This window comes from Mixophyes fleayi, chromosome 6 (genome assembly GCF_038048845.1).
Source record: "Mixophyes fleayi isolate aMixFle1 chromosome 6, aMixFle1.hap1, whole genome shotgun sequence".
Taxonomy (NCBI): Eukaryota; Metazoa; Chordata; class Amphibia; order Anura; family Limnodynastidae; genus Mixophyes; species Mixophyes fleayi.
The window spans coordinates 145311376-145455554 of NC_134407.1; the positions used below are offsets into that span (position 1 = coordinate 145311376).

Genomic DNA, 144179 nt, shown 5'->3' on the forward strand with positions numbered 1-144179 from the left:
GATTTCTTTCACCTGACTCCCGAGCATGATGGTCTAAACCAGGGGTGTCCAACCTTTTAGCTTCCCTGGGCCACATTGGAAGACGACGAGTTGGTTTGGGCCGCACATAAGATACACTAACAATAACGATAGCTGATCATCCAAAAAACCATAGAAAACATAGTTAACATATATATATATATATATATATATATATATAGAGAGAGAAAAAAAGTGATGTGTATATATATATATATATATCACTTTTTTTTCAAATCCCCCTATACTTACCTTTCAATCGCCCTGTTCAAAAAATCCTCTCTAGTTATTATACTATAATCACTTTTTGTATTATTTTGATGCAATATCAATAAAGTGCATTTAAGCCAGGCATTGTATATCAGGGTGCCCTGACCAGGCCTGCGGTACCTGACATATACATCACTGTGACCCTAAATTGTGATCCGTTTTGCTAATTACACCACTATGTTATAACTAAGGGATAACAACTTATAATGGGCCAAAGAGAATAATATATAATGCCCCATTAGTAATACAAGTAGAAGTATGTAGCAGGGAGATAAGGTCCATGATGCTCCAGGACCAGGTGACTTTTATTCACTGGTCAGCGTCCCTTGAAATAATAAAAAAAATCCCCCTTAACTTACTTTTTAATCGGCTTGTTCTCCTGTCCTCTTCTCTTTTCTCCAATTCTGTGCTGCTGATTGTTCTTCTCGCGCGGGTGACTCCTCTGTGCTGCGCTCCGCAATGGATGTTGGGCGTGATGACATCATGCCCGACATTCACTGCGAGCACCGCACAGAGGAAGAGACAAGGGAGGGAGCCGGAGTACCAGCTGACGTGACCGCAAGGTAAGTATTTTCTTTTCTTTTTTTTGCAGGATTTTTTTTTCCATTAACAGTGCTGCCCCCTTGCCACAACCAAAACTCCTTCTGGGCCACATTCACAGGCGTGCTGGGCCGCATGCGGCCCGCGAGTTGGACAACCCTGGTCTAAACCATCCAGTTCCATAATACTTGGGACTTAGTGACAAAGATCTAATATATATAAGCCTAGCGGCGTGTGTTAGTCTGTGTGTGAAAAAAAAAAAAAAACAAGCTGCAGCGCCACCTGCTGGGTGGAGTTATACACTGACCTACTAAATTCTTAGCATTATCTAATATCTAATATATAAATGCTTAGTGGCGTCTGTCTGTCTGTCTGTGTGTGAAAAAAAAAAAAACAAGTTGCAGCGCCACCTGCTGGGCAGAGTTATACACTGACCTACTAAATTCTTAGTGTGTGTGGGAAAAAAAATTCAAAAAGGGCTGAAATTTGGTAGGGCTCAAACTCAATTTCGTGAGGTAATTTTACCTCATGAACACACATGTGTAGAGGCGTGCGTTAGTGTGTGTGTGTGTGTGTGGAAAAAACTATTTTCTCAGAAAGGGCTCATCCAATTGACCTGAAATTTGGTATACAGTACTGACATTATTTGACAAAAAAATTAGAATAGTCAAGTCAGTTAACTTCCATCATCCCCCCTTCCCCCCGTGGGAGGGGTAGTAAAGGCTAAATTTACGAGTTGAGGGGTCAAACTCATTTTCGTGAGGTAATTTTACCTCATGAACACACATTAAAAAAGGGCGCTCTTCCCCTGAGGAGGCCGGGGCTAGGCCCAAATGCATGACAAGAACCTTTTTAAGACCTTAAGTAGCTTGATTTGACTAGAATGTATGAGTATCATGCACGGGTTAACTTGTGTGATATATGTGACTATTGTAATAAAGTCACCAACTGTCAGCTGCGTAGCACCATGGTGTATCCACTTATCCACTTGTAGAAGAGTAGCCACGGCCACCACCAGACTCTTTCATCAGCACCTAGAACCATTTATTTTTGGCTGGCATCTTTAGTTGCTACAACACTTCTTTGCTTGTGACTGTAGCTGGTTACTCATGACCACTTACTTTGGATGAGGACTGCAGGGTAGTAGACAAAACAATTCACTCAGGATGCTATAATCAACACAAGATTGCAGAGGGTCATATTAGAGTGGTAGCTGTTACCTGTAAGTCACAGGACTTGACCAGATAATAGGTATCTTGTAAAGCAGGATCTTTAGAAACAGTGTTGCTTGTTGCTCAAATATAACTTTTAAAGAGCTGTTACACACCGCTAAAAAGGTAGTAATGATACTTACAGCTACAGATGGAATACACGTTAAATGGTGCTTTGCAGACTGTTTATGCAGATTTTACACACAGGTTCGCAGAAGGTAATATAGATCCCTTACTCTTTAACCAGTCCAGTTTTATTAACTTATCTTGCTCTAAAATCAGTCTGGACCTTATTCACAACTTTACCATTGCACATAGTGGGGGGTTTGGTTGTTTTTTTTTTCTTTCTGTTGTCCGTTCACTTCCATTGTGAGGTGGGCTCAGCACCTGCAAGCTGAATATGGTTCCAGAAGGATAGAACCCAAACTTTGGAGCAGCAAGCTCACTTTCTGATGCATTTGAATCCAACGGTGTCTGGTGCTCCAGGAGGTAAGCTGCCAATATGTGCTGCATGTGACATTTTTTGGGGACTCTTGTTCATTGGTCAGCCTACTTGGTCCTATAACCCCATAATCTTCCTTTCCAGATCCATCTCCCTCTATTTTGCTGTGGTGGTCACACACAGGCAAATATTGTGAACAAAAGTGAGTGTTGGGTTATAGCACTTTTATGAAAATTTAAAAATGACACTGCAATACTATGCCTCAACAGACAAACCTAAACCTAACAGAAAATATATGTACATTACAAGTCAACCACCTGTGTATCTTTATTGGGCAGTCCAGACTGTTATATTTACACATGGCAAGTCAGCAATCTAACCCAGGCGTCTACCCCCTTTTGGTGAGCTGACAGCAGACCAATGCAAGTGAAAGTCTGATTTCAAGATTTCAGTCTGGTTGAAGTCCTTCAAAGCTTCCGTTCTTTCTTGAGGCTTGTTGCTCCTGGAGAGCCAAGTGGGAACTATAATTCTCATCCACTTTAGCCTGATAAGTTTCTTTTGGCTTTTCAGACACCACTCCAGTTCCCATGGCAGTGTGTTCAGAATAGCAGAGGGCAGCCAATATCATCTGGTGCCCCAAATTAGTGATCCATATCTTCTGGGTTTTAGGTGTCAGTGTTTGCTGAAGAGAGCCAGTGCGAGTTCTTAAGGGAATTAGTCAACCCAGGGTTAATATGGATCTTTTAAAGAACATGTAACAATTCAAGGTTCATTTTAAAATTATAAAATACAATACATTATACTCAGATGTCTTTATTTAAGAAATATAGAAGTGCCACCAGCACAGCATTCTTCATGATGAGAAGTTCCAGACGAGCTTAGCCTTTTTTTGTGGGGTCTTGTACTACACACTTGTCACAAAAAAACACATTTTTTTCTCCTGTTTAAAACTAAAGTACGTACTTTTTTTCATAATTAAATTCTGTGGTAAATTTAAAGTGCTGCACCAATTACATTAGAGGAAATAGTCCCCATTTATGCCTCCTTTGGTAATAATTACGTTTGTTCCAATTTACTACCAAAAGCCCTGATTGTCACTGAACAAATATAAAACTAATTTGGACAGGCTAAGTATTAAAAAAAAATAAAAGAATATTTCCATTTAAATTGTTTAAATTAAATTTGGTCTGGTTGATAAGGGGTAAAATCGGTTGTTAAAAAGAAAAAAAAATCAGTTTGCATGCAGATATTTTATCAGGTTTAATGGCTGTGTATAAAAGTGTGATAATTCATTAGTGCATAATTTTTAATGCATTTCAAAACATCTATGTTTACCAGCCTAAGGGAAATACTCATAAATGATCTGTTGGAAGTGAAGCAGGGATGCGAAGTCATTCTCTTAATTACTGGCACATGTAAATGATAAACATTCTGCAGCTAAATAAAACTAAATTAGCTTCAATCAGAGCCTATATAATTTGTGATGGTATGTTATGGCATTGACAGTACTGTAAAAACTTAGCTTGTTACACATGCTAATGCCTAAACCATAGCCTAGGAGGAACAACTGTAAATTAGACACATGTAAGTTCAGTCAGTATTTAAAACTGGTGTCACCGACATCACTGATGAGTGTATTGACATAACATTATGGAGGAGAACAAGAAATGAATGAATATCTGATCACTGTTCCAGGTGCAGCAAAACTAGCCTACAGTGTCTTATAAATTGGTTCGTCAGCTCAAAAATGTAATGTGCAACACAGTAATATTACAGGTTGGTCTGCTGTATCCAACCAAGAAAATGGCGTCCGTCCACTAAGACTCCGTTACGTACGATAAAGAGGGTAGAATCACGTCAGATCACGTCAAGTCACGCTAGGTAAAATCACGGGCGGGGTGACCGTTCACGACCACTTCACGTTACCATATTTGTGTCAACCATAGAGGCGGGTGTTATATCAGTCAGCTTGAAGCTACGGACACCTCACACAGCTTCTACTATACACCTGGTGCTTCTTGTGTGACCGTAGAGCGGATGCGCAGCTAAATATAGTCGGTAGGCGGGGTTGGATCAGCGATGCCGCCCAGTAAACAATGACGTCACACGAAGGCGGTTGAGGGCGGTTTGGGCGCACTGCCCCTGCGGATCCCTATTGACGGGCCTGCTAATGTCAGTACTCCTGAGTTGTGTATTTGTAACTGCCTAATAGTATTCTCCATCCCAGGACCTCTGCTGTTAAGTTTTAATACTGCCACATTGATAGTTTTTTCTGTTCCCAGATTTCATAAAATAATTTTTGGTTTGTGTATATTGTTGTTTGTTGTTGTAAATAACTCACTGACCAGCTCTTTACTGTAAATGCATTTTAATCCAAATATTCATAAGATGAATTTGCATTGCCTGACAGTTTCTATTATTTCCTCCTATGTTGAATTCATTTTTTGGGACTTGTTTATGTTTTGCTTGAGGAGAACGATATCCAAACAGGATATCCCCTAATAGATACATACTGTTTTAACTTTTTAACATTTACTGTAGATGTATTTATTACTGTCAGTTGAAGGCACATATTTGGAGATTGTATATTTATTTTTGACTTTATTTTCAAATGCGGTGACTGCAGATTTTTGTGGTGTCGATATAGAATTCAGTTCTGATATACTTGGTGATATTTGTCTGATGCGAATATGTTTGGCTCTATGCATACACATTCTAAGTCCTTGTCCTCCAACTTTGCATCTTCCACCGTTCCTGAATGCTCTGATGAACCCATGCAGAATGAGCAGGCTGTGAGTTTTACTACCACTGACCTAAACATAGTGGAGATGACTGAAATTGAGTACACCCAACTGCAACAGATCCTATATTCACACATGGACTCTCAGACTAGTGAGAGCGACATTTATACAAGAATGAACTCTGCTTTTTTTCCAGTTGGTACTTCCTCCAATGTTCCTCAGTATCAATCCACCAGCATAACAAACCAGACCAATTCTGTGGGACAAAATGTCTGTCCTGTGACATGCCAGACAGCGGTTTCCTCTGAAAGCAATACAATGAGTACTAATCAGACATTAGGGCACATTGACTTTCAGGAACTAAGGATGATGATGCTAAGTGAGTCTAACATGTCTTTAACGAATAGTAATACATCTGAAAAACCCCCAAATAATACTGGTAGTGACACCCCAGAGGCAAGTACTTTGCGGGTGAGACATGTTGGTAATGTCCCTGAAATTAATAAGGAAAATGAGAATTTAGCTCACATGTCTGAATCTAGATCAAAGTCTGCAGTTCGTGTTCGTTTAGAGGACAGATTTAACAGTATCCAGACTGACGTTCCAAAGTATCAGGAACCACAGGAGGCCAGTGTGACATTGAACAAGTGTGTATTTTTTTAGTCTTTGTTATATTTTTGCTCTAATTTACTCAGGGATCATTATGAATGACTAATACATATATATCAAATTTACTACTTTTAATTGTTCCAATTCAGAATAATTTAATAAAATTACTTTAACTTTCATTTATACTTCAAAATGATGCCAACTATTAAAATGTTAGTGAATTACAAAACTTTTCTTGTGTAGGTGCCACAAGACAATGCAACAATTTGGGACAAGGATATACCTGGTGAAATGTACATATTCTTGTTCCAAAAAGTTGTTCCATCTTCTGGTACATCCACATAGTGTAGCCTCAGCATTTCCATGTTATAGGAAAGTGGATTCAAATGAAGCATATACTATATTTTATGACATTTTGAAATTTCCTTCACAGTTGCTTACTATGTAAAGTCACCATAACCCTATTTATTTTATTTCCTTTGTATTTGTGTAATTGAAATATTAAAGGATGACTTATAAAATTATTATTGTCATAGTTTCTCTCCCAGAGCCTTCTGTCAATTGGTGTGATAATCCTCTCACACTAAAAACGGAGTGTCCTAATAGCAAGTGATGAATGTAACTCCATTGAGGATGGGGCATGAAATCATTGGGGTGTGGCCATACCCAGAAAGGTCTAAAAATATGACCAAAAACAAGCCAAGAGGTGTTGCACACAACTTTTTCAGTTTTCCCAAAGGCTGAGGGATAACATAAAACTGTTTTGCATTAACAATGAAGCAGAAATTATTTTAGGTTATTGTCCTGTTGAAGTGTAACCTTTGCCCTCTCACCGATATTTATGAAAATGCAACATATTAACTGACTAGTAACCAGTAGCATCACTTAGGTTTGAGACACAAAGCCACTTTGTATAGGCAGTGTGTTTGTTTAAATCTATTTAATTCTTCCTATGTATCTTGTCTGTTTCCTTTATCATTGGCATTGTATATCAAAGAGAGAAGGCATCAGCATGTGTTCTAGTAATGTTAAAAGACATGACATTTGTTTACTGTACCTTCAGGAAAAGATGGAGAAGATTTATAGGCACAAGTAGATGGTAACGTGTTGTTCTGGCAGATTGAGAATTGCCTTATTCAATATGTATAATTCTTCAACTTTGTTTTGTGTTTTGCTTTTCCGTAGCACTATTTATTTCTGTTTTTTTAATATAGCCCTGTTTAATGAATAACTTTAAACGAAAACCTTTTTAAATGGCATGCTTCTGAAATTGAGGCATTTATTGCATATTCTAAACTTGCTACATTAGGCATGTGGGCATTATTTTTTTTGCATATGGTTTGGAGCACAGTTTCTCACACTGCAGTGTAAGTGTTAGTGAGAAATGTCAAGTGGACCCCATTACCTGCTCACAGTGGGTGAAGCCATTTTGCGGTCTGAATCAATATTCACAAGTTTGCAGCCTACTGGGAACGAGTGCATACTTACCAACTTTATAATCTTCGATTCCAGGAGCCTGAGGGAGAGGTGGGCGTGACGGGGGCGGGGCTCCAAAATGTGCGTCATTTTGGACCCGCCCTGTCATTTGACAGCGGGGGGCAGTGCCAAATGCTGCGATTCACCGGGCATCCCGGCGTTTGGGACCTAATTCTGCCTACTTCACTAGGAAGTGGGCAGAATTCTCCAGATGCAGGAGTTTGCCACACTCTCCCGGGAGTCCGTGAGACTCTTGTAAAATGCGGGAGTCTCCCGGACATTCCGGGAGAGTTGGCAAGTATGAACTAGTGATGTCACATTATACAGTAGAATAGAAACAGGAAATCATCTAACTGTACTAGCAGCAACATTTGTATTTGTATAGTGCTCCCATAGTAATCTAAACAAAATTTCAGCTCCACATTTAGGACCTCAATAATTAAATAAACTTACATGAACATGTTTCCTACATATCCTGACTTGCTTTGTTCTGCTATCTGAGCTTTTGCTTTACATTGCAGTTTGGTGACCCTTATCCGCCAACCTTCACAGCTCACAGGGGCCCAGCAGCAGAACAAGTGTGCCACTCTGGTAAAAGATAAGGCACCTGCCTCTACAGCTTCAATTCAGTTTAAAGTCCCTTCTGGAAATGTTGGCTCTTCCCAAACACAGGTGACCAATCCCTGACATCACTTGTTGTGTGTTGTTTAAGCATGTTAACTGTTCATTGACTTGCACTATAATTTTTCAGACAAATTCCTCTGATAGTTGTGGAAATTCATGCCCCTTGCTGGAGGCAGCCAAGCACCAGGAGATGTCACGGCCCAGAACCTTTTCTTTCTGTTACCAGCAGGAAATTGAATCCACAAAGCAGACGCTAGGGACCCAAAATAAATCCTTACCTGAGCAGGTCTGGATTAAAGTGGGAGGTGAGAACTGCTTGATTTGTATTTACTCCTGATTATAGCATTTCTGAAAGGCAGGCTGCAATGTTAGATCAATATGACAGCATCATCTTCAACTGTAACATGGGCAACGGGGAAACATCATCCCTGCAGATTCCTTGACAGATTTTGTAGACAAATAGCATAGATTCAAATGCAAACAAAGTACAAAACTGCAATGTCTCTGTTATTGGAATGTATTAATGTTTGGCCACTTATTCACATGCATGAATATATATATATATATATATATATATATATATATATATATATACTCCCGGGCGAGTGTGACAATCTCCCGAATTCTGCCCACTTCGCTAGGAAGTGGGCAGAATTAGATCCCAAACGCCGCTATTCCCGGTGAATTGCGGTGTTTGGCCCCGCCCCCCGCTGTCAAATGACGCGTTTGCACCATGACATCATAGAGGGCCAAGATGACGCGATTTTGGCCGTCCCGCCCCCCTCCACTGGCAGGCTCCCGGAAGGGAGCTGAAGAAAGTGGGCAAGTATGCCCTATATATGAATTCATATGTATTACTGAGCTATATTATATACTTCATCAAGATAATGATTTACTAAAATATATGCATTTACTAGCTTTTTTTTATCATTCATACAACGCATGTAAAGGGGTCTAATACAGCCAATTATATCCAATGTTGACACTTACATTTTTACTTGTGGGTGCGTTGTGTTTGTGTTGTGAAGTGGTTTTCCAAATGCTTCTTTCAATGCAATATAAACTATAGTTAATAATGCACACAGTTGCGTTTGACATGTACTTGAGCTTGCTGTTTTGAAAAGACAGTGGGTATAAAGCCTAAAGGAGAGCTGTCATAAAATATAGATAATGAAAGCCTTTTTTATCTTGCAAATATGTGTAACACAATTCTTATAAAAAACAAATGATGGCTTAAAATTGTATTTACATATAGTAAGTGCACTTGTTCTCAACTTGACCTCTGCTTGTGTATCATTTAAGCCCCTTTAGAATACCCATTACTCAGAATGAGCCTCTTTACACAATACAACTTACAAAGAACTTGTGTATAGTGTTCCAGCAATTTATTTTAAAGGCTTTTAACATATAGAGTCGTATATCTCAAGGTACTTGCAGCTCTGAATACCAAGAAAATGGTGTATTTTAAGCAGATGCAATTTAGGCTTATGTATTCAGTGTAAACTGTACCCATCTCTACATAAGGCCCCTGGTCTCCAGACTATACGTGAACTGACTGTGACAACCAAGGCCTGCCATCAGAAACTTTAGCAGAAACCAGAAATTGCAGCAATGATCTCTGAATCGCACAAATGATGAGTCCGTGTACTGTGGATGGTTCACTAATAAACTCATTTAATTAAAATATAAACATTGTTAAAATACAACAATATATAAAAGATACAATCTCAGAAATCACATCTTGTTGGTATATAGCCTGGAAGTAAAAACATGCACCTATATTGTTCAATATGATCCATGTGAAAGTCGGAATAATAATTATTAAAGGTGGATCTTTCTAATGTAATTAGTTCACATAGTCCGTGTGGTGTTAAACTATCTGACACATTTATTATTTAGAACGTAGTGTCCCAAAGCAATCCGGAGCCAACATACAGGGGCGGGAAGTTTCCTGATAAGATAAATTATTAGCGCTCTCATTTATGGCTCAACATCAAAAATGTTTATATTCTCGATACTACATATAGACATTCCCAACATCCCCAAGTTTTTCCTCCTCCCTCTTGGAGTTCCAACTTCTATTTGTCATCGGAATAGGTTAATAAAACATAATATCTCAGCCACCACCTACCGACTGGTGACTGATCGAAAATAACCTAACAACACCTCAAACCTAGTATTTGGCACACACATCGCAAGGAGTACATGAGTAGTGAAAACCTTTGCTATAACTTGGGAACCTTAGTCTTCCATCTTTAACACTTGTTCACTGTTCACATATATGTGATTTCCCCACCCATAGTCTATTCTTCCTGCTTGCAAACACCTTTTCTCTGCTCAACAGTGCACCATGCTATCTTAATTCCAAATCTTCTCCCCATTTTCACTTCCATATACAAAAAAACCACCATCAGATTATTTTAATGTTTTTGATGTTAGTGTTTATTGTTCCCCAGTTTATCTACAATTCATTCTTATATGGACTATTTGTATTTCTCTGTACATCATGAATATGCTATGCACTTTGTTTTTCTCTTTCATCCATCTGGGGGACACTCCTTAACCATGGGGTTGAGTCGGGGGGAGGAGTCTGGCACCCAAAGAGTTAACTTTTTTCAGCTGACAGCATATCACCCCCGCCAATTCCCACATACCTCAGTTTGAATTGGGTGCCCTTGGAAGAAGGTTGCACCTGAGGAGCTCCAAGAGAGACAGTGAACAGGGTTCACTGGTTATAGGTTTTTTCCTTTTCTTTTGCAGTTTTTTTCTTTTGACAGTGGTGAGAGGCTCCGTGCAAACGGAGCTGACTCGTGGGAGAAGCGCCTGTCAGGGGGGGCGGCCCCGCTGACTGAGAGGTAAGAAGCGCTTCTCACAGCGGGAAGCAGTCGGCAAGAGACTCTCCCCGCTGATGCAGGACGGGCGCTGCCATTAGGCAGAGAGCGCCTTTACTGCTGAGGTTCCCCGGAAGCCAGCTGGAGTATACCAAGTTCCTCCTCCCATGGGGATGGCAGTGAATTCTTTAGGATGGCACGCTTTGAGTAGCGCTAGCGGGGAACACATTCTAACAGGTTTTCCCCTAATATAAGAGAAAGGGCAAAACGCTGTTAAAGTAAACAACACAGAAGGAGAGCCAGTGGAAGGGGAATGTGTTTGAGGAACACCGCTCCCCCCCCACTGAGTGAGCACGTGGAAGATCCCTTTTTTGGCGCCAAGCTTCAAAAGGAGGACAGTTGTAGCAGTCATTTGAAGAGAAGTGCACTGTTGACACATATCTTTCACGATAAGTATCACTTTGTTTCTTCTGTATATGCATGTGTATTATAAGACTATGAGGTGTTGAGAGAACTGTGTTTAAGGAAAACTATAAAGTTCTCCAAACCTGTCTTATTTAATCAGAAATACTATGATATGTTAAATAACCTAGTCTGTATTTTCTGATAAAGGTTGTGGAAGTGTTTGGGCATGCCAAACATATTATCTGTTCCAAATGTAATGCTAAATGGGCCCAGGTGTTCTGTGCTAATTGCAGTCATTACTGAAAAACCTGCTGCAGCCTTTCAGCTTGACTAATTATACCTTATACTCTCTATATAGAGGAAAAGGAACAGAAATACTATCTTTTGACTGGTTCATAGATAAATATGTACCTGTATTTTGCGGTGTGGTAGCAAAATGTGAGAAAGATAAAGCAACAGGATTTCACCTAAGTAGATTGGGGAAATCACTGTCAGCAGAGACACAGAAGGAGATTCCAGTGGTAGGGGAATGTGTTGAGAAACACCTCTTCCCCTCCCCCGCTGAGTGAGCACGTGGAAGATCCCTTTTAGGCGCCAAGCTTCAAAAGGAGGACAGTTGCAGCAGTCATTTGAAGAGAAGTGCACTGTTGACACATATCTTCCCCGCTGAATATCACTTTTATTTTCTTCTGTGTGTATGTGTGTGCATGTGTAGACATGTATATTATAAGACAATGATGTGTTGAGAGAACTGTTGTTTATGAGAAAACTGTAAAGTTCTCCAAGCCTGTCTTATTTAAATCAGAAATACTATGATATGTTAATATAACCTAATCTGTATTTTCTGATAAATTGGAGAAGTGTTTGTGAATTTTGAAACGTGATTTAGTTTTTCTTATCTTGTGATGGCAGATAAAAGCAAAACAACACGTACCAAACATAATGTCTGTTCAAAATGTAATGTTAAACTAACAAGTGAATGGCTGGATCAGGGGGGGCTCTGTGCAGCCTGCATTGTGGATCCTGTGAAACAGCCTATAGACACCTCGACCATAACGGTAGATCCTCCTGAGTGGGCAGCTGCCTTAACACAGGGAGTTAATACCCTTGTAAATCTGTTATCTAAACCAGTTGAGATCCCAGCTACATCCGTGGTTTCTCAGGGTATAACAGTAGGAATGACAGATGAGTCATTTTCCCCAGGGGTCGGTGTATTTCCCTCCACAGCACTCCCGGGGGTTTCCCAGATGGGAGAGGTGGGTTGGTCAGCGGTGGCTAAAAGCCTGGACCGGCTTACCCATCTACTGGAGAACCCCAGACACAAGCGTAGTGTTAAAAGACGTAGACAAACAGCTAAAACGCTGTGGTCAGTGTCAGACTCTGAGAGTTCCTCAGAGGAGGAGGGGGAATTGTTGGACGATTCAGATGTGCCCATTATAGAGTCAGAAGGAAACTCTAGGCACCAGGGTATGGACGATCTGGTAAGAGCAGTTCGTCAGACCCTGGGGTTTGCTGAAGTAGAGAAGACGAAGTCTTTGGACCGCTCCCTCTTTAAGAAGGCTTCTAAGCAGGTGGTCAGGTTACCTCCCTGAGTTGAGTTGAGGGATATTGTAGAGGCCTCTTGGAAATATCCAGATAAAAGGTTCTCTATGCCAAGGAAGTTTGGCGTATTGTATCCCCTTCAGGAGGAGGATATGACCCGTTGGGAACAGGTGGCAAAGGTAGATACACCTGTGGAGAGATTGGGTCGTCAGACTACACTACCTGTACCCGGGTCAGCGACCTTACAGGACGCGACTGACAAGAAATTAGAATCCCTGCTGAAGTCGATCTTCTCGGCCGCCGGTATTAGCCTCAGGCCAGCATTGACCTCTACCTGGGTAGCTAGGGCCATGGAAGTCTGGGCAGGGCAGTTAGAGTCTGCCTTGCAGGATTCAGATTTACTGCCTCTGGCCATGCAGCTAAGGGAGGCAGCAGGCTATGTATATGAAGCGGCCCATAAAGCGGCCTCCATAGCTTTGTCTATTTCAGCTACAGCTGTAGTAGCTAGAAGGGCGTTATGGTTAAGGGCTTGGAATGCGGATTCAGAGTCTAAACGATCATTAGAATCCATCCCGTATACGGGTGGGATGTTATTTGGTCCAGAATTCTTGGATTATACAGGCTTCAGGGGGCAAGAAGACGTCCTTGCCTGTAAATACTCCAAGACCTAGGGCTAGGCCTAGGTTTAGTTCTTTCAGACAGCCTCCTTACGGGGGCGGGTCTGGCAGAGGCCAGACTACTGATTCAGGGGCCGTGGAATCCAGGAGACAGTCCGTAGAGGAAGGTCCTTTGCCCCTGTGGCGCGGAGAGCTTCTTCCGCCAAGCTGCCGGATAGACCAGCAGCATGACTACCACCTACCTCTGGTTCCAGAGGGTGGGATGGGAGGACGGCTGCTTGGGTTTGCCCGGCAGCAGACAGGGTCCTCGGTAGACGAGTAGGTCCAGAATATCGTGATAGAATTCATGGGACCAGCTCACCTCAGGTTTTGGAAAAAATTACCTCGCTGGCTTCTGTCAAATCAGAAAGAGCTCAGGGCTGTCGATTTGCTTCATTCAGACGAAGCTATACAGGCTTAGAATTTCCAGTAAGGGAAAAGGTTTTAGTCACACCCATTCAGGATGCTAAGGCTAGACGAGTTGTTCAGTCTATGACCAAACTTCTAGAGTCTGAAAGGGTCACAGAGAATCCCTTGTCTAAGAATGAGTTTCTTGAGATTAGTGAGGGACTTGGTACGCAGCAGAAGGTTGTCTCCACAGGACAAGTTGAGGTCCTAGATGGAGTGGACAGGCAGGATCCTGTCAGACAAGAGGCTGTCAGTAGCCAGGTCTTTGAAGCTGCTGGGAAAGATGGTGACATCTTTCGCGACCTTACCCTGGGCAGGGTCCCATCCCAGAGGAACATTCCCGTGCTCGAGGTACCAGTAGAGGAGGTAGGTCCTCAGCTGGTGGTTGCTGGACAAGAACCAAACAGAAGAACAAAGACAAATAAATATTTGGACGCAGTGAGGGCATTACGTATATATGTTAAGAGATCTGCAAAGATACGTAAGACAGAGTCTCTATTTGTGTTGTTTGACTTTTCCAAACGGGGATGGCCAGCATCTAAGCAAACTATTGCTAGATGGCTTACCCTGACTATCAGGGAGGCTTATGTCCAAAGTATTAATCTCCCTGTGCCGAAACGTATTGTTGCCCATTCTATCCGGTCGGTTGGGGCGTCTTGGGCGGCTCGTAATGGAGCCACGGCGGACCAGCTGTGCAGAGCAGCCACCTGGTCCTCGGTCCATACCTTTACGAAATTCTACCAATTTAATATATTTGCGTCTGGGGACGCCTCCTTTGGCTGTAGTGTTCTGCGTGCAAGGAAATCAGAGCGGTCCCACCCTTCAGAGGGATTGCTTTTGTAAGTCCCCATGGTTAAGGAGTGTCCCCCAGATGGATGAAAGAGAAAACGGGATTTATACTTGCGATAAATCTTTTTCTCCGAGTCCCATTTTCTCCGATCCCCCCCGTCTTTTCGTTGTTTTGTCTCCACTCCCCCCTCTGTTGAGTGGTGTGTCTTGGTTGATTGGCCTATCTTCCTAATGGCTTTTGTAATCAAACTAAGGTATGTGGGAATTGGCGGGGGTGATATGCTGTCAGCTGAAAAAAGTTAACTCTTTGGGTGCCAGACTCAACCCCATGGTTAAGGAGTGTCCCCCAGATGGACTCAGAGAAATTTTTGTTATTTCCACTACTAAATAAAATTTATTAGAAAAATCCCTACTTTTCTAAAAGGTGAGTGGTGTGTTGATTTCTCAACCTTGACCAAGGTGTGTTTTCCAGGAAGTTATTTGGATAACAACGACTCTTCTGTTCCATAGGATAGATCCTTTTTTATGTAGTATCTAGGTGCCATATTTTTTTCCTTGATTAAGGGTTTGGCTAATTCCAAACATTTTGGTGATCTCACAGTGGCTCCAACGTACAAAAAAATTATTCAGTTGATGTCTAACCTTTTTATTTCAGAAATGACTGCTTCATAGTTAACAAATTATGTTAACAGAACAAGTAGTACATGTACTGTTGCCATACTTGTTAAATAGTCTCCCCTTGCATTATGTAAAATACTTAATGCCAGCAGTAACCTCTTTAATATACATAGAAAATCATCATACCCTGTCAAGATTATTACTTTTTATCACATTGCAACATGGAAATTTAAATAAATTAAATCAAACTTTTTCAAGTTGTGTTTACACATTGTAACCCTCAACATCAAAGTGAAAACAACATTTACCAAAAGTCTTAACAATTCATATAATTTAATTATTAAAATATCTGGTTTGGACAAGTGATTATACCCTTAGAGTAACCATTGTAAACTTGCTTAGGTACAACCAAAGATCTTCCAGATCAAACAACAGGCTAAATTGTTCACCACCTGACGTCAATTGTGTAGTGGTTTTGATTTCTTCGGAATAGAACAAACTGTTCCTTGAGATTCCACTACTAGTTGTGCATGAAAGGCAAATAATTCAATATAGTTGGAAAGTTGCTTTCAAAAGCTCTCTGGGATAAAGTTGTAAAAAGGCACAAGTTAGGAGAAGGATACAAAGAGATTTCAAAGGCTACTACTCTTCCTCCGAGTACCATTCAAAGCATTATTAAGAAGTGGAAAGCGTATGGTACCACCAACACCTTGTCTAGATCGTGCCATCCCTCCAAACTGGATGACAGACACGGGAGGATATTGCTCAGGGAAGCTACCAAGAGGCCAGTGGCCACTTTGAAGGACCTATAAGTCTTTATGGCTGAGAGTGGTTGGTTTATGCATGACAATTATCTCACAAGATTTACACAAAGCTGCCCTGTATGGCTTGGCAAGAAAAAAGCCTCTTCTCAAAAAGTGCCACACTTGGTCTCGATGCGCATTGGAAAAAAAAACACTTGGAACATTGTGGTGCCATCTGGAAAAAGGCTGTATGGTGAAATTAGAAAAAGATAAAAAGTTTTGGACTAAACTTCAAGCGCTATGTATGGTGCAAACCAAACACAGCACAGCACCCAAAACACACCATACCTACTGTGAAGCATGGTGATGGCAACATTATGTTGTGGGGGTGTTTCTCTTCAGCAGGAACTGGGTGATTGGTCAGGCTTGAAGGGAAGATGGATGCTGCCAAGTACACCCAAATTCTTGAGCAAAACCTGTGGCCCTCTGCTAGACAGCTGAAGATGAGCAGGTGCTTCACCTTTCAGCACGCAACGACCCAAAACAAACCATCAAGGAAACAATGCAGTGGCTTAAGGATAGGTAGGTGAATGTTCTTGACTGGCCAAGTCAGAGCCTTAACCTAAATCCCATAGAAAATCTGCGGATGGACTTGAAAAGAGCAGTCCATCACCATTCACCACTAAATGTGACAAACAATTCTGCAAGGAAGAATGGTCATATATTCCCCAATCTAGATGCACAAAGCTGCTAGAGACATATCCAAACAGACTGATGGCTGTAATTATAGCAAAAGGTGGCTGCAGAAAGTATTAAATCAGGGGACTGATCAAATTTACAAACCTGTTGCCTTTTTTTCATGAGGTGAATGTCGTGAGACGAAATGTTTAAATCACCCTATCTTCCCTCTCTGTGTCTCCTGTCAGTCTCCCCCTCTCCCTTAGATTGTAAGATCCCTTGAGCAGGCCCCTCTATCCTCATGTCCTCTTCCTCCTGTTTACCTTTGCCCCGACTCCCCCTTCTTTTCTCCTTTTCGCCACTTGACTCCTGCCGCTATCTCTCCTCTTCTCCCTTCCCTTTACATCTCCATCTTTGCTCTGATTCTTTTAGAGGTGTACAGGTTTAGCCTTCTATCATTCACTCCCACTCTATCTGTGCACTGGTAGTCACTTTAAATTTTTTTGCTGTGCACCAGCTCTCTACTAAGTTTATAATTTTTGTACTTTTTGCACCTTACTTGTACTTTTTAGTACTTATTGCACTTTGTCATTGTACTGCCTGTATACCGTGTACTGTGATCCCATGCTTTCTGTATGGTGCTGCGGACCCTTTGTGGCGCCTCATAAATAAGTGATAATAAAAAAAATCTGGAAAAACTTTTATTTAAATTTATATCAGTTTACATGGTGTAATCTGACAAAAGGTAATGATTTTGACAGGCTATGATGATTTTCTATAGGCACTGTGTATATAGGATGAATAGAAAACATGCCCTATCACTTTTCACCAGCAATGGTAATTTTACCCTTCTATAAATCATTCCCCTAGTTTGAAGATCACTTTTATAATTTTGTCAATAACAGGCTTAGAAATGGCTTCAGATGTTTGATTTAAAAGGTTAAGTACATTTTGTAGCAGGTATTTTTCTTAGCTATCCTCCTACAAATCATCATCTCCTTTTCAAAAGTTCTCTGGTTGCCAAAAAAATGTCTGACAGATACAGTTCCCAGCTCTTAGCATGTGATGTGATGAGGGGGTGGGGATGTCACAGTGCAGACTGAGCTTAGAGAGGAGTTCCAAAGCCTTTCTGCTCACTATACGATGTGTAATTTGACTGTGGTTGCCATGGTAACCCAGAATCCTAAATCATTGATAGCAGTCTGAAGAAAAAGAACCCAAAGGAAATTGGTAAATGCCAACATTATTATTAGAGCCTGCCACAGTGATTTATGTTAAAAAAAATATATATATAAATCTGTTTTTTATGGGATTGCTCCTTTAAGTGACAAGGATTTTTTTTTTCTATAAAATATATAATATAAATGTAATCTCTGTATTTAGTAATGTATATTATTGCAAATTCCTTCAATAAATACAGGTGAAAAAATTAGATTGTAAACACCATTTTTGACCTAACTCAATTTGGACCAAAATTTTTATTTGTCTCTCACAGGAGCATTATGTAAACAAGCAATAAACAAAAGAAACCACAGCCGCATACGGCAAGTGGATACTAACATGGAACGGAAAGCACTAAGCGACATTCAAAATGTGGGAGAAACGCAGTCTGCAGGAGCTTCAGGGATGTCATGGCCGCCTACAAAGTCAAACACCTCTGAGCTGGCATCAAACAACAAGCAGGGTGGCTCCTCCCTGCGCAGAGAAAAACACAACCGCATGGAAAGAGACAGAAGGTAAGGCAATGAACTAAAAAATAATACTTTGCAAGCACCAAATCCAGAATCCAGTGGAGTTACGCTGCTGCACCACCAGCAATGAGCTGTATTAGGAAGTATAAACCAGGAAACTATTTTCCTGTTACAGGCATCTAGCCTCATGGAGCATAATTTTGCTTGGAAGTAGCATTAGACCCTGATGCAAAAGACCTGGAAGTTAAGTTGGGTGGGAAATTTAAAAAATAGATTTCCTAGCCTACACTTAGTGGCACCGGTGGGGGTCGAGGTCACTCCAGTCCCAGGCACTGGCAGTGCACAGACAGGGTGACAGCATACCACTCTCAACCAAGTAAACTGTTAAATGTAAAAGCATGTTGACTGGTTAAAAGGACAAGGGGGTTCTTACTAACATCCAGCCTATATGTATATAGCATCTTTACTACCTTTAGATTTTGGTCTGTGTAACAGCTCTTTTCAGCCCAGTGTTTGGATCAGGAACTGCTGGGTAGCTGTTGAAGCCAAAGTAAGTAATCGGAAGGAGCCAGCCAAGAGGTGCTGCAGCAAGTTTTGCACATTTCACAGTTCTAGGGGCTGGTGAAGGAGTCTAGTGGTGGTAGTGATGTACCCTATGTAGACGCTAAGTCAAGTGACAAGAGACTTGGCTTAGCAGGGCAAGAAACTGAATATTATCAGCTTTTAGTAGTGCACACTGATGCCAGTTTTCAGGGTCTTGGAGGGAGTAACCTCTCTCAGAGACACTGGGATACAATATTGTATACTGGTCACCAGATATGACTCTGCATCGTGTCCTTATCATCTGATATTTCGCAGTATGGTAGTCTTGAACACTTGATATAGCTCAGTGTGGTAACCTCATGGCCAGATATAGCTCAGTGGTATCCTTGTCACCACATACACTGATTAGCCACAAAATTAAAACAACTGACTGAAAACTGTTTAAAACCTAAAGAGTCAGAAGGAATGCGTGGCACGCTTTTATGGCCTGTATGCATACTGAAAATCAAGATTAAGCGAGCTTTTGCCCCTCTGCTCCACGGGAGGTTTCAGTCCTCCCTGAGCTTGCCTTAGGACACCTGCGTTGTGGTTTCACAGGTGTATCGCGCCAAATTCCCCACCTGCCACTGTTCTCAGAGCGGGCCAAATTGAAGAGGGTGCAGTGAAGGGGGACCAAAATATGTGCAATTTTTCTTGTATTCGGCAACCAGAAACCTTTGGGGCCTGGAGCCTTACCAGCTTTCTGTCCCTTCACCACCTGTTCCATCTCGTCTAGGGTGATGTTGGCGTTAAGCTGGGGGAGGGGATAGTTTAGGCAGATGAGCAAGCAGCAGCCAGAAACTCCTCAATGGTTTTTGCCTGTTGCTGCCGGACTAGCGTGCCTGAGGTTTGGGGAAGATTGTCCTGAACAGATCAGTTTGGGATCATAAACAAGAAACCCAGAGGAGCCCCTGACAGCCAGGAGATTGCAGGCGGAGATTCGGGTGCGAAGTTTAGCGGCTAGGAGCCTGTCAGCCTTATCGCCTTTCTCATAATAACTCTGGTTCAACCATTTCAGTTTTTCGGCCACTTGGTGGGATAAGAAAAGTTTAAACTTACCCCGACAGCAGTAGTTTTTTTTAAGTGTGCAGGATCTGGGTTTGATTTATGCAACTGTTGGAGAGAGGAAATTAAGCAAATAGTTTTGTTGAGGCACTCCTTTTTAGAGGAGATTAAAGCTAGAACGCATCCCCGAATGACTGCCTTATGGTCATCCCAGAGAGATATTGTGGAGACATCAGGGGTATCATTGGTCTCAAAATACCTTGAAAGAAGGGAATTGAGGTGGGCAACTGTGTTATGTTCTTAGAGAGGATGTTCATTAAGGGGCCAGGTAAACTTAGAGGGACGTAGTGCTCGAGAGGAGAGATCGGAGCATGATCTGACCAGTTAATGGAATTGATATGGGATTTGGGAAATTTTAGGGTAAGAGATCGTGACTGATCAGGATCATGTAGATTCTGGAATAGGTATTATGGATAGGCAAATGCAATATGTAGTCCCTGGCAAGGGGGATCATAGATCCTCCATGCGACATAAGTTGTGGATTTTCAGGAAATTATGCAAAGGCCTTAGAGTTTACGATGTCCCTCCTGTCAGGTGGAGTGCTTGGGGAATAGGATCTATCTAGGCTTGGGGAGAGAACAGCATTGAAGTCTCCAGCCACAATCAACTCACCTTGTCCAACATGAAACAACAAGACGCCCAGCGTGCTTAAAATAAAACAAAAAAAACCACAAAAAAACTGGGGTTGACCCTATATAGGAGTGTAAATTTTTACAAGGGTACACAAACAATTGTTGAGCTTTTCTATAAAGATCAAAAATCTACTTTACTTATCCGTATGGGAATCAAGAAGGCCGAAAGTAAGGTGGCGAACGAACATAATCGCACCCGCGTCTCTTCTGGTTGTAGTCACATGCAAGATAAGTGAGCGGGAATCTGTAAGACAGACGTCTGGTGTGGAGGTTTTTGAGGAAGTGGGCTTCTTGAAGGAAAACCAGATCCCCCTTCAGGGTATGAAGGGAGGTGTGGAGTCTACTACACTTGTGAAGAGAATTAAGCCCTTTTAATACAAGATGTAAAGTCAGGGAGGAAGTTAATGGAGGGGAAGCCAGGAATTGAGACAGGGATGCAAATGGCAAAAAACAGTGACCTTAGAGGAAGAGGTAGCCTGATGACCTAGGATAAAGGGGCAGGGGTTGAGGTCCGGAGAGGTCAGGGACAGGACGGGTGGGGTGCATATTACCTGCCTATGAAGCTGGAGGGGAGAAAGGAATGATACCTTGAGTATCCTGGGGCTAGCTATGAGCTTAGAACTCAGGAGCTCAGAGGGGGCTTGGAAGGCAGCAATTAGTGAATGAATGTGGGAATGGGTTTGGGGGAAAAAAAAACATCTCAGAAGTGGGCCCTAATAGAGCACCAGGACAGTAATTTGTGGGAGGGCAGGGGGAAAGCCCAGAGTAAGTGCAATACAACAAGACATAACAAAATACAACAACAGTTACAGCAAAACATTTATCAAACAGGCCTGAGGTTGACAAAGATAAGACATTTAATGATTAGTAAGAACAGTGTGTCATGGCCGATACCAGTTGGAGTTCCTCTTGCGTTGACGAACAGGGGAGGCCTTGAGAAGGTGAAATATGTCCACAGGAGTAGCTCAGCGAGGAAAGAGCCCATCAGGGGGCACCTGCATTAAATATAATAAGAAACACAGAGATAAAGAAAAAACAACAGCATAGAAACAGAAAAGTGTGTGGCTGCAGCGGAAGCACATGAAACTGAAGGGGGAGAACTCCTCAGGTAGGGTTCTCCCACAGCGGTGGAGCAGACTCCAATATGGATAAACAGGTCCCAAATGCAAGAGGGAATAAAGGAGCATAATGTGGAATGGGTATTATTCTTTCACAGGTGTCCATTGATCCGGGCTTCCTCAAGTGTAGCTTGTGTTCAAGCTGTGTGGAAGAAGCGGTCAAATAGAGGAAATCGCCACAGGAACCAGTTCCAAGAAAAAAAAAAAGAGCCATGAAAGCAATGTCAAGAAGCGGCGGGTCATGGAAGGTTGATGGATCTGGAGACTGTGGTCCATTCACTTCTGGGAGGCCTAGGCGTAGAAGGAGGCATCTCACTGTTGCACGGTTAGGATGAGTCTAGCGGGACTCGGGACAAGAGACCAATCCGTTGAAGGACTGGGCTTCTGAATGAGATCTGGCAGAGAGTTGGTAACCTTGGTGTTATAGGAAGAGACGGAAGCGGAGGAACCTTTTTTGGCAAATTAATATTTATTTTTTGGGAGGATTGTGGATCATGGAATAGGGTAGTTATTAGGCCTCCAGGTCTAGCCTTGGAAAGGGGTCTGTAATGGTTAGGGACATTAAAATGGTTCTCAAATGTGCAGCTGTAGAAGTGTGTGGGGTGTGAAGAGTTATTATTCTGGAGAATCTGGATAACCGCTGCAAGTTCTCTGCGTCCGGCCAGAGTAGCAGGAGACAGGTCTTGGAATATCAACAAAAGGTGACCTTCATACATCACTTTCATGCTACCCAAAGAATCTTTTCCTTAGCAGTCTAGAAGTGGAGACGCAGGATAACATCCCTGAGCTGGTTTTAGTCAGAGGACCAGGGCTTGCGAGCTCGTTGAGCCCTGTCCATGAGCAAGTGGTCTTTCGGGACCTCAGAATGAGGAGCCTGTTACAAAAAGAGCTTCTTGAGATATAAGTCAAGATTAGTGATGGGAAATCTAGTTCATTTTGAAGATTAGTTCATTCTGATCTAGTTCACACAAAAGATTAGTTCAAAAAATTAGTTCATTTCACTCAGTAATCACTCATTTCACTCAGTAGTTGATTTTACGCATTTCACTCAGTAGTTCATTTAGTTCATTTAGCTCAGTTAGTTCAGTTAGATCACTGGCTCTGGAACACTGCTGAGAGATGTGATTGGAGACATAGATCTAGTCTATTACACATACTGTAGGCATATATACTACATCTCATTAGATGAGCTATAGCCCTGTTAAAATTATCAGATAAGTTTAATATGTCAGATAATTTTTAATATTTTAAAAAGGGCAATCACTTATACAAAAACTAGTAGTGACATGTTGAGCTCTGCAAAGTTAATTACCTTTTTATTATTATTTTTTATTTCCATAATATGCACATGATAAAAGACCCAAATTCAGAGTATTATAAAGTGTCACTTTTTTGCTTTTAAAATTGAGATCAGTGCAATCAGGATATAGGGGAGATGTATCAAACCTTAGGGGGGAATTTTTACAGCTGTAAAAAGACCCCAAATAGGCATCACGTCACTAGGGGCGGGGCCAAAATGGCACAATTCACGAAGCCCCACCCCCTACACCAATACCCCGCTCCAGGAACTCCCAGACGTAACCAACATAATGTTAGCAATTATGACTAATCAGCTTCTGTCATTTATCTAGCAGAGTCTATAAAATGACAGAAACTGATTAGTTGCTATGGGCAACGCTTCCACTTTATCTCTCTTGAAGGTTTAATACATCTCCCCTGTATATATGGTGCAGTAAACAGAACTACATTATATAGCATGCAGCACTCAGCAGTGCAGTGTGTCTTGAGCTGACAGGGAAGGGAATGTATCCTGTGACTCATGAGCTAAATGATTGAAAAGATTCGGAGAGTGGAAAGATTTAAAGAGTGAAATGATTTGGAGACTCCTATGAGTCACTGAGTGAAATGAACTATTGAACTCCTGAGCGAGGAGAATGACTCATGGCTCATAGTCAGTGATCAGCTCCAGAGTCTCACACAATGTCTGAGCACAGCAGTGCCACCTTTGGTAGTTTAGAGGTACTGACTCATGAGTATTAAATGAGAGAGCTGAATAGAAACAAAAGAGCCAGTGTGAATGAGACAGTGAGTGAGGCTGCTGGAGCTGCTCGGCTTTATCTCTAACTCCTCCCACTTGTTGTAGTTCCTGGTGAACTAATCTTTGCCAGAGCTGTGAACTAAATGATTTTGTTCACTTTGAAGATTATTTCATTTGAACTAATCATTCGTGAACTACCCATCACTAGTCAAGATCTACTCGTTCAAGCGACTCAGGAATGCCGTTTAGTCTCCGATTATTCCACCCAGCCCTATAGTCCATAGCCTCCTGGTGCTTCTGTATGGAGGAGTTTATTTATGATTTTTAGGTGTGGCCGGGTGCTGAGTACCGGCCACCCCTCGAGTGCAGTGGCCATCTTGAAATGAACTCCGGCGCCGAAAGGGTTAAATCACCGGTGCTAGACGCCGCATGAATAAAGTATAGGGGAGTGTGTTATAAATAAAAATGTTTTTCCATGTATGCTTGCGGGAGGCAGGCACTGAAGCAGTAGTTGCAGGAACGGATAGAAGCCGTACCAGAAGCAGAGGATTCTGGCAGCAGACAGCTGGTGAGTCTGAGACCTTCGCTGAGGTCCACGATGGAGGCAGGCAAGATGACTGTGGTGGTGGTGGTGGGAAGAGTCAGAGTCTCGGACAGCCCCACACTCAGCTGTCGCGGTTGTGGAGCAGCAGCCCTCCGGATGAGATCCAGGGGGCTCCAAAAATATACACTGCAGTGCGGGACCAGCGGTATACGAGTAGGCTGCAGGAGCACCGGCAACAGGCAACATCTTTGGGAGCAGTGGGAGACAATCCTAGTCCAGGCAGGACACGAGGGTCAAGGAAGAGTAGGCCCAGGTTCAAACACGTAGGTCCAGAGCAGTCTGAAAGGTGGGAAATATGCCAAAGAACACCTTGGAGTCCTGGGGCCCAAAGGAAGGGAGGATAACGGTATTTGGGATAGGGTGAGGCTGATGTTTGCAGACTTGGTATCCCTTGGTGTAGGAGCTGCTAAAAAACAAACAAACACTCAGTTGGGTTACTTTTTTGGCAAATTAATACTTCTTTTTTTGAGAATTTCAGTCTGGATTGTGGATCACAGAGTACTGTAGTTATTAGGCCTCCAGGTCCAACCCCTTGGAAACGGGTCTGTAATGGTTGGGGGACATTAAAAGTGGAGTGTGGTTAGAGAGTGCATAATGTTCTCAAATGTGCAGCTGTAAAAGTGCAAGGGGTATACAGAAGTAATCAATGTGTGGGTAAAGTCTTTATCTAATGGATTAAATATATGGCTGTTGCAAGTGACAAGATATTTTGATAGGTCAAACAGCTGGATTAGAAGGATGTTGAGCCAGCAGATGAAGAGTGGCCTAATAAAACATTTTCACACTCCTTTACTGCAGTTAACGCACAGCAGGGGCTGGGGGCCGTCTGCCCCCAGGGTCAGTCCCATAGAGGGACTGTGCTGGGTCACATGCATTTTTTTCCCTTTAAAATAGGCCCTCCCCTGACGCACAGTCTGCTTTTCATATATACTGCTGCTCACTGTCAAAACTAGCAGTTCAGTTATTTATTTAAGTGAAGTGATTTAATAACCATTTCATTTAATGCATCTCCAGTCCTCATTAGTTACTCAGTTTAAAGCACACCTAAGAGCTCGTACCCGTGGGTAATCAGTAATCCCAGATAACTTGCTTTTTAAAGAAAAACATTCTTTTAAGCATGCATCTTATAGACATTTTTCTTAGCTATCCTCCTACAAATCAGTATCTCCTTTTCAAAAGCTGTCTGGTTGGCAAACAAAAATGGCTACCAGATAGTCAGTCTACTACACACACACAGAGGCTCACAACTTTCAGCATTTTATGTGATGGTAGAGGGGGGAGAAGAAGGATGTCATAGCGAAGACAGAATTTAGCTGCCATTGAAGACAAGAATCATAAATTAATAGCAGCCTGAAGAGAAAAAAAAAAAGCAAAAAATAAAAAGGCAACATTCTTCTTGTAGCCTGCCACAGTAATTTGTTTAAATTAAAAAAAAAAAAAAACACCAGATTTTTTTTCATGGGATTGCTGCTTGAAGACAAGAAATAACAATGTACGAAGTATTGATGCAAATGCTTGGCAGAAAATTTGTGTACAGATCCATTTGTTTACATTATTTTTTTTATTTTTATTATTTATTATTTCACAGGCCTAGCCAACCTATTGCTCTCCAGGTGTTGTGCAACTATAAGCCCCAGCGTGATGTGACAGTAGATAGCCAGCCAATAGCTGGCAGAGTATGCTAGAACTAGTTTCAGACAATTTGAAGAGCCATAGGTTGACAAAGCCTGGACTTCCCCCAAACAGCAGAAGAGTTAGTCATGCTGTTTGGGAGGGGGTGCACAGCTTTATTTATTTATTTGTTTTAAATGCAATTTTTTTTTTTTTTTTTTTTTTTAAGTACTGCAAGGTCTGTTGCATCAGCAGAAACACCCACAAAAGATACGTCTCCTATAGACCAATCTGGGGCTGCTTTCAACTCAGTATAGCATGTAAAGAGCTTGAACCCACCTTTACATTACTAGGCTCGCCCACTAACTTCCCCGTTCCACCTCCCTAAGCACAGAGAGGTGCAAGAGGGAGATCTGTCTCAGTCTGAGTGCAAACTGAGACAGATCCTAGGTTAAAAGTGCTTTTTGCACTGTTCAACTCTACATCAGGCCCTAAATGCATTAAAAATACTTATCAAGCAAATCTATGGTTTTCTGTTTCTGCAACTACAATTAGTTTCTTCCAAAGCTAGATCCACACAGATGTTTGGGGTTTTATATTACTTATATTGGAAGTGGAAAATGTAACAACCATAAATATTAAACTTTCCTTGCACTTAATTAAGGACCATTTGTTAGTTAGAATAAATATTTTCCGCACCACATAGTTGTCCCACCTCTAAGCCATCATTTAACGATGTATTGTGAACGTAGAAACTCCACATCTTCTGGCCAGTGACAATGAAAACAAAATAATTAATCTACTGGTAATAAATGATTACTTCTTACCGTAGGCGCAGAATAAGGGTTTGCTGTGATGAATTAAACCATTTAGTTCCTTTTTGTAATGTGGAGACTGATAAAGCCACAACATTGCAATGGACAACTGCATTTCTAAAGTACATCCAGGAGAGAGATGGGGATTCACTGAAAAAGGTAATTTTATTATTTATATAGCAAGAAATGGCCCCCTGAACGAAAACGTGCAATAATGATTTAGTGTGATAACCTAATATTTTTCTAAGTTGCATAGAATAATACATAGGACATTTTTTTTTACACATTCTGCAGTCATAAAATGGGGTACTCTAGTTTATTTAAATGTCCCCATTAATGTCTGTTATATCTGTGCAGTATTTTCCTTCTCCATTTATGCAGCTTACACAAACTCTGCTGTAAAAAGAAGAGTGGGGGGCATTTAGTGCTGTGTAGTGCCTCTGATCTGAAGGAAGAGAAGTGGCCTCCTACATAGCTTAAGAGTCCCCTTCTTACTCCTGGTAGACTACAGGAGTAAGTGCATGGTGACATATCACTGTGTGTATTCTTGTGCAGTCACCATGGAGGAGCTCACTGACTGAGACCTTGTGGTGTGGGGGAAGGCTGTTACTTCCTTCTCCCCTATACAGCCTATGGTGTATCATCACACTTTTCACATAACTACATGGTGTTGAGGGATAACCACCAGATAAAGAGGTTCTGGGACGTGAGGGCATGCATTAGGGATATGGCAGCTGCAACAGGCGTAATTAGGACAGAACATAGTGGTGAACCCAATAAAGGGAAAAAAAAAAAAAAAGACATGTATTGATAGAAGAGAGGATAGGAATATGGCAGAGATAGGATACAGAAAAGGGTATTGAAGTGAGGATTAAAGGAAACATAAGGTGATTGATACAATGTCTCATCACACAAATATTAGTATCATAATGCCTAAATATGCTTTAATGTATCCTTGAAATCATTCCTGCAAATATTAATGTGGACCTTGTTCTGTCTTGTAGGAGTTTGAAAATGTTTTCTGTGGGAAAACAGGAAGGAGATTAAAGGTTGCTCGATCAGAAAGTATAAGAACAAGCCAGGTTCAGGAGCCTGCACAGAACAGCTGCCTTCAGGATGTCAAGTAACCTCATTGCAGTGCCTGTAAACAAATACTCTGTGGTACTAGAGTAACATGCATGCAGAGCTCAGTACAGCATTAAAACGGCTCTTAGTATCTAAAATAGTAGACTTTAAAAATCTATATTAATATTAATTAGCAGAACAGTGGCAATTTTTAACAAATAAAAGCTTCTTTCAGTTTTTGAACAATAACAATATGTGTTTACAGGTTGATGTGAGAAAAACACACTATATACGTTACATGTATATGTTGCATAAGATTTAATAAGCACTCAGTGTTGCAGAAAATGCTTATTCTTGTAGTATTACAAAACCTTGCCTAATCGTGATTTAGTCACAGCATATAGTGAGTGTTGACATTTTGTATAAGTCATCTTAAGTGATTGCTAGAATACGCAGAATGCATTTTTTTGGTTCATATTGCTGATATAACAGGCTGTAAAATAGCAGTCAGTCCCATTGCACAGCATTTTATTTTTTTAGCAGTGTGGAATGATTAAACTCAGCATGCACAAAGGCGGAAGAATAAAATAGTTTCATATCTTTCGTTTAATAACCCTGTTTCTAAACAGATGCAAAAGGATCTAACAAAACTATTTAATGCAAATGAAACCAAGTTCTGTTTACATTAACTCAGTAAGAGACTAGTTACTTAATCAAATTAAGAAAAATGCCTTTTTTTGCTATATATTTTTTTTGTGACTAACAACCCCATTTGAAAGAAGTAGAGTTTTTTGGCTAGTATGTATTCATCTTCTTTCTACAATGCACCACAGACAGACGTGAAAGCTGCCATCGGTACATTCCTTTAAAAAGGTGTTCCTACATTTGACAGGGTTTGGTGGCAGGACTTGGAGAAGGCGAGGTGTTCACAACCAATCATACATGACCCAGTCGAACAATGAACTCCCCTATTTTTCATAGGGATCGTCAGCAGAACTTTAAAAAGATGAACTGCTTTTACAGAAGAGTATTTTCAACCCCATTAAAGCTAGTCCAGTCTGGAGGGCACAACCTAAGCTGGGTGCTTGCTGGCTCAGACAGGCGCTGTACAGCTTGACTTCTGGCTAGGGTTGTTTAAGTGACTGTAGCTTAATAGACAACAGGAAATCCCATGTGGCTGTATTATTTAAGAAAGAACCCCATAGGCCTGAAAAACCTGGTTAAATAAATTTTGAAGGTTACTTTACCACAAACTAACTAGCAGCTTTCTGTTTAACACAAAATGAACAGTCTTCATTTTAGAGGTCATTATATTAGTACCTGAATATCCTTAACAATAATTTAAACTATCCCTTGTTATTTAAGGTGGAGTTGAATGTCATAAATAACTATATTAAAGTGCTATGTTCTTGGTTGTTAATAAATTGCAAATGTCTTAAACAATTATATTCTGTGTGGTGAAAGTGGCTTTATTCATTTATTACAACAGATGATGCAACAGGTTTTATTGTACATACAAGTCACCAAAATAAATACTATTTTTAAATCACTGATATTCACAAGTTTGCAGCTATTTATTTGCCCAATGAAACCGCAGTGTGCTAAAGCAGGACATATTAAGGACATGATTTAAAAAAACAACTCTTTATTTTTACAACACATTATACAGTACTTCTCTATGTCTTGGAAATGGTTTTATTACAATATGTCACAATCACACTGCATTTTTTTTTTATATTTAACAAAATTTCCAGGCTGGTGGATAAAGATTTTGAGATGGAAATATAAAAATGTTCTCCTTTGGAAATTTCTATGTACACTTACCTCTAGCAAGACTAGACTGCAAGAGGGTGGTTCTCATAAGCCTCTGAACGCTGGATGAACAGCTTGGGAACTGACACAGATTAGGGTGAGCAGCATACCAAGCAAACAAGGCCAAAATAAAGTCTAACGACTGTAGAGGGAAAGAGTGTTCAAAGAGGTAAAAAATAAATGTGGGTGTCAGGGATAATAAACAAAATAAATCATCGTCTAGAAGAATCAGTTGGTCTTCAGTTTCATGAAGCTGGTCTAATGATGTTTGACGCCATTCTTTGTTTTAGTTACAAACAACAACCTCCCTGAATGTTTCTATGGGAAGGTCTTCCATACAACATGGAGCTGCATTGAATATAGTTCCTTCTCTTTGTTCATTGTGATGTTTAGGACTTAGGATGACTAGATTTTCCTGCAGAGACAGCACCTTGACAGGCGGATGTGTCACATATTCCAGGAGTACCTTGAGCACCTACTGTACCTGGTCTGCCAGGCTCACCAGGGTAACCAGGCTCACCATGTGCACCATCCCGGCCATCTTGGCTTATCCCAGGCACTCCTTGTGCACCTGTAAATCAAACATGGGTTTATCCTGCCAAATACTGCAATTGTTTTATAGGTACAGAAATACAATATAATATATACTAGAATAAGTTCAAACACATGCAGTTGGTTTAAGAAGCCTTTCACTGCCTTCATTTATGTTAAATAGATGAGTATACCTGGCTCCCCTTGATCACCAAATGGTCCATCGATTCCTCGTCCAACTGGTCCTTTGTCTCCTCTCTCACCTAGATTACCTAGAACATGAAAAGATGTTGGTCTATACATGTTTTTCTTTTAGAATTTTAAAAGACCTTCTAGGTATATGCACACTGAGCTGAAGTTGGTTACTCCAAGTTTACATAAATCGCATTGGTAACCAAATAGTAATAGTCTGCCCTTACCTCTTGGACCAGGATCTCCCAGATCTCCCGTTGGCCCTCTGTATCCTGGAGGTCCACGAGAACCAGGATGTCCCACACGCCCAGGGACGCCTTGTGCGCCAGGTAATCCAGCAGGGCCTGGTCGACCAACCAGCCCTGGAGCCAAGGGTCTTCTGAGGTTAGCAGCTAACTGTGCAATTTGATCTGGGAAAACAAAAAATTAAACATTGTTCCTGTTGAAAATAGATCACAGTCAAGTGAACATATTTGAAAAGGAGTGGATGTTATCTTCTTAATCACCTTGTGATTTCTATAAACTACTGAAGTGGATGAATATAGGTTGCAAAGTCACTGCCAATCCAGGATAGCATTGGAATTACTGAGACTGTTCTACTATTTGCAGCAGAAAACTTAATTTTCCTAATTTCCTTATAATAAATAGCTATAATACACTCCCTTTCTCACTTGCAGTGTTCCCAATACCATTATCCATTCTCTCATCTCCTGCCTTGCCTACTGCAGCATACTATTATCTGGCCTTCCCTTCACCCAACTTTACCCTATACAATCCTCCTTAAATGCTAGTCTCTACACTAGCTCCCCATTACTTCCAGAATTCAATTCAAGGTACTCTCAGCTTCAAAGCCCTCACCAATAACTTCCCCTTCATACATCTTAGACCTTATCACGAGATCCACTCCTTCTAGCCATCTTAGATAGACTTCTGACCTGCACCCTGTACCAATTCTGATAAACACCTCTGCCTCCAAGACTTCTCCCAAGCTGGTCCCCACTTATGAAATTTCCTACCCGTCTGACCAGGCTCTCCCCCACCTTCAATCTTACAAGCTATCTCTCAAAACTCTCCTCTTCATTATAGATTATCCCACCCCCATATGTTACTACTTCCTCTGCATCTTCTACCAGCTACAGTCTCATCTCCACTCAGAGTCCTATTAGCTCTTATTGTCTCAGAATTAAAAACAGACATATAAACTGTCCAGCTAAACAGTAGCAGTAATACTGTGGGAGGATAAGCCTGAAGTATACTGAGATTGTCACTTTGCTGACTGCAAGAGGCTGCTGGGGCGTACACGCTACCATTTACCTTGTACCTTGTGAACATCTTATGTTGTTGTGCCATCATAATAAAGCCTTATTATTGGATATATTCTAGTCTGCCCAAGTGAGCTGAATTCCACGGAGGGTAACCACCATCCCAGCTAAGGGTGGTTTCCTCACACTCCCACATGGATGGACACCATAGGATAAATACCTGTCCGGGTGAGATTCTTTCTACTACAAGATAATGTGCCTTTCCTACAACCAAACTTGATGTAACAAATATACTTATATTGTTACACAACTTCTCAATGTGAACGTCAATGTGCTTTACCCATACCTAAATATGCTTTCAATGACCAGTATCTTGTTAATTACAAGAAAAGATTGAACACCTCAGTCAAGATACCTTGCTACACTAGACAACATTCTTGCTATGCCCTCTTCCCCATTACTTCTAAGCTCCTTTAGTTCTATATTTAAAGATTATTCCCTGTCTTTTGCCCACTGCACTTCAGAGAGACAATGCAAATGTCACCACTTACTTTATTATTGCTAAACCCGAGACATGTATCCTTCTACTAAATTTTATTTTTATTTTGACACTTGACCATGCCATACAAACCCTCCATACCACAGAACTCCAATATAGTCCACACCTGTTTTTCATCTAGTTTTAATTCAGTCCATTTCTCTGGCTGTTCTCAGCCATTATCTCTTCTTTAAGCAGCCTGGTATGCTATCATTCTCCAGCATCCATTTGGGGACACAGGGTACCTAGGAGTGTAGTGTAGATCCAGGCATTTTAAATTTCTTAATAGTTGTCCGTAGCTCCTACCCTTTTATACCCCTCTCCTGTAAGGACCTCAGTTTAATTTAAGAGCCTGGCAATGCAGGAGGCATTTATCTAGGGCTGCCTTGACAGCACTTATAAATATTGTTTTTTCTTTTTTAACATATACAGAGCCACATCGGCGGCTGAAAACAGAGCAGCGAATAGCATGGTTGGCTGTGCGATACTGGAGCAGGGGATTCAGAGGTCCTACAGGGGTGCCTCTGCTGTCACAACCCCTGCTCACAATGCTGGATAACACTAGGGGATTTTGGGGAGTCACTGTCATAGCAGTCTGTGACCAGTGGTCCCATGAGGCGGCTGCAGGAGAAGCAGCAGTGGGTACATTGTGAACCAGAGGAGGGGCAGGCAGTGAGTAAAACCCTCTCCCAGCACTGTGCTGGGAGAAGAGCTGTTAAGAAAATTGCGGTGGGCTGCCTCTATCACGGGGCTGGGTCATGTGGGAGTTACCCCATTGTATGTCCCCACTAGGCACTGGATTTGTAAAGGGGGCTGTCCTTTTGGACAGTTACAAATCCAGTTCTGGGAGGAGGTGCTTCCCTCCTCTCTCCTTGGCAGTATCTCACTCCTTGTGCAGACACTAGAACATCAGCCATTTTTGAGCTCTACCACTCCACTCTGTAAGGTACAAGGTCTGTGGGGTTAGTTTTGACTGTGGTTAGTACCTCAGATGGATTGGGTTCTGGGGCTATTTTACAGACTCCCTTTCTTTTTCTGTGCTGCTTTTGTCCAGTGTTTTTTTTCTATCCCTCTGTGCCTGTCATGTAAGATAGGGGGAGATCTTCGAGGGCTTAGGCGGGGTTACTTCTTATGATGAAGTTTACCTGTGCAGGGTGCAACTTCAAATTGCCTTCTGGACTGTCAGATGCAGACACTTGGTATGCAGCCTGCCAGTCTGAGGATTGGGTACAATGTTCGCCTGGGGGCTCTGGTACAGACATGGTGGAAACTGCCTGGGCTAGATCTCCAGCCAAGTCTATTGCTGAGCTGGCCCGTTTTTGGAAGAGAGGTCCTTCGCAGATTCCGGTGTATGAGGAGCGAGTCTAAGATCCTGTGTGGTGGCAGTCTTAGAGGGAAAGGCTTGGGACAGAAGTCTGGGGACTTCAGTTGAGGACCTGGTTAGGGTTTTCTCCTCTTTAGAGATGAAGATGTTGGAATCTGCCACTCCGCCCACCTCTTGCAAGGGAGTTCGATTCTGACGGTTCCTCCCAGGAGGGGGGCATAGTACTCGTATGGTCCGACTCCTCTTTTAAAGAGAATGTCCCTTCTGACTGTTATGGGTTGGATAAGCTGATACGAGCTGTGCACCAGGTACTAGTCATCCCGGTCCCTGAAGCTGAGAAATCACCTCTGCTTAAAATAAACAATATAAATTTCCTTCTTCCTCCCAGTTGGATTGTTTTTAGGTGAGGAGTGGAACTCGACAGACTGGAAGTTCTATGTATCCCATAAGCTGCACCTGTTATCCTCTTCCTCCTGAGAATATTGGTAAATGGGAAGCGCCCTCTACGGTGAATGCATCAGTTGCATGGTTGTCTAAGACAACTACCATCCCCATTCTCAATGCAGCCACACTTGAGCATGGCTCTGACTAAGGTTGAGAACATCCTTAAGTCCATTATTGTGGCAGCAGGAGCCTCTTTAAAACCTGCCTTAGCCTCTGCTTGGGTGAATAAAGCTGTGGAACACTGTTCCGAACAGCTTTCTGTGGGCTTGTTAGCTGTACCTTCCGTTTTCGGGAGGTGTTTTGTTGAGGCCTGAGCGTGATAACATTATTAGTCAAGCTACAGAAGGTAAAAGTGCTTTAACTTCCTGTTCATGCTCTCAAGTCCAACGTTTCCAGTTTTCACTGCTTTCAGTTGTCAGGTTAAACGAGGAGTTAGCATACTAGAGTACAATCTTCTGTCCCCAGAGGTGGTATGCAGAGAGAGAGGGAGGGAGTCAGGCTTTTGCTGCTAGATGTCCAGGAGTCAAGCCGTCAGACAAGCAATTGGTATGACGAGCATTCTGCTCACCCAGGATCTGCTGTAGTGAGATCTCATCTACTCCTCTTCCAGGATTAGTGGTTCAACTCTACCACAGATACCTGGGTTAGAGGAATCGTGGATCGAGGAATACATGTTAGATCTTCACCCAGATGTTTTTTTTACCACAGGGCTTACAACAGATCGGACAAAGTGTATTACTCTGCGAGAGGCTATTCACTCCCTGATTTCGTCAGTGGTGGTTCTACCAGTCCCAGACCATCAAAAATGTTTCAGGTTTTACTTCTTTCAAATCCATAATGAATCTAAAATCCTTAAACACAAATTAAAGATGGAGTCCTTGAAATTGGTGATATACAGCATGGAACGGCTGCTTGGTGGCTTTGGGCATCAAAGACCTGTACTTATACATTACAATCTGAGAGGGAAAATGGGCTTTTCACCTTTGGGCTTGCCACGGCAACAAAAGTTCTCACCAAGGTCATGGTTACTCTGAGGTCGAAGGCAGTGACGATTATTCTTTAATTGGACAACCTTCTCATCAAGGTAGGGTCGCCATCAGTGCTTCTGTCCCATATACAGGTAAAAGCACAGACTTTTTAATCCCACCATAAGCAGACCAAGTTGATTCCATCACGGCAAATGATATATTTGTGTCTACTTTTCGATACCCGGAAACACTGTGATCTTGCCGCAGGACAGGATTCAAACTTTGAGGAAACCGGTAATGTCTGTGTTGGCCTTCACAGACTTCAGTTCACTTTTCCATGAAGGTGCGGAGTTCCTCAGTTTCATGCAGGGGAGTTTAATTTGAACTCCTCTCGAAGTGGAGGAACTGATCTCACCTGTCTCTTTCTAGTCCGATGAGCAGTTTTTCACCAAGGGTGTTTCAGTTACTCCTTTGGTGTCTGCAAAGGAAGAATCTCTGCAGAGGTTGTACATTCTCAATCTGGGATTGGGCTTTGGTGGTGCCAGATACCAGCCTTTGGGGTTGGGGGGCTGTTGCTCTTCAAGTCCGCTTTCAGGGTCTTTGGACCTTCGAGAAATTCAAGCTTGCAGTAAATGTGTTGGAACTGTGAGCAGTATTCTGGGCTCTGGTTAACATGGAACATCTGCCTCAAAAAGCCTAGTACACAGACATTCTCTCCCTGGCTGTGGGTCTGTCACATCACCTGCATTTCAGACCAGATCTTATAAGTCAAGGGCAGCTTCTACACCATGGTTTAGAGCATCTGGCTTTAAAGGTGTGGCTGCTGAATCTATGATCCTAAGAGCAAAGGGTTTGTCTGATCATGCAGTGCAAACCATGTTTCAGGCCAGAAAAAAAGTTTTGGCTAGAAATTATGACAGAGGCCTGAGAACATATATTTCTAGGTGTGAAAGGAAAGGTTTTCCTACCTCTTCTTTTTGTTTACTGAGGTTACTTATGTTCTTACAAGAGGCATTGGACACCAGTCTGCACCTTCGTGCTCTTAAGGTTCAGATGTAAGCTCTCTCTGTTGTTTGTCAAAGAGGACTGGCTCGGATCTGTTCAGATGTTTTTCAGACTTATGTCCCTCCGATGGCCTCTTAGGAGCTCAACTTGGTCTTGAATGCTTTACAACATTCTCCCTTTAAAAAGTTGGACTGTGGTTTGAGCTTTGCATACTTTTGTATGTAGGACTGAGAATTATTTGGTTCTTTATGATGCACATAAGAGGAGCTGGCTGGCTTCTTAGGTTACCATTTCTAGATGAATTATGCCAGGAATCCGTGAGGCTTATAATGGAGCAGGGCAGCCTATTCCTGAGAATCTTCAGGCTCACTTCACCAGGATGGCGAGTGCTTCTGGAGACTTAGCTGAGCAGCGACCTAGTCCTCTGTTTACACTTTTACCAGATTTTACACATTTAATGTGTTTGCATCCAGGGATGTTAGTTTTGGGTTAAAAGCTCTCTGAGCATTAACACCCATGATAGCAGCGTTGGGATGTCCTCCAATGGATGCTGGAGAAAATAGGATTTTTTTCACTTACGTTAAATCCTTTTCACTTAGTCTGTTCGGTGGTAGTCTCTACACCGATGCTGGTAAATCCGACATTGAGGACACCTACAAAAGATAAACGATTTTAGAAGACAACGACAAAAATATACACAGACTTAACTGATCAGCGACTGTCCAGATATCTGATCGTATCAGAACACTAACAGGAGCTTCTTCCGAATGCACAAGTGTTCGGCAGTAGTGCCTGACGTCAGTAAGCCCTTAATGAATTTTTATTTAAAGTGGCAATCTCGGAACCACGCAGGTTAACTGTTGAGAGGGGTCCCGACATTACTGCTTTAAATAAAAATTCATTAAGAGCGCACTGACATCAGGAACTACTGCCGGACACTTGTGCATTCGGAAGAAGCTCCTGTCAGTGTTCTGGTACGATCGGATATCTGGACAGTCGCTAATCAGGTAAGTCTGTGTATATTCTTGTCGTTGTCTTCTGAAATCGTTTATCTTTTGTAGGTGTCCTCAGCGTCGGCGACGCGTACCCCACCCAGTCTGTTGGCACCCAACCTTTGTGTGACATGTTATAGTTTGTTTTGTTCAGGAGGAGGATGTTCCTTTCCTCCTTTTCTGTTCGCTTCTCTCTCTCCTTTTCTGTGGGTTAAACAAACTGAGGTTCTTACAGGAGAGTGGTATAGAGGTGGGGGTGCTACAGACAACTATTATATATAGTAGTATATATATTTTACATTTACACTTCCTCAAATTACACTGGTCATTAACAATGCCTTAACTTTTCCAGAATATGTGCCTAACTTACACATGTTTCAACTAAACAACAAAGTTTTCAGCATTGACTAGTGTAACCTCTAGTTGAAGAGTATAACTGTCTTCTCTCTGTAGCAGTCCCTGCACTGGTTCCCTATAGCAAAAGTCCCCTCATCACCCCTCTCCACCTTATCTGGATTTAATTTCAAATACACTACTACAATGACTCATTATCTCATCCTCTCTCCATAACCTATACGGACGCATGCCTCCTAGACTTTTCTTATGCTACGTCATCTATGGAACTTCCCATTTCACACTATCAGACACTTCCCCTTTCCACCCCAAAAAATTCACATTCTTCAAACATGTTGCAGTTCTATTTTCTCCTTCTGTGAAACCTTCTAAATCTCATCTCACCAACTTTACATCACCTGCTCCAAGTAGTCCTTAAGTCTCACTTGTTTCCCTTCACTTTTAGACTAAGATCTGCAGGGCTCTGCAGAGGAGATGTTTATATATGGCACAATTTGTAATCTCCCAAACTGTAGCGGTGATAATCGAACCACCACTTTAAATGATCATTGATACAGGACGCGATGACGTCAAAGTGTAGTGCCAAACACCTGTCCATTCGGAATAACTTGCGGTCAGCCTGCTGGTGCCATCGGAGATCTGCAGTGTCTGTTTTAAGGTAAGTCTGTTTATATTGAAATCGGGTTTTGCTACATTCTGGTTTTATTTGTAGGCTTCCTCGTTGTCGGATTTATAATCATCGTTAAACCGTACCCAACCCAGCTGTACAGCAACACAAGATTTGATTGGTACATTATAAATAAATAATATATTTCAGCTCTGGTCTCCCAATAAATACACAATTTATCCACAAAGAAATAATAATATCTTGATTAACATCTGATTATTCACCACTTAAATTAACACTCTAATAACTGAGGTGGGCTCTATGTGTAGTGTGCTCTGCCACAGACCCTTTAACAAGCTAATTTTGTGGGACACCTTACTTGTTTATGGACTATAATGGTAGATTTGCTTGTGCTGAATTATCAAAATCTGATCACACATAAACAGACCAGATGCAAAATTCTGCTGGGCAATACCCTTTAAAGGCCTGTGTATGTGGCCATCAGCTGATGGTGCAGTTGTGCACAATTTGATTGGCCTGTCTACAATCACACATGTGGACGGCTTTACTAACTTCCAGCCTGTTCTGCTCTGGCTGCCTTTTTACAAATTATGATTATATTAATGCATATAACACTCACCGTTTATCATTCCCCCACACAACTCCCGGATGTGCTGCTCACTCGCCAGCTTGCCCTAAAACAAGTGAAAGTTTTTTTATATTTATTCATTATAATAATTTCTTTCATTCAGGTTGTCTATGCGCCAAAACTACATAGTAAGAAAAATCATGTGCACTATAGGGCACATTATAGTTAGGAGTAAATGCAGCTAGACGGTGCAATTGTGTACTTTGTCAAAAGTGTGTTGTGCTACAGGGGGAGGGTGGACTTATTTAGAATTTGGAGGGGAGGCATGTCCTATCTGAATTCTAACACCTGCAGTGCTAAAGACAAGTCCCCTTTTTCAAATGATAAGGCCCCTTAATAGTTATTGTTTGGTGATCACATGTAATCAGCAGACAATAACACCCTACACTACAGAAATTATTAAAAAGCCCATGATGGGGGAGGGAATCCCCTCTATCCTGGCACCTAGAGACTGGGCGGCACAGGAAGAGGACAGTTTTGGCCATTTTAGGTATATTTTTTTTTTTTTTTTTTTTTGCAGTGGCAGGAAAGCAAATTAATGGTATTTTTTGAAAAAAAACAAAAAACCAAGGTATAATCTGTGTGGGTACTGCATAAACAAATTACTGATATTGATGTTGGAATGTGACCAACCCAAAGGTTCCAAAATAGGCTCAGCTACCAAGGGGCTAAATCATAGTGTTAAATTAACGCTGACCAGTATTTATGTGCTACATGTAAAAACAGGCAGCACTTTCCCTGCATGTCAAAGAAAATGCATTTGCCCCCCCTTGGATCACATTATAGTTTGTCTAGGTGCAAATTTGCACTCTTTTGTTGGATTTTCTCCTAACTATAAGCGAGGTCCTATATCTATTAATTAATAAAACCCAGATCATTTTCCATTTCAGTATGAGTGTTCTCTTGAAACAGCTCTATAACAGTGCAGTTAAATGATAAGAACTTAACTTGCTCTGTTGAGTACTTTCAGCAAGTCATAATGTATTGTCTTTATTAGGGATAATGGACAAGAGTGCTATTGTACTTCAATACTGTTCCTTTAATTTTAAGTAATTGATCCCTGGGTTTCATCTTGTCATATGTGCATATATATTTGTGCAATTTTGGTCCATCTTCCATCCAATAACAGATAATAAAGCAGAAGGAAAACAAGCCAAACTCTTAATGATCTGGTAAATGCAGGCTGATCCAAAGTTTAATAGCCCTCATGTGCATGAGCCCTTAATTATGGAGGGGTACATTAATTTAAGTAACTGGGTCTGTAATTATCCAGCCTGTTTTAACATATAGAAATCCAGAAAGCATAAACTTTAGGGGCAGTTGAGAGGATTGTAAATCTAACAAGACATGACCTCCTTTAGTTTCATATATCCTGCTAAGAAAAGTTATTATTTTGGAGGATCATCATCATTTATTTATATAGCGCCAGCAAATTCCGTAGCGCTTTACAATTGGGAGGATTGTTCACCCCATCTAAAGTTGTCGACTCCCTCCCCCTCGTTAGCTTTTGATATCATTTTAGGAACCTGTTGTGCCATTCCTATAGGAAACATTTCTACAAGATGGGGAAAAAAAAGCCTTTAAAATATTGAAAAGATGTAACGATTTAAAAAAAATATAGTGAAGCTAGAAGTTTTTAAACCCTTCAGAATTTTCTGAATTTCAGCATAAATGTGACACTCAATGTTTTCAGATTTTCATCTAAGCCATAAAAATAGATATAGAGAACCCAATAAATCAAATACACAAAAGGACATACTTTTTCATTCACTTATTAATCAAAGTATCACATTTATGCAGAAATTCAAAAAATTCTAAAGGGTTCAAAATACCATTAAAAAAAAAAAAAAAATTCTGCAAAACTGGAAATTGTGGACAAAAACTGCAACAAACTATAAATGACTTAAAAGCTAACTTGCTGGTACATATTTTGACAATTTTTATCACTAGAAAAATATGTTATTCTCTTCTTTACGTCTCAGTTCTCACCATTAAAAATGAGTTTAAAATAGCAAAAACAAAATTTACATATATTTCTAACACTTTTGTGACAAACAATAAAAAGGGCTTAAATGATTAATTCACTTTTATGTTGTTAACCACTTCAAGATTGAAAGGTCTCCACTCCTTCATGAACAGAGCAATATTCAAACATTACAATTACCTCTCTGTCTGTATGTATTACCCAGTATTGTTTTATTAATGTTTGTTCCCAATTGTAAAGATTTTTGATGTCTTAGTCCGCACAAGTGATTTTTAGATTGTTTTCCTTTTTTGAGTAGCACTTTAAAATAAATACATAATTTACCTTATATCATCCATGCACACAAATTCATAGGGGCATAATCGAGTAGGTTCTGTGAGTGCGATAACGTGCAGAGTGCGCATTATTAAAGGTAATACGGAACCGCAATAACGCAGATTTTCCTTCACAACCCTATGGGCCTAATAGAGCTGGAATGTGTGGCTAGAAAAGTTCAGGAGCAACACAACACATTGTAATAATTTATGGCACTTCTGTATATTGAGCTTTTAGGAATAGCAGATATGTTGTTAGTACAAAGCTCCACCAGATGCCTAATTAGTGCAGCCACATTTAGATATGTGTTTATTTAGACTTTGTTACACAAGTCAAATGTGCTGTAACTGGTTACATGTAGAAAGAAACAAACATATGTCAGATGACACTCACAGGAACACCCGTCTTTCCAGTTATCCCAGGGACTCCTTGTTCTCCTTGGAAACCCATTGGTCCAGGTGGGCCGGGAATTCCTGGTACACCAGATGTCCCATTAGGTCCACCAATACCTTTAGGGCCAGATTCACCTCTCACTCCTGGCTGGTGGGAAGACAAAAAACACAAGAGTTACAAAGCACATGATCTGTACACAATACTGCATTCACAGACAGAATACACTTCTCCTTTACTTTATAGATCATCTTTGATTTTCAATATTAGGAGAAAGAACAAGATTCACTGTTGCATCAATAATTTTAAAGAAGACACAAAGCTATCTGTTTTAGCATAACCTGACCTTTCCTAAATATATTACGGGACATTAACTCATTACAGACTCAGTTAAGTGATACCCAGGTAATGGGATGTTTTTGAAAAACGATCAAAGAAAACTTATGGAATTTGCATTTTTTCAAAGATAACCCCCATTTTTAAGCCCATGTTTTACTTATGAGATTTTCCTGTGCTCCCCCCCTTAGGTCTATTTTCAAGTTACGAGTTTTTGGAGAAAGCAACAGGTAAGTCACTTCATCAATGAAACAGAGGTGTGTATGGAAATACCAAGAGAGTCCTTTCCTTGATTGGTAAATGTTACTGCTTTAAAATAAACTCTTTCTAGTGTACCAATATAGGACTATGTTGTTCTGCTACCTTTTAAGCTATGCAAAAGTAACACAATAAAGGAATAATTATTTTACTTCATTAATAGTCTCTACGTCCTTTGTTGCATAGAGTAGTATGATGCTCTAGCCAATTGTATTGAAGACTGCAATTATATTATGGATTCTACTACTGGATTATAAAACAGATATCTTGAGCTGATTTCTGTTCTTGAAATGAGTAATAAATTAGTCCATTCTAAAAGTTCTTACCTCTCCTTTCTGTCCAACTGTGCCAAATGGTCCCTACAAAATAAATCATAGAAAAAGAAATTAGCATTATTTAGAACAATGGTGTCCAATCTTTTTTAGCTGGGACCCTAAGTGTTCGTGTTCCATTACTTTGGGACCCCAGAAGAGGCAGTTTCTAATTGAATATCATAGCTACTAATGCCATTAAATATTGTTAACACCGGATTTATAATAATAATACAGTTTATTGTGTGCAACCCAATTTGCAATATATCTTATATATATTATTGTTATTATACATATTGTTTATTTGGGAATTGCTAAAAAATACTATGTAAATTATATGGACTATTTAACCTTTAAAATGGCTGCTGAACATGTTGGGAAAAGAAGATCTATGAAGTGTATGTGGAATCATTGCAAACTGCTTAGTAACTGCTCATGTGACCTCTGATGACATTTTGTACAACCCACCACTGTCACAAGTTTATAAATGAGCCGGTAGCCCACTCATGAGTCTCGCTGACAAAAAATCATGGGTTATGCAGGTAGTATTGAAACCATGCTTTGTAGTATCTGAAAATGTAACAGTACACATCTTTTTGCTACAACATCTACCAGCTGGAATGGACAATGTACATTTATTCTGAAAATTAATTTAACAATATGCTGTATTACAGCAGCTTGTCCATGGTTTTCAGGTATACCTATCATTTACACAAGAATGAGGCAGCCATTTTGTGGGTTGAACTGATCAATATTGAAGAGAATGCAAACTATGATTTTTCCCTTTGCACTAGTGACTTCACCAAGGCATGATACAGTTTGTGCCTCTTGCTTTAGTGATGTCTCCCCTTCTTATTGAATTCCTAGGCTGATATTGGTTCAGCCAGCCCAATAGCTGCCTTCACTGTGCACAGGTGAGGTACACTTCAACTATTAGCTTCCAAAAGTAGTAATAAATCAATTCATAATAACAGCAATAATAAAACTAAACACATACAGAGTTCCACAGTGCTGCTTAAATCTATATAGCCTGTTGTCTATATGTGAAGCCAAGTAGAACATATGCGTGAACTGCTACTGTAATGGAAAATGTATATGTACATATTGCAGTGCCTATGCAAATAATTGTGCTCATAACATACCAGCTCTCCTTTTTCTCCTGGAAGCCCATCAGAACCAGCAATACCCTGAAAGTGAACAGAGAAATGTGAGATCACACAGAGACAGGATATAATAAAGGAGACCTCCCACATCAAAGCATTTAATTGTCTACCAGATTTGTTAATTTCCTTTGCCATTAGACTTAACAGCAGATTTGCTGTTTATGTAATATTGTACCAAATGCACAGATCTAAATTTATTTGTTGTTGTGTCCAAAGAAAAAACAAATCTGCCTGAACAATAAAATTCTCTGAATGTCTTCCACTTTAGCAGCTGGAGCTGTTACTCCCAGCTTTGAAATAAATAGCATAATGCAAGAGATCTAGATTATTTTGAATGAATCATTGGCAAGATATATATCTGCAGCCAGTGTCTAGAAATACAGTGCATGATATTTGTGACCTAGGTGAACTGTTTAAGGCAACTATGCACAATTTCCCTTAAAAATACATATCCCCAATTGAGTATAAGTTGTTTTGCAATTTATTATTAAACTAACATCACCTATGATCTAATCATGGCTAAGGCAAAAGGTTACTTCTCCCTACTCATCCTCCTCAGTCCACCACCTTCTTCTCCGGGACACACTCCACTCCCCTTGGATTTCGCAGCACTGCTCACTCCTGGTTCACCACCTACTTCGCTTAATACTCCACTTCCCATCTTTTTTAAGAAGAAGGGTTAAGGGCGTATTAATATCTATCTGCCTTTTGTTCACACATTAACGCATGAAAAGCAGCTTCAAAATAGGTCAAATAAGCGTCAATTCTACCATTCCTTTTAATGCTGGAATGAAATTCAATAAAGCCCTATCACCTATTTCTCATGCTTTAGCACATGCTATCAGTACAATAGATTGACTAATAGTATTGGTAAAAGCATAACGTATGAGAGAGTGTGAATGAGATTTGCATGTTGTTTTAACCGCAAATGGCAAACAAACAACCAAATAATGTTTTTAATTTATATTATCAATTGGGAAACATTAATAAAAAAATTCCGTTATTGATTCACTATCCCCCATGAAAACATCTTACCTGATTGCCCTTTGGTCCCGAAGCCCCTACAGGACCCTGGAGAAGAGAATGTTAAAGTTAAATCTATTGCATCCTGTAACACATTCCTGTTGCAGTCAGGCTTCAATTGTTCCCTTTTCTTCTGCATGAAAAGTAATTCCACTAATTGCCAACTAAATTAAGAATTTAATGTGGGATAAAAGGCCTCTTGTGGTGTGTCCGGTAAAGTTCAGGACAACTTACAGTGGTATAAACAAAGTTTGCTGGGTCTTAATGTGCATGTTATTATTTCTGGATAGTTAACTGGAGGGCAATAAAGTTCTACTGCCCCAACCACATCTGTATAGACTAAAATCTTTCATACCAGGGTGTGTCTGCAGCAGCAACTAAACTCTGGATAGATTTCAGTGCAATGAATTTATCCTTTCACTGTTATCACATCCTTAAATAATGACATTGGATAACGTACCCTCTACTGTTAATTAATAAATATCTCATTTGCATTATTGACTTTTTTTTTTTTTTTTTAAGGTCAGGTAGAAGTTAATTGACATTCTAATGACATAAATATATCTGTTTGCTCCTTTGCCCTTTATTACCAAATATTTTGTCATGTAAAAATGAATCTCACACTCGTCTGGTATATTCAGAGTAATGTGGTGTGGATTTATAATGGAAGTTTTGTGTTTGTATTCAACAGTCTCTTACCCGTTCCCCAAATCCACCACGAATTCCAGTAGGACCTGGTAAGCCAGGGTCACCAATGTTGCCTTTTGGCCCCTAACATAAGAATAGAGAAAACAAAACAATTTCAGTGCTACATAGCGTTACATGAACCACTTCAAAATCTTCCAAAACCATGAAAAACCTGTCATTATGATGCAGTTTACAGCTGTATCGATTTAAGATTTACTATATTATTAATTTTAAAATGCCTTAATTTTACATTGCTAGGGTCAGACAATAGCTAAACCATTCCCCCTTGACTGGAAAGACACCTTAGACCAATACTGAGATTTAAAATATTTTACACCCGTGAGATGTATAGAAGGGCTGTAATACACTTTGGCTGTCTTTTATGAAAACTAGTGCACAAGAAAATTGATGTCCATAGCAACCAATCATTGCTTGCTTTCATTTTCCAAGGAAAAATGACAGAATGCGATCGGTAACAACCTGACACTCTGTTTCCAATCAATTGTAACTACTGCATATGACATTGGGGTATTGAGTGCAGCCAGGAGTGGGAGCACTTTAAATCCTTGCATTTAAATCATAGCTCATCCACTTTTCCCTCTATACCCCGCACCTGCCAGAACAGACATCACATATAAATCATTGAGGCAATCATTATTGATTAAGGTGCAAAATTAATTTATTATTTACTTATGAGGATTTTTATTTTTTTTAATAATTAAGGGTGCAAAATTATTGATTATATTAAATTTGGCACTATGTAATGCCAAATAATATTCACCATTAGAAATTACTTAATATTATTAATGATATTCTATTTGTTGCACAATTTGGCATTACATAGTGCCAGAATAATATAATAATGCAATCATTTTGCCCTCTTAAAATTTTTAATTTGTTTTCCTCATAAGTAAATTATAAATTAATTTTGCACCATAATAAACAATGATTGCCTCAATAATTTACATATGATTGATGCTTCCTCTTATGTTCTGAATGGCAAAAGAGCTCAAAGTTTGAGCAATCTCGCCACTCACAACCACCTCTTTCATTTTGGCCGTTTGGATGGCGGTTTTGCGGTGGTTTTGAAAACCCCAGCTTAGTAAATATGGTGGTTTATATGTTTATCCTTGTTAAAATCAGGATGGAGATTTGTAAAGTGGTTGTTTTGATTTTTTTTTAATTCTGACTGTTTTAACGGCAGTTTGAGCTTTAGTAATTCTGGCAGTTTTAAACCCGCCAGAAAAATTGCCAAAAAAACAGCGGTTTGACCAAACTGCCATTTAATAATCTAGCCCTAGGAGTCAATACACCAGAAGGTAAGCCTTTGCTCCTAAGGGAAGTTTGCAGAGAGAGAGACAGGTTTGGGCCGCTAGAGCAATCAGCATGATGGCTACTTTGTCTGCACAGATTCTTCTATGGTAGGAGCCAGTTTACTCCACTTCTTGGACCAGTGGTAAAATCCACTACAGACGCCTGGGTGGAAAGGATTGTGGCTCAAGGATAGATTATAAACTTCCTCAGATTCTTCACCATGGGGCTTCCAGCAGACAAGGCAATATGCCTTTTGCATGATCTTTTTGGGTCTTTGTTTCAACACCCAAAAACAGTGTTTTTTTACTGGCAGACAAAATTCTGTCCTTGCAAAGTAAAGTCTCTGTTGGCTCACAGACAGACATCTGTACATGTCTGCATAAGAGTACTATGCAAGATTGTTTCGACTTTTGAGGGGGTCCTGTTTGACCAGTTGCATGTGAGAGAATTCTAATAAGAACTCATTTCCAAGTGGAACAAATCCACCCTTTGTCTATCCAGCCAGGTGATTAGACTTTCTCAAAGGGTTGCGTCACCCACTCTTTTGGTGGATTAGTCAAAGCTCTAATAAATCTATTAGAATTGCAATTAGTGCTCTGCCCTCAAGTCAGTGCTCAACATTTTTGCGGGGATCGTCAGTAAAAATACAGTCTGATAATGACGCAGATGTGGCATACCTCAACCACAGGAGAGGCAAAAAGGTCATCTCGTTATCGTAGAGATCAGCAAGATCTTGCGTTTGGCGGAACAGAATGTTCAGGCCATACTTGCAGTATTTATTGAGCAGGCAGACTGAATGTTTTCTTCACCCTGAAATCTCAGTTCAACCACAAGGTGGACCTTTTTTGTTCAAAGGGAAGAACCCTAAAAGGTGTTGTTAGGAGACGCCTGTTCCATCTAATTTCTATTTCCCCTGGTTGCAATGCTTCCGAAGAAGGTGAAGAGAAAAGGGATTTGGGTCACTCTGGTGGCTCCAGAGAGACTGCGAAGATCCTTCCACACATACGTCCTCATCATTTTGGCAGGTCGGTCGTGGCATCTGCCTTTCAGACCAGACATTTTAATTCAAGGGCAATTTCTGCACCCAAGTTTACAGCATCTAGCCTTAACAGTATGGCTGCTGAAGCCTTGTTCTTTGAATAAAGGAACTCCAAACCAGTTTCGGTCAAAAATTACCAGAGGGTGGAGGAATTATATTGTCCGATGCGAGAAGAAGGGGTTTCCCACCTCTTCTTTCAAAGTGCCCAGGCTCCTTATATTCTCAAAGAATCGGGTAGATGCCAGGTTGATCCATAGTTCCCCGAAAGTTCAGTTGTCAGGTGTCTTTTTTTTTTTTTTTTTAAAGACGATTGGCTATGTTGCCAGATGTTAAGACCTTTTTTACAGGGTGTACTATACACCTTACATGTTTCCGGTGGCCCCATGGGATCTAAATTTGGTGTTAGATATTTTGCAGTATTCACCATTTGAACATTTGGATGAAGTACACTTAAAATTCCCGACCTGGAAGACTGCTTTTCTTTTAGTCATTTCAACTGCGAGAAGCGGTTCAGAGTTGACAGCTTTGTCTTGCAAGACTCCCCTTTATATTTTCAATGAGGATATGGCAGTACTTTGGACCAGGTTTTCCTTTCAGCCTAAAGTGGTCTCTAGATTTCACCTAAACCAAGCTATAGTGCTTCCACCCTCGGTCCACAGTAGGTCTCCAGAGGAAGACGACTCTCTTCGATATCTGGATGTGGTCAAATTTTTAAGGACCTATGTTCATAAGACTCACGATATTCACAAAACAGTGAGTCTTTTGGTATTTTAGGAGGTAAACAAGAAAGGTTGTTCAGCGTCCAAATGATCTATTGCTAGATGGATTACATCCGCAATCTACCAGATTCTATAGGTTTAATGTAAACCTACAGAATTTGGTTTGCTCATGCTGTTAACTTAAATTTCTTAATGGAATATAGCGAGGTGGCCTTGAATAAATTAATAATAGGATCCCAGATCAATGTCTGACTTTAGAAGAGGTTAGGATTTAGGAAAGTTATACCAGTGTTAAAGGTTTCAATATGGAGCCATCTGGCAGAAGATGGGGGCGAGAAACCAGGCTACTAGCTGGCCCAAATATGTAACATATATACCTCACAAGATGATCTAATAAGAGTGGTGAATTTTAATCTGTATAATATGTTTGTTTACGTGGGACTTGGACAGGAATTTTCTGAAATATATATACGATCCAGGATAAAATGTTCATTTTCACTGCAGCTATGCGGCCAAGCCAGCAGATAACATACCTACCCCATGCATGAAGGTCCTTTTAGATATCAAGTGGAGAGGAGATACTCTATATATTATGAGGAATAAGAGGTGATAATATAGATGCACATTTTATCTCTTTTGTCCACCAATTGAAGTCATAATTTTGTGATAAGAGATGTTTACAGTTATCTGGAAAATGCTGTGGGAGGGCTTCAGAATTAGAGTAGTTTATTTTATTTCTCGAATATGAATTGATTACTTTATAGGAAGAAAAACTTGGTAATAAAATCAATCATTGTATAGAGATATATTTATTACCGGAAATAAACTAAAACATAAAAACCTACAAATAAACCAACTGCATAAAATATACATGAAAATGAATCCAAAGCTCTCATCCCATATACAATATGTTTAGGATCTGTCCATTTATAACTCAATCCAGAGTAAATGAAATAAAAACATTCATAAAGATTAAATAAAGAATAAAATGCTAAACAGGTATATGTTAATTGTACATTCCTTCGTAGGGGGTATTCAATTGTTAGCGAGACGGGTGAAAATCCCGCGCTCTAAAAAATATTACCGTTAATACGGTAATTTGCGCGTAAATACCGTTAATACGGTAATTTACTCGCTGGATTTCAGCTCGCAGCTCCGAACTGAAATTCAGCGAGTAATTACCGTATTAACGGTAATATTTTTCGAGCGCAGGATTTTCACCCGTCTCGCTAACAATTGAATAGCCCCCTTAGTGTTCAAATATTGGTTTAGTATATCTGCCTTTAATAATAATCAGTCGATATTATGCTATGACTTATAGCACAGTAAAAATATATTAAGGGACAGGAATCTGGGTCCCTGATAGTATACAACCTGCAGAGATACCACAGGTGCAGCTCACACTTATGGCTGTAATGGATGGTCTAGTCTTCAGTGCATTCACAGCAGTGTCAGCTCCACCATTTGTGGCTCAATACAAAGTTGTGTCATATTTTCACCTATGTTCTATAATACGTATCTCTATGCACTGCTTAATGTTTCTGCAGCTTCTCATAAATTGGCACAAAGTCAATGGGTCATTTCATACAAACAAAATTATAGCAACTAGAGCCCTGCCTAATAAACTTTGACAAACATCACAGGATTATGTCTATAAACAATGACTTGTGTCTTTGTACATGCTGGTCTGTCAGTATGTACTGATTGATTTTGCCCATTTGCCAATGATCTAGTTCTTCATCTGCTTCATTATGGTTCAAGATTTTAAAGCAATGAAATACTGACCTGAAATCCTCGCACTCCGGAGACTCCAATAGATCCTTGCAGACCGACACCACCCTGAGGAGACAAACACCAGGATAAACAGTACATTATCACAGTGGTAGCAGTTTAGCTGAATCCCATCACAGCATGCAGGTCTTTTTACCACTCCTGATCAGTCACCTGAAACAGTTGTACACTAAACATGTGTTTAACATAGGCAGCAATAGGTGGTTAGCATGTACTTATATATGGGAGACTGTAGTATTTCAAAGTCAAGAAAATAGTGCCCTTGTATGCAGTGTAGAGCTTCCATTATTGGTCTAATCTTTCCCCCTTCCAGAACCATTTAGAAATATTGCTTATTTTCCCCAAATTCAGACCACTAATGCTATAATGGTTTTACTCTACTCACCATGTGGCCCAGTACGATGGGCTTGGTCTGAAAATAATTCAGGTCATATGGGTATTTCAGTTTCACATGTTGAACATTATGGAGGAATTAAAGTTGGGCCTGACACAGATCTGCTCTTTGTTTGGCACAATGCTTAATTTAGACTATGGATAGGCAGCAGGAGACTTTACAACTGTTGAACTGCATATCCCAGAATGCCTTGATATGAATGTAATGGAACAACTCAAAAGCCACTGGTTGCAGATTTGGTAGGACAATTTGATCATTCTTCACCATACTAGTTGACCACTGTATCATGTGTAGGCTAATCCCAACCTGACAGATTGAACTCTGATTCAGTTGGGTAGGAATCGATCGGTCATATAGGAAACTCAGGTCACCTGATGGCCACCATCTGAAAGAGGGTGAGGTTATTAGCCCACTTGGCCGACGAGGAAGCACACAGCTGCAAGCTGCACATGTGAATGACTAACTCTGTTCAATTTGACCACACTAGTGCATGTAGAAATTGATTCAAGATCTAGCCATTAATTGGTCAGGATGAATGACCAGACTAGACTGTGAATGGTCATATTAAACAAAGCTAGATACAGCTATTTAGAAAACAAGTTCAGTTGAAGTGAAGGGATTTCTTATATATGTTTTAATTTAATTTAATTTAATGTGCACTCTATTTACAAAAATGCAACCCTATCACTAGGAACTTGAAGTTGCAGGGATTTGGTTCCTATTGTACCGATAGGCTGCATTCTCATAAATATTGGTTTAGACCACATGTATTAAAGCACCAGACACATGGAAATTGCTGTTCTGCGCTCAAAATGAAAAGTGATGACCGATGGGCTAGTGTAACGAAACAGGATGTTACTGGACTAAGATTTTTTAATCATCACCAGTTTCTTACCGTTTAATGTACTATTTAATCCTTGGCCCAGTTTAAGTATATACACCAGAGCATTGGTGTATTATGTGTATTATTATTTCATGTTATTAGGTACATTTTGTCCTTGCTATTACCTGCAATATTGTATGTATTAGAAATAAAAAGAATATTGCCATATTGTGTGGAAATAACAGGACAGTAGAAGTAATTTTCCTTGTGTTAGCTAAGGTAATTACCATTTTTCTCAAATATCCATTGTTATGAAGTGTGACGTAGACCTGGTTTGTAATCATGTCTGAGTTACTTGATATAGCTAGCTGCCAGCCCATGTTAATTAGCTAACTCAATAGGTAATCTGAGAGATAATTACGTTAGATCTTCTAGATTATATGCAATGTGCCTCCACAGTAAATATACTGGCTTAAATAGCATTGGGAAATGTATTAATATGTATCAATATAAATGTTATTGTATCGAAATGTATCACAGACTCAGATTGTGTAATGTTGCAGATACAATGTGTCAAATGTCTTGTTCTTTTACGCGAGCGTGAAGTGTCATTCCCTGATGTAATATTGCAACCCTTTGTTTAGTGTATCCAGCCAAATATCTAATTGAGTCAAGCCATTCCATTGTAAAATCAAGGTAACAGAGACTGTATCTCTAACAGTTAAAGTGTCACTGATAGATCCCTGCTGTAAAGGGAGAGGATTGAAACATTTGACCCTTCTCCCTGTGTATACAGCCAAGAATATAGGGAGAATAGAATGCCAAGAGAGCTATTCTAGCTTGGAGGATCCTGGTGTACAAGACATCAGTGAAAAGGACTCTGGGCCAGGCACAGGGCCGGATTAACTATAGGGCTAACTGGGCTACAGCCCAGGGGCCTATGGCATCCAGGGGGCCCTTGAACGTGCTCAGCAGCAGTATTGATCGGTCGGGGGCGGGGGAGCCCCCGGCACGATCAGTGCTGCTGAGCACTTTCACTGCGGTCCTTCTCTGCCGCGCTGTAGTCTCCTTACTGAGGAGATCTCGTGAGTCTCACTCTCACGAGATCTCCTCAGTAAAGAGCGTACAGCGCGGCGGAGAAGGAGGTAAGTGCCGAGGGGGAGGGGGGGGCGGGCAGCTCGGATCACGGGGGGGGGGGGGGGGGGGGGGGAGGCCCTCACGGGGAATGGAGGCCCCCTTAGCCCAGGGGCCTCCATTCCCTTAATCCGGCCCTGGCCAGGCATCGTGGTGCCGCTGTCCTGGTACCAGGACAGGGTCTGTGTGAGACAGTTTCCCAAGCTAGGTGACATAGTCTAGCTAAAGGGTAGTGGTAATATTGCGGGAGGATAAGACTGAGATTATTACTTTGGAGTGCTGACTGCAAAAGGCTGCTGGAGGATACACGCTACCATTACCCTGTATCTTGTAAACGTCTTGTGGTCTTCTGCTGTCGTAATAAAGCCTTATTTTGGATATACCCTGGTGTACCCGAGTGAGTTGAATCCCACAAAGGGTAACTGTCATCCCACAGCTATTGATTAGCATTAGGTCAATGGGACTATGCGTAACCAATAGATGTCACAATGATGTTTATACTTACAGCCACTCCTCTGGGTCCAGTCTCTCCTCTCTCTCCTGGAGGACCAGCTTCACCCTGTAACAAGAAATAAATCTTGCATCTTAGACACAAAGTTTGCAGGCATGTTCTCATCACAGATAAACTATACCTTGTAACACTCTAAAATGACATGAAGTGTAAACTCCTGAAAATCACCTATGTACAGTAATGGCAAATTACAGTGAAACTTAATTTGTACCCAAAAAAATCAACTTGATATGTTGAGGATAAACTTTATAGTTTTTCCTTCAATTTTAGCATCACAAGTTGTAAATAAACATGTAAATGAGACTCAAACATTTTAGTGGTCATCATAATTCTGATGAGGCTGTGTCCATTCTAAAAACTGATACCACTGCCTTTTCAGACAAGAAAAGTTTGATTTTTTCAATGAACATGATTTAATAAACACAAATTGTGTTACCCACAGCGGTCAATCAGTTTGATCAGGTTAAACTAAATCAAGGCCCCCCCAGTGAAGTATATGAGAAACACTGTGTTTTGCATAATGATGAGCCACCCTCTTAATTCTAGTAAGAAGTCAGTTGCTCACTGACCTGTCAGTTCAGCTGTTATTTTGTTTATACAAATATACAAGTAATTAAATTCAGCTCTATTGAAAAGAGCTGAAAGATTATGTCCGTCAGTGCTGTAAGCTGACATTGCTACACAGCTCTCAGTGCACCCTGCCTTCAGGTAACTGGAACAATATGCTACACAGGGAAGGAGGTCAGAAAGAGGGGTGGTTTCCTCAAAAGTGGACAACCCCTTTATTTCAAGTCCACAATCAGTATGGTAGGTGGGTGCACAGATTTGTTACATTTGGGATTTGGGGGATACATACGGGAATACCTGGCTCTCCAGAGGGACCAGCTTCTCCCAGTTCTCCAGAGCTGCCCTGAAAGAGGAATCACAATCAATCAGTTACCTACTAAATCTGAGACAAATGATTGCAAACTCAGTAAATCAATACACTGGTTGTGTTCTTTGATATAATTATCACTTACCAGCTGACCTTTCTCTCCTTTCGTTCCAGCTTTGCCCGGAAGCCCCTATGGGAATAGAAAGAGTAGAGAGTATGTGATAGAGTAGTAGTACACAAATCTGAGGGTCAGGACTTCAAGCGGGGTTCCAGAATGTGATCTTTGAGTCCTCTGGTTGTCAGATATGCAATACATTCTGTTGGGAACTGCCTCTTTTGAGGCCCCAGAGCAATGGCACACTGACACTTGAGGGTCCTAGCTAAATAAAAGTTGAGCATCACTGTGATAGAAGACAACTATGTCAAGTTTATGGATAAGAATGCTTCAGTGTCACACTGCATTTATCTTAATGCTGAAAAATATTTTTCTATTAACTAAACTATTTCTCCTTAACATTCCTGTAAAACCCATAATGATTCAAACCAAATCCTGGAACATATTATATATTCATTGTTCGGAATTTGTGGTTTTCACACTACCCACTGTTAATACAGCCGTCTAACAATTTGCATTATAAGAGGATTTATATACTTTTCACAGATTTTATCTAGGAGTCTACCATGGGTTGTGTGAGGGGACTCAGGAGTTGGCATTTAAATAGTTAATGTTAATGTATTTGTTGACAGAAAACTCCTCCCCACTGCAACCCCTGTAACTCCGCAGTGTAACTGAAAAATCCCAAAGAACCAGAAACAACATGAAACATAGTGTCCTCCAGATGGAATCAGAGTAATGCATTTATTGCAAGTATAAAAATCCTCTTTTCTCTTCCATCCAATCTGGGGGCACTGCTACCATGGGGAAGTTATAAAGCAGCCCCCTACTGGAGGGATTGATCTGTCAACCCAGCAAGCAAAAACTTGCTGCCAAAACTCGCATCAAAACACACAAACACATTAAAATGTTAAAAATAAGTTAAAGTGCTTACAGAGGACCAGGTGGTCAATCAGCAGAGCTGATCCGCCAAAGCCCTATTATCCGCAGCCCAGGCCACCACAGAGCGTGTGGAAGGTGCATCGACTCAACCAGGCACAGACCGATCAAACCTAAGCTGACATCATGGTGGTTGTTATCCACCTGGCAATGGTCTGTTTTGGAGCTGGCCATTCCGTCCTGTGAGCCTCATGCAAAACAAAAAGGAAATCTGTACACTGCACAGTGAATATTCTGTCAACATTAATCCATAGAGCACAGACAACATTCAAGAGTACTAAGGACCCCTGACCCGAAGAGGCAGCCGCCTACTGGAAGACTGGGACCACAACTCCTGATTGAGGTGAAATCCGGAAACAACCTTGGGCTAGAAAGAGGGAACAGTGCGCAATACAGCCCCGTCATCCTGAAAAACCAGATAAGTTGAACGGCAAGAAGGCGCCAAGTTTCAAGACTCTTCTTGCGGAAGCGATGGCGAGGAGAAAGACCACTTTCCAAGTCAGGAACAGAAGCTCAACAGACTCCAGTGGTTCAAAAGGAAAGGGTCTAATGGCTGAAGTTCTGATTAGAGCCCGCTTTTATGAGCAAATCGTCCAGATATAGCATGCTACAAGACCTGTGTTGCCCTAGAAAGGCCGAATGGAAGCACCCTGAATTGAAAATGGGACTCCACCACTACAAATCTGAGCAGTGAATGATGCCCCCTCCCAGATAGGCATGTGGAAATAAGCATCATGAATGTCGATGGAGGCCAGAAACTCATTGGGTTCCAACCCATTGATCACTGACCTCAAGAATCTATCCACCAGGAGATGTAGATTTAGGACCTACAGATTGAGAATGGAGTCAAAGGAGCTGTCCAACTTGGAAACCAGAAAGAGGTTTGAATAGAAACCTTGGCCTGACCGCACCGCTGGGACCTGGCACATAACATCTGAAGAAAGAAGCTAAGCAATCGTTTGGAGCATAGCTAATGTTTCACTTTGTTGCAATGGAAGCATGGTGGAGAAGAAATGGTGAGGGGGCAGACCATTAAGGTCTATCATGTAACACCACTACATGATCGCCCTGACCTTGAGATGAAGTCGCCCATTGTTTCTGGAAAAACAGCAAACGTCCCCCCTCTCCCGTGGCCACAAGATGGGGAGTAAGCATGTCAGGAAGCAGACTTTTTCACGGTTTTTAGGCCATGGACACTTCATGAAATAGGAGGACCTGTCCCACTGAGAGTCACCTCTGGATGCAAGGTGCTTACTTCTGGTATAGCCACCTCAAAAGGGCTGACGAAAGGATCCAAACCAAGGTCCTCACGGTTTGGAAGCATTAATAGGAAGGAAGGTGCTTTTACCTTTCGTAGCCTTACATATCATATCGTCCAGCTCCAGACCAAAAAGAAAAGAGCCTGCATAAGGAAGAGAATCCAAAGACTTCTTTGATTCTGCATCAGTATCCCAGAAATGTAACCACAGACTTCTCCTGGCTGCAACAGCTGATGCTCATACAGCGGAAGAAATGGAGGCTGCATTCTGAGCTGCCTCAGAGATACCCTAAAGATTCCTTCAGATGCAGTGCCAGAAGAAGCAAGTCAGAATCTCACAGACCATCTACAAGCTGGTCTGTCCAGGTCTCCATCGCTCTAGCCACCCAAGCAGAAGATAGCATGAGTCTAAGCAAAGTGCCTGCTGCCACGTAAATGTACTTCAAGAAGCTCTACACCTTACAGTCAGTGCCATCCTTGAGTGCAGATGAGCCAGGTACAGAGAGAGTGGTATGTCGAACCAAACGTGCTACTGGTGTATCCACCATAGGCATCTGTTCTCACTGGGTCATTTCATCCACCTGTAAAAGGATATAGGCTAGGAAACTGGCGTATTATCACAAATTTAGTCCAGGTTCACACACTTTAGTGTTGTCTAAATCTAATCCTCCACTCCCTGGCCCGTGGAAGAGTCCTCTAAGTCTACAATCTGAGGCGAGTCAGAGTCCACATATACTTCTTTTTCTTCCTCAGAAGACCCTTCTGAGTCAGAGACAGCTAAGAGAGGATGAGCGGACCTATGCAGCTTATGTGGAGCTTTACATTTTTCTAGTCCCCGTATCAAGGAAGTGGACAAAAAAGGTTCTGCCTGGAACTACCCCTGGGAAACAGGGGGAGTTGGGAGGGACAGAAGGACCCATCCAGACATCCTCAAACTAGCTGAATGAGAACTGCCATAGGAGGGGCCACTGGTACAAAAGCTGGAATGATAACCGCAGCCAGCGTAGGTATCTCTGCAGGTTGGACTAGAACCTGAATTAGTGCCACTACAGACTGACTCAGCTTAGTTGTCCACGCAGGTACCTCTATCGAAGGGGGTGCTCCTCCGGCATCAGTATCACAGTCCACACAAACACCTGGGTCCTATTGTCCACTGGGGAGTTTGGCTGTTCATTTTGCACAGGTAAAATATTTAACCCTAGGTGCCTTGTCCTTGTTAGACACTGTCCCACAACAGGGTTTGCAACTCCAGCAAAACCTGCAATCACAATATAAGGAATAGAAAGTAGAAAAATTGACACAAGGGTGCAGAATGTATGTGTAAGTAAGGTACAGAGCTCATATCTGACCACCAGCCAAGAGCAGTACTTCCCAATGCAACTTTAGTATATACTATATTACAGATTTTACCCTGCCAATAGTGAAGCCTATGTGCAGATATTATATCATTTGACATATCTACAGATGATATACAATAATAATGTAAGGAACAGTTAGATGTAAGGTTCTCAGCCCTCCAGATGACAGCCAAGGACAGTACAGTGAAGAGGAGAGGAGGCTGTCGGCAGACTCAGATGGTGATGCAGCAGTGTCCCCTCCGAGATCCTCTCAGGGTGTCTCAGCCAGCTCGTAAAACAAGGTCAACTATCCTGAATGATGCCAAGGATGATACTAGCTTATGGAAGGGGGAGCCTTGATGTCAAGGGACATGCTCCTCCCCTGACCGATGTTTCAGACATCCGTTTTGCTGCTCCTTTCCTCTGTAATACTCTGACCGTTTGCGATGGCTTCTCTGGCCAAGCCCTCAAACAGCCTGTCATGCATCTGCTTCATTGTAGAGCTACAATGCTTACAAAGTCCCCCCTCCTCTAATGAGTGAGGGACTTGGTACAAAAAGGGGAAATGGCGGGTGCCATCTTGGAATCACAGCGCTCTATACTTAACTGCAGGGCTGGTCATCCGACAACAGCATAGAGTGACAACAGCAAAAGCCACTGTAATCACTCAGAACAGCAATGTAGTGTCTGATACCTTTAGTCCTTCTGCTCCACTGGAGGTTTCTGTCCTCACAGAGCTTGCCTTGCACACCTATGTTATGGTTTGATATGTGTACCGCCCCTGTCAAACTTACCTTTAAGACAGCTGAGGTCTGTTAGTAGGCAAAAAAAACTCCTACAAAAACCTATATATTTAAATAAAATTAAAGAAATTAAATACAATTATCAAAATAATAAAAAGAAATGCAGAATAGCCCAAATTAAGCCCAACTCATTGGGCACTTAAAAAACCACTGAGGAGCTACAGGTTGCAGAGAGGAGGAGTTTGTCAATAATTACATTAAAAATCGACTATTTAAGTGCCAAGTCCCCTCATACAATCCATGTCCCCCATACTGGATGAAAGAGAAAGCGCATTTATTGGAATGCTATTAAATAACTAAAACAGTGACAACAATGAGACACTTTCTGTCACGTCACTGGACAGTCTGCATTCTCAGCAAGTGCCACAGTGATGTCACAGGTTCCTGGTGAACTGAGGCTGAAATATCACAAGTGTGAAGCCCACTACACTGTACTTTAACTGTCCCAATAACTTCACCCATTTTAGTTAATTATGCCCAACCTTTCCATTTGTTTTAATCCTTGTGATTTGTAAGGTCACACAGGGAAATCGTCACTATTAAGGACATTAGTACCAACATATTTGTCTCCCCACTTCTGCGTTTTGCTGGCATCTATTAAGCAATGCAGTCCAAGTTCTAAATCCATTGGACGGCTTTAATCATATCATCTACCAACTCAACCACAAAATATACCAGGCATTTAAAAATGTTCCCTCACATAAATGTGCAAAAATAGGGACTAATTGTTCAGAGCCACTTAAAATATCTGCAACTTTCGAGAAGCAATGGATGATTCTGCTGCTATGCACTGGTCTCATACTCACAGGTAGTCCATTAGGTCCCTTCTCACCGGAAATACCCATCTTTCCCGAATCACCCTGAAACACAGAATAAGCAAGAGAGATTATAGCTAGAATTCACAAAATACGTGCTATAAGCACAACATGGGGGTGCCGCAGGGGGGATTGACACCTTTACCAGGCCCAGCACCTCTCATTTTAGTGTGAGAAAATCGTGCATCTATTTCCAAATGTGCGGTGTATGTGGTTTCCAGATAGCATGTGTTAAATAATTGAGACAGCTCCTTAATCCTGTGTGAAAGAAAACTAGCTCCTTGTGAGTAAACCCATAGCTTTCACACCAGTACAAACCTTCTCACCGTCCAGGCCAGAGATTCCATCTCGTCCATCCTTCCCGGGCATTCCCTACAAACAGACAAAGGTTAGTACTAGATCATGGGCACACTGGGATTCATACAATCAATGCCTAATCATTTTACTTCTAAACACAAATTATATCAGTAACATAGGTTTTGTGGTTTTCATAAAAGGATATGGAAACTGCATCTACAAAATAATCTCTACATATTTCTGCTCTTGCAGGAATACAACTGGAATCCCGGCAGACACCACCATCTTGGCCTACAAATCCATGCTTTTCCTGTAATACTGGGTAAACTTGCATGCAGAAAGCACATGGCATCAAAAAAGATTATTTGGACTGCGTGACTGTATTATCGCCGTTCATTAATTACATGTATAGTCTAGAAGTACCCATATTAGACACTATGGTAGTTTTATGCACAAATGGATTTTTATCTTCAAAATTCAGAGCAATCATGTTAGACCATTAAAGGGCAAACCTGATACTCTTTGGAAGCTGCATAGTGCGGCCGTCTAACCTTGAAAAGGTCCGCACATTACCCTTAATCTCAGTAATAAGTTGAAACCATAAAGTTAATAAAAAAAAAGCAGACATCTGTAATAACATATCAGCAGACATTTTAAACAAGTGTTACAAGCTTTAACAAACAAATCTGACAATGAAGCAGGAAGAAGCTGGGGGTCTCATGTGAAGGTGAGGAGAGCTGTCTGATTTCCATCACTGTGTTAGACAGTTTACACAATCTGTATTGGAGACCAGTGTCTCCATCTTTTATATTATCAAGGTGTGTTTCCAGTGAGCTGTATAAAAGGGTCTCTTATTACTTACGGGCTCTCCAATAGGACCAGGACCACCTGGCAATCCTTTGGGACCAGCTTTACCCTAAAAGAGAAGCAGCACCAAATAATCAGTATAGTTAAATATAGATGGTATATGTTTCAGAGTATGGATACACTAGAACTGTCTTTTGGGACAATGATCTAATTATTTAGACTTTGTGACATATGGCAAATAGAGTAACCACTACAATATATTAAATAGTATAATAAGTAACATAACCCCCATTTAAGAATTATGTGACCATAAAATGGTGCAGGATCACATGCAAAGTACTTTACAGTTTTTAGGTCACAAGCACGTTGCATTCACTTATGAATGGCTCTGGGCACATATCACATTAGAGCCATTCCCACATCTTTGCAACGTGTGATGCTTAGCTTGAAATTGTGTTACATAAGTAGAGTGTAAAAAATTTCAGCAGGAAGCACTATATCAGTGTTTCTCCACTCCAGTCCTGGTGTACCCCTAACAGCTCATGATTTCAGGATTTCCATTTGTAGGAACAGGTGCTTTGACCTAACCAAATATATATAAACTCACCTATCCATGATTAAGGAAATCCTCTAAACATGACTTGTTGGGGAATACTAGAGGACCACATTTAAGAATCCCTGTTCTACATCACAAGACAAGGCATATTTTACACTAATGGATGGCTCAACAAAAAAAGGTTCCCTAGACCCAAATAGTTTACAAAAATAAGAATAAAAATGACGTAATAAAATATAAGTATAATGAAGTAAAACTATAATAGAAAGTGCCTTGCAAAATAAAGAGAAATAACAATGTCATAAAAGTAATGAAAGGTCCCTTCTGATTGGCTGAACTCAATTTGCCAATCATTGAAGCATATTGACACCATGCAAGACCTTGGTCTACGTTTAGCATTTGAATTAGTTGGACTTGAACTAATGTTATGGAAATGGTTATTTTAGTTTGAATTAGGACTACAGTTTAAGAATAGGAATAAAGTTCATAATGGCAACCAGTGACACTAGACATTTCAAATACTTTGTTTGAAAAAGGGAAATGTTCCTGTATGCAGAGTATACTAGGAGCCTGAGATAGAGCGTTCACATCCAGGTTCAATTACTTCCTAGTCTAGTCAAGTCTTTTAGTTGTACTGAGAAAAGACCATTTGTCCATTCATTAAAATGTCCCTGTCACAGAAAATTTGAAATGATCTCCTATATCCATATTACCAATACAAGTTAACCCGTGCATGATACTCATGCACTCTAGTCAAATCAAGCTACTTAAGGTGTTAAAAAGGTTCTTGTCATGCATTTGGGCCATAGCCCAGGCCTCCTCAGGGGAAGAGCGTTACTTCCCGATCGATGTAAGCGCCCTTTTTTAACATGTCACCACCTCATCATTCTTCTCCATCACCTCATCCTTCATTTTCATTGCCACATCTATCAAGATGTCTATCCAGACATAGGGATCTCTCTCAGCGGTCCTGAGTATCACACTCCTCTCACTCTGTCACCCCCGGCAACCACCAACCACTCCCCCCACTGTCACCCCCGGCAACCACCAACCACTCCCAACTGTCACTTCTCCTTCAAGAAATATATATATATTTTTTTTTAAATCTTTATAAACACTTAACAATTAACAAATGAAATTAACAAATTAAAAACATCTTAGTATACCAAATTTCAGCCCTTTCTGAATTTTTTTTTACACACACACTAAGAATTTAGTAGATCAGTGTATAACTCCGCCCAGCAGGTGGCGCTGCAGCTTGGTTTTATTTTTTCCACACACACACAGACAGACTAACACACGCCACTAAGCATTTATATTATAGATATTACCAGCAGTAAGATAAATTACATCCTAGTAAACACTAAAGGATACTTTTTATAAGAGAGAAAGCATATTAATGTTACTCTTGCATTACAAATATATAAAATAGACAGTAAAGAGCTTATGTAACAATGCACATCAAAGGCATCTGTTTTGTTTTCACTTTCTAACCGGAACTAGAGAAATGACAGTCACTATATACTTATGGTTTACACTGCAGGGAATGTCATAATACACTACCAACGGATTATCATTTGTAACTATGATTACAGCAAAATAGCAGATCACATTAATAAACGTTTTGCATGTGTAATGTAATCAGTTATACAACTGATTAGATATACAATTAAAACATATTTTAAAATTATATACAGTTGTAAGGAAATTAGATTGGATTGCGCTGCGCAGAGCAATTCTGAACCTGGCTACAGGAACAGCTAAAGGACATTTATTTACAAAAGAAGAAATCACTGTTTCAGCCAATCAATTTATGTTTTTGGGCTCATCTAGTCCATTATTGGCAATGGGATATTCATATACAAGTCATATATGTAACTTACAGTGTCACCCTTTGGTCCTTGGTATCCCTGAGGTCCTCTTACTCCTTGATCCCCCTGAAATGAAAGACAGACAAATTGATGTAGAGAAGATCTCTTCCAGGATATTAGGGTCAAACAGCTCTTGTAAATTCTGCCAAACAAGAACCTATGACCACAAACACCCCTCTATTTTATCATAGAAAACTGCTGGCTTTGGAATAACCACTATTTATCTGTAAAGACTTCCCTAAATAAGGGTTTTGAAAACTTGCAATATATATACCGTTATTTTAGCCATTAAATTGATTCTCAATCCTTTATATAATTTAGACAATACTGTTTATTTTCATCAGCCCTTGAATACCAGACAATAACTTGTGACAAAAACTGTGTACAATGCACAGGGCAGAGCTGACATGTGTCATGCCCAAAGGCAATGAAAATAAATAACTGCCTAGCTAACATTGGAGTTGTCTGAAGGTGAAAAATCTTTAATTTCTCTTTGTTACCACACAATTGTTACTGTATTTGGTCTACTGGCTAACAGGAAGCTAAACCTGTGTGAATGACTGCTATTACACTCATAGTTATACAAGGTGGGGTGGCCTGTTTATTTATTAAGCAAGTTTCCTTTCTTAGACATGACTGCTGAGTCACAGGTACAGACTTCACTTTCCCTTCTGATCCCTGTGTCACCTTCAGAGAAACCACACATTAGATATTAGGTACACACAGTCCTCGGGCCACACAGGGTAAGGGATACACATCTGGTGGAGTGAATAAACAGTTACATGATGGGGAACATGCCTCAAGTTCATACGTACAGCTTTCCCGGGAGGTCCAGGCTGACCTGGGGGTCCCCTAAATCCAGTGGGTCCCTGAAAATAAGAGACAGAGGATAAATGCAAAAAAGCATGTACACAAATAAGGAGAGATGGGTGGAGACAATAATATCCCAAACTCCTGTATGATGCAATTTAATATGCACATGAGCACAACAGTCTGGTATATTATATGACTTATTGTCAAACATTAAAAATATAGTATACCGTACAGTATATAAAACCGCCATACAAAATTAATGCAGAAAGCGAATATAAATTTTACTGCCGAGTACTCACCCTGTCTCCTGCTGGTCCCTGGGGTCCAACTAAGCCCCTCTGACCTCTTGGGCCCTAGAAAGAGAAATGGCATAAAACATTAGCTTTCTCAGTATACGGACCTTAGCTGCCTGCATGTACCAGGAGAGGGGCCCTATAACAGGAATGATAGGACACAGCTTATATCAGGCTTATTGTAACCTGTGGCTCTTCCACGGATGTTTAACCACAAGTCCAAGAATGCTCTGCCAGCCAATTATCTGACTTGTTGTTGCAACTCGGAGGTCTCTCAGTGTTTTACACTCAGGCTTGATTTGGTATGAACTAGGAAACTATGATTTGACTGTGGGGTGGTGCTACTTACCTGTAAGCCCACACTGCCAGGGATCCCTGGTGACCCAGGTGGTCCTGCCTCTCCCTGTGGATAAGGACACAAAGTCAGAGCATGTAGATAACATGTGAGATTTACCAGCTAGTAGTGATAGGCTGCAGATATCAGTTTAAGCTAGTATTTAGCAGCTAAGTAACTAAGACCATGACAATAAAAACAATCTTTCCCTGATAATCTGGGCAACATCTTCACTAAATGTAGGTTACGTTGCCTTAATGCTGCTCACCCTAATAGCAGAGCGATAGGATCAGCGCCCAATATGGCTGCACATAAATAAGAGGTCATCTTTCAACCAAAATTACCAACATGCACATTAGTGATCCTATCGATTTTAATAGGATCATTATCATGCAATGTGCTCACTTTGAGATCATATATGCAGCATGTGATGCCCAGACATTATGTATCCATGATTTTAGAGTATGGCTGGACCAGACAAATAATATATTACAGAAAGCTATTTTGATGAAGGACCTGAACCCCCCCCCCAGTTCCCCCCTACAGAGCACATGGATTCCTGATCTATCCAGCATTACCTTTTGTCCATCTTTTCCGATCTCCCCTCGCTCTCCTTTATGTCCTGTGTGACCCTGTAATAAACATACAAGATAGATTAGTACCTGGTTTGTGTAGAGCACATACGGAGGAATAAAATCCACTTAAAATGGACACAGTGTAACAGAAGATTAGTTACATCAGGGTAATAACATAGATAATTACACTAATATGAAAGATCTACTAAAGTGTACACTGCTTTAGAATAGTAATAGCTCACAGCACAATATAACAGTGTAACAGTGAAACACAATTAATTTGTTTCCTCACAGCGCTGGGGTCACGTGTTCAATTCCAACCAGGGCACTATCGGTGTGGATTTTGTATGTTCTCACGTAGGTTTGCGTGGCTTCGGACAAAGTGGACTGGTGTGTGGGGTAGGGAATTGAGATACAAAGCCCCAACAGGACAGGGATTGATGTAAATGATTCAAATCCTCTGGAAAGTACTACCTTTGGTGGCAACGCTATCATCATCATCAGCTATTTATATATCGCCACTAATTCCGCAGCGCTGCACAGAGAACTCACTCACATCAGTCCCTGCCCCATTGGAGCTTACAGTCTAAATTCCCTAACATACACACACACATGCAGACCAAGAGAGACTATTCAATAGCAGCCAATTAACCCCCTGCCCCCCAGCCTGCCCGATAATAAGAATGTCAATATTTCACATTACAGTTCTATGCACAATCCAACAAATAACATTACAATAAACAAGAAATCCCAGTTTAGCAAAATAGTGTGTCCAACAAATCACATCATGGTGAAAAAGAGAATCCAGCAGATCATGTTATAGTTCAATCACAAGAAATGTAGTAGCCCAACCCATACAGCATTATCAAGGAATACAGTAAGTCACATCACTGCTCAGAATAACACAAAATATAAAAGTAATTCATTAAGTAAAAATGATGACATGTGACAGGGATTCCAAAGAATCACAGCTCTGCATAAAAAAATATTCTACCAGATTACTGCTTACTGTGTCAGGGTAAATACAGTCTCAATACAGTGAGGAATTTCAATCATATTGAGTAATAATAATAATGAAAAATGATGGAGGTTATTGCTCACACATGGCTGGACTGAATGCCAGAACTGGTCAGACTGGTGGTCAGTGGTCTAACACACTCTGCTGGCTGTAGTGCTAACAATGCCTACTATAATAGAGCAAATCATGGTTTGTCCTATTATAATAGGACTCCGTTGGACTCTAAGAGCCGGGCGGAGCACCTCAGAATTCGGTCCTGGGGAGAAGACTGAACAATTGATGGCAGAAGGCTTGCGGGAAATGAATATTTAAGTGATGCTAAGCAGAAGATGCTCTGTCCTAAAACTGGATGGGAGACCTGTGAAACCATATAAGTTGCAGAATTGTTATAAGATTTGGTAATTTCTATTGGTTTGATAATTATAATAAAACTTTCAAATATATAATGTTTGTTTAAAACTATTGACGTTTTCCCATTGGTTATAAGTGATAGTATAAAATTCTATATTAAAAATAGATCAAATGTGGTATCATTATAAAATATCTATTAATGTATATTATTTTTCATTCAACGCTGATAAATGTTTTAGTATAGCAGGAGCTGTTCCCAAACATAAGGTGATGGTTTTATTTAACTAAATATATTTGGAATATATTGAAAATGGTTAATTGTTACAATACATTCCCAAGATAATCATCTACAGGTGTATTTAAATTTTGTAACATATGATTGGCGACTAACTGCATAAATCTCTGTGGATTTATTGGATTCAATCCTCTGACGAAACTAGCTTTGTTGTTAAAGAAACGCGTCAGGTGAAGGATTCGCGATGGAAACGAGACATGGGGAAAAGGAAGATTACACATTTTACATACTCATCTAAAGAACCTGTGGAAACGAACTATGGATTTAATCTGCCACTCTGGAATACAGGTGGTAAACAGTACCACGCAAATAATTATTTATCAATCTAGTATTGAAATATCTCCTATCCTGGAATTTGAATATTAGTCTTCTAAATATCCAATAATATTGGATACTAGATATCCATTAAGTAGATTTCTCACGTATGAAGCTGTTTCAGATGGAACATGCAGTTTCACTTGTTAATATATATAGAAATTATAACTTCCTTGTGAGTGGCAAACTTTATTTTACGTTCATGATTGTGAACATCATATATGGACTCACTCATGATTTCTGCATTTAAAGATATGCTTATATTGGTATTATCCAGAGATAATGAATGGAGTTTATTTTAATGTTTTAACATTGTTCAATGATTATATATGGTGTTCCTTACTTCTGCTTTATAAGACTTTGTACCTGTGCGATCTGCATCATTCTCCCCTTTTTTAAAGGGTATTCTTGTACATGGATGTTAACTTTCATTCATCACAATCTGTTATACGGACCAAAGGATCACTCAACAAAATATATAATTGATCCCTTCCTAATTTGATTATATTTTACCTATATATGATCAAGTCAAAGCTATGTGTCAAGATCATGTAATAAATCACTAAATGAATTGCAATAAAGTTAGTACTAAGGTTACAAATCAAAAATATGATTACAATTTATTAAACGTAAATAAATTGTAAAAACGTAAAAAAGGCGACAACTGTCAAGGTGCAATTATGGATAAACCAATGGCAAAAAACACACCAAAAGTAAAAACATGAGGCTAATAAAAGCGCCAACCAGGGGTGCAAAGGAAAGGCGCCAACATCAATGTTAAAGGCACCATTATTAGGTTGGAACAGTGAAGACAACAAAGGCTGTGCAAAATGAAGACAAATTGTGAACTAAACGATCCATGCAACAAGAAGGCCAGCTCATAGGGATCTAAATGTATTACATGGTCATCTAATGATCAGTAACGCAAGGGTCCCAAACACATTAATGTAATAAAAGGACAAACATATAAAAAATATAGGAAACATTACCTTAAATCCTGGCATTCCAGGAGGGCCAGGAGGTCCTGGTGGGCAAACAGCTGGGCACTGATTTTAAAAAAAAAAAGTATGGTTAATGGTCAGCCTAGCTTCAAATACAGATAAAGCAATAAAGGCTTCTCTATCACAAATTATGCTTCATAGAATGCAGCTAAGCAGGTGGCTAAGAACACAACTTGAGAAATTTAATTGGAATAGCTACTGCTCCATCTGATGTACAGTTAAAGCTTGACTGACGGACAACCTTTAATGCTAGATTGTGGTTTCTAACTAGATATAAAGACAGTCCGATACCTACATAGGATAAGTATGGTTACAACATGCTACATAAAGGGCTAGATTTACTAAGCTGCGGGTTTGAAAAGGTGGGGATGTTGCCTATAGCAACCAATCAGATTCTAGCTATCATTTTGTAGAAGGTACTAAATAAATGAAAGCTAGTATCTGATTGGTTGCTATAGGCAACATCCCCACTTTTTCAAACCAGCAGCTTAGTAAATCTAGCCCAAAGAGTCCATACATGCAGTGATCTGGCTGTTCAGCATACCCACTGACCATGAAAAATGTATCTATACATATGAGTTGCCAAATTGACTGATCTGGTTGTTAAGACATCATGCAGAACAGACAGATTACAAAGCAGATATTTAGAAGATTAAAACACATTTCATAAATAAAAACAATTTATAACATTAAAACTGTTCTTTCAATAAATAGTATTTAAAAAAATGTCCTTACAAGTAAGCTGTTCTTATTAAGATGTATTTATAGCACTACATAACTGCTCCCTTTTTATATTTCCTGTGTACATGACGTTGAGTCACAGTGAACTACATGTCATACACACTTGGGGTCTGACGTAGAGGTGGACGCAATTTACACTTAAGTTGCAAGTGTAAATTGCATCCCGCAATACACACAGTATTCCCAGTCAAACAGATCTTTAGAGCCATGCAACTCAGAACACTATGCAAATTGCACAAACACACCTCTTTATCTGCCTTATGTATCAGACACAGCAGCCTTGTAAAACAGATTACTGAATAAATAAATTATTGTGACAACAACAAAATAAATGTGCTTCTAACCCCCCCCCCCCAACAGCAGAAGGGTTGGTTATGCTGATTGGAAGGGAGTGCACACAGTTTTTTAAAAAAATTTAATCAGCTTTTAATTATTTTATTAATACTGCAATATCTGTTGCACCAGGAGAAAGCACCCACAAAATATACATCTCCTAGAGACCTATCTGTGGCAGCTTTCAACTCAGCATAGCATGTAAGGTGCATGAACTCACCTCTACATTGCTAGGTTTGAACACTAACCTTCCTGTTCAACCTCTCTAGGAGCCGAGAGGTGCAGAGGGAGATTCGTCTCAGTCTGAGTGCAAACTGAGACGAATCCTTGGCTAAAATGCTTTTTGCACTGATCGGGCTACATCAGGCCCTTGATGTTCTATATGCATGAAACTTGGAAGTAACTCTGATGTGGTCATCTCAAATAAGCCATCTTCAGGTTTATACTTTGTCTATTAATTGGTTTAAATTGGTGGGGAAATTTTTTCACCTTTTGGAAGCTTATGTCTCATTCTTACATAGTAAGTGGTCAAAGTGGAAACTTAGAAGTGGCAATACGGAATTTTAGAATTGGCGGTATGAAAAATGTAATTGTAATGGAATTTGATAGTTTTACAATGAAGGCCGCTACAGAAGTGGTGCTATGGTATACCACCGTATACACCCACACTTCCACCACTGATTACCATAAGCTACTACTACTATAAAGACATATTTAATATGGGGTTCAAATTTGGGCACCTCACTATAAGGAGGACATAAGAGAACTCAAGGAGGCAGTCAACCTCATAAACCTAATAAAATTGAATAGAAGGGCTTAATTATAAAGACTGGGTTTTGTTTGCTTTTAAAAAATGTCACCTTGGAGGCAACCTAATTACTATGCATTAATATATTCTTGGTCAATACAAAAATCTGTCTAATGAACTTGTTATACCAAGGACCAAACAGAGGACAAGTGGTTATATGTTACAGAGACGGCTTTACAATAAGCGTGGTTAAGCTGTAATATTCCCCATTGGATGTCTTTCTTACAAGAAGCTATACATAGTAGGAGATATTATGGAGGTGAATGATCCAGGATCCAAGAAATGTAACAGTTTATCATTTTAGGATTGGGAAGGAATGTTTTCCTTCTTTGAGGCCTTGTCGTCCTTCCTTTTAACACAATTAAAATGAAAAAGATTTAACTTGATGGACCGGTCTTCTTTTCCACCTCTCTAACTAGGTAACTAAAATCTTAATATGTGCGGGCAGCTATGGGTGGAAGGTGATAGAGAGATATAAGGATATAGACAGACATTCATGGCTTACTAGTTCTTCATATCATCTCTAAAACCACAGAACCACAGAAACCCAACACAAGGTAGTACTTACCTGCAAGTCTCCATTTCTATCAGGAACAACTCCAGGGAGACCCTAGGGTGCAAGACAAAAGAGTTCATGAATGGAAAGGAAGGAACATGCTTGTTTGTACTTTTAGTCATATGTTCATACACATTAGTATATATGTAAATTTGAGAACATGCGTAAGCTGTTTTATGAAAGAACAAAATGACATGACCCATCTTGCAACATTAGTGGCCACCATACGTTCTCACAATTGTTATATCATATGTTAGAAGCATGACTTACTGGAGGTCCTGGTGGGCCTGTGGGTCCAGGAAGACCAGGGGGGCCAGAAGGTCCCTGTAAATTAGACAATAGCTAGTAAGGACATGACACATAGTACAAAGATAAAAAGCAAAGGATGAGCTATGAGGTGAGAACAGAATACATTTCCATATCTTTGTATGTGAACACTTTAACAGTGAATGCTTCAGAAATACCCTTGCTTGGGTATAGTTGTGGTAATAAAGCCCACTTGTCAAACAAAGCAGTGTCAAAGAAATATTACTGGTACATGAGGACAAACACAGTTATTAACCTCCACTAACCAAATTCACAGTTGTAAAACTGTTCCCTCACTTAAGAATAGCTTAACCTGAGTTAAATATACTTTGAAAATTTAGCAATGATTTCTATACATACACCTGTGACAGAATGTTTGTTGTGCTTTGCAAAATTGCCTCCCTCATGATAAAATGTTTATGTTAAAAATCTTTAATTCAAAGAGCTTGTAACAAAGGATTAGTGTCCCACTAATCAGAAGTCCCTTTCAGGACACAAGGAGATAGCACAGCCTTGTCACTAGTCCATACTGCATAGCACTAAGTCAAATCTTTTAGAACCCAATTTCATAATTTCCCATAAAACAGATGGATTTGGTAAGAGGTTCATGAAAAGAAGACCTACCGCTGGTCCTTGGGGTCCTTTCCCACCTGGTAATCCACTTGGTCCAGCCAGACCCTGGAAATAATTATATAAATCAGATACAGCAGCAGACCTTAGACACATATCACAAATGGCTGGGATGTGGCGTATGACATTACTACTTAGTAACATATGAATACCTGCACCTGGCCTGTAGGCCATAAACTGGGGAATTTTAGTGGTGACAATGACTACTGTTACATGAAAAATTGGTATTGATTTGGGTTTGCCGACCATCGACTAGGAACAGAGGCAGGCTAGGCCACGGCTGAGGAATGCGGACATCTGGACAAGCAACAGAATTTCAAATTCAATGTAATTAGGAAAGTACTTTCTCAGACTTACAGGAGGTCCTGGTGGTCCTCGTCCCTAGTAAATTGAGAGAAGCAAAAACAAAATAATTAAAGCAGGTACATAATTAACAGCCTTAATATAAAACACTGCCAGCCAGGGCCACAATGTAGCTGGGACAAATATAACTCAATAAGAATATGGATAGCTCAGGCCTAATCCCTGAATCGGGTGTTAGTTGAGGTTTATGACTTTGAGAGTCATGAACTTGTGATGGTTTCAAGTCTGTACTCACTGCAGGTCCATCTGGTCCAGGTGGTCCAATACTTCCCTAAAATAAAACACAACAGTGTGATTACAAGAGGTAACACATCCCCTTTATAATAAATCAATGGAAAGTAAAGTTTCTATGGCTTATCTGAGCATACTTTTCCAGCCATTTTGCCTGGTCCTCAGTAACTTTTATTTGCACCACAGGTGCTGTATTATGTAGGTGATTGAGGTCACTGAACTGGACTGCTCTGTACAAATATTGGGGTTCATTCATAAATTTATTAAAAGGTGCAAAATTTGCACTGTACCACAAGAACCCATGATCAATTAGATTTGATCTGTCTATAGCAAGGTAGAAAATGGAATTAAATATCTGATTGTCTGCTGTGGTTAAGTGCAAATTTTGCACATAAATACAATGCAAGTAAATGAGTGCATCCATCTTAGGATAAACCACATATATGTTCATACATTCCAATCGATGTCTACACTAAGAGGGTCAGAACAAGAGTTTGGAGCTAAACTCAAAACAACAATTTTTCATATATTCGATGTCAGAGACATCTGATCATAAATAGACAAGTGGAAATGAGTGCTTCTTTTCTATAATCTTTCTAACTTGGAGCTGCCATAATGATATATTTCAAAATGGGTAATACTGTGCTCTAAATACTGAAAGCATAGAAAATTCTATAGTCAAGATAAGATTTTGCTTTTATTGTTTAGTCTGATCTGTAAACAGGTAAAGGATAAGGTCAAGTAAAGTATATATAGCATGTTTTTACAGAACAGATTATGACATCCAAGTCAGTGACGTAGAATGTAGGACAGGCTTTCATAAAAATGTGGCACCTGGTAAGCAGATGATTAGTGATCTCCAAAGTTAGCAGAGCTGTTGCGACATTCAAGAAATGAGAACATAGTAAAGTTCATCCTAATACACAACAAATCAAAAGAGTTCTATTTCCACTTTAAAGATGAATTCCACTAAACAAATGCATTGCTGTTGACATCTGACAGATAGACAATTCACAGCACCATTTGTAACCATGGAAACAATCTATGGACTGCACTGTTTCGGCGGTTGTAGAGTTTCCCAATGAGAGTTAGAAGTCAAATTTCAAATAGGAGTTATTCTAGTAAATAGTAATGACCAGCATAACCATATATTTGTGAACTGAGTTACTCTTTAATTAATAGTTATTAAGTGTTTGTAGTGTTATTACTGCTCTCTTATTCTCAAAGAATGATACCCCAGTATTTTTTCACATGTCAGTGTTTATTTAGGCTACCCATTACCTCAGACTCTCAGATTTCTCTCTACCACAGTCTGAATGTGTATTCATAATGTACAAAACTTTCTTCCCACCCCCCTTAAACTAAGTGGTTAACCTGTCACAGTTACCTGCCTTTGTAGAAACAAACCACGCACAGTATTGCCCAGATGAAATGGCTCAGGTTGCTGGATAAGCTGGTGATGGAACTAGAGCCCAAGGCTCCGCTTACAAAATAGGCCCACAGATTTCCTTAAGTGAGCAAACATGTTTTGTAGGCTTTTGAAGATTTCTTGAAAAAGGATGTGAGAAAATACATGGTTTACCCTATGCCACCTTTCTCTGAGCTAATATTAGTGATAATAACATATGAGCATGGAGGTAACTCATACTGCTCCAGTGATTAGGATAGGTAAATGATTTGCTTCAGGCTTGAGAAGCTCTAAGCGATGTGATGCCAAGGGTGTGCAGAAAGATTTGGAGAAATGCTGGTAGGAGTGGTAATGGAAGAATTGTTTGGGGTTGACCATGGAATAGACAGCATGGGTTGGGGCATAGAAAAGATGAATGGTTTTGGAAGGGGGGGGGGGGGTGCAAAATAAATGGATGGTTTGGGGGGTGGAAAAGATGGATGAGATGGGATGGAGGGTGTGGTGAAATGATGAATGGGATGGGGCGTAGAAAATGATGGAAGGGATGAGGAGTGGAAAATAATGGATGGGATGGAGGGCATGGCAAATGATGGATGGGATGGGATGGAGGGCGTGGCAAATGATCGATGGGATGGGATGGAGGGCGTGGCAAATGATCGATGGGATGGAGGGCGTGGAAAATGATGGATGGGATAGTATGGAGGGCGTGGCAAATGATGGATGGGATGGGAGGCGTGGCAAATGATGGATGGGATGGAGGGCGTGGGAAATGATGGGATGGGATGGAGGGCGTGGGAAATGATGGGATGGGATGGAGGGCGTGGAAAATGATGGGATGGGATGGAGGGCGTGGAAAATGATGGGATGGAATGGAGGGCGTGGAAAATGATGGGATGGAGGGCGTGGAAAATGATGGGATGGGATGGAGGGCGTGGAAAATGATGGGATGGAGGGCATAGAAAAAGATGGGTGGGATGGGATGGAGAGCATGAAAAATGATTGATGGATGGAGCATGGAAAATGATGGATGGATGGGGCATGGAAAATGATGGATGGATGGGGCATGGAAAATGATGAATGGGATGGATTAGAGTGGGATGGGGTGTGGAAAATGGTGGATGGGGTGGGATGGAGGCTGTGGAAAATGATGGATGGAATGGGGGCGTGGCAAATGATGGGATGGGGGCATGGCAAATGATGGGATGGGATGGAGGGCATGGCAAATGATGGGATGGGATGGAGGGCGTGGCAAATGATGGGATGGGATGGAGGGCGTGGCAAATGATGGGATGGGATGGAGGGCGTGGCAAATGATGGGATGGGATGGAGGGCGTGGCAAATGATGGGATGGGATGGAGGGCGTGGCAAATGATGGGATGGGATGGAGGGCGTGGCAAATGATGGGATGGGATGGAGGGCGTGGCAAATGATGGGATGGGATGGAGGGCGTGGCAAATGATGGGATGGGATGGAGGGCGTGGCAAATGATGGGATGGGATGGAGGGCGTGGCAAATGATGGGATGGGATGGAGGGCGTGAAAAATGATGGGATGGGATAGAGGGCGTGAAAAATGATGGGATGGGATGGAGGGAGTGAAAAATGATGGGTGGGATGGAGGGTGTGAAAAATGATGGATGGGATGAGGAGTGGAAAAAGATAAATGGAATAGAGGGTGTAGAAAATGATGGATGAGGTGGAATGAAGGGTGTGGAAAATGATGGATGAGATGGGATGGAGGGTGTGGAACATGATGGCTGGGATGGGATGGAGAGCATGGAAAATGATGGAAGGAGGGCGTGGCAAATTATGGATGGAGGGCGTGGAAAATTATGGATGGAGGGCGTGGAAAATTATGGATGGAGGGTGTGGAAAATTATGGGATGGATGGGGCATGGAAAATGATAGATGGGATGAAGGGTGCGTAAAATGATGGATGGAATGGAGTGGGATGGAGGGCGTGGAAAATGATGGGCGGGATGGGATGGGGCGTGGAAAATGGTGGATGGGGTGGGATGGAGGCTGTGGAAAATGTAGGATGGAATGGGGGGTGTGGCAAATGATGGGATGGGGGCGTGGAAAATGATGGGATGGGATGGAGGACGTGGCAAATGATGGGATGGGATGGAGGGCGTGGAAAATGATGGGTGGGATGGAGGGCGTGAAAAATGATGGGTGGGATGGAGGACGTGAAAAATGATGGGTGGGATGGAGGACGTGAAAAATGATGGATGGAATAGAGGGTGTAGAAAATGATAGATGAGGTGGAATGAAGGGTGTGGAAAATAATGGATGAGATGGGATGGAGGGTTTGGAACATGATGGATGGGATGGGATGGAGAGCATAGAAAATGATGGATGGAGGGCGTGGAAAATGATGGATGGAGAGTGTGGAAAATGATGGATGGAGGGTGTGGAAAATTATGGATGGAGGGCGTGGAAAATAATGGATGGAGGGTGTGGAAAATAATAGATGGAGGGTGTGAAAAATAATGGATGGGATGGGATGGAGAGCATGGAAAATTATGGATTGAGGGTGTGGCAAATGATGGATGGGTGTGCAAAATGATGGATGGGGCGGGATAGAGGGTGTGGAAAATGGTGGATGGGATGGGGGCGTGGAAAATGGTGGACGGGATGGGGGGTGTGAAAAATAGTGGACGGGATGGGATGTGGAAAATGGTGGATGGAGGGTGTTGAAAATGATGGATGGTATGGAGGGCGTGGCAAATGATGGATGGATTGGAGAGCGTGGCAAATGATGGATGGGATAGGATGGAATGCGTGGAAAATGGTGGATGGAGGGTGTTGAAAATGATGGATGGTATGGAGGGCGTGGAAAATGATGGATGGGTTGGAGAGCGTGGCAAATGATGGATGGGATAGGATGGAATGCGTGTAAAATGATGCATGAGATGGGATGGGGAGTGAAAAAGATGGATGGGATAGGATGGGGAGTGAAAAAGATGGATGGGATAGGATGGGGAGTGAAAAAGATGGATGGGATAGGATGGGGAGTGAAAAAGATGGATGGGATAGGATGGGGAGTGAAAAAGATGGATGGGATAGGATGGGGTGTGGAATATGATGGATGGGGTGGGATGGAGGGCATGGAAAATGATGGGATGGGATGGAGGGCGTGGAAAATGATGGGATGGGATGGAGGGCGTGGATAATGATGGGATGGGATGGAGGGCGTGGAAAATGATGGGATGGGATGGAGGGCGTGGAAAATGATGGGATGGGATGGAGGGCGTGGAAAATGATGATGGGATGGGATGGAGGGCGTGGAAAATGATGATGGGATGGGATGGAGGGCGTGGAAAATGATGGGATGGGATGGAGGGCGTGAAAAATGATGGGATGGGATGGAGGGCGTGAAAAATTATGGGATGGGATGGAGGGCATGGCAAATGATGGGATGGGATGGGATGGAGGGCGTGAAAAATGATGGGTGGGATGGAGGGAGTGAAAAATGATGGGTGGGATGGAGGGTGTGAAAAATGATGGATGGGATGAGGAGTGGAAAAAGATGGATGGAATGGGGAGTGAAAAATGATGGATGGAATAGAGGGTGTAGAAAATGATGGATGAGGTGGAATGAAGGGTGTGAAAAATGATGGATGAGATGGGATGGAGGGTGTGGAGCATGATGGATGGGATGGAGAGCATGGAAAATGATGGATGGAGGGCATGGCAAATGATGGATGGAGGGCGTGGAAAATTATGGATGGAGGGCGTGGAAAATGATGGATGGAGGGCGTGGAAAATGATGGATGGAGGGTGTGGAAAATGATGGATGGAGGGTGTGGAAAATGATGGATGGAGGGTGTGGAAAATGATGGATGGGGCGTGGAAAATGATGGATGGGGCGTGGAAAATGATGGATGGGGCGTGGAAAATGATGGATGGGATGGGATGGAGAGCATGGAAATGTATGGATTGAGGGTGTGGCAAATGATGGATGGGGTGTGCAAAATGATGATGGGGTGGGATAGAGGGTGTGGAAAATGGTGGACGGGATGGGATGGGGGGGCGTGGAAAATGGTGGACGGGATTGGATGGGGCGTGGAAAATGGTGGATAGATTGTGTTGAAAATGATGGATGGGATGGAGGGCGTGGCATATGATGGATGGGCCGGGATGGAGGGCGTGGCAAATGATGGATGGGGTGGAGAGGGTGGCAAATGATGGATGGGGTGGAGAGGGTGGCAAATGATGGATGGGGTGGAGAGTGTGGCAAATGATGGATGGGATATGATGGAATGCGTGTAAAATGATGCATGAGATGGGATGGGGAGTGAAAAAGATGGATGGGATAGGATGGGGAGTGAAAAAGATGGATGGAATAAGATGGGGAGTGAAAAAGATGGATGGAATAAGATGGGGAGTGAAAAAGATGGATGGGATAGGATGGGGAGTGAAAAAGATGAATGGGATAGGATGGGGAGTGAAAAAGATGGATGGGAAAGGATGGGGAGTGAAAAAGATGGATGGGATGGGATGGGGAGTGAAAAAGATGAATGGGATGGGATGGGGAGTGAAAAAGATGGATGGGATAGGATGGGGAGTGAAAAAGATGGATGGGATAGGATGGGGAGTGAAAAAGATGAATGGGATAGGATGGGGAGTGAAAAAGATGAATGGGATAGGATGGGGAGTGAAAAAGATGGATGGGATAGAATGGGGAGCGAAAAAGATGAATGGGATGGGAAGAAGTGCGTGGCAAATGATGGATGGGATGGAGGGCGTGGAAAATGATAGATGGGGTGTGGAATATGATGGATGGGGTGGGATGGAGGGCGTGGAAAATGATGGGATGGGATGGAGGGCGTGGAAAATGATGGGATGGGATGGAGAGCGTGGAAAATGATGGGATGGAGAGCGTGGAAAATGATGGAAGGGATGGGGTGTAGAAAATGATGGATAGTATGGGCGTGGAAAAGATGTATAGGAAGGGACATGGAAAAAATGGATCGGATGGACTAAGAAAAGATGGATAGGGTGGTGTGTGGAAAAGATTAATGAGATGAGTCATGGCTAAGGGGGTGAAAGATGGATTCTGAAGTGTGTTTTAACATTATATCTTGTTTTGTTATATGCTGAGCACTAACTTAAGTCTTAAAAAAAATGAAATAATTGATATTTTTAAGCTTTATTTCACAAGGTTTCTCCTCTTCTCACAAGCTTAGATTTACAAAATGCAATGTGATCATTGTAATAAACATCACAACCAAACATCACCATGTACTGAACATAACACTCATTCGGGGAGATTCAATTCAGTGCGATGTGTCTCTGGAACCATCCACGTCAATGTTGACCAATGAGGGATACACAATGGGAAGAGATGTTTCAGAGTCACAATATTGTATTGTTTTGAAGATGTAAGTTCTACCATACAGCAAATTGGAAATGCAATGTTATTACAAATCCATCTATTTCTGGAGCAATCTGTACTCTTTGCATTTGGTTAAACCAAATTGCTTGCTTGTGTAAAAGAGGTACCAGCATCACAAATTATCTAGACTACTTTTTTTTAAAAACGTTTTATTTTTGCAAACTGCACCCCTCATGTAGGATGAAACAAAATATTCAGCCGCATGGCTCAAGAATAGCATCTCAACATTTGGGTAGGGTGGCATCAGGATGAGGGGTGTGTCCACTTCACGATGGGGGCGCTGCCATGACGCAATGAGGGCATGGACACATCCTGGGGGTAATGGGTGGGTTGGTGCAGGTCAGGTGTGTTTATTTTGTCCCAATTTATTTATTTTTAAAACATTGAGAGATATATTTCAGAGATGTCACTTGGACCTATTGAATTAATAGGCTGTATTATGACTATTGGCTCAGCATACAAAATGGCTGCCTTGCACTATGTGTAGAGGACTGTTGACCGGAATTTGTAACGCATTTTTTTGTACACGTTAAAACACGTAAAGTAAAAATACACATAAACTTCACTGTTTTTATGTATATGGTTAATCTACATTTAATGTGTATTTACAGGGGAGAATTTTAGCAATGAGTCTGACAGACAGGAAGTTATGTTGTATAAGCCAAATTCAAATGGAAACGCATATGGAAATGCTTTTTAATCCCATCTAACTGTTTACAAAGAGCCCACATTGAAACAAATGTAACTTTCGCGCATCAGACACACTGAAATGTAACAAAATGTTAAATGTAAAAAACGCACATAAGTCTTATTTAGCAGAATGATTTCTATTATCACATTATTTGACATGCGCTTAACTTTTTACAGAAATGTATGTTAAAAAAGCAGAATTTCAATGGCAAAGGGTACGCGGCATACATAGCATAATATTTTACTACAGAACCCAGGAACCAAGGTAATCAATATACTAAACCACAAAACCGCAATTCAACAGCTTTTGAACCAGAAAGAACATATTTTGTGGAACAACCAAACACTGCAAAAATAGGCAGACAGGAAGAATAGTACATAAAATAATGTAGAAAATTAAAAAGCAGCGACAGCCTGGGATCTGTCCTGCCTAGGGGTAAATAAACTCTGGTTTCATAAAATGAATTTTCGCCGATTATGCTGGACATATTTAAAATTTAATTAAATGCAAAACCTGCCGGGTATTATATTTAATATAATTGCCATTTTAAAATTGGCCAACAAAATTGTCGAAAATCTGCGATTTGACAAAAGAGTTTAATACATTTAGCCCCTGGTGCCTGTTTAGACTTTGCACCAATAACCTACCCGGTCTCCTGGAGGTCCATCAGACCCAGGCTTCCCATCTGGTCCTGTTAGTCCCTAGAACAGAAACAGAGAAGAAGGTTAATCGATAACTGTGACAATTAGAGCCAAATACGATCCTCTGTTGCATTTTGCTGATAATTTTTGTTTACAGACTGAACTATTGCTTTCAGTATGTATAAGTGCTGTATTCCAGGGAAACAAAAACAAAGTATGACCATATTAACAGATGCCTGAAAAGCACTGAACGAAGACAGAAATAATTTTTTTTTTAGTAAGTCACAGAGGAGAGCATGTACACACCAATAAATTAAAGTCATCTGAAGGTGCATACCAAAAAAGCAACAATACAAATGTTTTACTGAGAGATCAACATTTTTGTACCTTAGATCATCAAATGACTTCTGAAAATAATAAAATAGGGTAAGCTGAAAGTAATAAGTTTGCTTGACCAGAGACCCAACATGCTCATTAGAGGAATTGTTTCCCTAAAAATGATTTTGTGTGTTGAGTGCTCTATGGCAGTTCTCAGCGGGCTTTCAATCTAGGTCAGTCTGTCATGGCAGAGAGAAGTAAGTCAACAAAATTAGATCACCTGCCACATACCAGAACATCTCATAGTTGGAAATATATTAACTTGGCCTAGTCAGTAAACAAATGCTTTTCATAGCCAGTAATTGCAACAGCAGCACCTACAGGCTACAAAAACATTCTGCACTGCATTAAAAATCATGCCAAGGGAAAATAGTATTTAAAATAAACGTAATATTTCATTATTTTCTAAATAAACTCATTACAAAATATAATTCATTTCTATTTAGATCATGTTACAAAAACAAAAACAAATCCCATCTGGGCGATTTTGTTTCTTTAAGCCCTATCAGTCAACATCCATATGTCACCGTTATTTGAACCCTTTTCAAGTTGCAATTGAAGTAAATATTATTGGAGGTACTTGCATCAATTCCTGGTAATCCAGACAGTCCTGCTTTTCCAGCCTCTCCTGGTTTTCCGGGGCCTCCTTTAGGACCCTATAAAAGTAAAAGACCATAAAATGTACCCATTTCCTGCCTGAGAAATTGTCAATGTAGTGAGATATTCATGGAATGCATGAACATCTAGTGTTCTATAACACACCTGAAGATTCCATTCCAGTGTCTCTTACCATACACCTTAAATCAAGTCTAGGCAACTGGGGCTTATCACTGACTTCAAGGACACATTGGTGTTTTTAGTTCAACAGCCAGTGAAACACAAGTTGAGTACCTCTGCTATTTGCCGTCTATAATCAATGCAACTTTGTAATCAATAGGATCATTATTGGACATGTTCGTAAATGTGGTTAGAAGATGACCACAGATGGCTCCTAACGGCCTGTGCATGCAGTCATCAGGTCCTAATGACGCTCAAAGTGATTCGGTTGCTGTGCCTGAGGGACTGAATGGACTGATCTTGTCCAATTTGACCACCCATGTGTGTCACGAAACTTGACATTGATCTTCTCTTATTGGGCACGCCCTGAGTGGCAGCTTGGGCTCATAAGTCACCAGCTTCAGAAAAACACTGAATGCAACCTCATCTCAATTATCGGGAGCTTTTGCTTCAACTATTTTAAGAGTTCTGTCTTTGTACTCACCGGGCGTCCAGGTAACCCAGGGGGACCCAATTCACCCTGTAAGAAAGGTAAAACAAGAGAAGGGATTGTTAATGATAGAGTTCAATCTGCATAATGGCAGCATTAATCCTCAAGAAGGTGGTGGCATTGATCATTAATTAAGGTTGTGTTATCAGTTTCACTCACTGCAGGGGAAGCTATCTCAATTAACATTGGTCTCACACACACATCGCAATCTCTACCATTTAAGTGTCAGCCGATGACCTCAATCATACACTGATGGTGGTCATATGACAACCTGATTTTCCATTCTGACAAAGGGCACATACACTAATTCAACTCAAGGATGTTAATTGATGTATGGCTATTATTGGACATTCGATATATATAAATTATTTTGAGAACATGTCCCCACAACCTTGGTAAAGAATGTAATTTTGAAAAGCATTGGGTGGTATTATCTGAGGCATACAAGAATGCCGTTAAGACAGCAGAGAAAGATGTATTCAGAAAAAGAGGACCATTCCAGGGAATGACAATTTCTGTGACTTTCTGCATGGTCTAAATTCTGAGTCTGGTAGCAGGCTTGTAACACCCCAGGGGGAAACTATTATCTATCTGCTATATTTTAAACAACATATTAAAAGGTAATGCAAAAGGATCTTATTTTCTGTGCCTTTTCTTTTTCTCCCAACGTGCAGGAAAAAGTCTATGCACTAAAACATCAAAAGACGATTTGTCCTGAAAATTGTCCGATTTGTTGATTATCAAAGGAGTGCACAAAAATATTTTTACTTGGGTACTATACAGGCTGTTTCGCTCTTGATTTCAAGCGACAGCAGTTTTAAAGGGGCTTATTGGGGTTATTTTACACGTAGCTTCACTATTTTTATTTTTTTTTATTAGTGTCTTTCTTCAAGAATTAATTCATCTATTATGAAAATTTAGTAAGTGTGCGTCCATACGGGGCCAATACATCCCTCTGTTTAAAATTTGTACACTATAGCGTTTGGTTTTTGAACACTTAGGGGCGTATTCAATTGTTCCTCCGGCCGCTGGAAAAACGAGCGCTCTAAAACTATTACCGTTTATACGGTAATATTGCGCGCAAAAACCGTTAATACTTTAGTTGACTCGCTGAGTTTCATCTCGCAGCTCAGGGAGCTGCGAGATGAAATTCAGCGAGTAGTTACCGTATAAACGGTAATAGTTTTAGAGCGCTCGTTTTTCCGGCGGCCGGAGGAACAATTGAATACGCAAGGGGCGTATTCAATTGTTCAGAATCCCTGCGGCGTTAAAACTATTACCGTTATTATGATAATAGTAAGCTGGATTTCAGCTCGTGGCTCAGGGAGCTGCGAGCTGAAATCCAGCGAGAAAACTACCGTAATAACTGTATTTACACGCACTATGACAGTAATAGTGCGCGCGCCGCGAGATTTTTGGCATTTTCGCCAACAATTGAATATGCCCCTTAGTGTAGTTTTAGCATATGCATGTTATTTTACGTGCACAGAATGTTTATTGGGAGGCACCTGGCATTTAAAAATGTAGTAAATAACAAATTACACAACACATATTTTTTCCTTTTTCGTTTCAATGTTCACATGGTTAAGAAAAGTAGAACTTTGCCCCGAAAGAGGAAGAGGATAAAGAAAGCCATTCCTTCTATTATGTCGGTTTGGTACACCAAAACGTTGATGAATTCATACTTTTATATTCTTTATTGGATTCACCAAAATTTTGATGGATTAACACTTTTATACTGATTTTCTTGAACACAGTATGCAATGAAGCGCTCATAGCTAGTTCCTTATTCGTGTATATTGTTTACATTTTGTAGTGGTGGTGACATTTGATGGTTCTATGTGGAACATTCTTGTGAACATTGTTGTGGAACTCTTGGGGAGTTTTTGCTGTTTTTCTATTGAATTCAGAAAATGGCTTCTCCATTGTGTGGGACAGATGTACTGTAAGGGCTCATTCACACGGGCATGTTTCTTCAGTGTGTGATCCATTGTGTTCCATATGGAATGTACAAGGATCAGACATGAGGAAATTCAGCATTCACATCCCTATGCAATATTGTATAGACGAGAAGATGAGAAAATTCATTGCATACTTCATATTCCTCTGTGGTCTGCTTCACCCAGTATAGGAAACCAAGGTCTCTATTCAACTTGTATCTACTTTTGCATATGATCCGTGTGCACTCCTAGGGAAACTGACCAACAAATGCCAGTGGATATGTCTTCAAGGAAATGCACATACTTTAAATAACCAAAAAGGTTAAAAAAGGTTATTTGGGGGCCTCGACAGTGAGGCTGAACAAAAGATGCAACAAGATCAACCCTGGCTTAGACTAATCACAATCTTCAATAACGGAGAGGATTCTTTACAGTAAGAGCAGTAAATATAAATATTTTTGATAGCATACCAGATTGGCTAATTCAAACTATCCTTTAGCTCTTTTATTGAGCAAAATTTAATTTTACACCTGAGGCAAACTTTATGAAGACTATATGTGGAAGAAAAACTTTTTAGCTTATATACTTGTAAAGGAGACAACGTTGATCTGCCTGAAACACTGCACTGTGTGGGATCTGGGTGAGTCCATAAGGGCGGAAAAATATTAAGAATTAATTTAATTTAGCCTAAGTATCTCTCTGTTGTACGTTGTCCCCAGCTGAGCAAGCGATATATACTGCAGTACCAGTCCAACATTTTAGGCTTTTCCATTTGAAGAATATAAACAGTAAAGGAAGAGTATTATCTTGGCTTTACATCGTACATATGGGGGTCCCAGGCAATGAATCCCCAGACCCCATGCTTGACATGTCTGTTTGGCTACCTCTTGTTCTGTGACTGTATGAGTTCCCATGATGTTATCCTAGGGGAGGTCCACCATTGCTTTGAAGAGCTAAGTATTCCCACCCACTCCCTTTACCTTTGAATTGTTTCCTTATGTGGTCCAACAGATCTGTCGTGTACAGTACATAACATTGTATCTGATGCACAGACCTGTGTATATGTTATTATCTAAGGGCACCAAACTAAACAAATCTGTATGGAAGATTAAAATGATTGAAGATGAATTTCCTATTGAACAGTACTAGAATGTGTCATCTCCTGGTTTTATTGTTAGATTGTGATGCCTCGCAAAAATGTTGCATTGGAACTGACAGGTGGGTAAAGTGTACTTCTCTACCCCTGCAATTTTAGAGATCTACTCTGCACCCAAGATTGGCCGGGTTTAGGCGAATTCTTTATTACTAGGACTGAACTTTCTCACAGCTAAATAATACTCTGAAAGGTAATGTCCAGTACATTTAGAAGAATCTATATAGCCCCCTAGGTTTAAAATGGAATTCCACCCACTTTATCTGACTCAAAACACATTTCTGTTATCAATCTTTATCTCCTGATTGTCCGTGTGTCCCCAGTTTGAGAAGTGGGTGGGGAAAAAAATGCAGATAAGAAAATGATAATGTAATAGATACAGCAGCACAGAATATTATGAGTGGGTTGATATTGTTGGAGGCAGTAACTTGTCACTCGTGTGATTGTATTAGTGAGGCAAGGACTGAATATGAAAGTAGCAGTGTTATAATGTGAGGAGTGTAATGGGGGTAAACAGCAAGCCACAGACTGAGAAATAGATAGTGGGAGGAGCAGGATCCTCTCAACAGTACAGAGTAGTGGTGTAGGCTCTTGCTCCTCTAGACTGACACAGTAAGATTGTGGTATTAAGTGCAATTCTATATAAAAACAAAGTTTATAGGTCATATCTGTTTTTAATTGATTTCACCCAATTTAATGATTTACCCTTTTAATGTTTTAAAAAATGGTCTTCAGTACACAAATACAAAACAAACAATTGTAACAGGTTTTTTTGCAAAAAAAGGCAACAGAAACATATTTGTAAATCAATTGAGAGTCACAGTGTCAAATTCCCAGGCTAGTTCAGACCCAGCAGCTGAAAGGGGTGTGGGCCAGTTGGGAAGGAGTGTGGTCTCACCCAATAAGGTCACATGGAAAGTGTGATCTATTTTGTTTTTAAATTTATATTTGCCAATATTGGCAGATAAAAAAAACAAAGCAAAACTCAGACTAACGACTACAATTGTCAATATCACTTCATGCAATCCCTTTCCTAAAGAAACAAATAGGGTAATTAATTGCTAAAAGATTATGTAGTGGAAAGTAACATTTTAGTATATGCAACATCAAAACTAGTTCAAAGTGACTTTGTACTATAATTAACCCCTAAAAAGATGATCTTCCACTAGGAGCTCCCATATTTAATGAAAGGGATTAGACAAGGCTTAGCTGATTGACATGTGTCTCAACCACGTGCCATCCTCTTCTACCATGAATGGTGTCAAGCCAGGCTGAAAACCCTTTATGGTATATTGTTAATATGTTGCATACAATTAATTAGAAGTTAAAAATACATATTTCGTTATGATGCTTATCTTCTTTAAGGAGTCTGTTTTTTATAGTCTGCATGTGTTGCTGCTGCAGTCCATAAAAGAAATTTCGTCAGTGACTAAAAGATTTGCATAATTTACTGAAGAGAAAGTAGCATCCAGACATTCAAGTTGATAGATCATGACACTTGTCCATGTCGCAAAACTGTCAATGTGCTGCAGAGGAAGGCTCAGTGGCTACTCATTGTCACCATCTAGGTTTTATATATGCAGTGCTCACAGTGTTTGTTCCAAGTGTTGTAATTCACAATGAACTGGAGTATGCAAGAATCTTTACATTGTATCTTAAACCTGAAATAATTTATACTGAAACATATTAAATAATTAAAATTGCTGATAGAGAGAAAGCTCTGAAGTCATTTCGTGGAAGGCGATAAGCAACCAGAATATCCTTTTAAAGTTGATGATTAAGTAACAGCACAGAGGAAGGGGGTCAGTGCACTCCCTCCTCCTAAGGATATGCCACGTGACCTCATTGCACTGTGCAAAGGAGGTCATGTGACACGGAAATTGGTTGCCCCTGTTCTGATCAGATGGGAAGCAGCTGGCTAGGAGGCCGCGAGTGAAGGCTAATCTTTGCTCAAACATCATATGTATTTCGTTTTCTAATGAAATACATTTCAAAGTTTAAATCACAGTTCATTTTACACAGCTTTTCAAATAAATGTGTTTGCTGGACAGTTTAAAAAAAAAAAATCATGAATGCAATATCATTCAGGACAACTGGAAAATGGCTGTGTTTGTTGGGATTAAATTTGTTATTCTCAGTCTTTATGCTGCTTTATAGCACTGATTAACCTTGTGGATTTCCTATTACCTACACATTTAATATCTAGTCTTCACATGATCATGGTTTGTTAGATGAGAGTCAGGCTTAAGTTGTGAACACAAAGAGATCCGGACAGGATCTGTGTCCAATTTGCATGCACACATGAATGGCGAAATTAAACATAATCTGGTCATTGGGCATCACCAGAACCTGTAGTGTGGTCGGAACATGAAAGCAAACACAGGTCGATAGCGGATGTCTTTCTACCACATTCACCAACATGACTATTAATTATCCAATTGATTTCTGCCACACATGCCAAGAAATCAGGCCAATATGTACACTATTGCCTATGGTATTTCATTTGTGTATTGTGTGGCCAGCATGACAACAGACATTAAACACTTGTACAGATCCTAATTTCAATTGTATTATAATCTGCACCAGCCTTTCAATAAATTAGCTGTAAGCCTGAACCTCTTCTAACAAACCACGATCATTTGACTAAATATCAAATGGTGGGAACCAAAACAAAAGTGTTTCCATAGATCTAGTAGGTTGAATCTATAGGTACAAGAGTATAAGGATTAGGAACAAGAGTTGTATTAGTATAGCGAAAGCCAAGATTTGAAATGGCCACGAAGTGTTGTCCACTTTCCAATTATAGGAAAATGAGAAACAAAACAAATGATCATATTAATTAATTAGTGTAATGTATTTCATTAGAAAAGCCTGCTTAATTATGATTTTATATTTTTACTTATGCATTCTGATATTTCGCCTCTTTTATATTTGGAGTGTGTCTATGTAAATCATCCAGTCTGCTCTTCTTTTAGTGCATGCTGAATATAAAACAGAGCCCTGGAACATGCAAAAAACAAACAATTGTACACTCCAAGGTTTGTCATCAGTTTCCTATATGGTCCATGCGCTTTTGGGTGTGGATCAAGTATAATACCAAGCTGTTATCAGCGTACGCATGCATAGCTTGGATGTATACTTGTGTGTACTCTTAAGGTTCATCCACTCCTGGTTTTGCACAAAACAGTCATGTAATGTTCCATGGCCATGAAACCCACCCAACCCCAGCATTCATAGTGGAATTTAGAATCTGGGTAGACAGACACTTTTGGCGGACAGTGAAGGGGGATGCCTTTAAACATTCATTTAGGAACACTTGGACATTATTTTTGTAAAGGTTTGGGATAGCTTGTCTAGAATGCTTGAAGTACAGGATCTCGCACCATAATTTTGAAGGATCATACATACTAAATTATAGGTAAAAGGTTAATCCACACAGACAGTGGCATTTTTCTCTTCGTTAAATTGTTCAGCATTGTTCTTTACATTGACTATAGGAAGAGGCGCTGGAAGATCATATATGTGTGACATCATCATAAGCAGTATTTCTCATTTGCCTCTTTCTGGGATTTGCAACGTTCAAGATATTGTGTTTCTGGATAAAGGATCCCACACCTGTACATGTGATGGAAGGATTATGCAAGAAAGCAGTGTACTTCTGAGATATGTGCAAAATTTAAGAGAAAAAAATCCATTTAGGGCAACTTAAAAACATGTTGAAGTGGTATATAACATCTACTAGTCTAGTGCAACTGGTGTACTACATTATTGAATAATCCTTACTATGTTTATATTGAATGTATAAGAATAATGTACATTTATAAAAAAAAAAACAGTCAATCAGAACCCATCTGTTACTTATTTATAATTAAGTGGTTACACAAGGACATTTCTATTATCTGCCACCTCAGAGCCAAAAGAATCAAAAGAACAAAGAAAAAACTAACAAGCTGGTACAGGTTGTGTTCAGGCCTGTCACAGGAAAAGGACAACATGCCAGTTTAGGGAACAATTATAAAAACTGTCACTGAAGGACCGGGAATTAGAGCACCAATTGGTCATGTTGAGAACAGAAAGCTCAAATGAGTTGCGTCAGGGGGCAAAAGCACACAGGGGATGTGCCAGGGAGTGTATGGGATGCCCAGTGTATGGATTTGATAACGTCAGCACTGTGTAATTGTAAGGGAACAACTTTTGAGTGTGGGTTATGTTTAGGTAAGGCCCACTGGCACGTAATAAGTTGCAGCCGCACTGTATAATACCAGCAAAAAAGCTTGTGTGACATGTTGCCTTAGTTGTGCCACTGTGCTTAAATGGAAAATAAAAAATGAATATAAAAAAATAATAATAATAAAAAAAAAAAAGCACAGGAGAGCAAGCTGTGAATGAGATGAGAGCGACATGTTCTGCACAGGCTGAGGCTCTTAATAGGAAGCGGTGCTGAGAATGCAGGAACTGCAGTAGCACACAAAAAGCTCTGTGCAGACTACGGTCCCTCCTGGCAGGAGGCTGGTAGGAGTGGGGGCTGCTCAGAGCACACACAGAGCATCCTTTATATTCCACTGAATAAACACACTGCTCTTTCTAGCACACAGGAATTCATTTAACCAGTTACTTGCCACAGCAACACAGTGTAAATGAATGCACTGATTTCAAAGCAGCTGTGACAGAGTTAACCTGTCTATTGCTTCTGTGCATACTGGTGCTGCTTTAGTCAGTCTGTCCACCCTCAACCAATCAGTTCTCCCCATTACTCACATCTATTCCATCCTTGCCCGGTATTCCAGGAGGTCCCGGAGGACCCGCGGGTCCTGGTGGTCCAGCTCTCTGTAAAAAGATTAGACAAAGAAAGTGTCACTTACAGACATAGACCTAGAAAAAGTCAGACAGACAATGGAGATCACATAGGGTCAGAGTACATATTGGAAGGAGGGTATTGACATTGCTTGGGATGCACAAATTGTATTCTGATTGTGTCAAACAATAACACCAGATTAATGCATAACATAAGAGTATTTGAGTAAGACCCTGGTTTGAGTCAGTTCCTTATGACAGAAATAGGTCACCTCATATGGCCGGTACTAAAAATAGATTTCAAGTTTTGTAGGTCATGCCCCTGCATAAATGTTCTATGTTCAGTACAATAGATTGACTAATATATTAAAAGAACACTCAACTCAAATTATTTATTTATCCATTTATACAAGGTGATCTGTAACATAATAAAGAACATATGTTGGCTTGAACAAGAAATGCTTCCTTTCGGGATAATTTGTTGTTAGATTTGAATTCATTAACCCAGAGGAGATAATGTGTCAAAAAATAAATATTTATTAAATGTTCAGTTTTGTTCCGTAGATGTACAATCTGTTTCCTTATACTGGCTGGGAGGCATAATAAAGTCTCACATACTTCTTATATAGTCGAGGAATACATCCATCAATGTGATTTTAGTAGACATCTGATGTGAGATTCCCAGATTAAACAGTTACTGATCCAAACCGTCCCCTGTCCCCAGTATCCTTATATGGAGTACATAGAGTGCCCTGTACACTGCAGTACCCTGACAGTCCTTTATGACAGTTTCATTAACACACAGACACGCACCCAGGTACGGAAGAAATGTTCATGTAGAATCAGTAATCATTTTCGTTAGATTACATGATTTGTATGTTTACAAGTGAATACAAGATATACATCTCAAGAAAAGAGTATCTCTTCTAGGAAAAGAGAACAAGAGAACATTAATAGCCACTTTCCCCTTGTTACTCCTTTTCAGGATCTGCTGCCTATTTACAATAAGAGATCGATAATCCATAGTACAGGGCTAAAGAGAAATCCAATACTAATACACCTAAAGCCAAGCCTCCATTATATAACTAGATTGTAACTAGGGTTCCGTCACATCACTAAATTAGTTGACATTCTGTTATATTATATTATTGAATGCTCACTAACTATATGCTGTAATTTGCAGCTGGATTGTGGTCCATGCCAATATAGAAGATCGGTGGGGATTAATATCCCTCTTAGTCAAAGTTTAAACTACAGGTCTTATCACAGTCTTTGGCACAGGGCTTGCCACAATATCAGAAACCTGTAAGGACCTTGGGAAAGTTTGTGACTAAATTATGGATCCATAGCTCCAATTCCCAAGCCCTTGTTTTCATACTTTCAATCTTAATTTGACATCTGAGTTATTTTAGTCTTGTAGGGACACTGTGCAATAGATCATAAAAAATCTCCTCTTACTATAGGATATTCACTTTTCTAGGTCATGTTGATGATTGCAGGCTGTGACTGCCAAATGAGAAATTCCAGCATAAAACTAAGATGTCCAGAATGCCAGTAGGTGAATACACACAAATGCTGCAGTGTCTGAGCAGGCAGGAAGCATAATGCTTGTGTGTAGCAAAATCTAGGTTGTGTTTACATAGCTGAAAAGTGCTACTGAACAAAGAATGGTCAGTATACATACAAGAATATAAGTGTGTCTTTGTTCACAAGAGAGGAATTATTGTCCAACCGCTGACATTCCACAAACAAGGGGGGGGACTAAGGTAGAATAAGGTATTGAGGCGATTGCATAGAAGTAGAGAGTATACCAGAATACATCAATTTAAGTTAGCACCATCGCTGAATATCCAAAATCAAAGAATTGCAGCAGATATTTAGGAAGGAATACACTGAAAAATTAACTCTCTTGAAATTAAGGTTATAGTTCTACTGAATACCTGTGTAAGAAAAAAAAAACCTGATAAAAAAAAGTGCCAAAGTTGCACCATTGCACACATCCATGGTGCTTTACATGAACATGTTGATAACAAATTGTAGACTGTTACAGACACTGGGGTTTATTTTGTATTTTCTGTCAAGATAGGAGACACCACGAAAATATATCATTCTGGGGATCATAAAAACTTCCTTTTGAGCTTGTAAACTAGTTTCAGCTACAGAATGTAGGGAGAACAGAGGCCACAGAAGTGCTGATTTCACACCTCATTGGGAGATCAAGCACACTAAGTAAAAACCAACATTAATTAAGATGCTCTACAGTCTAGAAATACTGACAGCTTTAATGCAGTTTTTTGCAAAAATCTTTGGAGTAAGCTGCGTGCACCTATCTTTCTTAGCAGAAAAACACAAATGTTGCAGTTTTCCTGGGGTAACCTTTTACTGAAGGAGGACAAAGACACAAGTGTCATTAAATGAGCAGACATATTGTGATTAAAATAGGATATATACAGTGATACATAAAATGTAACATGGCTTACCTGCCCTTGGGATGTTACTAGATGGATTATTAAAAGGAACCCAAGAGCTGGGAACCTGGCCATATTCACCCAGAACCTTCGCCCTTCAGCTGGCTGCAAACTGACCTAGTGTCCCCCTCTCGGCTGGATTGAAGCCCCTGAGCGAGGGGTGTCTGACTCCAGATAAAGTTCAGTCTGCTGGTCCAGGGAAGTGAGAGAGCCAGGGGGCTTCAGAGTGGTGGAGGTGGAGAGAGTGTGTATGAAGGGAGGGCGAAAACCTGAGACCCACCTATGAAAGAGGGCACTCATTAGCAGTAATGATTGGCAGCTGCAGGCACTGGAATGCAAAGAATAACAGGAGTATGAGAGAGGTGGAAACCTGGGCTGCTTTTGAGCCTGCCTCCTGCTACCACCATAGTTCTCAGACACACACTGGACCATAGGACAAGCAACATCCCCTCAAAATCACAATACAAAAGAACTGTTATACCCAAATGAACCATTAACCCCCTGGCAGCCAAAAGCTTAAAATAGCAAACATAAAATAAAATTAGCTTTATATGAAAAGTATGCCAGTTACACGTATACGACAGAGGAGATACTTACAGGATGTTTTAGAAGATACTCTAATGGGGTAAATACATTCCACAATAATTGCAGGCAGCATGGTTCCAAAGCTCTTACAGAAAATATACAGTTTACAGTATTCAGTGAAACATAAAACATATGAGAAAATGTTATATTTATATAGCTTTGAATTTATTAACATGTATGGATATAGCTACATTCATGCTCAGAAGAGGTTAAACTATATGTTTGCTTACACACAGTGGAGGCAGTCATTTTGTGGGCTGAACCAATTTTCACCCTATCAATTCACTAGGAACTAGTGACATCATCAGAAATGCCAACATTTGTTTTGAGATTTCCCACTTATATTTCAACTGAATTAACATGGGCTCAATTAATATAAAAGCCATGCTTGAAATCAGCTAATTAACTGAACCTCAGTTAATTCAGCCAAAAGACAATCCCAGACCAGATAAATCTCTCCATCATGAAATGGCTCATTATGGCATGTCTGCATGACAAAAAAAACCCAAAAAAAACAAAAAAAAAGACACAAAGTGATGCCAATAGTTTCTAATTAAACAATAGGCTCTAATCCAATAAATATTACCTCAGCCCACAAAATGTCTGCCTCCACTTAGTTGAGGTGCACCATTCGGCACCATTGAAAAGCTGCCATGGCCAAAATAATCTTAATACTTTAATGACTTTATTCAGCAAAAAATACAATTAAAAGCCAGGGCTTATAAATGCACAAATAACAAAAAAAAAAAAAATTTTTTTTTTTTTTAAATGCATCTCTAAATATTATAGTCTTGTCCATCACTTTCAGTACAAATTTGACTAGAAAAATCACTGATGTCATAATATTTACACATCGCTTTAGTATTCAAATAGTTTTTAGGGGTCAGAATATATAAGGAATAGACTTTAAAAGAAAATTCTACAATGAAATAGGTTTAGAAAGATTTTTATTTAGGTGCATTATAATTGTTCTGGATGAAATGTGGATGGCATAATCTCTGCCTACCATAAGTAATATGGAAGAGTGAGTAATGCATCCCCTGTGAAATGTAAGGGTGTTAGAAGTTACTAAGGAGTTCTGTTATCACACAAAAGCATAAGGCTGTAGACGAGCCTTTTATACAGGACACTAAACACAGATATGACTTACATGATCCTTCTACAGTATTTCAGAGGTGTGCATTAGTCTTTATAGTACATGAATAGTAGTTGTAAACCTTAACACTTATCAAGACCATTAAGAACTAGAAAACAATGAATGACCGAATATTAAACTCATACAACACAAATAGGTCTATATAAATGGGTCCAATGGTTTAGGAATCACAGATAAAATGCCTGAAATTCACATGACTTAATAAATCAATAAAGTAGATGGATCATAAATAAACATCCAGTCTTGGCCAATATCTAGCAGCTGTATTTAGATCACTGTCACAGTACAATTACTGGGATACAGGGAATTACTGTGCACATTATAAAAGCTAATTCCACCCAAAACAAAATATTGTTATGGGCAGAATTAGGCGATTGTGTTTCGTGTGCCCCACCACACACACGTGTTTTACTAATCAGTGCTAAGTGGATCCAAAGTGTGCCAAATCTTATGCTCAGCTGCCCTTGTTCAAGGTTGACAGAGAAGTGGGTCTTTGACACTCCTGTCACTGTCACAGAACTGGAAACCCAAATGTGAATCCACTGAACATGCTCTGGCCCAAACATGCTCGAACAGAGAGAGGGAGCTTCTGGAGTGATGAGCAGATATTCATCACGGACAGCGTGTATACTCAAAACAGAGTCCCAGGTGTGCTGCAGATGGTAAGTGATTCTCCTTCAGATAATGGAACCAGTGTGTAAAAGGTTTTTGTTGCTCGCAGCCAACGCATTTCAACCCTAGTCAGGGGTCTTTTTCAAGGCAAGTGGGAACTTAGGAAATCGCCAGCTTTTTGTAGTGAACTCGAACAATTAGCATCCAAATTCAGGTTGCTACAGTAACCCATTTATGTATAGAGCTTGATTCATCTCATAACTTGCATAAAACAGTGAAGATATAATTCTCCATTAGATCTCTAAGGAAATAACTTTATATACAATATACAAGCATAACAATATGAAAACGGACTGACAACCTAAATCTGCAACCACTGTTATTTTCCTAACATACCTCAAATACATCCTACTAAGTACAGTGACTCCTAAGGACTACATAAATTCATAAACACACATACCCCATCATCATTTATATAGGCCACTAATTCCGCAGGGCTGTACAGAGAACTCACATCAGCACCTGCTCCGTTGGAGCTTATTCTAAATTCCTTAAAACACACACACACACACACACACACACACACACACACACACACACCTAGAGAGACTAAGGTCAATTTGACAGACACACACACACACACACACACACACACACACACACACCTAGAGAGACTAAGGTCAATTTGATAGCAGCCAATTAACCTACTAGCATTTTTTTTTGGAGTGTGGGAGGAAACCAGAGCATCCTGCAGAAACCCACGCAAACACGGGGAGAACATTCAAACTCCACACAGATAAGACCATGGTCGGGAATCAAACTCATGACCCCAGTGCTCAGGGAGAAGTACTAACCACCAAGCAATCATGCTGCCCTATACCCTACTCTTATAAAATGACCCTACATCAATTCATATGTATAGATAGCACAGATGATTATGCTCATACTCCTGCGATACTTTAGTTTGATTACCCACAAACCAAATACAAATGCTGCCTTGCAACATATATCAACAACGCAGAAAGAAAGTGTCTACGAGGCAATAGGAGACCTAGAATTTTATGAAAGGTGGAATACAAAGTTTTAGGTTCTTGTATGCGATAATATATTGGAATAGAATTTGTGTCAAAACACTATTGGATAATTTAATTCATATTATCACAAACACATCTCCTCTTTATAATATATGTTGACAGATGAGGCTAATATAGCACTATAGTCATCAAAAGAACAAGAACAGTCATAAATGTTTAAACTCTATATTATAAAGAGATGCACACAGCCATAGGAGTTTAAACTCCATATTGTTAAAGAGTAAAGTAAAAGCTAGTTTTCCCACGCTAGGATATCATTAGACCTCTATAAACTCCATAGGAAAACCCTCATTTAATCCTTAGAAGTTACCATCATTTTTCTCGTTCCATCAGGATATGTTTATAGATTCATAGAGGACTCAATGTCCATGTAATGTAACTTATGTTTATACCAAAATGAAAATTGCTCCTTAAAGGTGTTACATGATTTGCAACCCTTGCCTGAAACCACTGACCATCCTATTTACAAAAGATTCATTTATTTATTCTCTTAGACTGTAGAATAATGTTGGACAGCCCTCTAACCTTCAAAGGGACCTCACATTATCCTTAATCTCAGTCATAAGTTAAATGAATACATTTAATAATAGAAGGAAAACACCCATCTGTAATAACATATCAGTAGGAATTTTAGACAAGTTTTACCAGCTATAACAAATAAATCTGACAAAGCAGAAAGGAACTTGGGTCCACAGGTAAAGGCTCAGAGGCTCACCTGTTGCCCACCACCGATTCATTTTCACTTAACTACACCGAGGAGTGTCATCTTATAGTATTAGCCCATGGCTAGCTGTTTTATAGCCTGACATTGGGCAGATATGTGAGCAGCCTATGCGAAGCTAATGTGACGTTTCAATGGAAAATAAGAACATTTTAAGTATTCTAACAATTAGGTGGCTTATATCAGTGTTTTTAATGATCTGAAAGATTTATATAAGGGTACAATACTAAGAAAGTTAGATACATGACCTTTGTATTATATAGGTGAATTAGACACATCCAGATTTATATTGAAAGTCTCCACACTACACTACTCTGATGTTGGGGGACCCTGCTCCTTCCACTGTCAGTCTGTGGCTTTCCCCTTGCCTCCATTCTCCTGTTCACATTATGACATAACCCCTGTCACATACAGCACTGTCCTAACTAATTTAACAGGCAGACATGCCCCGCATCCACAAGATCAGTACACGTGTCTCCTGAAATACTCTGTTCTTCTGTGTATAGTATGATGATCTCATCAGCTACAGGCTTTCGTGCCTGCCCACTTCAAAACTTGGTACACTCATACATGTAGAATGTATACAACATTATTTTATTACTTGTGAAAAACTCGTTGAAAAAAAGACCCATAGAAGCTATAGTCCTCAAAAGGTAAACTTAATCTTTAAAGAGAACCTGCCAAGTTTCAGCTAAAGGACACTTTACATAATGTCCTTTGCATTACGTCTGTCCCAGAAAGAGGAGTCCCCCAATGCTCCTTATTTCAGGGAGAGAGCAAGCTATATGAAAATGATGAATGTCTGCTGTGGAGACAGATGGATGCTTGTTCCAATGTAACTTCCTCCTAAGCTACAGCTCCCCTGATATTTCATGCTGTCTCAGAGAACAGGGGAGTATTGGGGACTTTATATAAGGCACAATGTAAAACAACCTCTTTACTGCTAGCCACAAATGTGGTATTCAATGGCTGTTTTAGATCAAACTAGCAAAGGAAATGTGGGCAAAAAAATAACCTAAAAAAAATAAATAAAATCTGAAAACGGGCATGTATGTAAATCCTTGTTTACTTGTGTAGTCATGGATTTTCTTTTCTACACTTCATTTTACTTACCAAGGGCTGCCTTAATGTTTCTCAATGTTATTTATTCATTCACATCCAATACAAAATCCATACTAATTTAAAACATTCAAACACAACATTCAAATAAATGTAATAAGAAACACAACACACAATTAGAATTAGTTTTTTCTCAAAATTTACAAACAGAAGCATAACAGATTTGTACATCATCTTAAAAACGTGTAAATTATATGTAAATATTTAACAAGGCAGATTTGTTTTCTTCAAAAAAGGGCCATCCCAAACACCCCCACCTGCCCCACCCTCCCCTCATAAGAACTCATGGATGTGCCAAGCACACCCATTATGTTTACAGAGCTTCGAGTGAGAGTTCACATCCTCACTCATATGATTCAATAAAGAATGCACAATCTACAACTTTCACATTTTTTGTTAATCAAATCTTTCAGATCAAGGACATTGCATAAGAAGTAACAAATGCTGGCCAGGGTTTCAGTTTACACAACAGTGGAAGTATACTGTTTTGTCAAGTGTAAGATAAAAAGATAGCAGGTGCAGTGAAGAGAATATAAGCAACATAGCTTCTCTCCCTCTTTTACATTAAAGTAAACACTGCTGCCTACATTATTTGGCAGGTCAGAACGTCAATGACAAGGGGGCTGATATAACCCACATATTCTCCAACAAAAACATTAATGAAGAAAACAGGAAATAAATGTACATTTTTTAAGAACTAAGTAAACAATGATCTCATATGTCACAATACTATGGTACTATCGAAGGGTAGAAATCATTTCAACTGAAAATTCACCATAAATGACATTTTGAGGTTTACTAAATAATATATTTACAGGATGGAAATAACGCCACTGATTGATAGACTAGCACCAATAAAGGAGGAAAAAGTCAGGAATGAGCGTAATAAAAGTTACTCTCTCCTCCATCAAGAAACATCAATTTTACTAAAAATCAATTTTCGGTGCCCTGCTGGATGTGGAATTAAGGCCGCAGAACTGTCAGATAACAGCCTGATTCTTGGACAGTGCTTCTACCAATTTTATTCATAGAACATGACAGGATCATGGTTTATGTAACATCTGAACTTCGAAATCTTCCACTATCTGGGACAATACCTAGTCTACAAGAGAGTGGTAAAGTCTGTTATACCCTGGCAGAGGCTTACCCACCTCTGTTTCATAGCCATGGATGAAACTCATGTGAACCAAGAACATAGGTGGTTATCGAGATTCCATCTCACTGCTTCTTTGTATAACAATCATCAGAGAGTTCCTGTATGTTCATTTTATTTTTACTCTGTAAACTTGGGTTTATCCGCCCTCTCTTCCGGAATGGCTTCCAAAGTATCATCTACCCCATTATTGCAAGCTGTATTTGACTGCTCAGCCAATTTAAGTTTCTTAACTTTGTCTTCTACTCCAGCTACCCGACATCCCTCATCTACGTCCACAGAACATTGCTTTCTTTTTCTGTTTGAATCGCCTTCAACTATAATTTTGGTGCCCTTTATTTCCAGACTACTAGCCCCTGAGTTATTGTTTGATCCCATGTCTGATAAATCACTGTGTATCTCATTGCTACCCTCTTTATGCATTCCTTCCCTCTCATTCATAGGTATTAACTCCTCTCTTCCCCATTTTTGTAATTTATATTTATTCGGAAGTGCTATATTTCCACAGTCAGAGGCCTCACTAGTTGTCAGGACTCTTTCTTCTTCAACCTTGTTCTCACAGTTACCCAAATCACCATTCGGATTATGTTTTCTATCATCTCCCTTATCATCATGATTCCCTTCACTTTCATTCTTTTTTATCTCCTTTTCCTCAGGAGGTACGTAATCTCTCAGTTTCTCCACAGGTCCCCACATAAACCCATCTTTCGGTTTGTAATGTACCCAGGCAAAGTGCACCAGATTCCTTCGCTCTCTCTTGTTCTTCACAGTGAACATGAAATAGTCTAATACGCTTTTTTTTACATTTTGTAATTGCTCTTTACACAGAGTCTCCTCCAGGAAAAACCTGACAAGTGGGGCCTGGAAGCGTTCATAACCCAGCTCCCCCAAACACTTCAGTATCCGTGTGATCCGCAGGTTGTTGTGGCTGCGACTGTGGAAAGGACAGAGAAGATGTAGATTAGATATATACTGGAGGTTTATAGTTCTGTACCTACAACTTCCATGATGGCTTAAAAACGGTGTCACTCACTTATTCAGGTTCTTAAATCTCTGCTCCCAAGTCTCAGCCCGAGTCACTTCTCCAGTCTCCTGGTCCAGGAGCTCAATGCCGTAAAACCCCAACATGAGTTTGTATGCGGCAATGAATCTGTCCATGATCTGCTTTTCCTCCTTCATAGACTAGTACAAGTAAACACATTCTACAGTCAGATAACGGTGACAGAACAGTTATAAGAATATAATTCCCGAGGCCCCCTGTACCTGAATCTCATTCGGCGTCAGTGGTTTGGCACACGAGTTCATTCCATACTCCCGTAGTGGAAATAGCCTGTTCGTAAAATAAGTAGAGGCCATAGCTTAAAGGAGGTGTCTGCATTTCTGGTTTGTTAGCTTACATTACAACTGATACTATATTTTGAGAATTGATTGCTGAAAAAGTAAATATAATATGTAAACATTAGCGCCTTGCAGCAAGGCGTAACAGTTTGTTTTTAGTGTTTTACTTCCTGCCAAAGAAAATATATTCTATTTTTCAGACGTAGAGAGGGCAATATATTAGTTCATCATTTTCCCGTAAAGCTCGCAAAATCACCAGGAATTCTATATTTCCCAACCTCAGAGCTAAAAAAATAAAAGTAGAAAAGGCTGCTGTCAATATATTCCCACAGAAAAAAAACCCATCAGAATGAATGTAGATTGTTTTATAGGATGATGGCATAATTATTAGTTAGTGAACTGTATGTTTGTGGCTTCCTTTATCTACCCTCTGTGTTTCCAATTATTTACAGAAGATGTAGAGCGCTGTCTTTTTTAGCAAGTGTCTCTCTTATTTGTTTCTGAACAAATTGCAAAATGTGCATCTGCTCTTTTATCTGTCTCTAAAGTCTGCTTTCTTGGAGTCATTCTAGACTCCTCCCTCTTCTTCCCTCCCCATATTCAGTACTCCCCAAATCCTACCGCTTCCATCTCTGGAACATCTTCAGAACCCGGCCCTCTCCCACCTTGAAAGCAACCAGAACTCTCATTCAGTCCCTCATAATCTTTCACTTAGGCTACTTCAACCTACTGCCCTGTGCTCTACCCTACTAGCCTCACTTCAGTCTTTCTTCAACGCCACTGCCTGACTTATTTTCCTCTCTATCTCTGCTGACCCTCTCTGCCAGGCTCTACAATGGATCCCTGTCTCCTACAGAATCAAGTTCATACTCATCACCTCCTCCCCCCCCCCCTGCATCTCCACCCTCATTTCTACCCACACTCCCTCCTGCCCCCACCACTGCACCAACGACCACCACCTTACTGCCACACTGACTTCCCCTACACACTCCCACCTCCGGGATTTTGCTTGTGCTGCTCCGGACCTGTGGAACACACTGTAAGATGTAAGCTCTTGTGAGCAGGGCCCTCTTTGCTCGTGTTTTCCTTCCTACCACGGCACCCCTAGGGTTGTCTCCCCATCCCTCTTTCTCGAATCCATTTTCCTGGGCCCAAGCCCACTTCACATGGTTGCTACTTATCACCTATGCTCACTGTTAACAGCTGGATATGCATAGTAATTTTACAGTAGTAGAAAGTGACGGTAAGATAGTATGTCTAACTTTCTATTAACATGGTATTACATGTCACTGTCCTTCTATTAACATGGTATTACATGTCACTGTCCTTCCCACCCACCAAAAAACAAAAAAAAAAAATCAAAATAAACCTCAGCTCTGACTCCAGAAAAATGGCAGACAGAAGTTTATGCATGTGAAATAAATAAGTCTAGTGAGAATGCAAACTATCAAAAATCTGAAGGCAATTTTATCTACTGCCCTGATCACCCAGACCACCAATATTTGGATAAAAGATCAGTATGTCTAGTGATCAGCGTGTAATGTCAGCGTGACCTGTGTCTAGTGGTCAGTGTATATTAGGTGTGTGATACCAGTATCATTATGACATGTGTATCATGGATGGGATATCAGTATAAGGTGTGTGACATGTACGAGGTATATAATATCAGTGTAACCGATGTGTGTATATCTGGTGTGTGATATCTGTGTAACCTGATTATAGTGATCAGTGTGTGCGATACCAGTGTGACCCGTATATAGTGATCAGTGTCTATTAGGTGTGTGATTTCACTATAGGGATGTAAAATAGGTATCGTTTATTGTGAAAAATAATATATCACATTAACTCTATTAAAATCGTAGAATAATTTTGTTACTGCCCAACTCTCTCTCATACACTTACCACTGAATGTAGTAATGGTTTCTCTCAAGAATGGGGTAGTTGTCCTTCCATTCCTTAAGCAGCACATCTATGAACAGTCCTGCATGTGACAGACTCAGCTAGTTAAGTGTGGCACTACAAGTCCCAGCCAAAACAACATCCAACAACAGCTAATTATTAACAAACATACGACGTTAAGTGTGGGTGCTCTCAGCTAGATAAGTAATCCAAGTGCTGTTATACCAGAAGGTAGAATATAGTCAGTGAGGCACTCAGACTAAAAGTAACAATATTATTAAACTAAGTTAAAATTCCAATTGCAGATGTGATGGCTGAGTTTGCAGGATTAAAACCAGGGGGAACCCAGATAACAACAGATCTTTCCAACCATAACTAGTTCTTTGTTAAAGGTGTAACTACATCAAGACAGTGCATCTAAAGACATTACTGCTCGGTGTCGACAAAAGCTATGGTTAGAAACAGTTTTAATTTGAAGTAAACTTCATAAATATTGCTGATTATACACTAATTTTTGGTATACATGTGAATTGGATTACATATAATACTTCCTATCTCACTCCCGACCCCCAAACAAAAAAATTAGGAAAGAAAATATTAAAACTCCTCTACACTTTAGACTTTTATATGATATATTCCATGTAGTAGTCTTGTCATTGAATTCATTGGGTTGACCACCTAAAAGCAATAAATTGCTTCATAATTCTGAGTGTTTTCGGTGTATTTTATTAAGACCCAATAGTTTCTTTGTATTGATCTTGGGGAATATAAAGAGAAAGCAGCTGAAAAAAAACCCAAAACAATGTATTTAATAAAAGCTGCTGAGGGCATGTACAAACCAACTAAAGTCACCTGGCATGAATATCAAATATTTCAATTAAATAACAGACACTAACAACCACAACTGACAATTCTACTCCTGTCTGTACTGACCTTCAGGCTCAAAACACCGCATATTCCGGTAGAACTCCAGGTTCGGGTTGCTTGAAGTCCCACCCTAGGGAAGAGAGACTTATGGTGAAGTTAAATGCACAATAGTATAGTAGTAATACTAACATGTACATCTTGATGATTTTGCAGGTTGTTCAAGATAATTACAGAGAGTGGAAATCTTATCCGAGACACATGTGAATCAACCAACCTCACTGAGAATCTAATCAAAGCATTATTAATATTAAATTTGAAGTGAAAATGAACCTTGAAACATTCAAAACCATCTAGGTCAAAATTACATTTTAGAAATGAAAGGAGATATTGTCCTCATTATTATGTTATTAACCCCGATGGATCCAAAGAGTGCAGGTAAATAAAAGTTAGGTTTATAGGCTAACATGCCTAACACCAACCAAACCTTTTCCGTTTTTGTTTTTACTTTTTATATTTGTGATGGTGTTAGCCTTTAACAAATTTGAGGCATGCACCATCATATCATCATCATGTCTACTTTTAAAATATTTTTTTAGTTTAAATATTGAAATAATAGTTAGACTTGTGCAACCAAAAAAATAGTAGAGGTGCAGAAGTTATCAGTGACAGAACACACACAGCCAGTGTCACTTACTTTAATAGAACAAATTTAATGCATTAAAACTGAAAATGTTGATTCACTGGTAATGTTGATTCACTGGACGATGCACCCTACATCGCCCTTCTCCAAACTACTAATTATGACACTGCTCAGTTGCACTCTCCACATTGTGCGTGCTTGTAACTAGAGAGCAGCTTTATGTCATATCCAGAGCACTGGATAAAAAAAGCAATACAGACTCATGAAATAAATGCATGACAAACACACAGAAGAGAGCTACATTTAAGTCATCTGATGGTGTGTGTGTGTGTGTGTGTGTGTGTGTGTGTGTGTGTGTGTGTGTGTGTGTGTGTGTGTGTGTGTGTGTGTGTGGAGGGGGAATAAAAAATAATATATATATATTTTTATTATTATTTTAAACCCTCTAGTGAGAGGAGAAAGCAGGGAAGGTATGACTGTGAGAGGATTACCACGCAAGGACTAGAGTTTCTATCTTCACTGTAACCATGTCTGTAGTTCTGCAGGTCCCAGGCTGCTCTTTTACACCACTTTCGAGAAGGATGCTACAAAAAAAAAAAAAAAAAAAAAAAAAAGGAAGAAGTGAGAGCTATGAACTTTTGCACCAACAGCAGACAAACTCTACACAATCCCACAACTTAACAAATTCAGTCTTGTAAGGACTGGACATTTTCATATGAACTATTATGTTGTGTCCCACCACAAAGCAGAAAAATGAGGGTAATATTAGAACACAGTGTGACTTTCCCCATAATGAATCTATCTAAAAAACAAATACAGATGTCAAAAGTAATTTGGTCAGCAAATATTTGTGCTATAAGTGACCCACAATTTAAATAAATAATTCAGCCATGTTCTTAATCCACACATCCACTGTTTGTTTTGCCAAGCATATTGGGATTTGGACCATAGGTTACACCTCTGTGGATAGACAGACATAAACACACACTGTTCAACAGTAGATTCAATTTGATTTCCACACCTAGAAATCTGATGTGAAATAACATTCTAAAGTTTAGGGTAAATCAGAGATTGCAGAGTATGTTTTATAATTCATTAGTGTACATTTTCATTAGATTGGAGAAGGGTCTATGTAAGGCGGGGCAAATTTAAGAGCAGCAAAGATTTTGGGGTCTAAGATTGAAATTTTTACACAATATGAATTAAGCGTACACATACAAAGGCCCCTCTCCACCACAGTCCTAGCCAGCCCTTTTCTCCCAAGCAATCCTCCCCCTACTCTGCCAGGGATAGCAGCCCTTTGAACCCCAAAGTCCACTAGCCCTGTCTTCATTTGTACAGCCATCCTGCTTCTTAGTCCAGCCTTTTCTCTCTACCTATCCCAAAAGCTCCGCAGACCTCTCTCTCTGTCACACAGGCTGTCACCACCTGCTGCAACTGCGATACTGGTTTATGCATTATAAAACCCTAATTGATTATGCAGGGCTGACAAAGCAGTTTTCCAGTGAAACGCAGGTCACTGTTAGGCAGGCTTCACGGAGTTCCTGAAATATACTAATAAGAGGTGTATGGAGAGAGCACATTGACAGGCAGAATAGTGGATAGAGATTGCTATTAATAACAGCTCCTTATAGCACAAAGACAGAACGGAGCAGACTAGGGAGCTAGCAATACACTCTGAATGAATAAATGAATGAGTGAAAACTATAACTATAACCCTTAACAGCCCTAATAGAGATATCTCAACCGTCACAGGTGTAGATGTTAACACAAGACTAACATTAGTGCCTACTAAGAGGAATGTGTGTGAAAGCTACGACCTTTGAACATGGGGAATATCCCCTAACTAAATTTATATTTTAGTACCAATAGTGGTATATCACCAAGTGGTATTGACTGAAAAAATTTAATACAATTTTTATAGGATTTCCTAACCCCTCACATTTAGCCTGAACCATTAGATACAACAATAGCAAAACTATGTCAACTACCTGTTAATAAGTCAAACTGCAAATATTGATCTAGCAACTATACCTTAGCAAATTATAGCAAGTATAACATTAAATGCATCCCGCTATTTTAATTTCACGTTTTATTCAATACAAAAATTCACTATTACTTTGCCGATTTTATCATTTAAGATTTTCAGTAAAGATTAACAAAGTTGGTTTTAAATACAAGGATACATCAATCAGTACCAACAATTAGGAGGACTCGTGCACTACATCAAACAAACTCTATTTTTTCCCCCTTTCATATCAAAATTTAGTTTAGATTAGTAGTAGTACCCGCAAATAGTACATGAGTATTATCTCAGTAATTTAAATACAGGGTAAAGCGAGTCCTACCTAATTACCTTACCTTGAAAAAGTGGAGATGTTTCCTATAGCAACCCACTTCTAGCTGTCAATTTGTAGAATGTACTAAATAAATGATAACTAGAATCTGATCAGTTGCTATAGGCAACATCTCCACTTTTTCATAGCCGCATTTTAGTAAATATACACCAAGACTAATACACATGTGAAAAACATGTAAAGTATGGCTAATTGTCAAACTGTTCAATTAGACCAAAGCTGGAATGATTACAGACATAGGGGTCTATTTATAAAAAAAAACGTGCGGTGACCATCATTATGCATTGCTGAAAATTTAACCGCTGTAATTTATCACCAGGGCTGCTCTGGGATACTCGGCGAAGTCCCCCCTCCAGAACGACGATTTTTTGCTATTCACTGGCAGCCTAATGCTGCTGGTGAATGGAGGAAGTGCTTCTATGGGTAAGGGGTCCAGTGAAGCTGGACCCCACTGAAAATAATAGACAACGCCATCCTGACATGAAATAACACTGCGAAATGCAGACATTCACACAGCTTAATAAACTGCAGAACTTCACAGTCTTCATACTGATATATGGGTTAGCGTTAAGAAACATTAAATTGGATATGGCACCCTTCATAAATTGTGCATGTGCAATGGCCATTTTACAGTAAAAAAATATGTTTTCTCTGTGTTAATAGCTGATCATACTGTAATAAATAGACCCTATAGAGAGAATACATCTTGAGCAAAAATGTGTAGTTTTTTAGTTGAACAAGCCAAGCTTTTTTTTTTTCTAAACAGTAGGATCACTTGTTAAGTTTATTAAGTGTTTACCAAAGGGAGCAGTGCATACAGCAGTTCTGTCACTTTAGGTTAATTGTAGACTAAAAGAACAAAGGATATAACACAAGGAACTAAAGTAATGTTCGCTTTCATGTTAAATTTATAAATTTTATGTATGTACCAAAGCATTTTAACTACATATTTTGCTGGGGAATTATCAGGAAGTCTGAGCTGGACACCAGGAATTTGAAAGTGGAAACACTGTGCACAAATTACCATATTATTGCAATTGTACCTTAATCCTGGCCTACTCTCTATGTATCTGTACAATGACGGCCCTGACGTGTTCAAGGGTCCAATTTGTTTTTAATTCTTTGGCTACATCCGCACTATGATTCTGGATGCTTTTAGGTCTCCAGTTACAGGGGCTTCATACCTGCACTTGACAGCAAGGACCCCCCCGCCCTATCCTCGGGAACCCAGCAGCCCCCCTGCTCACTGCAGGTTCCCGCACGTTCCGGTACCTGTTGACGTGATTTCTGCTCCTGGATCTCCTCTTTGTCGTCCTCTTCCCCCTCCCAAGTGGAGTCGTACTCCGAGCTCCATTTCTCGTCTTTGTCCTGGGGCATGGTGGTAGCGGGGCCGCGGAGCCAGGGCCCGGGCAGCACTAGACAGGGGAGCACGGTGCCGGATAACGGTCTGGAGGCCGAACCTGGAGCCTCCGCTATCTGACAGCAGAAAAACGAAACTGAAAGACGGCGACGGACACCGGCGTCACTGGCATGGCGCAGGGTACAGGCGTCACTTAGCTCACTGTCTGCAACAACAAATGGTGTCTGTCAGGGTATGCAGCTGGGAGTCAGAGGTTGTATTGTATAGACCTAGCATCATGACCCATATATACAGTGTGAGAATATCCTGATCCTTGCTAGAATTAATGTGTAAAAGAAAGACAAATAAAAAATACAAATAAATCATGTCAGTCTGCTGTGACCAAACCATAGGACATTGTGAACCTAATGATACTAACCACCTTTATATATATATATATATATATATATATATATATATATATATATATATATATGCAAACATGTTAAACACTCTCCATATACACTTTGCTTAATTCAGAGAATAAGAAATACATGGTAAAACAAAAATTTCCATGGACTAATCTTTAAAACCTGTGACTGGAAACTAGGTGTCAGTTATGGTTTATATAATTGTTATTGTTTTTTTACATTTCAACAAATCCTGGGATAGTTGGTTAGTACACTGCTAAAAAGAATCTTTAGCGCTTGCCTCCTATTTTTGTATGCTCTCAAAAAAATGAAAAAAAAACAAACAAATTCTCGACTGCTTGTTGCCTTTATATATGGGCAGGTGTGGGTGAGCTGCAGACGTGCCCACACTTTGGCCCTGATTCAGTAAGGCACGCAAAAGGAACATAAATTGTGTGGGTTGTTTTTTTTAAAAAACGCACGTAAATCAGGCATACGCACAGCTGTACACAGGAGCGGACCTGAAGAAACATCTCTAGTTGAAAACGGCTCTAGGTCTGCTCTGCTCTAACAGACAATACACTTCAGGATACGTCATACTTACCTACTTTCTTCAGCTCTCTTCCGGGAGCCAGCCAGTGGAGGGGGGCGTGAGGGGGCGGGGCGGCCAAAATCGCGTCATTTCGGCCCCGCCCCCTGTGACGTCATGACGCAAATTGCGTCATTTGACAGCGGGGGGCGGGGCTAAACGCCGCGATTCATCGGGAATCGCGGCGTTTGGGATCTAATTCTGCCCACTTCACTAGGAAGTGGGCACTTCCTAGTGAAGTGGGCAGAATTCGGGAGATTGCCACACTCGCCCGGGAGTCCGGGAGACTCTCGCAAAATGCGGGAGTCTCCCGGACATTCCGGGAGAGTTGGCAAGTATGGGATACGTCCAATACATATATAGAATATAAAGTTCCAAAACAACGCACAGAAAAAAATAAAAGTGTTTATTGATTGTCACCTGTTATTAATATAGTCATTAATGAGAAGATTGCAAAAAAAACCTTAATTTTTTCATATTTTTTTCACTCCAAAACATTTTTTATAGATGTGGGTGTAAAAGACTGGAGTGACAGCGGTCAGGAGTGAAACATAATCTGTTTACTCAGCATAACAAACATTACTAGAATGCAGAACAGAGAATAGGAACTTCCCAGCATGCAAAGCCCACAACCTCACTCCCTGCCAGGCTCTGGCAGATCATACATTTACATCCTTTCCCTTCAAGATACAGATAATGGGTTTGGCCTAAAGTGGCAGGGGGTAGGATGAGGCAACAAGCTCATGAAAGAAAAGGTCATGGAAGTATTACCACTAAGTTACATTGTCCTGGAGTTTCATGTTAGGCTTGGACACCTGACCAGACCTTGTGACAATAGGAAGCGTCATTGGTTTATGATTTTCCAAAAGCCCACCTGAGCATTTAGGCATGTCGAGTGATAGTCTTGAGTCTGAAGGTATGCTCATGGTTCCATCAGATCTTGACTCCTGTGAAGTGTGAATGAGTTCCTGGAGAAACTTCCTCAGGCACACTGAGCAGGTGGCAATGGCTACTCACATCGGTGGCACCCTCAGCTTGTACCACGTAACTTTTGGGACTAGCAAATCCTCAAAGGACGTTGGCAGCTTTATCATATCCACAAGGAGTTTGCTTTCGGATAGCTTGACCTGGAATAAGGTGTGAAAGACAATGGGCTGCTCGGTCATAACTTTTTTGTTGGTAGTCACTTTGGGGGTAAGTACTGTTTGTATTCGTGTTTGTACTTGCTGTTGTAATTGTTGTTTTGTAACATGGATGCGAGTCCTGGTGCGTTGTGACAATAACCACTGGGCAGATGATGGTAAACAATCTTGTGGTGCATTTCTTAGGTTAAGCAATGCTGCAAAGATTTCGGTGTTATCACATGTGCATTTTTTCAGCAGGTGTTTGGCTGAGCGGACAGCTCTTTCTGCTAGCCCATTGAACTGAGGATAGTTGGGACAGCTGGAAGAGTGTTAAAAGTCCTAAGTATTTGCAAACTATTGAACTCTCTACTCATGAATAGCATGGCATTGTCCTTGATGAGTTGTTGTGGGATGCCATGTGTAGCAATGTGTCTCTTGAGTTTGGCAATGTCTCTTGAGGTAGGTAGTCGATCTCAAACCACCCTGAATAAGAGTCCACCAAAACTAGATGTTACTGTAGCAGTAACAGACCAGGACAAGTCAGGAATCTTGTGTAGATACAGAGATTCTTTTGGTTGATATGCTTTGAGAGCATTTCAGGGGCCACATATGGAGGCAGTGTCTTTCAATGTCACTGAACATGGTGGACCAATATGTGACTCTCTGGCCCTGTGCTTGGTGGCTTCATGGCCCGGATGCCCATGGTGGGGTGGCTTCTTCAGTTTGGTGATAAGTGGCTGATGATCTGTCTCAACAGTGACAGGACGCCCATATATGAAGTCAAATGTTAATGCCAAAAGTTAATTTTCAAACTATGCATATCGTGATTCAGTCTCAGTCAGTGCTGTAGAGGAGAAGGCTATGGGCCTGTTATTTTGGAGACAAACAGCACCCAGTCCGTGTTGGGAGACATCTGCAGAGATCACCACCGATAAATGAACATTAAAGTACTGGAGGGCTTGTTAACATGTGTTTTAATTTTGTAATTGCAGCCTGATGTGGCTCCTGCCAGCACCATTCTGTAGCTTGGTGTAGGAGCTGGCTTATTGGTGAAGTTGTCTCACAGTAGTTGGGAAGAAATTTGGACATGTAGTTTGTCATTCCCAGGAACCGCTGAAGACTGGCTTGACCCCCTTCTCAGTGAGGAGGTGACCCACATATGGAACTTCCGACACCCAGAACTTGCATTTGTCTGGGTTGAGCTTTAAGTTTTAATCCTTTTCAATACCTGACGAAGGCACTAATTGTGTTTTTTCATGTTGCGACCTCAGCCTTCCCTGCTTCATAGAGGAACGGCGCCTGACACATGGCAACAGAGATGCGTCAGGTTGCACAGACTGTGGGGACAATTGACTCACCCAGTCACATGTGGTACATGACAGGGAGTTTACCGATGGTATCACAGTCAAACAGATCTTTAAATTACTTGAGTTCTGGAGTTTCTGGCTTTACCATATGGACTTCGGCTCCCAGATGTATAAAGTTTAATGCTACCAGGCATTCCTAGTAGTGGTCTGATGTCACAATCAACGCTGTAAAACTGTAATGGCGCAACGTAAACTCTACTGTGGCCGTGTCCATGGTTTTAATGATTTGATCTCCATGTGCCACAAGGTTTACTGAACCTGTCTGGTCAATTAGTGCCTGTGGGTTTGTTCTGTGCTGGAGAGTCTTTGACATGATGTTGCATTTGGCATCATTCTTAATTATTATTTTCAGTATATTTCCATTGTGTTTGACACAAAGGCTAGTTAAGATTTCTCCCTTTCAGCTAACAGATCTACACTCTGACAATATACTGCATTGACAGGTTCTGATACGGACTCGGTCTCCACGTTATTGACTTTGTGTGACTGACTTTCCATCAGTGTTTCACATGGCATGCTAGTCGCCATTGGATCTGCAGCATTTTGCGAAAGTGAATCCATTTATTACAGGAGTTACAGTGTTTATTAAAGACTGGGCATTTTTGCCACTCAGGTGGGTGGTGCACGCCACAGTTTCGGAATTGAATGTATTGTGGTCAGTGCCCTAACTAGACATTTTAGTGCCCTGGGCGAGATAGGTGCCCCCCATTTCAGTGGGAGTGACATTTGACAAGTGGGTGTGGCCAACCTAATGTGGGGGTGTGGCTAGCACTTTACTGAAAGAATTCTGTTACACATATTTGCAAATGCATATATATATATATATACATACATACAGTGGTGGGCTTCAAATAAATTAACAACCGGTTCTCTGCCCTAATGACTATTTAAAGTATGAAAAAATATATACCAAAAGGTATTATAATACTTCATGCACTTAATACTCAAGTAAAAACAGTAAAAGAGATGCACAAAACTATATTGTTATAAGAAAGAGTGTAAAATATTAAAGAAAAAATATAAAAGAATACCTTACCTGACAAAAATCTGTTATTTAATATTATATTCATATTATGGCACAGTAATGCCCCCAGTTCATATTATGCCAGAGTAATGCCCCTAGTTCATATTATGCCATAGTAATGGCTTTCTTCATCATGCAGCTACCTTTGCCCCCTCAAAACACTGCGATGCAGCTTCCTTTGTCCCTCAAAACACTGCAATGCAGCTTCCTTTGTCCCTCAAAACACTGCAATGCAGCTTCCTTTGCCCCCTCAAAACACTGCAATGCAGCTTCCTTTGTCCCTCAAAACACTGCAATGCAGTTTCCTTTGCCCCTCAAAACACTCTGCCATGCTGCTTTCCTTTGCTGCCCCTTGCTTTGTTCCTTCACTTACCTTTTCTATCGGCTTCTTTCTTCTCTTTTCATCCCTTCTTGTCACCGATTCCTCTCTGCGTCGTTCTAGGACTCCTGCAGATTTTCCTCCAAGAATTGTCTGTCTTCCGCCACCCATTCTGCTCTCTATACTGACAAGTTTTCCAGTCCCTGAACTAGAACACTTCCCTGTAGCATTATGCTCCCGCTGCAAAGCCTCACAGTAGGAATAGGATTTTTGGGATGATGCATATTGTTAGGTTTGTGTCATGCATAGTGTCAAGTATTGGGACAAAAATGTTTAATACCACCGAAGGATATTTCTCCACTTGGCAGCATGTGGAAGACCAACATCTAGGCTATATTTTATGACAGTTTCTTCAACAATGGTTTTCATTTCTCTGCCATGGGAGAGAGTAGCTTCCAAAGTTGCTGAAGGTCTCCCTAAAAAGTGCTGCTCTTGCACAGATGTTCAGTTTTGTAGGACAGCCTATTCTACTATTCTAGGCAAATTGTGTCTATATTTCATCATAATGGAATTGATCCAAGGGATTTTTAAAGTATTTAATATCTTCATACAAAAAAGCATCTATGCAAAAATAATATGTATAAATACATAAAGAGAGAGAGAGAAAGAGAGAGAGAACGCGCGCCCCCTTGGGCTTGTGCCTGGCTGACGGCTCTGCCCGCACCTGCCTAGTTATGGCTCTGATTGTGGTGGTGTGCATTGTAGTCTACATACTTCTGCTTCCTTCCTGAATTCCCTTGTAATGCTTCTCAGACTGTTCATTAAGTATGCAGATGTGAATGGCAGTTTCTAAAGTCAAATTCTTTTCTCTAAATAACTGTGTACTATTACGAATACCACAAACAATTCTTTCTCTGATTAGTTGTTTGGTGATGGCGCCAAAATCACATATTTTTGCTAGTAGCTTTAGCATTGACGCATATGATTGGTATTGAATATATGTCTGTCCATTATTACATTCTTTACGGGTAAACATATCTCTTCAGATTTTTTTAGAAGCACTTCAGGGTCCTGTTTATCCTCCCTTTCCTCATAGACAAATGTGTCTGCTTTATCTACTGCCTCTGCACCAGCCAGATTTAGTAAAGTATATGATTATACCTTTTTTGACTTCTCAGATAGCCCAGCGAGACTGGAGCGACAACTCTCAGGAGTGAAACATAACCTGTTTACAAACATAGCAAACATAACAAGAATGCAGAACAGAGAACAGGAACTTCAAATCATACACAACCCACAACCTCACTCCCTGCCAGACCTTGGCAGGTCATATATTTACATTTATCATGATGTTATTAATGTCCACTGTACATAAAATGCATTTTTACAATTGCTTCTGATTGCAAACACATGTTCTAGCTTGCACACACAGCCGTCATCACTAGTAATCGGCACTTACACCCAACATGTGGCTGGTGCAAGTGATACGACAGAAAAACACGTACCTTTGAGATGCCCAAAGCTTGAATCAGACACTGCTGCGTGCGCTCGAGCTTGGCATGCCTTTACTGTACATTGACTACATGCATTCGCTCAGTCCCTTTCCCATTTCGCCCCTGAAATCATAGGTTGCCATATGGGTGCTTTGCATTCGAAGATTAATTGGAATGTGCTGCGTTCAGTGGCATATAGTCCGGGTCTGGGCATGCGCAGAGCGTATTTGCGCAAAATACAGCACGTATCAGCATTTACATTCCTTGAATTAGGCCCTTTCTATAATTTTTCCTAGCTGCGATTTTGGGACGTATGCACACCTAAATCATACTTGCCAACTCTCCCGAAATGTCCGGAAGACTCCCGCATTTTGCGAGAGTCTCCCTGACTCCCGGGCGAGTGTGGCAATCTCCCTGATCGGCAAAATTCGGTTTAAACGCCACGATTCACCCGGAATCGCTGCATTTAGCCCCCGCTGTAAAATGACGCGATTCGCGTCATCACGTCAATGGGGCGGGGCCAAAATGACGCAATCTCTGCGCCCCGCCCCCTGTACGCCCACGTCCCAGCCGGCATCTCCCGGAAGCCAGAAAACAAATGTTGGCAGGTATGACCTAAATGTAAAGCTCAAATTAAGTAAGCATTTTTTGACATTTTAAATTCACTTTATGGAATCTTTGTAGATGAATCTTTGTGTGGAATTAAACAATTTAAACATACATTTAATGATTTACCTGTGAACGGGTAATCCACCAGTTCAGTGGAGACTGTCCTTTTTTTCTTCTGGAAGTGTGTTATTTATGTACAGTGCAGTCTGTGTGATAAAAGATTGTCCTCAGTAGCTGGGAGAGCAACCCTAGACTGCAGCAGACATAGGGGACACTCCTGCCGATGTGACCTTTTTTTTTTTTATTAATACAGCCATCAACAACACCCTATTGGCAGGGGCTAGGACAACCTTGGCAGACCAGTCAAATTTGGTTGATCGTCGGAATAGAAGTAAGTAATATTTTGTATTTCAGTTTAACTTACTTGATTCCGAACAAATCTCAAAATTGAGGTTGAGTTATCCATTAATTTGTTTACCAAGCATTAAGATATCAATGGGCTTCTAGTAATCAAACAAACTGCTTTACATTACCTTATTGGCAAAGATATTATTGCGAACTGACAAAATATAAACAGTGAGAACAATGAGGAAAGGAGAGAGAGAAAGCTATCTGACATCGTAGTTAACAGGGAAAGCCCATCCGTTACACTGCCTTATGAAACATATTGCCTTCACCTATCACCCTTGCTTGCCCAAACACCTCCTTCCAACTAAAACAACCTTTCTGCAACCAGAGACCATTTCATTTGGCAGTATAACACACAATGATTATTTAGTATATTTAAAATTTGAGGCAGGATCCATATATTTCATCAGAGGACCATTTTCTACCTGACTTTATCATAAATGAGATGAAGTGGCAGTAAAGATAAGGTAGGAGTGATATTGTAGAAATTTATTTTGTATTATAGGTTTTCATAAATTTATTGTCAGTCTGCAAAAATTAAGTAAAATCTTCAGTCATCAGTTAGAAATAAGAACGGTAAAATATAATTTCATGCTGGCACTAATAAATTATGTGTGTGGCTATGGACATGTTCAAGTCCTTCTCTTATTTGCTTCTTTTAAAGTGTTTATCTGATTTGATTGAACCTTTTCTGGTCATCCTGCTTCTCACATATAGTAAATGAGGAAGCACCCATAGTTACATGAATCAAAGAGCCAGCTTGTTAGTATTTATGCATGTTGTGAGCACACTGCAAACTGTGCTTTGCCCTTCAACAGAACTCTATTACATTGTGGCCAATAGAGCTGAGAGATGTGGCTAAAGCCAGCTCTCCTAGGCTCGGAAATGGGAGAACCCATCTATTTGCTGGGGAGCAAGACTGATTAAGAAGAGGTTGTCCATAGTAGAAATTTCTCTTAATACACTTTGAGAAATTTTGGTTACAATTTTAGGACTGTGACTATTTTCCAAGATGCAAGGGAGGGATTTCTCATTCTGATTTCAAGCTCATGTGATTGTGAATTAGGAGGGGCCCAGGTTACCTTCGGTTGTCATATTGAAGAGCTTGTACTGACTGACCTAGTAGAAGAGAAATCAGAGCAGTTTGTGTAAAAATAGCAAAAAAAGCAACAAAAAGTGTGGGGAGAAAACATCTTCAAAAAATGCCACCAAGTCTTTTGTTCTGTGCTTATGTTACTTTGTAGCATTTTCTCATTTTCTGTGGATTTTGCCCTATTTTCATTTTCTTTCTCCTCATATTCTTCTTCGTCAGTCTCTTTTACCCAATTCATTTCTGACCGTCCTTTCTCTATGATCTGTTTTTCATTCTCTGCCGATTTGGATGCTTCTATCTCTTTCTCATTTCTTAAGCTTGTGGGCTGTTCCATCACTGTCTTAGTTTCTGAGCCTCCAGCCTCTTCCTTTCCATTCTCACTTCCTGTCTGTACATCGTCATTTACACTGTGCTCGTTTTCTCCATCTACGCCCTCATTTTCCAGATTCTTACGTCCAGAGACTGTGTTCTGTTTTCTCCCATTTGCACTATTTTCAATCTTTTCCTTCTCATCTCTGTAATCTGATGTACTTTGTTGTGCTGTATTTCCAGTGTCAAAGGCTTCACCAGTCTCCAGGATATTCATTTTAAGTGCTGTATTGCTAGTGTCAGAGGCTTCACCAGTCTCCAGGATATTACTTTGATGTGCTGTATTGCTAGTGTCAGAGGCTTCACTAGTCTCCAGGATATTACTTTGATGTGCTGTATTGCTAGTGTCAGAGGCTTCACTAGTCTCCGGGATATTACTTTGATGTGCTGTACTTCTGGTGTCAGAGGCTTTACTAGTCTCCAGGATATTACTTTGAAGTGCTGTATTGCTAGTGTCAGAGGCTTCACTAGTCTCCGGGATATTACTTTGATGTGCTGTATTGCTAGTGTCAGAGGCTTTACTAGTCTCCAGGATATTACTTTGAAGTGCTGTATTGCTAGTGTCAGAGGCTTCACCAGTCTCCAGGATATTACTTTGATGTGCTGTATTGCTAGTGTCAGAGGCTTCACTAGTCTCCGGGATATTACTTTGATGTGCTGTACTTCTGGTGTCAGAGGCTTTACTAGTCTCCAGGATATTACTTTGAAGTGCTGTATTGCTAGTGTTAGAGGCTTCACTAGTCTCCGGGATATTACTTTGATGTGCTGTACTTCTGGTGTCAGAGGCTTCACCAGTCTCCGGGATATTACTTTGAAGTGCTGTACTTCTGGTGTCAGAGGCTTCACCAGTCTCCGGGATATTACTTTGAAGTGCTGTATTTCCAGTGTCAGAGGCTTCACCAGTCTCCATGATATTACTTTGAAGTGCTGTATTGCTAGTGTCAGAGGCTTCACTAGTCTCCGGGATATTACTTTGAAGTATTGTATTTCCAGTGTGAGAGGCTTCACCAGTCTCCAGGATATTACTTTGATGTGCTGTGTTTCCGGTGTTATTGACTTCACCAGTCTCCAGGACATTAACTCTTTCTCCTTCAAGCTTGCTCTCACAGTTGCCCACATCACTATTCTTATCATGTTTATTATCATCTTCCTTATCATCATGATTCCCTTCACTTTCATTCTCGTTTATCTCCTTTTCCTCAACAGATATGTAATCTCTCAGTTTCTCCACAGGTCCCCACATAAAACTGTCTTGTGGTTCGTAATTTACCCAGGCAAAGTGCACCAGATTCCTGCGTTCTCTCTTGTCCTTCACAGTGAATATGAAGTAGTCTAATGCGCTTTTTTTTACATTTTGTAATTGCCTTTCACACATAGTCTCCTCCAGGAAAAACCTGACAAGTGGGGCCTGGAATTGTTCATAACCCAGCTCCCCCAAACACTTCAGTATCCGTGTGATCCGCAGGTTGTTGTGGCTGCGACTGTGGAAAAGACAGAGAAGATGTAGGTTAGAAATGTGTTGGATGTTTATACTTCTGTACCTACGACTCCCATGATAGCTTAAAAACTTGTCACTCACTTATTCAGGTTGTTAAATCTTTCCCACCAATTTCCCGCCCGAGTCACTTCTCCAGTCTCCTGGTCCAGGAGTTTGATGCCGTAAAATCCCAACATAAGTTTGTAAGACTCAAGGAACCTTCTCATGACATCTTTATCAACCTTCATAAGCTAGAAAAGGTGCAGACATTATATAGCTATCAGGTGCTTAACATAATAGAGCCAAACAATGATTGTTCGTAAACTCCAGTACCTGAATCTCCTTCTGTTTCAGAGGGGTGGCACGCGGGTTTACACCATGCTCCTGTAGTGGAAATAGCCTGTAAAAAAATGTTTATATCACTAACTAGTTATTATAAAAGAATAAAAATCTATAAAGAATCAAAAAGGATGTATTAATTAGGGCTCTAGACACTCCCGAATCCAATTTTCTCCTAGCTGGTAGACAATCTATAGGTGAACCTCCCATAATAACACAGGCTCTAAAGATTTGGCGGACTTCACTTAAAATTGTAAGTAACTCCAACTTGGGGAGTTACTCCGGGGGAGAGGATGAATCTTTGGCAACTTTAGGAGTTATAATACTATTTATAGGCAGCTTTACATGATTATAGCTGCTTATTTTCAACAGCATTATTAACAAATCCTCATCTCCGGATAGCTACCTTTATATGAATTATTTAGGGCAGGATTAAGCATAATAGATACCTTGATAAGAAGGGTGACTTTAATGTTATGGATGAGATCCTGATAACAGCATATAGTATGGCATATCGTGGAATACAGCCGCTTCGATAATAGCCATCTTCACTTTTAACAAGTACTGTTGATATACCCCCAACTAACGATAGCTATACTCAGAGAACTTATATAAGGCAGAACTAAGCTTTATAGAACATATTATATGCTCTTTAAAACGAGATTGAGCCATTCTGTGAAACTGAATAATTATAAATTTCCCAACAAGGACCTAACAATTATAATGGTCCTGTATGCACCTGCAGACCATTAACAGGTGCTTATACAGCAAGTGGTTTTGGATTTTTCTTTATCATGAGGAATTATATATTGGTTGACTATAGTTAACCACATCATAACACAGTGAGGTTTGGCGATTATACTGCCATTTTAATTATTTGTTTATTTTTTGTAATTGTCCATATATTTTCTCTTTTATGTTTTTATTTCGCAACTAGTGGAACAGGTATCATTTAGGGACTTCACTACTATTGTAAATGAAGAAATAAAATGTATATTTGAATTCAATCATGAATCGTTTGAGTGCCCCTAAGAAACATGATTTTCTTCTGTCTGTCTTCCAATTTGTATCTAATAGTAACACATGTGTAGGGTGCACCAATTCAGTCACAAGATAATTATACTTATGGGTGATATTAGACTGAGCATATGATTCCCTGGTGCGTTGGTAATTACATTTTTTGAATGTTTCAATATATACCTCATGCCATTGGACATTAATTAAATGGATTTATTTTTTTTATTACATTTAATACATTTTCCATTATATACACTTTATATTAGTCAAAGTGCATTGTTTGTGTATCCATCCTATAGTTGATCAGATAATCGTAATGTTCACAGCAATATTTCAGGAGATGAGTGTAATAGACCTGTCCACTTGTGTGATTACGTTAGTAGGGACAGGGCTACATTTCCTAAGGGCAGCGCCATGATGGAAAGGAATGGATGCATGCAGCAAGCCACAGACTTACATAGTGGAAGGAGCAGAGTCCACCAACAGCACAGGGTAGTGATGTGAGGCTGCTGTTACACTAATGCTGCAAGATTGCGGTGTCAAACAAATTTTATTTATATCACAAACTGCCTCCTCTCCCATACCTGAATTATATTTACAAAACTTGTTTACTCACCACTGGATAAAGGAGTGATTGGACTCCAATTGATCATACTCATCTTTCCAGTACTGAAGCAGCACTTCTATTTTAACTCCTGCATCAAAGATAATTGGTCACAATTTTTGCCATAATCACAATGCTCAAAAGAACACAGAGGAATCAGTTGATGCCTCCAATTTCAATATATCCCTAGTACTGCACAGCAGTGGAAATACTACAATGTGTGTTTGAATGTTTTAATTGGTGGAAGTTCCCAACAGTGTTATATCCTTTTCCAGGAAAATGCTGTGTGATCCCCCTCAAAGCAGGGAATCACCTCAAATGCACATCATCTATTTCATGATTTAATGTAAACAATCTCATCATCCATAAACAAAATCTTATTTTTGCATGTAATTGTATAAGCATAAATTGCAGATCTACGTAGCTGATGCCGTTGGAGAGTGCAAAATTTTGTCCCCTTCCCCCACATACTGCCATCTTGTCCCACAAAGAGAAACAAGGAGAATGAATTAAATGGGAAATCAAAACAGCAACAGTCAGAATCGTGCAGAGCATACACCAGCTGATGGAAAACACAGCATGAAAAAACAGGCAACAAAGAGATAATGGAACAGTGCAAGTTGGTAAGACCAAAACGGGTGAGGATAGAGAGTTCTGAGCGTCAGCAAGACGACTCCAGGGACTGGCAGGTCTAAAGAACTAGTTACTTGGAAACCTAATTTGACCATTAATACACATTGTTTAAGAAAATGTTTTTAGTTTCAAGCATAGTGTCTATATCCTTATTTGTGTTGAGAGAATTAATGTGTTGTTCCAAATGTTTGTTATCCAAACCATTTTTCCTGCTCGTCATTGAGTTATTTGAGTAATCAGAGTGGCCCTCACAAGTGTCTTTGCATATTAGTCAGAATTAGCAAGCAAACCCCATTTGTTGAACAGAGGCTCAAAAATGGAAAAGTGTGGTTTATTTAAAAGGGAAACTTATGACAAGTAATGGTAAGCCTGCTCATTTTGACAAGGTGCATGCAACTAAGCAGAGAGCCCTAACCATGTGTGTGAAATGTTATAGTGTATAATGAAGTGTGCATGTAGTAGTGTATAGTTGAAGTAGCGTAGAAATACCACCATGCAGCAGAAAGTGGTGGAATGCCCCCAAGCAGGATATGTGCGTACATGGGAAGATGCAAGAAACATGGTGAAGTTGGACAAAGCTATAAATTTTCATTCTATCTATACTGACCATTTGGCTCAAACTGTATCTTGTTCTGGTAGAATTCCAGGTTTGGCATGTAATCCTACAGAGAAAAGACATCAAGAGACTAAACAAAAAGGATGTATGAACCTTGTTTCACAGAAAAGTGCATTTGACATAGTCTTTCAGCATCAGTTTGGCATGAGTCTAACATGACTAGTCTATGCTGTTGTTGAGCTTTAGATGCTTAGATTACTCGGAAACATATTGGCCTACCCACTCACTTCAGACAGTGTTTTCTAAGTTTAAATACTCTATGTTGCTGTTAAGGGGCATATTCATTTAGGAACGGAGCACAAAGGTAATCTATGGCACCGCAATAACGATGATTTTTATGGGGTGCGAAGGAAAATCTGCGTTATTGCGGTACCATATTACCTTCGGTAATGCGCACTCTGCGCGTTGCCGCGATCACGGAACCTAATTGAATATGCAATAAAGCTCTGATTGACTGTTTAGACCCTGCTCACTTTATCTACTGCATATCTGTGTATGCACATTTTTGATGAACAAATGCAATAGGTTCTCACTATTTGCTGCACAACCCCTCCCAACCCTTGATAAACAAATAGAATAATCCCCTCCCTATCCTGTCTCCTCTGCACAAAAACCATACCTCCCAACAGATATTGGTGGGACAGTCCTGATTAGCACACCTTGGAAGGGAGGGGCTTATGTGGAAGTGGGTGGAATTTCATTCAAATATGTGCGTTTCTGGGCAGATCAGGGCAGGGCCTATTTTGTTCTGATATTGCATGTCTAAATGTTGAAAGGTAGGAGAAAGCACATAAATAGCTCAACGTACTTTGTACAGTAGATATATAGTATTGGGCTAAATGCTATATTAAGTTTGTTGTAGGTGCAAAAGTAGGGGGAAAGGAATGGAGCTTGTGTAAGTCTGTGTATTTGAAGAAATAGAATTCCCATAAGAAATGCAGTTAAGATTGCATTTAAAGTACACCCATCACCCACAAGCAGTGGAGGCATCCAGTTTGTGGGCTGAACCTGTGTGCAACTTGCTATGAACCAGTTATATCATTGAGACACTGCCTGATTAATATTCAGAAATGTCAACCAAACATTTAGACATGCAAAATCGGGACAAAACAAGCTCCACCTGTGATCTGCTGAAACCACAACTTGGGCACAACTATTTTTGGATGAACCTCCACCCAGTTTCAAATAAGCTCCACTCTTTTTCATATAAGCCCCACCCCTTTCTAATTATGCAAATTGTGGCATTTGGGAGGTATGCTTATTTTCATGTGAACTGAGAAGCTACATTCTCATGAATATTAGTTCTGCCTACAAAATGTCCACTGTGAGTAGAAGATGGCCAGCAAACAATGAGTAGAGAAAGCAGGTAATGAGTTGAGAGAGTAGGAAACATTGGAGAGACTTACCATGTCCTTTGCATAACACATATCTTTATTTCCGTAACCATGTCTGTAATTCTGCATGTCCCTCGCTGCTCTGTTCCATGATTTATTCTACAAGAATTAGAGAAATCAATAAGTTCCTTATGTGAAATATGTTCAATACACATGTTGGGACTGATGTATCAAAGGGCACCTTATACATAGAAGGGTTACCATTGACGATAACACTGCTGTCGCCTGCATAACCTCCACCATCAGTTAGCAGAGGGAAGCCTATCTAATAGGTATCACTATTTAACAAGTATTGTGGCAGGATCACTATCACAGATTAATGAAGTGTTTTGTTTTTTGTTGTTGTTTTTTTAATATTATCCAGTTTATTTTCTTGCATTAGTGGAACACAAAGTCCAAATCTGCAAGCTGGCTCATGCATGTGCATGCCCACAGAGTCTGGCCTGGTGAAACACTAAATTATCCCTTACCACTCAGAGCCTGAGTGCAGCTCAGCTACCCTAGCAATATATGTATTCTAAAACAAAATCCTATGTATCACTGGAGTAAGGAGCCTATTGATAAATAGACCCGTTACCCTGCAGTAACCTCCACAACCATGCTGGCCACCTGAGATATATATATATATATATATATATATATATATATATATATATATATATATATATATATTTATTGTAACAAAGGGAGGCATTTATCTGACAAGAGGCAGAGAAAGTATACAAACAGAATAAAACATTGGCACAGTTATGCATTTAGGTTGAGGTTAAACCAGGTAAAAACGTATGTGTAGTTTAAAGTTTGCTAACTTACATAATTTTCTCTCAGCAAACAGACAGGGTGTGTTTGATTAGTCCAAACAGAGGCAGTGATGGGCGTTTCCTTATAAAGAGAAGGTGGGTGTGTCACCTGCCCATCAAGCTAAGGCTGGGGGAGGAGTATCATGTATAAAAGCTTGACTGTGTTACTTGTTGAGGGAGATCAACGCTGGGGAAGCTGGCTGATCTTGAGAGAGAGCTGAGCTATGTCTAGCTAGCGTTTAGGGTCTCCAAGTATTGCTGTGAAATCTGTACGGTGTCAAAACATTTACCATCCTGACAATAAAACTACATAAAAAGGAAGAAGTTGTTCGCGTGTGCTTCTGCAGTAGCGGGCTCTTGCCACAAGTGGTGTCAGGAGTGGGATACTCCGGGAAGCAAGTTTCCGCTACCCAACCCGTGCAGACGTCAACATGGAGGAAGTACTGAGAACCCCTGTGAATGTGGCCGCTGCGCAGCAACAGCAGCAAGCTCAGATGCTACGAGTTGTCGAAACACAGGTGGAAAACACAAGGCTCTTAAGACAAGAGTTAAGCCAGGTGAGACATGACAGAAATGAACCACTTGGTCCTGTTCTCCAGAAAATGTCGCCAGGTGATGACATAGACGCATATCTGGTGTCCTTTGAGAGACTTGTAAAAAGGGCAAAATGGCCTCCTAAAGATTGGGCTGAGAGGCTGGCGCCATATCTGACTGGTGAAGCTCAGCGAGCGTATATGGATCTAGATGAGGAACGGGCTTCTGATTATTTGTGCCTAAAGTCTGAGATATTGGCTCGCATTGGAGTTTCCGGGCCAGGCCGAGCCCAGCGCTATTACCAATGGCGCTATGATAAAGAAAAACCGGTCAGAACTCAAGTGGCTGAGCTTTCTAAAATGTTAAAGAAATGGCTGCAGCCTGAGGAGAATTCGCCTTCTTGGGTTATTGAAGTTCTGGCGATAGATCACTGCATCCGGGGGCTGAACCGCGATTTGCAAAGGTGGGTTCTGCAATCAGACCCACAAACTTATGAAGAGCTTGCCACCATGGTAGAAAGGTTTTGTGCACTACAACAAATGACTAAAGAACCTGCATTTGTGCCAAAGCCGCTGCCACGCCAAAAGCCAGGTTTGACAATCCTTGCTACAGGGCCCAATGGCAAAACTGCTACGGACAGAGGGCCAGGTGCAAAGCTGTCTAATCTGAAGTGTTTTGAATGTGGTGTGCCAGGCCACTTTAAGGCAGAGTGTCCTAAACTACCGGAACCCATGGACTGTTCCGTGGCACATATTGGGCCTGCTTTTCCAAGCTGTTTTACCATGAGTCCCACATCAGGAAGTCCTTGTTTGTTCTGGGTGACTGTGCTAATCAACCAAAACCTTGTTCTGGCCTTGGTTGACTCGGGGAGTGAACTCTCATTGGTTTCCAGCTCTGCCTTATCCGAAACCATAACTTCTCGGTTGCCCAAGGTGAAGGTTCTTTGCGTACATGGCACGATAGAGGAGTATGAAAGAACAATACTACCAGTCACACTCAAAGACAAAACTGTTATGGTGGTAGCTGCCATAGCACCTAAACTCCCATATCCACTCATTTTGGGGCAAGACTTCCCACTGTTTAATGATGTGCTCGGTGAGCGGATCCGGCCGGACATGCCGGCAACTGATGCAACGGTCGGAAGCCCAGTCTTAAAGGAGCCGCCTAAGAATCCACAACATCTGGACATCGATCTTTGGGAACCGCCAAACCGGAATGCCATCCTGGGAGTCACAGCAGGCGTTCCACAAAAGCATCCACCTGCGGGGAAACATGGACAGTCCAAACTAGCATTGGTCGGTGATGTCGCAGATGAGCCCACCCCGCCTATCAGTGAGGATACGGACTGGTCCGCAATACCAATTTTGTTTGCTCTGCAGGACTTTGCTCGAGACCAACTTAATGATGCCACTTTGGAACATGCATGCCTTTAAAAGTGTGACTGAAGTAAATGGGGTAGCGAAAGCTGCCCAGCCTGCAGAAGGTATACCATATTTTATTGTTAAAAATAATTTCCTGTATAGAGTTGTTAAGGTGCAGGGGGAAAAAGTAGAACAATTAATGGTTCCTCAGGTCCATGTAACACTAGTGTTAAAAGCAGCACACACACATGTCTGTGGGGGACACCTAGGGGAGGATAAAACACGGGAACGAGTTCTGCTTAGGTTTTACTGGCCTGGGGTACACATGGCAGTGAAAAAGTATTGCCGGTCCTGTCCCATTTGTCAGAGAACCTGTCCCAAACCCATGTACAGGGCACCTCTCATTCCAATACCAATAGTACAAGTTCCCTTTGAACGGATAGCTATGGACCTTGTGGGGCCACTGGAAAAATCCGCACGTGGGCACCAATATATACTAGTGGTGCTTGACTATGCAACCAGGTATCCAGAGGCAGTTCCCCTACGAAACATAAAGTCCAGCACCATAGCTAAGGAACTTGTATTGATGTTTACACGTTTGGGAATACCCAAAGAAATTCTCACAGATCAGGGTACTCCATTCATGTCTAAACTGATGAAGGACATGTGCCAGTTGCTAGAGGTTACGGCGCTTCACACTTCTGTATACCATCCACAAACAGATGGCTTGGTGGAACGCTTTAAATGCACATTAAAGCACATGCTCAGGAAAGCAGTGGCTCAAGAAAAAAAAGATTGGGACACTCTTATTCCCTATTTGATGTTTGCCATCCGTGAGGTACCTCAAGCTTCAACAGGGTTTAGTCCCTTTGAGTTATTGTTTGGGAGACAGCCCAGGGGTATCTTGGATATGTTAAAAGAAGGGTGGGAGCAGCAAGGTCCCAGGGAGCCAAATCTGGTACAATTTGTGTCACAAATGTATGAGAGGCTAGGAAAGATAGGGCCCATTGTGCAGCAACATGTAAATGAGGCTCAAGAACGACAGAGAAAAAGTTATGATAAAAATGCTGTTGTTCGATCTTTCAAGCCTGGGGACAAGGTCCTAGTCCTCGTTCCCACCCAGGAAAGCAAACTTTTCGCTCATTGGCAGGGTCCATATGAAGTTCTAGAGGCTGTCGGTCCTGTCAATCACAGAGTCCGCCAGTTAGGTAGGAGAAGGGAGGAGCAAATATACCATGTTAACCTCCTTAAACCTTGGCATGATGAGGAAACCTCTCCTCAGGTAGTGAGTACTGCCATTGAAAAGTCTGAAGTGCCCATAGAGCCAGCTTTGTCCATTCAGCAGAGACAACAGACTGAAGAAATGATTCGCCGGAACAGGGATGTCTTCTCTTCCATTCCTGGGCGCACTACCTTAATCGAACACGACATTGTCACTGCGCCAGGAGTCATTGTAAAGCAGAAGCCTTATCGTATTCCAGAAGCCAGACGGGTGGACGTGAGGAAGGAGGTCGAGAAGATGCTCCAGTTAGATGTAATTGAAGAGTCCAGTAGTGAATGGAATAGTCCCATTGTGCTTGTCCCGAAACCCAATGGGACAATTAGGTTCTGCAATGACTTTAGGCGCCTAAACAGTATGTCACAGTTTGATGCCTATCCGATGCCACGTGTGGATGAACTAGTGGAAAATCTTGCTGGTAGCAATTATTTAACAGCCCTTGATCTAACAAAGGGTTATTGGCAAGTTCCCCTGACTTCCACGGCCAAACCAAAGACTGCATTTTCCACCCCTGATGGTCTATATCAATATAAAGTCCTACCCTTTGGGTTGCATGGGGCACCTGCCACCTTCCAAAGGGCCATGAATAAATTGCTACGACCTCACATAGCCATGAGAGAAGCCAAATATTTGGGGTATGTTGTTGGTCGAGGGCGTGTGAAACCCCAGCTAGACAAAGTGGAGGCAGTCAAAAATTGGGCAAGACCAGAAAAAAAGTCGCAGTTAAGAACCTTTTTAGGCTTAGTAGTTTACTACAGGCGGTTTGTAAGCCACTTCGCCACTAGAGCTGCTCCACTAACGGACATGTTAAAAAAAGTTGTCCAGATAGATTAACCTGGCCTGATTCTGCAGAAACCGCCTGGTCTGATCTTCGGTTAGCGCTTTGTTCCTCCCCAGTTCTACAAGCACCGGATTTTACCTGGAGGTTCTTCCTCCAAACTGATGCTTCTGGTGTTGGCTTAGGTGCAGTCTTGTCACAGGAGAAGAATGGAGTAGAAAATCCTGTCCTGTACCTAAGTCCAAGGGAACAAAAATATGCCACTGTGGAGCAAGAATGTCTCGCCATAAAATGGGCTACAGAAGCTCTGCGCTATTATCTCCTAGGCAGAGAGTTCACCTTAATAACAGACCATGCACCATTGAGATGGATGCAGAACAACCGGGAGGTAAATGCCAAGGTAACCCGCTGGTTCTTGGCACTGCAACCTTTCAAGTTCTCAGTAGAACATAGACCTGGGATTCTGCACAAGAATGCAGATGCATTGTCGCGAAAATATGCGCTCCTCGCGAAGTCCGCGTCCCCCTACTTGGAGACGCTAGGGGGAGGGATATGTAACAAAGAGAGGCATTTATCTGACAAGAGGCAGAGAAAGTATACAAACAGAATAAAACATTGGCACAGTTATGCACCTAGGTTGAGGTTAAACCAGGTAAAAACGTATGTGTAGTTTAAAGTTTGCTAACTTACATGATTTCCTCTCAGCAAACAGACAGGGTGTGTCTGATTAGTCCAAACAGAGGCAGTGATGGGCGTTTCCTTATAAAGAGAAGGTGGGTGTGTCACCTGCCCATCAAGCTAAGGCTGGGGGAGGAGTATCCTGTATAAAAGCTTGACTGTGTTACTTGTTCAGGGAGATCAACGCTGGGGAAGCTGGCTGATCTTGAGAGAGAGCGGAGCTATGTCTAGCTAGCGTTTAGGGTCTCCAAGTATTGCTGTGAAATCTGTACGGTGTCAAAACATTTACCATCCTGACAATAAAACTACATAAAAAGGAAGAAGTTGTTCGCGTGTGCTTCTGCAGTAGCGGGCTCTTGCCACAATATATATATATATATATAGAGAGAGAGAGAGAGAGAGAGAGAGAGAGAGAGAGAGAGTGTTTGCCCAGAGATGTACAGTGTACTGCAAGTGTTATACAATAAACAGTAGGAATTTTTCATTTTCAATGGTCAGGCAAAACCTAAATCGCGTGTGTGGTATATTTAATAGATTCTGTTTAACACACTGGGTATCTTCATAAGACCATGCTGCACTGATTGCAATGTATTTCACAGGAAAATGTATAGCAAAGTTTCAATTAGCTTAAGAGTTAAAAAAATGACCCATTGTTTAACGGGACTTGTATCATTGAATAATTGTTCACTAGTGATATGGCAGTCACTGATTGTATAGGGAAGCTCGGGATGTTGGACTTGTGTCCAACATCCCAAGCTTTCCTAAACAATTGTTTTCCCTAAACAAACGTGTCCAATTATGTACAACACTGATAAGGCCTAATCACTTTAATACTACCCTCCCCATCATTGTCTGACCACTGTACATGATTATAATACAATACTATTACTGTACACCTTATAGGCAAAAACAGCATCAAATATGACCTAATCACTGGACATGATCATAATGCAATTCTGTTATACTCAGTACACACATAGAACACTACACCTGCCAACATGACCTAATCACTGGGCATGTTTATAAAACAATCTAATTACACTCTATACAGACATAGGACACTTAACCCCCACCATGACCTGACCATTGGATATTTTGATATATAATACAATTCTATTAGAGTCTATACCAGCGGTTCCCAAACTGTGCGCCACGGCTCCCAGGGGTGTCGCGGCGCCGTCACAGCGGTGCCGCGATCGCCCTAGCAAGAAAAAGAAGAGAAAAAAAAACAACTTACCAATCATCCAGCGCCGGATCCTCCTCACATCCGTCAGCCTCAGTGAGGAGCAGCAGCAGAGAGGACTTCAGGAAAGAAGGTAAGTAAAGGAGAGTGAAGGGGGGCACAGAGAGACATGCTGAAGGGGGCACACAGAGACACGCTGAACTGGGCAGAGAGAGACACGCTGAAGGGGGACAGAGACACGCTGAAGGGGGACAGAGAGACACGCTGAAGGGGGCAGAGAGACTGAAGGGGGCAGAGAGAGACGCTGAAGGGGGACAGAGAGAGACGCTGAAGGGGCAGAGAGACACGCTGAAGGGGGACAGAGACACACTGAAGGGGGCATGGAGACGCTGAAGGGGGCAGAGAGACGGTGAAGGGGGACAGAGAGAGACGCTGAAGGGGGACAGAGAGAGACGCTGAAGGGGCAGAGAGAGACGCTGAAGGGGGACAGAGAGACGCTGAAGGGGGGGACAGAGAGAGACGCTGAATGGGGGACGACAGAGAGAGAGACGCTGAAGGGGGGGGACAGCGAGATGCTGAAGGATGGGGACAGAGAGATGCTGAAGGATGGGGACAGAGAGACGCTGAAGGGGGACATCGAGAGATGGCGAAGAAGGGGGACAGAGAGAGACGCTGAAGGGGCAGAGAGACACCCTGAAGGGGGACAGAGAGACACCCTGAAGGGGGACAGAGACACGCTGAAGGGGCAGAGAGACACGCTGAAGGGGGACAGACTGACACGCTGAAGGGGGACAGAGACACACTGAAGGGGGCATGGAGATGCTGAAGGGGGCAGAGAGAGACGCTGAAGGGGGACAGAGAGAGACGCTGAAGGGGCAGAGAGAGACGCTAAAGGGGGCAAAGAGACACGCTGAAGGGGGACAGAGAGACACGCTGAAGCGGGGGACAGAGAGACGCTGAAGGGGACGACAGAGAGAGACGCTGAATGGGGGACGACAGAGAGAGACGCTGAATGGGGGACGACAGAGAGAGAGACGCTGAAGGGGGGGGACAGAGAGACGCTGAAGGAGGGGGACAGAGAGATGCTGAAGGAGGGGGACAGAGAGAGACGCTGAAGGGGGACAGAGAGAGATGGCGAAGAAGGGGACACAGTGTGAGATGGCGAAGAGGGGGACAGAGTAATATGGTGAAGGGGCGCAGTGATATGATGAAGGGGCCTAAATACATCTTACGTCATTTTGACCCAACTACTTAAAAAACGGGACTACCCGGTAATTATTTTGGCTTAGGGGTGCCTTGGAAAGATTATGGTGACCCTAAGGGTGCCTCGAACTGAGAAAGTTTGGGAACCACTGGTCTATACAGATATAGTATACTACATGCCCCAACATGACCTGATCACTGGACATTGTCTTAATTATTATTATATACTTATAAGGCGCCACAAGGTTTCCGCAGCGCCGAACACAGTACATAATTTCGGATAGAAAATAAACAACAAAATACCTGGCGCAATGAAAATAGATCTCCAATCGCCACCTAAAATATTTTCTTGATAGAGAACCAGCCAAATCACACCCGCTGCTGAAAGACCCGTGGAGTCTCAAATGTCAAACACAAAAATTCCATAAAACAGCGCTGAGTGTGATTCGGAAATGTCTCATCAATACCATACAACATGGATAAATAATTAAAATAACAATTTATTTGACATGTGCATAACAATTAACACATTAACTCATAAATGACCAGCTGATCACATAATAAAGCTATAACAAATACTCTGAAATGCCGGCATTAAGTATAGTCTCACAGGGAGTAAATAGATGATTAATGGCCAATAAGTGACTCCAAGAGACTCTAAGATGGTAATGTCTCGGATGCTCAAAAATGAGCTGATGATAGTAGAACACTAGCTTTGTGAATCTGTGAGGCAGGTGTGTCTGCTAGAGCAAATGAACTCATAAATGTATTCGATCCACAGGATGTTTCAATAAGCCAAATATTTTCAGTCATACAGACAAGTTGTAATAGTCTCCAGGATATATACTGATGATACTCTTGTGTCAAAATAATGATACAGTGTATCCGATGTTATATACACAAGTGGAAGATAACAATCAAGTCTCTAATCATTCAAACCCAATAATAGGTCTCCAAGATGTAATGCATTTCTATTACGCTCTAACAGCACTGTAGGACTTCCTCCACGTGTTCCCCATCCTATCGACCAGATGAGAGGCAGAGCAGACTGAGAGCAAAGAACTTGCACAGCTAATCAGCCAAATATACGTATTGCTGTGAGTTGCAGAAACTAAATTTCCCTGACAAGTATTTTAAAATGAAGCAAAGCACAGCTACGAATATACAGGGTAGGAGAAATATTTTATGGACATTTAAATAAAAATAGTTTCTATTTAGGTTTACTGATCCTTTAAGATGTCACTAAACAAGGCGGATTTAGTGGATGAAGCCTGTTTACCAGTGGTTAGTGCCACTGAACAAACACGCCCCCGGTCTTCTCCAGGAACCCCTGCAAGGAGGTATGGGCTTCACCGCACGGGACTCACAGGTCGTGGTTCTCTAGGTCAGTCACTGGAGAAACAGGTGGGTGAAAGTAGCACTGTGACGTCCCCGCACTCTCCCTGCGGGGACATCGACAAAGACAAAGTCTGGCAGGTGATATAGTGACTGATGTACCCATGTTTCTAAAATTACAACCATGGTAAAGTGGTTGTGGAGATCTCACTACTAGTGTTTTCATTTCTTTGTGCCTATATTCAATTTGAAATGTTGGAGAATGTGATAGTGGCGCCCCATGACTGTATGCCATAGCTCTCAGTCTTGTCATTATTGTGTCTACTCCCTCGGTCCATACCTGGCGATGTACTTTTTTTCTTCTTTTCTCTGGGGGGTTCTCTTCTTCCCATGTAGAGTCATACTCAGAGTCATACTCCTCCTTCCAGGTAGAGTTATAGTTGTTATAAGTCATGCTAGAGGTGTCACGGAAAATAAAGTAGACTGTAACTAAGAGGAAAAAATAAATTTTACAGTATATCACAGAAAAACATTAAAAAAAACTTTTATGTCATAGACATAACATATATTATGTGCATCAGATAATTTCAGGCCATGAGACCCTGCAACTGCAAATAATGAAATAGCGGGCTTTACCCATGCTATTGCTGGTGTTTCATGTTTGAAGCCATTAGTCATCAGAAACCACTAATGCAGACCAAACATGGCACCAGTGGCACACAGAGGGAGTGGCAGCGGATACAAAATTGGGGACCGAGTCTGTGCTGGAGGCCGGCTGTATTTTATTGTTTTTTTTTTTGTCTGTGTATTTTTTTTATATTGGCAAATGTTCCCCCGCCGGTGGAGGGAGGCAGGGGTGTGGTAGCCCAGACTCTGCATATTTGCTGCCAAGATGCCCCTCATTGCAGAACGTGGGCTGCTGACCACTTAGTCTCCAAAGATACAGTAATACTTATTGATCACTCTGCAGGATGTCAGCATCACTGCACATCTACACAGGTAAGTACAGTGGACTGAAGGCATGTGGCTGTGGGAGGCATGATGTGGCTATGAGTGGGCATGATATGCCTGGGCCCCTGGCTGGGGGGTTGGACATGACCTCTTTATTGTGTGACTGTCGCAAGGATGCTCTCTGCATTGTGTGGCATTTACAAGAATGCTTTCTGTATTGCAAGGTGTTCACAAGGATGCCTTCTGTATTGTGTGGCGTTCACAAAGATGCTCTATGTATTGTGTGGTGGTCACAGGGATGTTAAATGCTACTTAGAAGGGCTGGATCAACTACGTCTGCATAGCTTTGTCAAGGACCATTTTTCTGTTGCTTGCAGATTGGTAGAAGAACTTGGGCCTCTTTCTAGTGTTTGCACCCCATGCCAAAAGTTTCCAGTCTTCCCGTTAGTCATTCAGCAACCGCATATCTTCTCTTTGAGCTTATACAGACTGTGTAATAATTGTGTGTTACATTATAATGTAACATATATTATAATGTTCCCCCTCTACTTCAGAATTCTATTCAAACTCCTCACCCTCACTTACAAAGCCTCTCTAACTCCACTGCTCCTTATCTCTCCAATCTCATCTCTATTCATACTCCTTCTAACCCCTTACGGTCTTCCAACGACCACTGCCTCACCGCCCATCTGGTCACCACCTCTCACTTCCGCATTCAAGATATCTCCCGTGCTGCCCCCTTCTCTGGAACAATCTCCCTTGTTCTATCAGGCTTTCCCCCAGCCTGCCTAACTTCAAACGCTCCATCAAAACCCATCTGTTCATGTTAGCCTACCCCCCCCTCCGCCTAAAACTGTCCTCTTACAACCCTCTACTCTATCTTTGTATACTAACCTCTCTATACTTCACCCCTTTCTACTTACTTCCTTTCCTTCAGTGTTCTCGTCCCTCACCCCATCTTGCCACTCTGTGTCTCCTGTCAGTCTCCCCTCACCTTTAGATTGAATGCTTCCTTGAGCAGGGCCCTCTTTCCTCATGTCCTCCTCCGCCTGCTTACCTTTGCCTTTAGCCCTCCGTCTCTTCTCTCCATTATGCCTCCATCTTTCCTTTGCTATAGTCCATCCTCTTCTCTGTCTCTGCCTTGATCCTGTATGTGGTGCCCACTCTACTTGGCACTGGCACAACCATATCTCTCCAACCTTATCTCCACTCATACTCCTTCTTGCCAACTGCAGTCTACCAATGACCGCCTCCTCACCTCCCATCTTGTCACCACCTCTCATTCCCACATTCAAGACTTCTCCCGTGCTGCCCTCTTCTCTGGAACAATCTCCCTTGTTCTATCAGGCTGTCACTTAGCCTGTCAAACTTTAAATGCTCCCTCAAAACGCATCTGTTCAGATTAGCCTATCCTTCCTCCATCTAACCCTGCCCTCCTCTAACCCTCTTCACTATCCTTCTACACTCATTTTACCTCCCCGTCACTCTTCCTCTGCTCCTTCTCACGTTCATCTCTTCCCTTACAGTTCTTGTTCCCTCACCATATCTTCCCTCTCTGTGTCTCCTGTCAGTCTCCCCCTCTCCCTTAGATTGTAAGGGTCCTCTATCCTCATGTCCTCTTCCTCCTGTTTACTTTTGCCCCTGCCCCCCCCCTTTTCTCCTTTTCGTCACTTTACTTCTGCCTCTGTCTCTCCTCTTCTCCCTTGCCATTACATCTCCATCTTTGCCCTGATCCTGTTAGTGGCGCCCACACTAGTGGGTACAGGTTCAACCTCCTTTCTTCACTCCCCACCTCCCTCCCCGCTCTATCTGTGCACTGGTAGTCACTTTTACCTCTGCCTGTGCAGCTGCTCTTTGCTAAGTTTGTAATTTGTTTACTTTTTGCACCTTACTTGTACTTTTTGTACTTATTGCACTTTGTACTGCCTGTATGCTGTGTACTGTTACCCTGTATTGTTGTCCCATGTATGGTATGTATGTTGTTTATGTACGGTGCTGCGGACCCTTTGTGGCACCTCATAAATAAACGATAATAATAATACTGTATGTATTGTATGCTGCGTGATCTGTGTTATGTACTGTGTACACTTATGGCTCAGTTTTACATATTTCCTGCCAATGGTGCACACAGCAATGCAAGGTTTTCTCACACGCTAGGCTAGACTCCAGCCATGTCCCAGTGGTATGACCACAAACCCCTTCGGTGGCACTTTTTGCAGTGGTGTACACACTATTTCTTAAGATTCTCTAGAAGGGACCCTTAGAAGTTGCTGCACCAGAGCCCAAAATTCCTCTTGGTGGTCCTGCATGAACCACATAGTGCTAAATAACATATGTTTGGTTAGGGCATATCTGCTAATATCTGTGTAAAAATATGGTAATAAATAAAATCATGAACAAATATTTTAATGTATGAAAACCAAAGTGAATTAGAGCAATATTGGCTGGCAGCAGTTAGAAGAGTCTTACTGCTTCACAGCCAGTCTACTGAGTATCTGCGCATACGTGACCTGGCTTTGCACCATCACACATGCGCAATGGTGCTGTAAGCCCAGACTTGAGCAAGCAATTGGAAGACAGCAGTGGACAGGAAGCCCTGACTTAGGCAATAGCCTTAAGAGGACTGATGCACTGTTCTTGTGAAATAGGCTTCCCCGTGCTTTGCACGGGGAAGCCTTTACCACAGATACCTGGTCATAGCTACTACCAGCAGATAAACAAGGAGGAGGTTTTCTCCTTGTTAATAAATAGGCCCCCAAATAATTGTTAAAGAAAAGACGCCTGAATCTTAATGCAGATCCCCTTTGTAAAGAAGGTCAGAGAAGAGGACAAGAGGAAGAGAGGAATAGAAGAGGGGAGAAGTTGTCATGTAGAGGCAATTACTCCCTATGGCCTAAGCAATACAAGTAATAATAAAACAACTGTGTTATTGGCTGTGGAAAGATTAGCTCTTGTTTTGCTTTTCTGCAAAACTGTGTATGTGAACAACCCTATGTTAAAGGGCTTATGCCCTCAGATATAGGCTGAAAAAAAAAATATTATGAGTTTCATTTAATCTGTAGTGGAAGTGATCCTAGCTTCCAGTAGACAGAAAAGATGGGTCTCACTAAATCTACAAAGAAGTCTTTGTCATACCCAACAGATTACAATATATACGTGTGTGTGTGTGTATTTATGTATGTATATATATATATATATATATATATATATATATATATATATATAAAAATATAATTACACATGTGATGTCAATATACAATGGGCCTGATTCATTAAGGAAAGTAGAGATGCTCACTAACCCCTGTGTTTTCGTTTGGCTTTGGATAAAGATTAACTTCATGTTTTGGTTTTGGCAAAACCGCCCTTGGGTGTTTTGGTTTTGGATCTGTTTTTTTTTTTTTCTTGAAAAATTGCAAAAATATGCTAAAATAACATAATTTTGCTCTTTTTTTTGTTCCTACATTATTATTAACCTCAATATCACTAATTTCCAGTCAATTTTGACCACCTCACAGGTCACAATATTATTTTCATACACTTTCGGACAAGACTGCAGCGAGCTGGCTGGATGCTAAGCGACAGAGCAACAGCACAAACACACGGTAATTCATAGCACATCTAGGAAATATTACCACACACAGTGGCAGAAAACAAAAGTTGTGCAAGATGGAATTGTTCTTGTGCCCTCCCTCCCACTCACCCTCTAACCCACCCTTATGTAAGATATTAAAAAGGACATGTACAGTTTAACAAACCAAGTACCTCAGCAACAAGCAGTGCCAATTTTGTGGATGAAGTGCTTGGTTTGTTAGGGCCCCCACAAAACAAGCTAACAATGTGCTTAAAGCAGCTAAGCTAACAGTGTTGTCAATGAACTCTAAGACTGCAGCGAGCTGCCTGGTTGATCTGTCGATTAGTAACGACACAAACACATAGCAGTTCATAGCACATTTAGGAAACATTGCCACGCAGCAGTGGCAGAAGAGAAAAGTGGTGCAAGATGGAATTGTCCTTCAGAACTCCCACCCACTCTTATGTTGGATTGACATAATGTGATTGATGGGCAGCAGAGTAGACGAGGTTATAAAGTCGACAATATAATGACATCAACAGTATTATTAGGGCATCAATTGCAATGTAGACAGTGTTTATTAGGTTGACAATTCAAATGTAGACAGTATTATCCTTAACTCTAACCCTGTCCCTATCCCTAGACCTGTCCCTAACCATATCCCTAGCCCTATAATAATACGGTCCACATTTGAATAGTCTACCTAATCATACAGTGCACCATGCGAATTGGGACCTAATAATACTGTTGAAACCTGAATTGTCGACTGCCTTACTGTTTTCTTCTAGCTCGGCTTTTACACGTAAAAGTATTTGGACCCCACTTTTTGAGTCAGAATGACAAGGTCTTGTATCGTCATGACTTACAAGAATATGGCTCACTGACAGTTATAGAACTAGCACTCCTAGGGAAGGCCTGATTCTTTCCTTGCCACTGCGTGTGTAGAATGGCATGTTGGCAATTTTATTTTTTCCAGCACTTAATTTTGTCTGGATTACAGGTGTTTTTTTGCTTTACCAAGGTAAAATGTGCTGTTTTACATTTAGAGGGATTTGTATAATCACGACTGACACTGGAGAGTGACAAGAACAATGTGACTGAAGACTGGAGAATGACAGGAAAACTGCCACCTCTCCTGTTTCTGGGTGAGCTATGGCACAGTACAATGTCACTGGAGACTTTTAATTACACTGCCAGCCCTATAATGTGTCTTTCAGCACTGAAAACTGCCAACTTTCCTGTTTCTGGGTGAGCTATGGCACAGTAAAATGTCACTGGAGACTTTTAAAAACACTGCCAGCACTATTATTAAAATTTTGCTTTCAGCACTGAACATTGCCACCTCTCCTGTTTCTGGGTGAGCTGTGGCACAATACAATGTCACTGGAGACTGCCAAGAGCGCTGCCACCCCTCCTCTTTCATTAATGACACTGCCCAACTGCACTGGAGACTGCCAACTACCCTGCTACCCCTTCTGTGTCTCTCTGTGAAATGGTGCTGGTTCTCCGTGGAGGGCGGTAGTTATAGAATCCAAAACTTGCAAGATCCGACAACGCAGCGATGACATTTTGCCTCGTTTTCACTTCCGAGGGTGTGCGAAAGTACTCGGATCCGCAAAGTTCGGGTGGACTCGATTCTTCGGTTGGGGAAATTGGTTTGCTTATGCATATTTTCTAGTCATGCCCCAGAATCCAGCCATTATGGGTTGAAATTTTCCATCTAATCTCACAAGTTTCCAAAATTGACATCTCTCATTCTCCAGCTATGGCCCTACTACATCTATATCCTCAGCATCTCCAGCGCCATAACCATTATGTCATTGGACATATACTTATTGCCCCCAGAGCTGCTATAGCTATCCACAGTGGTCTGTCAGCAGGGAGGTAGGGGCCATATGCTGCTGGATTAGGCTGCTCATCCCCTACCTTGAAAAATGGGAGGTAGAGGGATTAACCCAGAGCTTCTTCTGTCCGAATCAGCACAAACTATCCCTGGAAAATGTTGCCAATTGAACATACTTAACAAAGGGTGAATCGTCCAGTGAATGAACATTACCAGTGATTGAACATTTTCAATTTTAATGCATTCCAATTAGATTTAATATACCATTTATGTAAATTGATTTGTTACCTTTGTTTTATTAAAGTAATTCACATTATTTATGCACTGGACTTGTGTGCTCATTTGCTGGCTTTGGGCATTCATTCACTGGCACTTTCCATCTCTCATGTTTTTTGGTTGTACAATCCTAACTGTTATTTCAATCTTTAAACCCAAAAAATATTTTCAAAGTAGACATAGCAATGACAATGGTACACGTCTAAAATATTTTTTTATGTTGTATCTTACAAAAACACCATCCTCTTAAACAAGAGAATTTCCTTAAACGTCCATTCACTGGACGATTCACCCTACTTTGGTTAAAAAATCATCTTCATTTAGGTTTTCATAGCGATTTTATATATTTGAATAACTTGACCAGGTGACCAGTAGATAAAAGTGAGGCGTGTTAAGTAGAGAACTCTGCTGTCTGTGTCTGCCACTATGGGGAATACAAGCATGTCCCTGCCTGCTACTACGGTCCCTGATTCTCAGGGTTTATAATTACATTTGAGGGCTTCAGATAATTTAACTCAAGTCTAATACCACTTTCATACTGTCGCCCCGGCAATATCCCGGGTTGTTAACCCGGGATATTGCCGGGGCACAGGGCAGTATAGATAAGAAGAATCCCAGGTCGGGCGGGTTCATACTGCACCTGCCCGACCCGGGTTTTAGAAAAAAAAAAGTGAAAAAAAAGATTTTAATTACTAAAAAATACAAAAGAAGTGTTTACTTAACTTATTTTCAGCCAGCGGTGTCTCCGGTGCGTCGCCGGCTGTCAGGGGGACCTCTGGGTACTAAAATGACGTAATTTCTAGTCCATTAGAAATGACGTCATTTTAGTACCCAGAGGTCCCCCTGACAGCCGGCAACGCACCGGAGACACCGCTGGCTGAAAATAAGTTAAGTAAACATTTCTTATGTATTTTTTATTAATTAAAATCTTTTTTTTTTACTTTTTTTTTACTTCACAATTTTTACAGTATGAATGGTGAGACCCGGGAATTACACTGGTTGCACCATTCATACTGCAGGCTAGCGGGGTCCAACACGGGAATTACCCCTCGCAAAATCCCGGGTCTAAGTTTGTGGTTGGACTATTCATACTGCACCAAGACCCGGTTTTTTCAGCGTGCCTCTGCAAAAACCCGGGTTTTTGGTGCAGTATGAATGGGGTATAAGACAGACTCTGATCCCAGAGTTCCAACTCCATGTTTCTTACTCAGCTGTTCTTGCCAATTATTCCAGGTCTTACAATCAGTGGCAGCTGTTTGTCACAATAATGACATAGCCAACACAGACACTAAGCCAACACAGAGACATATTGTGACATATCATTATGTATCTAACCCGTGTAACTTTTTCCATATAGTTAGAAATATTATACCTTCTGACTGACAACATAGGTTTAAAAACAATGTTATTTCCCTAATGATTGATAGTAAATGATATTACTACATATAGTAAAGATTGTCGTGTACAGATTATGCACTTACCCACTGTTCGGTGACACTAGGGCAATGTTTAAAAGTGAGCAGAGATCCGTCAGTGTGAACTTCTCGCTGTGGCTGTGAGGGAGGTAACTCAAGTAGAAATTTCACTCTGAAAGCCAGAAATCATTGCCTCCACTTTCACTTTCTATTCCTGAGTTCATAGTTTCTGAACTCATTAAAGGGGCAGTGTCTCATATTTACTGTGTGTGTGTGTATACAACTGTATGTATGTATGTATGTATGTATGTATGTATGTATGTGTGTGTGTGTGTGTGTGTATATATATATATATATATATATATATATATATATATATATTATTATTATTATTACACACACACACACATCCCGCTGCCAATGTTTGGGGGAGTGGTCAAGTGGGACGCATCATTTGACCACACCCCCTAAGCTGTCACAACCATTTTACACTATTGCAGTGGAGGGCTGCGATGACGCATGAATCGTGTTGTAAAACCCTGCCCCAATCAGTTAACAAACTGGCCTGGACCCGGGAGGTTGCTCTGCTCTCCTGGAAATCTGGGAGTACTCAAAGAAATTTGAGTGTCTCTCTAACATTCCGGGAGAGTAGGCAACTATGGGGTAGATAGTAGTGTACAGCAGCAGATAAGTCCAAGGCCTCAGCCAGTTTTATTAAGAAGAAAAAAAATAAAAAAACCTGCAAAATAAACACCTTGCCTGTCTGGCACTAAGTAACACATGTTGTTCCTGACTATGAAACTAAGCAAAAACATAAGAAGTTCCAGCACATATAGTTCACTCACAACAGATATCAGGCATATAGAGTCCCAGGCAGAGCAGAGACTCAGACTAATCATTTCAGATTCTGGCAAAGCAAGTCGGTTATTCTCTGTCTTCATCATTTCCTCTAGATAATATTGTAATAATGTAAGATTGTATAAAACATTTATAATTGTTAAATGTGATGATTTAATAAATCATTATTTAGATTTTCAAGATCGTTTGCAGCTCTAATTTTTCTGCCATTTGTGCTATGTCATTTTTTTGCTGTGTGAGGATTTTGGCGCTCAAGAGACAATTTGACATTCTCTTTTATACAGCAGCCTGGGCCATTTTATTACATAATTCTTATTGTGCCCAATATCTGTTTCTGCAGTGCCTGTTTTTTACTTTACTTATGTTGTCAAGTTGTGTAAATTATCAATTGTGTGTGCCTCCTCACACATGCTAATCATGTCAATATACTGGAAACGGCAGCTGATATTGCTTCATGTGGAAGTGCTGTGCATAAGCAGCACAAAGCTCACTTAGAGCTGCAATGTCCTGTTGTGGGGTTGAGAGAAGACTGCAGTGATTATACTAAAAAGAATGGGATGGTTTGTATGGTTATTGCCTTCAACAGTATCTCAATTTACTACTGTAGCGAAAGGATCATCAAGAGTACATTAACTAAGGTGTGGATGCCATACACCAGTCCCCCTTGTTAAGGCTAATGCCTACCAAGATGAACCTTTAGAACAGATAGTATCGAGGTCTTCACCTTTAGCAGCCACCTATCCCGTAGAGTTTATCATGCTCGCAGGTACTTGGATGGCCCCAGGTTTTAAGCATAGCGTAGTAAAGGTTTATCTATGGCGGCCATAGCGCAGTTTGGAACAGGAGGCGGAAGCCAAGACTGGAGTGTGTGGTCAGTAGCAGGTTGAGGTCTGGGGTCCGAGGCAGGCAGAGTAGTCAGAGTCAGGTCAAACGGTTAGGACTGGCAGTGAGCAGGCAAGTCCAATATTCAGGCAGAGATTGGGACTACAGGCAAACAGGCAAGGTCCACAGTTCAGGCAAGGGTCAAAACAGGAGAGCAATCAAAAGGTCAGAAGACAAACAGCAGGTCAGCAATAAACACAGGCAGTGAACACTATAACCGGCAGAGAGGCTAAGCCCCCTGCCTTAAATACCTATAGCGCCCAACCAGAAATTGGGATGCACAGGAGCTTAAATCATCCACCTCTGGCTGTTAATAAATAAATTGATATCTGCGTGAGTGCCTGGCTGTGTCTAATGCGTCCCGCGAGTAATGGCCGGGGCGAATACCGGAAATGACGTCCCGGTCATCATGGAGACGACCGGGACGCAGCTGAGCAGTGAGTCGCGGCAGCTGGGCACCGCCGTGGCTTGTAACAGTACCACCCCCTTGAGGGGAGGGGTCAAGGAACCCCGACATCCAGGTTTTCCAGGGAATTGTTTAAAGAATTCTTTGAGAAGTTTGTCAGCGTACAGGTGCTTCCGAGGAACCCAAGAGCGTTCTTCTTGGCCGCAGCCCTTCCATTGCACCAGGAAATGGGTTTGTCCCTGGACTTTCTTAGAGTCGAGAATTTTCTCCACAGTAAATTCATGAGAACCATGCAAATTGACTGGTCGAGGTTTAGATGGTTCATGAGCTTTAAACTTAGTGGACGAGACAACAGGTTTCAAGAGGGAACAATGGAACTTATTAGGGATTCTCAATGAAGTGGAAGCTTCATTCCTGAAGGCAACAGAATTAACCTTTATAACAATAGAAAAGGATCCAAAGAACCTAGGTGCCAATTTCTTGCAGGATTGTTTGAGCCTAATATTCTGGGTGGACAGCCAGACTTTGTCTCCTACTTTAAGAGAACGGTTCCTGCGATGATGATCCGCTAAAACATTTTTGATCAAAAGGAGACCTGAAGCAAGGCGGAATGGACCTTCTTCCAAATAAGTCCGAGAAGAGACTGTTGGACGTATACCAAGAGAACCAGAAGGATTTATTGAAGAAAGAAAACTAGCCCTGGGGTGGAAGCCAAAATTGCAAAAGAATTGAGATATGCGGGTGGAAGAATGACAGGAATTATTATAGGCAAATTTGGCCCACTAAAGTAAAGAATTGTTATGAAATTTGGAGATGTATGATCGAAGGAATTGTTACAAAGAGTGATTGACTCTTTCTGCCTGTCCGTTTGACTGTGGATGATAGGTTGATGTTGATGCCAAGGTGGGTAAAGAAAGAGCTCCAAAATTGAGCGATGAATTGAGACCCGCTGTCACAGGCACTAGGAGTCTTTGCCCAGGATATCACCAGATGATGGACTTACCAGAGTAATATAGTTGGTACTATGGTTCTCTGGTAGCAGGATGACAACGGAACAGGAGAAACAACAGATGGTGAGAGAATGCTCGAGGAAAGTCTATGACTAGCAGCAACTGGTAATGAGTAGATGAATGTACACAAGGAACCAGATGGACAAGGAACGTGAGGAAAGTCAGTGGTCTGCGTATAGCAAGTTGTACCACTGCTATAGTGAGGAGGAATGTCCAGGAGTAGCGAGGAGGTAATGAGAGTCAGCGGTCTGCGTATAGCAAGTTGTACCGCTGTCTATAGTGAAGGAATGGAATCCAGGTGAGAGTAGGTAACGGGGAAGTCAGTGGTCTGCATATAGCAAGTTGTACCACTGCTTATGTGAGAGGATACTTGAAACTGGTGTCACAGGGAACAGGAGTCAGTGGTCTGCGTCAGCAAGTTGTACCACTGCTATATATATGTGAGGAGGGGCACGAGGAGATGAATGTAAAGCAGAGTATACACGGGGCACACAGAACTTGATCCCACGATGATATCCACAATACAACGATAACTGACAAGCACTGCTTGAAGTATACAAAGTCACAATAGCTATCCAGGCAATAGAAAACAAAGTCAATGGTAACAATAGCTTCAGTGGATAGGAGGCTCCGGAGGAGAACACAACTCGGTCCAGATGGATATGCAATACAAAAGCAAAGTCAATGGAAAGTATGCATACCGCGGTTCAGGAGAGCAGGCTGTCAGGGAGACGTGCAGGGATACCTGAACAGCTGAAGGCCGGCAGGAGGAGAGACCACTGGAGGGTGGAAGCGGTAGTCAGGTTGGTGCAGCGCACGGCAGGTAATCCAGAATCAACGAAGCAATACTCAGGAAGCAGTAGTAAGTGGAACTGGAAACATGAAGAACACGGGAGAGTTGAGGCTGTCTGGAACCCTCTAGTAGTAACGGAGGCAGCGGAGAGCTGACACGATAAACACAGGAGCGTTGAGACGATCAGGAACTCTGTAGTAGTAACGGAAGTAGCGGAGAGCTGACACGATAAACCCAGGAGAGTTGAGACGATCAGGAACTCTGTAGTAGTAACGGAGGCAGCGGATAGGAATCAGCTGAGTGCAGGCACGATGAACACAGGAGAGTTGAAACGAACAGGAGTCCGGTAGTAATAGCAGATAGGAATCAGCTGAGTGCAGGCACGATTAACACAGGAGAGTTGAAGTGGTCTGGAAACCACAATAGGTTTGAAAAGGGCTGCACATTCGCAGACCCTCAGGATGGCGGACGGCCACGGTTCCTGAACACACGGGAAATGGCACTCACAGTCCGGTGAGTGACACCCGCGGTCAGAGACAATATCCTCAGGAAGACCGTGGAGGTGGAAAATGTGGTGGATGAACAGTGATGCCAGAGTTTGGGCATTTGGTAGCCCTGCCAAAGGAATAATGTGGGCTATCTTGCTAAATCGATCTACCACCACTCAGATTGTGTTGTGTCCGGACGACCAGGGTAATTCCACTATGTAGTTCATTGAAAGATATGACCAAGGTTTAGTTGGAGTGGACAAAGGCATAAGTTGGCCCGACGGATTGCTTCTGGTAGACTTGTTTCTGGCACAATCCCCACAACAGAGAACAAACTTCTTAACATCAGAGGGCAAAGAGGGCCACCAAACTGTACGCAAGAGGATTTCAGTGGTCTTGAAAATTGCTGGATGTCCGGCAATTTTATTTTGATTTTATGAGTTTCAGACAATACGACCTTCTTGAGATGGACTGGTACAAACAATTTGCCTGAAGGGGTCTCTGGATTAGCGATTCTTGCCTTATATACACAGGTTGGCCCATGGGAGCAGGGGACCCCAGGAGGAGGTAATATGCCCCCAGGTGAATAATGATAAATTTAGACAGATGCGCACGCGCCTGGCTGCACCCGATGCCGGGATACGGTGCTAGAAAGGACAGCGTCTCGACCGTTGCCTTAGCAACGGCCGAGGCAAACACCTGAAGTGACGTCCCGATCATCATGGAGACGGCCAGATCGCAGCTGAGCAGTGATTCGGCTCGTAACAGTTCCAAAGATTGATTAACTCTTTCAGTCTGTCCGTTGGACTGAGAATGATACAGTAATGAGAGACTGATGTTAATCCCAATGATTTCCTTTCCGCAGAAGGATTTCCAAAATTGGGTAACAAATTGGGAGCCATTATCTGAGATAATATCTACAGGTAGGCCATGGAGGCAAAAAAATATGCTGTATGAAGAGTAGGGCCAGGCTCTGAGCACTGGGAAGCTTAGTCAAATGACCGAAATGAGACATCTTATTGAAACGGTCCACTACTACCCATATGGTGTTGTGTCCTGAAGAGCATGGTGGGTCAACAACAAAGTTGTGACGATTATGTAGTATATCTAATGACTGATTGTTATTTTCTGTTTAATTGATGTATAACAATGTGAATATTTTATGTATGTTTATGAATATTTTATTTACCTTGTAATGTAATCTCAATGTGTGCTTTGCTAGATGATATGAGTTTTGGATTAAGCAAGTGTCATTAATCTTTTGAAACTAGCCAGGCCTGTGATAGATAAGGATCTTGGAGGAG

At 40.9% G+C, this 144179-nt stretch overlaps 4 protein-coding genes across 5 annotated transcripts; 1 reads left to right on the forward strand and 3 right to left on the reverse strand.

Annotated features, from left to right (window-relative positions):
* Positions 1–4359: 4359 nt before the first annotated feature.
* TCFL5 (transcription factor like 5) lies at positions 4360–29377 on the forward strand. Its single transcript, XM_075176732.1, has 6 exons — positions 4360–5869; positions 7829–7979; positions 8059–8236; positions 18097–18337; positions 26775–26916; positions 27762–29377. The coding sequence occupies exons 1-6, from the start codon at positions 5172–5174 to the stop codon at positions 27882–27884; spliced, it is 1533 nt and encodes a 510-aa protein (XP_075032833.1). The 5' UTR covers positions 4360–5171; the 3' UTR covers positions 27885–29377.
* A 73-nt stretch (positions 29378–29450) lies between these two features.
* COL9A3 (collagen type IX alpha 3 chain) lies at positions 29451–91871 on the reverse strand. Its single transcript, XM_075176731.1, has 32 exons — positions 91479–91871; positions 88963–89031; positions 81106–81141; positions 80429–80500; positions 79473–79526; positions 71332–71367; positions 71091–71114; positions 70728–70781; positions 70068–70121; positions 69810–69851; positions 67348–67404; positions 64383–64436; positions 63820–63873; positions 63477–63530; positions 63180–63233; positions 62377–62430; positions 59993–60046; positions 59152–59205; positions 58825–58878; positions 53712–53756; positions 53549–53602; positions 52687–52740; positions 49825–49878; positions 44980–45051; positions 44293–44328; positions 43237–43281; positions 42110–42142; positions 41193–41339; positions 38492–38546; positions 30585–30767; positions 30360–30437; positions 29451–30205 (listed from the first exon to the last, which is right to left on the reverse strand). Exons 1-32 carry the CDS (start codon positions 91539–91541, stop codon positions 30024–30026), a joined length of 2031 nt encoding a protein of 676 aa, XP_075032832.1. The 5' UTR covers positions 91542–91871; the 3' UTR covers positions 29451–30023.
* Positions 91872–96875: 5004 nt separating this feature from the next.
* On the reverse strand, positions 96876–106496 carry LOC142094502 (opioid growth factor receptor-like). The gene is made up of 7 exons (XM_075176735.1): positions 106280–106496; positions 103142–103234; positions 102077–102140; positions 101147–101225; positions 99170–99236; positions 98940–99088; positions 96876–98840 (listed from the first exon to the last, which is right to left on the reverse strand). The coding sequence occupies exons 1-7, from the start codon at positions 106382–106384 to the stop codon at positions 98027–98029; spliced, it is 1371 nt and encodes a 456-aa protein (XP_075032836.1). The 5' UTR covers positions 106385–106496; the 3' UTR covers positions 96876–98026.
* A 7651-nt stretch (positions 106497–114147) lies between these two features.
* Positions 114148–138611, reverse strand: LOC142094500 (uncharacterized). 2 transcript variants are annotated; one of them, XM_075176734.1, is made up of 8 exons: positions 138505–138611; positions 130723–130837; positions 121244–121330; positions 119829–119883; positions 118601–118679; positions 116962–117028; positions 116731–116879; positions 114148–116632 (listed from the first exon to the last, which is right to left on the reverse strand). In XM_075176734.1, the coding sequence occupies exons 2-8, from the start codon at positions 130834–130836 to the stop codon at positions 114781–114783; spliced, it is 2403 nt and encodes an 800-aa protein (XP_075032835.1). In that variant the 5' UTR covers position 130837; positions 138505–138611; the 3' UTR covers positions 114148–114780. The 2 variants fall into 2 exon arrangements, with proteins under 2 accessions (XP_075032835.1, XP_075032834.1); XM_075176733.1 differs by having other exon boundaries at positions 130723–130871.
* Positions 138612–144179: the final 5568 nt, after the last annotated feature.

What these genes read in the sequence shown, in the direction of transcription:
- TCFL5 (XM_075176732.1), top strand. Translation starts at nt 5,172, where the DNA reads ATGTTTGGCTCTATGCATACACATTCTAAGTCCTTGTCCTCCAACTTT. An exon ending in GCCAGTGTGACATTGAACAA is followed by an intron (nt 5,870 to 7,828) that starts GTGTGTATTTTT and finishes TTTACATTGCAG; the next exon opens with TTTGGTGACCCTTATCCGCC. An exon ending in GGTCTGGATTAAAGTGGGAG is followed by an intron (nt 8,237 to 18,096) that starts GTGAGAACTGCT and finishes TGTCTCTCACAG; the next exon opens with GAGCATTATGTAAACAAGCA.
- COL9A3 (XM_075176731.1), bottom strand. Translation starts at nt 91,541, where the DNA reads ATGGCCAGGTTCCCAGCTCTTGGGTTCCTTTTAATAATCCATCTAGTA. An exon ending in CTGGCAGTGTGGGCTTACAG is followed by an intron (nt 63,531 to 63,819) that starts GTAAGTAGCACC and finishes TTCTCTTTCTAG; the next exon opens with GGCCCAAGAGGTCAGAGGGG. An exon ending in CGGGACCAAAGGGCAATCAG is followed by an intron (nt 43,282 to 44,292) that starts GTAAGATGTTTT and finishes GTTCACTTTCAG; the next exon opens with GGTATTGCTGGTTCTGATGG.
- LOC142094502 (XM_075176735.1), bottom strand. Translation starts at nt 106,384, where the DNA reads ATGCCCCAGGACAAAGACGAGAAATGGAGCTCGGAGTACGACTCCACT. An exon ending in AACCATTACTACATTCAGTG is followed by an intron (nt 99,237 to 101,146) that starts GTAAGTGTATGA and finishes TTTTACGAACAG; the next exon opens with GCTATTTCCACTACGGGAGT. An exon ending in TGACGCCGAATGAGATTCAG is followed by an intron (nt 99,089 to 99,169) that starts GTACAGGGGGCC and finishes TACTTGTACTAG; the next exon opens with TCTATGAAGGAGGAAAAGCA.
- LOC142094500 (XM_075176734.1), bottom strand. Translation starts at nt 130,836, where the DNA reads ATGACTTATAACAACTATAACTCTACCTGGAAGGAGGAGTATGACTCT. An exon ending in AATCACTCCTTTATCCAGTG is followed by an intron (nt 117,029 to 118,600) that starts GTGAGTAAACAA and finishes ATTTTTTTACAG; the next exon opens with GCTATTTCCACTACAGGAGC. An exon ending in TGAAACAGAAGGAGATTCAG is followed by an intron (nt 116,880 to 116,961) that starts GTACTGGAGTTT and finishes CACCTTTTCTAG; the next exon opens with CTTATGAAGGTTGATAAAGA.